The following is a 123,444-nucleotide window of genomic DNA, read 5'->3' as shown; positions in this document are numbered from 1 at the left end:
AAGCCTTGTCTCGTACTCAAGTCATGTAATCCAAGTCTTGTATCTAGCTCTCTTAATAAAGTATTAAGTCTTATAATCAAGATTAAGTTTATCATTAAATCCCAAGTTCTTCTACATTGTGAGCACCTCCTCTTGCTCTCTTCTAGCTCTATTCGCGCTCATAACATGTAGGAGGATGTAAGGCACGTTTCAAACCTTGACTATTGCTCAATTCAAGTAAAAGTCAATGTCTTACGAGATGGTTTGTGTGAGAGTATGTAGGATGATGTAGATAAGGAAAAGGTAGAAAAATGAATGCCTTATGAGATGCACATAGCTATAGGATCTCTCCATCTATAATTGTACAACAATATCCTCTCTTTGTCTCGAACTGTGTGAGCTCATATACTTAGCTTTATCTTCGAAGAAAAAGAACTATACGAAATTAGAGAATTTGATTATGATCAAAACATCAAAGTTCAATACAACTCGATGTTTTAAGAGATGGTTCACTATGATGATTTTTGAAAAAAGGAAAAGAGATAAAATAAACACTAGGTATGTATGGCATATTAGGCATATACATAAATCAAATTGACTCATCAACAAACTTTAAAATGCTCTTCTTAGATGCACCTAAGTAGTTCTTTTATATAAATTGCATACTCCGAGGTTCCATAAAGATTTAGCTAGTAGATAAATGATAAGAAAACCATATGATTTGAATCCATGTTGATCTGTACAAGTAGTCGACATGGAAGTAATGATTAAATCTACTCTATAAAATAGCAAGGTAAATCTTTTAACCATCTACTTGAAACACAGAACCACACCCCAAAAACTATAAATTGATCTCCATTTAGATGTTCAATAATAAAATTTTGACAATTAAAATCATCTGTAAAATCTACTACATCTCAAAGGTTTACCAAAATGCCATAGTAATAAACAAAGCAGCGAATAAGTAACTAATAGCAAACATTCACAAAAGGGGTGTTAAATTTAAGAGTTCCACAAGCCTAAATTAATAATATTATTACAAAATTTCTATAGAGATTTTTTGTGAGGTCGCTCTTAAGGTAATATAATATATAGACACACAACAAGAAATCAACATGATGTATAAAATTCTAAATGCAATTAACACATGCACATGTACTCAAAGCCACCATATAAAGAACATACATGAGCCCCAAATTATCCTATGTTGATTAGTTCCACTATATCGTGTGTGTAGGAGCCAAAAACTATTCAAAAGAGAAAAGGCACTATTCTTACAAAGTGGGGTTTGGTGCATTTTTTTAATTAGCCAAAGTTGCAGAATCTCGACTAGATTTCGAGCTTGCCCTAGGCAAAACTAGAGAAAATTTACAAGTTTTGCTATAAGTATCGGTAGATGCATAGAGAAAGGGACACTGAGTACAATCTTCTCCCACATAAGAGTGACCATTTCCCTCTTATATGTATTTATTTGTAGATATCAATCAATGCTCAAAATGATTACAACCGTCCACTTGAACATAAAAATGGCCATTGTTCATAAAGAGAATAAAATGTCCATAAAACTATCTATCAAATAATCCGTCAACAATTTATCCGTGTCAATCTAATATCCATCGTTAAATAATCCATTGGTTTGGACTGCTTTACACTTGTCAACCATACAACAATTATGTGTTAATGCATCATAATTAAATACCATTACAGAAGCCAAGGCGTTCGATTGTGATGTCTCTATCATCGTAGCTATTGTGTCAATTTTTTCCATGGAAATTTTTTTGTGCTCTTTGTCTGTTCTTTCGCTTTTCCTCTTCTCTTGTTTCTCCTTTGTTTTTCTTTGTGCTTGATTGTTATGTAACTTGGCTTGTATTTTTGTCTTTTTGTGTACACAATCAAACTTGCTCTCAAGTGTGCGTGTTGTGAGGTGGGTGTGTGAGTTGTGGGGGTTTGCATGGAACTTGTTCATATGTGTTTGTTGTTTTCGTTTTTTGGCTTGGTTTTCTTACTGCAATTCATGCTTGTGTGTCTATGTGTGGATGGGCCAGTGTGTGGGTGAGTGAGGGAAGCTTGTTTTGGACTTTCTTTTTTTTGGTTTTTTGTTTTGCGATTTTCTTGCTTTTGTTTTGGTTTTTGGTTTTTGGTTTTTGGTTTTTCGTGTTGTATTGATTGAGTTTTGGTGGGGCCTGGTCGTCACTCTCTACTCTCTACTAGGTCTTTTACTGATGGAGATCCTTTGGTTGGCTTAGGAGTTCCTTAGTGCCTCCATAAAGCTAGACTTTGCAACCTTGGACTATAGGAAGTCTAAGCCTTGGATTATAGGATCCACATTCAATAAGTGGACTATCTTTTATGGTGCCATAAACCTCCTTGGAAGCTCTAGGTTAGCGTTCCTCATGGCTCTTCCTCTTGATTTCCCTCATTGGATTTCCTAGCGATGCATATTGCCATTTCTTTATCATGTTGATCATCGATTGGTTACATCTTTTTTTGTGTGTCCTTAGCTATTTGGTTGCAAGTGGTACTAGTTGGGGTCTTTGTTGCCTGGCCTTTAGCAACTGTCGTAGCAACAAATTCCTTCCTCATTGGTACTGTTGGTGGCCTTCTATTTATCTTTCGGACTTGGAGTATAGCTACAAAGAGTACCTTTATTGGGAAGTGCCTATCTTTTAGAGGCAATTGTCATCCTCTCTCTATCGTAGGTTTTTAGGGCACTTTTTACTTTCGTAAGGAGAGCCTTTTTCCCTTGGTATTTTTCATTTCATATAAATTTTTTAGTTTATGCCCTAGTGGCTACTTGTATATGGGTTTTTAATGTTTGCCTTTGGGCTTGCTATGTATTTCACTCATGTAATTGCTTTTAGATTAGACACCATTTGGGCGTTCTAAGGGATTTTTGTTGTTGTTGTGTGTGTGTGTGTGTGTGTGTGTGAGAGAGAGAGAGAGAGAGAGAGAGAGAGAGAGAGAGAGAGAGAGAGAGAGAGAGAGAGAGAGAGAGATTAACTTGGCATGAACATGTCGAGCTCTTGGACGAGTCTCCAATCCCAACAAGCAAAATGATGGCACCTCTCCACATTGAAGACGTGAACATCTTTGGCCCTCCTGGAACTCTCCACGCCGGCAATCCCAACGTACATTTTGTTTAGCAAGCCAAACAAGTTGCTGCACTTCTCTCTTTCATGTAGGATCCAATTTCAATACCTCCATCCTCAACAATAGAGAAATGAAAGTGCCACGTGGCAATATGTGACTCCTTAATATTAGCTAGGCCTAAGTCATTCTCGACACGATGTCGACGGGCAGGGGCACGAGTTTTTCTGTGCAAAGTCGAAAATCGATAAATCGATTGTCTTCTACACTCTATTGATCTCATCCATTCACGCAGGAGGTTTCCCTGCAGGCTTTCACGCCTGTGTGTAGAGTCTATCTTTCCAGCTTCTATAGGCTACAGCTCGCTAGCCTCGGAGATCCTTTACACCTGTGCAGATCATTCGGTTATGGTTTAAAGGGAAAGGCATTTGCAGTGTTCACATAGCAACCATGGATCTCTTTCGATCAGAGGACATGAACCTGGCGCAGCTCATCATTCCGGTCGAGTCTGCTCATCATGCAATGACTTATCTTGGAGAATTGGGGCTCTTCCAGTTTAAAGATGTAAGCGAGCTTCCTTAATTTTTCTTTTTGAGCAACTCTCTTCATGAGTCATCCATCAGTTGAATGGGTTGTTCGACCGCTTGATCACAATATGCGCATAAGCCTTTTCGGAACCGTGTATAATGTTCACTTTGTGCATCATCAATGTGACAAGGCTTTTGCATACCTGTCCTACCACTGAATGAACTTGTAATGCTACAAGCTAAGAAAAAGAGAAAAAACTATGGATGAAGGAATCGAAGAGAAGGTTGTAGCTGTTTTTTCTTTTACATGTATGTCTTTCAACTTGTCCTCCTCTATGGTATGGTGGAGTCAAAAAGTACCTATCTGTGTCTTTAAATCAAGTAAGGGAAGAGAAGGTTGTAGCTGTTTGTTCTTTATGTGTACGTCTTTCAATCCATCATTTCCTATGGTACGATGGATTCAAACCATACCTGCCTGTCTCTCTGTTAACTTGTCCTCTTGTGGTGTTTATGCAGCTAAACAGCGATAAGAGTCCTTTTCAGCGAGCGTATGCCAAGCAGGTACTTTTTATTTACTTTTTGTCAATGCACTTCCCCCAGTCTGTTTGTTTGAATGATTTATATTAGCTCAACACTTAGGAAAAGCCAAATGACCAAAAGAGTAACTGATAGGAGGAGTAGAGCCACTTAGGAAATGAAAGTCCCATAATTTTACATTAATATAACCATCCCTAGAGAAGTTGACATATCTCAGGAAACATGCAAGCTATAGACTTGCGGTAGTCACCCACAAGACACTCTGATTGAATCGGTGATGTCTACATATCTGTAGGCAATGTGGAATGATCTTCTCCTGTTACCTGGGCTATTCTTTGTAGATTCTTCAAACCAATTTAATAGAAAATATTCTCTTTCTCATATCACTAGAGGGTTGGGTCCATGCAAGTGCTTGACATAAGAACGTTGTTAGTTGGAATGATCTTTTACGTTCTCTGGGTATGAGGGATTTCTTGAGAAATTGCGCAAAGCATGAGATGGATTTATACATCAAGGGCAAGGTACAACTTTGCTCAGCAATACTTCACTTGGGGATATCTGAAATCTTCAATCGTCTAGATGAGCCCCTATACCTTAGACTACAGATTCACGACAAACTGCACCCCAATTCTTTACAAATGGCATGGAACACAATGGCTGATACATAGATCACAACATGGGAAAGCCTCTGGCCTTCATTTATGCAGCCATGACGCTATCCTTAGTTGCTCACATCTTCAACAGGGCTTTAATGGAAGGGCACCACTCGTGTGTCAATTGGAAAGAACAGATTGGAACAGACTTTTTAGCACTTTAAAACAAGTGAACTGGAAGAGAGAGAGAGAGAGAGAGAGAGAGAGAGAGAGAGAGAGAGAGGTTACCTCCTGCCTGCCGCCTGCCGCGAACCCTCCTGCCTGCAGCTTGCCGTCGCGCGACCTCCTGCCTGCAGTCTGCCGCCACGCGCTCTGACTTCAGCCTGTTGTTGCGCACGCTCTGCCTGCCCTGCGCGTCACAGCCTGCGATTATCTGCAGCCCGCCTCTTCAACCCCTAATTTCGTGAAACCCTAACCCTAACAGCCCCCATCTGCCAACCCTAATTCCGTGAAACCCTAATCCCCTGAAACCCTAATTCCCCGAAACCCTAACAGCCCGCAAACCCTACCCGTTTCAAACCTCCACTGCGTGCATCTCTCTACTGCCTGCAAGGGAAGGAGAGAAAGAGAGAGAGAGAGAGAGAGAGAAAGAGTCCAAGCTTCACTTCGGGTCTTGCTTTTCCCGTTTGCCAGTCTCGCCCATTCTTCATGGCGGCTTTGCCGGTCTTGAGTGCTACACATGGCGCTCCATCACCACTTGCCTGTCGCGTGGATTGTATTGGTGACCTGTTACACGCATTGACTCCAAAATTCAACACTTGGCACAGCATGCCTTGGTTGGTCGGATGATTGGACAGTCTCCACCTCGCTCTTCTATACATGATTGGTGTCAGACTGCATTGGGCACTACTCAGGGACGGGTCTCGGAGCTTACATTCCTTGGCAGAGGCATATTCATGGTACGTCTTTCAGATCCCGCCACTGCCTCAGCTCTCCTGGCTCGCTCTCCGATACTCTCTGATCGCAGAATGATATACTTGACGAGGTGGTATCCCGAGTTTACTACTGAGGAGTTTGACAGTCGACATCTTATTCTCAGATTCCCTCTGACGCTCTCCTTCCCGGATATGCCTCTCCATTTTATTGATGAGCACCTCCTTCAGATGATTGCTGCTCATTTTGGCACAGTAGTTCCAGGATCCTGCATCTTCTCATCTGGTCCACCTCGCATTCAGGTCCTGGTGTTTGGGGATACTTTATTACCAGATACAGTTACTGTGGCTGTGCGTGATCGAGACTACTCTTGTTGAATGGTAGTCACTAGCCGCCCAGGACAGTGCTTACGTTGTCACGAGATGGGACACTTGGCTCGCGATTGCCCCACTCAGCCACAACATCGGCGACAACAACAGCCGGCTCGTGGCACCCATGCTCAGCCACATGGTTAGCTTCCACAGCCGGTTCCTACTACTACTACTAGAGCACCTCAGCAGCCTACGGGTGCTCCTAGAGCTTCAACCCTCCATGTTCCCCCCTCTGCTTCAGTTCCTACTGAGACTGCATGGCAGACAGTGGGTCGTAACCATTCCTTTCGTCCTAGTCAGCAACACACACTAAGTGTTAACTCTTGTGCTCCCTCTCAAGTTTCCGCCACTCCCTTACCCCCTGCTTCTCCTCGCCATTCTTCTTCTTCAGCCCAGGATCACTTACCTCTGCTACCAGCTCCTCCTTCACTTGCCATTCCCCTGCCCGTTCCTTCCCCTCTTCCCGAGGTTCCTATTCCCATGCAGATGGATCATTCACCGCTACTACCTCTCCCTTTTCCTCCTCTCCCTCTCGCCCTTACTCCCACCCCTCCACCTTTTGGTCCACCCCCTCCCTCAGCCGCTCATACTTACGTCCCACGCAGTTTTCTCAGCTCTTGCCCTCTTTCCTGGGGCACTCATCGGGCTGAAATGTGCGGTGACTCAGAAGGACCATTGCGGGTGCAGCTCTACCTTATGCATCACAAGCCAGGTTGTGTTCCCTCTTTAATAGGCAGTCGCTCTCAGCCTACCCATTCCTTTTTTCTTCCATTCCATGCAGCTCAGGAATGGTCCGAGGATCAGGTTTTGCATTTTGTGCATGCACAAACTATGGCTCAGCTTCATTTATGGTTGTCTACTTCCGCTCCGGATGTATTGTCTCCACACTTCCCTTCATGTATTGGTGCTATGGAATGGAGTGATGTTTATGCTTGCTATTCATTGCCTATGATCATTCATGTATCCTCAGATGTGGTGCTTCCTATGTCTATGCGCATTTGGGGTGTCAAAGCTGTAGCATCAGTAATGCAATGTAAACAAGCTGAGGTCCGCAGTTGGTGCAATGAGACACCATATTTTAGAGAGGGCTTGCGGGTTGCTTTCCTCCGCCCAAAGCTCACCCCTTGGATGGCCCAGCTACCTCCAAGAAGATGCGCAATTAGTCAGATGCTTTACCAATTCTTTCATGCAGACTATGGATTTACATGTAGTTTCTTGGAATGCTAATGGTTTATAGACTTCTCGGGTAAGAGGTTCACGTAAGCTTTTACTTCGCAGAGATTTACACGCTCATGTAGTAGGCACTGTGGATGTATTACTAGTACAGGAGCATAAGATTGCTACTCCCTTTGGTAATCTCATGCCCTTGGGCGCTCACACTTTTTGGGAGCCTGCTCTGGGCATTCATGGACAGAGTTGCGGTGTATGCATTTCAGTGGGGCCACGTTACTTGGCATCAGTTCAGCAGCATGGCACCCTTGTCGCTGGCAGAGCAGTCTATGTTTCTATCCGGATTCGGGACTCTATCATTGGTTTTATGTCAGTCTATGCACCCACTACTCCTCGGGAGAGAGCTACTTTTTGGTCCTCCTTGGTTGCTGCTCTACCTGCTGTAGACTCTTGGGTTGTTGGAGGCGACTTCAACAATGTCGAGAGCGACTCTGACTGGCGATCGATCACTCCTCCAGTTCTATCATCCATTTCTCATGATGAGCAGCCAGCTTGGGATCGATGTCTTCTAGCTATTCAAGGTGTTGACGCCTGGCACATACCTTCTTTTGGTCACCACCCTGCTACACTTCATTACTCGTGGGGGTTTCAGAGACAGCAGGGAAGATTATTAGAGCGACTTGATCGTTTTTACATTGGCCCTTGGGCAACAGCTTTAGGTGGATTTACTACTATTTGGCGAGGGACCAGCCTCTCAGATCATTTACCCATCTCATTGTTTACCTCTTTCACTAGATCCTTTGCACAGAGACGAGGATGCTGCATCCCTGACAGTGTTCTCACCACTAAAGTTTTGCAGCAGCAGATTCGTGACTTGTGGTCCACGAGTGCTTCTTATTGTGGTCCCCCTGGAGAGTTCCTTGCCCATTACATTACTCAGTCTAGTATTTACTGCCGTGATCAAACTGCTACTATTCATCGTCAGTTGAGAGTACGCGAGTCTGACCTCCACATTCCTCTTGGTTCCACACAGCGCTTGCTTGAGGAGTGGCCTCAGGATGCTTATCTCGCTGCTAGACAGACAGAGCTCACGGAGGAAATTCGTCGCGTACAGGAGGCTAGGTCTGAGTTCACTCATCATGCTTCAGTATCTCATTGGATAGCTAAAGTTGATCGAATGAATAAGGACTTCTTCGCTGCGTATAAAGAGCGCCCTCCTGGCACTGTAATAAACTGCTGACGTGTCAAAGCCTAAAGAATGGAGCCAACTTACAGATGATGTGGCTGCCCGAGAGCAAAAACCCTAACCATAATTTCTGCCAGACCCTAACTGTTGAAACCCTAATTCTGGAAACCCTAACCCTAAAACTTGCAAACCCTAACCTTAAAACCTGCAAACCCTAATTCTAGAAACCCTAAGAAGAACAAGCAACAGCAGAAGAAGTCCTGCCAACTTATTTGGACCCCGTCTCATGGGTCTGGTTTGATACTGGTGTCAATTATTGGTGATTTTATTCCCGGGTGGAGAAGTGAGAAATGATGTTTGAGAATGCTTGTTCATACTCATGGCCCGGACCCTTGTGGTTATTTGCGGGGGGAGTATTGAATGATTGAAAAGTGTTGTTTTTTTTTTACTCATGGCCCGGACCCTTGTGGTTATTTACAGGGGGAGTACTGTTGTTACTCATGGCCCGGACCTGGATGGTTATGCGGGAGGAGTATTAAGAAGTTTGAGTAGTGGTTACTCTCAGCACCTCCAAAAGACGCAGGCTGCGGTCTGGGGGGCGTTTGGTTGTAAAAGGCCTCTATATCTCATGGCCCGGACCTTTTTAGGTTATTTGCGGGAGGAGTGATGAGGGAGTCGTTGAACAGCTCATGGCCTGAACCTGGATGGTTATTTGCGGGGGGAGTGTTCATCGGCGGCTTTGTGTTTCTATGTCTTGTAACATGCATATGTGAGCATTTGTGTTGCATTGTGATGTGCCAACCACTGAATACTCCTAATTGGATGAGATTGCCTGGGTATGTAATTTTAGTGCATCAAGACACCCGTGGAAGATCAGTACGGTCTGGGTGTGATGGCTAATTTTACTACGCCGGAATATCAAGAGTTCCAATCTGGACGAAAGGAGAAGCTAACTCCTTGATCAAAACAGCCGATAGGAGCAGCTAACTCCTTGATCAAAAGAGCAGAAAGGAGAAGCTAACTCCTTAATAAAAAGAGCAAACTGATTGTCCCTCGGAAATTTTTGAGCTAACTTGAGTTGTTTTGCAGATATGCTGTAATCGCGGACGATTACTCTCTTTCAAGAAGGGGAGATGTAATAAACTGTTGACGTGTCAGAGCCTAAAGAATGGAGCAAACTTACAGATGATGTGGTTGCCCGAGAGCAGAAACCCTAACCATAATTTCTGCCAGACCCTAACTGTTGAAACCCTAATTTTGGAAACCCTAACCCTAAAACTTGCAAACCCTAACCTTAAAATCTGCAAACCCTAATTCTAGAAACCCTAAGAAGAACAAGCAACAGAAGAAGAAGTCCTGCCAACTTATTTGGACCTCGTCCGATGGGGCCCCAAGTGACATAAAGGCATTAAAAATAAAGCAGAATACACTCAAAAGACTTTGCACATCAAAATATGATGATGTGGCACCTGTACGGATGTCCCGGAATTCGCGGCGGATTTTTAGGGAAATCCCGAAATTTTAGGGAAGTGATTTTTTGGGGTCAGCTTTTCATATTTGATGCTTTTAGGCTTTGGGCCTTTAAATATGAGCCTTGGGGGCCCTCACTGGCACTCTTCAGCGCGCAGATTGCAGAGGAGGTGCTCCTTGGCTGTTGTACTTTGCGAATCAGCAGTAATATAAAGAAATACCGAAAGGGGCGCCAAGGTTTGGGGCCAATACTCTCTGGGGTGGAATTCCGCCACTCCGTGTCGCGTGTCGTCTCTCTCTCTCTCTCTCTCTCTCAGTTCAGTTGTTATTGAAGTGCAAGTCTGTTCAGTGTGTTCTTTTCTATTGGCACGTGGTGCCCGCCTTGTGACAGGCACCACCCTTCGGACTTTGTGCGATGCTCAGGGAACACTTCATATGCATCCTGATGTTATTCTTGATATGTCTGCAGATTATTTTGAGGCATTGTTCATTGCTGATGTATGCACTACTGAGGTTTTACTTGCCCGTGAGCAGATCTGGCATCACACCCGACGTCGTTGTACAGACACTATGGCAGTGATCTTGTTGGCTCCATTCACACTTGCAGAGCTTTATGCTGCTATCGAGAGTCTAGATCCATCTTCCTGTCCAGGCGAGGATGGCCTCACTAGAGCTTTCTTTTTGACCTATTGGGATGTATTGCATATACCACTGCTTCGTGGTTGTCAGGATATCTTTGCATCAGGATATATGCATCCGGATCTTTGTTCAAGTCTCATATCTCTTATTCCGAAAGGGGGTGACACCACTTAGCTCTGCTAGTGGAGACCTATTACCCTACTCCCTTCTGTCTATAAGATATTAGCGTTACTGATCAGCCATCGCTTGCGACTGTTCTTACCATATATTATTCATACTTCTCAGACAGGCTTTGTCATGGATCGATGCATACTCGATAATATCTTCACTTTTTATGAGGCAGTAGAGTGGGCCAGATCATCTTCTGAACCTCTCGCTTTTTTCATCCTTGACTTCGAGAAAGCATACGATCGTGTTGAGTGGGAGTTTCTCGAAGGATCATAGCCAGGATGGGTTTCCCTTCGAGATGGATCTCAGGCATTTCCGCCCTCTTCAGGACTGCCAGCAGTGCTATTACTATTGGTTGTCGTGTCAGTCGTAGTTTTGAGCTCTCTCGATCTGTCTGTCAGGGATGTCCTTTAGCAGCATATCTGTATCTGTTTGTAGGAGAGCCTATGTCCGACTTACTTCGTGCTCAGAGTCATGCATTTCGTGGCTTGACAATGCTAGTACCTTCAGCTCCGGACCTTATTGATCAGGAGTTTGCTGATGACACTATGCTGATGTTGCGCTATTTGCTAGAAGCTCTTGATGCCATGCGGGAGGCCCTGGAGGTTTTTTGCATTGCCAGTGGTGCACGCATTAACTGGCATAAATCCTATGGGTTACTGGTTGGCAGTGATGACATACCTACTTGGGGGGTAACTGATGGTTTCACATGGCTGTAGCCGGGTCAGACATGCAGATATCTGGGCTTTCAGGTTGGATTTGACGTTTCCTCACAGCAGCAATTTGCACCTGTACTACAGTCTATTCGCAGGAAGCTATGTCATTGGTCTTCACGTCATCTGTCGTTGGCTGGCCGTGCATTGGTCGCCAACTAGGTCATTCTGGCTACAGTATGGTATACAGCCCCCTGTTGGATGCTACATTCTGGTGTGATAGCTCAGCTCCGCAGACTCGTGCGGAACTTTTTATGGAATGGCACAGATGGGACTACTGATACTCGTGCTCGAGTTCGCTGGTCCACGATTATTCGTCCTAGGTCAGCGGGCGGCCTTGGCATTATTGATCCAGAATTACAGAGCCGCGCCCTTCTTACCAAGCTTATTGTTCGGGGTCTTTTTCCCGGCCAAGAACCTTGGAAGATGCTTCTTCAGGCCGCTCTTTCCACAACGACTCCACGCCTCGGCACTAGAGATGACCATACTTGGCAAACAGGATATCGTTCTCTCTTTACGGATGCCCCCTTGTGCCCCAGCACTCTCTCACCCTTCATCCGATCGCTCCTTCAGATTTGGGTATCCATGCGACGAGCTATCATACGCTCACCTCCCTCATGCCGTGAAGAGATTGAGCGCCAGCCTCTCATTTGGAATGATGCAGTTCTTGATTCTTCGGTTAATCCACCCCGTCAGCTTGGAGAGAGGACTCACATTGATTGGGCTGCTTGGGACACTGGCCCTGCTGCCTCTATGCGGTTGTTTCATGAGACACGTATGCTGGATGCAGATTTTGTGGCAGAACATTATGACATTGGTCGCGGGGTAACAGACAGACTGCTTGAGATTGACTCTGCCATTCCTTCACACTGGGACGCAGTCATGCGAGGCACGGTTCAAATGCCTCCACATTGTGGCTGGGAAGGCCTCTTTGCTCAGAGCACTCTCTTATTAGTTCGTTTTGACACCATGCTGTTCACAGTTGAGACTGACTACTCTCCGGGGATGCATGCTAGATTGACATATGCTATCACCTCTCCGCACCTTGTCTACCGCGGCGCTCGATGGGAGGCCATACGAGTAGTTGGCTCCCGTGGGAAGCGTCGTTGTGTTGACCCCCGTTTCGCTTACGCTGATGCTGTACTTTGGAGGCTTTGGGTGTGGGAGGGTCGTGCCCTATCTCAGCTTTATTTGGACCCAGGAGAGTGGCTTTGGCCTCACTCTAACCCCACCGGTGCACATGTATCATAATTCATTCTTTGAGTACACTGTCAGAATTGGAAGATTCGCATTGATGAGACAGCACCCAGCGCAGCCCACTCGTATGCGTTTCTGGTTACATTTAGGTCTCTCCCATGCCTATCTACAGCAGTTTTGGTCAGCCATCTGGGATTTACATGTGGCTCGTCGTATTTCTTTTTTCATGTGGATGATTGCACATGCAGGACTTCCAGTTGGGACTTGGCTAGCTTCTATGGGTCATGATCCGTTATGTACTCGCTGTCCTTTGCGACTACCTGAGTCACCTGCACACTGTCTTTGGTCATGCTCGTCTTCTCATGTAGTGTGGCTAGCAGTTTGCTCTTTACTTAGCAGAGCTGGTGTTCAGCATTGATTTCTCACTTGGGGATCTGTCTCCTGGTTGATGCCGATGCCCGGACCGCATCTTTTCTACGAGGGCTCAGACACAGATCTAGCTCTTATGCTTACCTCGACTGGTTATCGGCGAGGGACTTTGGCTATGTTACCACAGATTGCTTGGCAAGGGGATCCTCAGAAACGTGATGAAATCTTCTCAATCATCATTAGCATTGCACTATGGAATGTTTGGAGAGCTCGTTGTCTTCACATTCTCAGTGCGGCTCCACAGCACCTTACGGATACCCTCACTGCCATTTGGCTGGACATCATTCACACCCTCATTTGGCAGTGGGATTCTTCCTCAGGTACATCTAGAGTAGCCGAGGCTCGTCGATTTGACTTCCTTCGGCGTTGGGCTCGATCTCCACTCTTCTTCACACTTACAGGTGGACAGATTACATGGCATTATGCACCTCCTCAGTGGTTTCTCCTCCACTCATCATACAGACCACCATGAGATTGTTCTATTCGAGTTGTCACTATAGTGGCTCTCACCCTTACATTCAGCTTGTACACCCCACGAGATAGGCTATTTTGGCATCCGCTGGGGATTATATTGTACTCAGTAATGTACAGCCCTGATTTTTCCAAAAAAAAAAAGAGAGAGAGAAATGAAATGAAATGATATATTAACGTCTACAAGAGGCCAAAATGACCTATGAGACCAACTGATTACAATGATGAGTCTAGTACCAAGTCTGGGTACAAACAAGAAAACTACAAACAAAGAACTGATAGGAGTGCTACCGACTCCTATGGGTGGCTGGTAGGCTGAGCAATGGTATCACCATAAAGGTACAAAGTGGGGATAAGTGTCACCATGATACAATATAACAGTAGCATGAAGCCTATCCCGATCGACATTCTGGGTGTCGTGCTAGAATCCTGTGGATCCTCTGCCGCAATCTCCGCCGGTGCTGCGTGGCTCCCCTCCTCAGTCGCGGTCGTCTCGATCTCCCTAACTCTGTAGCTCGATCAATGAGAGTACCGCTGATGTGTGTATGGGTGGGAACCGAGCTCTCTGGTGGTGGTGTCCCCTCTGACTCTGTGGTACTCAGACTGAAGAAATCTGAGATGCGTCTCTGGGACTGTCTCTGTCTTTGCCCATTCAGTAGAGCGTCTCTATGTCTCTGAATCTCAAGTAGGAATAATCCGAGACATCTTTGATCCTGATATCTCATGACTCTGTCTAACGAGTCAAAACCATCTCTGAATAGACAATGAAAGCGTCCCCGTATCTCATAGTAGACTGTGCAGCGACATATGTAGTGAAACTCTGTCTCTGGCTCTGCATGGCATAACTGACATATCCTACTGTCTGCTGGTATGCCTCTGAATCTACCTGTCTCAATCCCAAGCTGGTGTGAAGATGTGCGAATCTGGCCAATAGCACATCGTAACCTATGAGATAGATGTGTGTCCATGTAACTGGGCCGTGTGACAAATCCGTCTGTCGTGAGTTGAAGAAGATGTTCTCTATAGAAAACCCTCTTCGTACCCAACTCCCGTGATGGTTCTATCCATGTCCTCTTGCTATCAAGCTGGATAAGATCCTGCCGAATGAGTCTAGTAGTCTCCATCCGTGTAAGAGCCAAGGATGGTGCATCAAGAGAATACTGGAAAGGGGGCAGCCTGTCCATGCTGAAACCATGCCTCTGAAACCATGAGCTCATCTGTGCATACCAACATGATGTATCTCCCTGTAATGCCAGCTGTCTGGATGACTCGAGAGCAAGCCTGGCATACCTGTCCCTGGTGGTGTCCCATAAGCTGTGTACAAATGATACTGATCTGGTGAGTGCCTCAACCTCCATAGGTGGGGCAGCCAGCTCCGCTCGTATGATGTCATGTGGGACTGAGGCCTTGGCTCTAATCAGCCTAGAAATCATAGATATCAGGGGTCTCTCCATATTAGTCCATCCAGCACTGTCAATAGACGGTCCCCAAACCTGAACCGCGTAGAGCATAACTGAAGCGACCAAAGTATCGAAAAGCCAGAGCTTTGTTCGAGGTTCCTGGAACTGAACTTGCGAACAAATCCTCTCTAAACCACCTAGGGCTGCATAGGCACGAGTCAATCTAGTGTCTGCTGCCATTTTCAGTGTGAACCTCGGTCCACTAAAGACCACCCCAAGATATGTGTATGCATCAGTGTACTCCATACTGTCCTGCCCATATGTGAAAGTAGGTGCTGATCTCCTAACCCACTGTGGCGTGGTATTAAATACCATGACCTTGGTCTTACCAAGGTTGACAGACAATCCACTATCCTCTGCAAAACTATGCAATGCGTCCAAATGTCTCTGCATACCCTCTGGCGATTCTGATATCAACACGATATCGTCAGCATACAATAAAAGAGGGATCCATGTCCCTGCAAGCTGAGCACCTCTATCTCCTCCTCTGTCAATATAATCAGAGACCCCATCAACATACATGCAAAATAAAGTAGAGGACAGTGGGCATCCCTGTTTCACTCCGATGGTGGAGTGAACTATGTCGGATATCCCCTCTGATGTGCGTACATGACCCATCACTGAACTGTACAATGCCATGATCCCCCACATCAGCTCTGTGGGTACCCCCAATTCCATAAGCCGGTGCATCAATCTGGCCCTCGGCACTGTGTCAAACGCTTTGCGAAAATCCACAAAGCTGCAGTATATCCGTCTACCATGTGCTCGACCCTCCTCAATGATAGCTCTGAGTGTAAAGACATGATCTAGTGTGGAGAAACCCCTTCTGAAACCAGCCTGCCCAGGTGCTCGTATGCCCATAATCTCTGCCCAACTGCTCAGCCTATGCTCGAGGATGGATGCATATAACCGTGCCAATGTGTGTCCTACCATGATAGTACGGTAATTCCCCGGCACTGTGGGGTCACCTGTCTTGAAGATAGGTACAATAGTAGATAATCTCCAAGACTCAGGGAGACCCTCACACATGACACGGTTGAATAGCCGTGCAAGCATCTCTGCCAACAAATCCCCAGTATGTATAATGTGCTCTGCTACCAAACCCTCATGATCCTGTGCCCGTCTGGTCTTCATCCTGTCAATGGCCTCCTTTACCATCTCAGTGGTAAAGAAGGTGCTCGTAGCCGGACATGGCTGTGGTGGGTCTGGTAATGGTGGTTGTCCAGGTACAGTGTATAAAGATGTTGCATACTGCCCCCATATCTCTGTAGAAGTAATCACTGGTGGGGGAGACTTCTCATGGAATAGACGCCAAGCCTCTCCTGAATCTCTACTAAGGAAGAGCTGATATAAATCTTGCTCCATCTGGACCAAGAAAGCTCGCTTCTTCCGCCGCACAAGTCGTCGTGTAGCAATGCGAGACTGTCTATAGGTGATCACTCCCAATGTAAGGTCCCGTTGTATCTGAGCTCTCCTCTGTCTACACTCCTCATCATACCAGTTGTTCTGAGGCATGTGTCCAGAAAGACGTCTCTGCCCCGGCTGAGTGTGTGGATATGCCTCTGTCGCTGCCCCATGTAATGTCACTGTCAGCATAGATGTGATCTCCTCCACTGTGTATACTGGCTCTGATGTGCATAAAAGCCTACGTATCTCCTCTACATAGACTGAGTCAGTCTCTGGTGTAAAAGTATAGCGTGTATGTCCACCACCCCGTGAGGCCTGAGATGTATTGTACTCAAAGGAGACTGATAATGTTAAAAGTGCATGATCTACTGCTATCCCAACTGGCCTGGGCCCCACTGTGAAATCCTGAATGTGAGAGATAAAGCTCGGATGTGTCAGAACATAGTCTACAGTGCTGGACCCATGTCTATGTGGAAAACAAGTAAAACCTGTAGACAATGGGAAAGTCGTTAAGCCATTCAGTATGGCTAAACTGTGAGTAGTCGTCATCTCTCTCAGGTATCTCCCATACTCTGTATGTTCTCTGTCGTGTGAGCATCTCTCAAGTCCCAACTCCTCTGGCTCTAGCTCTCTAAGCATCTCCTCTGATGTGTCATAGAAGACTGTCTGTGAGCTGCCTGTACGGGCATTGAAATCCCCCAGGAGTATGATGTCTCCATCTCTGGAGAACTCCCAGATATCATCATCAAGTGCAGAGTAAGGAGACTGTCCTCTGGGTGAAGCATATACTGAAGTGCTGGGAGGAAAATAGCATATGGCGATGTACAAGAAACGTCCAGTCTCTGCCCTCAGCCTCACCCACAAGTATCTGGCCTGATCATCTCTCCGAACTATGCGCAATAGTGGTTGGAGCTCCTCTCTGAAAAGAACTGCTACACCTCCTGATCCTCTAGTCCCATGTGCAGTTCTGGTGCATGTCCTACAAGCTGTCTCCCATCTGTATCCTGATATGTGCGGCATCAACTGTCCTGGAGCCTGATGAGTCTCTGAGTAGAAAACAATGTCTCTGTCTCTGAAGCTATCCTCAAAGCCCCACACATCAAGTCTATATGAACCATTACAGTTCCAAACTGCCATCTTGAGAGTGGTCCCATAGGTCTCGCACCGTCATGTAGAGCGGTGCTCTGTAATCACTACTCGTCCATTTCTGTAGAAAGCTAACTTCCCCTTCTCCCTTGCTGCTATAATCTCTGGCATGACCTCTCTCATATGTGCAAGCTGTGAGAGCGTAAGATCATCTCCTAAAAAGATACCTGTTTTCTTGAGGGTTGGCCTCTTCTTTAAAAAGTCTTTCTTTTCTTCCATGGAGGGAAAGCGCAAAATGAGAGCCCGTCCTTTTGAACTCTCCCCATTACCTTCACTCTTCTTGCCCACTCTCCAAGCTTGTGTGTGCGAGGGCTTCTCCACTCCCATCATGGACATGAGGTTCTTCACCTCTTGGTCCACTTTATCTGAATCTTTTAGGCCGGTCACTCTCACGTGTAGAGCGCGTACCCTTCTTCGTTGTTCCTCTTCTAGTGTTTTGTTGATGATGTCGGGTGCAGTCGGAATTTCCTTGCCCTTTCCCTTCTTGACAACTTCAATCCATTTTTCAGCCTCGTCCATTTTCTTTTGCGTTTTGGAGAGAACCTCCACCCATGAGGTCTTCATTTCTCTTTCCTCCTTTATTTCTTTGACTTGTGCTCGTATACTATTCAGCTCGTCAATCATTGATGGCTGAATTTCCCCATCTTCGAGGCGTCTTCCCTCTTTGGTTTCGTCGAGTTCCTCCCGAAGGGCTGCGATGCTACTTTTTAAAGCTTGAATTTCGTCCCGGAACTCCTTGCGTTCTAGTTCCCTCGCCTGTTCCTCCCTCTTTTTCCATTCGAGAATTAAATTCTTCTCTTTCTTCCACTCATCCATGTGAGCTTTGCATTCTTTCAACTCCTTTTCAATGGCTGTCATCCTCTTGCTTGTGACCATGTAGTGCGCCGCCATTTGTCTTGCCTTATTTGTTTCACTTTCTGAGAGAGAGGAGAGAGCACCGCATTATGCATACATATGTTTCCCCATTCAGCCTACATGGCATATGTTTGCTTTCTGTATGTGTCAATTTGCAATTTCTGTGAGCTTTGCAGTTTTCAAATTCCTTGCAAATAAATCCCTGCAGGTTTGATGAACGTTGCAAGCCGGTAAAGCTGGTGGGCACTGCAGAGGGTGATGGCGATGGGAAGTCTAGTACTGAGTTGATAAAGAGAGAGAGAGAGAGAGGGTGCGCCAGCGACCTGCACCCTTTTCGTTTCTGCAGCCCTGTACTTTCAACAACCCCAGCCTGCCTTAAAACCTGTGCGCTGTGGTACTGAGGCTGAAAACTTGCGCACTGTGTTGCTGAGGCCGAAATTTGCGCGCTGTGGTGCTGAGGCTGAAACCTGCGCGCTGTGGAGCTGACTGAAACCTGCGCGCTGAGGTGCTGAGGCTGGAGAGAGAGAGAGAGAGAGAGAGAGAGAGAGAGAGAGAGAGAGAGAGAGAGAGAGAGAGAGAGAGAGAGATGATGAAATGAAATGTTATATTAACGTCTTCAAAAGGCCAAAATAACCTATGAGACCAATCTGTTACAAAGTGGTGAATCTAAAACCATGTCTGGGTACAAAAGAACTAGATACTACTAGAATCCATCCTCATGTGCACTGTCACGTGCACTTCTAACCCTATGTGTACGTGGACAAGCTACTTCATGACATGGGTTCAGGTCAGCCAGATTAGGAAGTGTTCAGGCGCTTTTGTGAGTGTTCGTAGACTGTGCATGTCCAGGCACTTAGAGTAGATACGTATCCTCTGGTTGCACACAGCATGATCATCAAATTTCCATCAGAATCCATCGGGGGAATTTTCCAGTGCATTAAACCTATTTTTCTTATTTTTGACATTTTTCACTTATTTATTAAGTGACTTTTGTTGAGAACTAGGTAGGGCAATTTTGCTAAGATAATATATAAGCAAACTAGAGTTAGCACTCTCTGGCAAAAGAGGCATCAGGAGCATTGCTCAATAGGTCAATTCTCAGCAAGAACAAGAACCCTATTAGCCCAGCTTGGCGTTTTTCCAAGTCAACTTCAGCGATTTCAGCCTTGATCCTTGGCGTTTTCAGCAGGGGTTGCAACATCAATTCAGCCTGGCGTTTTTCAGCCATAGCAGGGTTTTTGCATCAGCAAATTCAGCCTGCCCTAGGCGCTTCCAGGAGCAGTCCTGCTAGCGTTTTTGAACCAGCAAATTTAGCGATCTTAGCCAGCTGCTCACAGCGTTTTCAACCAACTGCATACAGCCATTGCAGGCCTTGGACAGCGTTTCGGCACACATCAGTACCAACGTTTTTCAATGCCAGCAAGCTAGCGTTTTTAGGGACAGAACCAGCATTTTTCAAGGGTTGCGAGGGCGGTGCTTTACAGTCAGCCAAACCAGCACTTGAAGACAACAAGATTAGCGATTCCAGCCATAGTCTCGTCCTCGTCGTCCACACCGTCGACCTTGACATAGCCCATTAGATTGCATCAGCATCTTGTACCAGATTGTGCAATCAATAGCATAGACCACTCTCGCCATCGAGAGTGGGGCTCTTGGAGGAGGGTTTGACAACATCTTTGGTGTCGTGTTCTCTTCTCTCTCTATCTCTCAGTCTCAGCACCTTCATGCACAGTGTCCATTCACTTTGTTTGTGTCCATTGCACTCTCTCATTAAAGAACGGAAGGCTCTCCCTTCCCTAAGTAAAAGGAACCTTGAGCACAGTTCGGATGTCACGTGACACATCCAACCCTATGTGTCCGTGGACAAGCTACAGCACGACAAGGGTTTAGTCAGTCCAGTCAGTCTAGATTAGAAGTGAACTGGTACTTTTGTGAGTCTATTCGTAGACCGTGCATGCCCAGTCACTTAGTGTAGATGCATATCCTCTAGTTGCACACAGCATGATCATAAGCATTCCCATCAGAATCCATCAGAATCCTTCAGGGGAATTTTCCAGTGCATTTAGCCTATTTTACCTATTTTTGACATTTTTCACTTATTATTTTTAAGTGACTTTTGTTGGAAAGTAGGTAGGGCAAATTGAGTAAGTTTGTATATAAGCAAACCTAGACTAGCACTAATTGCCAGAAGAGGCAACAGGAGCCAAGCTCAGCAGGCAACTTCTCAAGCAAGAACTTGGTGGTCTTCCCTCCAAGCAAGAAGGAACATTAGCATTTTCCATTTGCATCATCGCCAAGCAAGTCCCAGCCCTGGCGTTTTTGCAACATGTAGTCACCGCAAGCAGATCTTCACCGCAACAGCCCCATGCCTAGCGTTTTGATCCCAGCATACCTAGCGTTTTTGGAAATCCCTGACCTAGCGTTTTCAGCAGTAGAAACCTCAGCATGCAGCGTTTTTCAGCCATGAAGTACCTGCAGTTTCAGCCCTAAAAGAGTAGCAGAATCAGCCCCAAAGAACATCAGTTTCAGCCTTCAGTAGATGCAGATTTTCAGCCCTAAAGACCAGCAAAAACAGCGTTTTCCTTGGCGTTTTCGGCAACAACAGATTTCAGCCCATAGCGTTTTTGGACAGCAGATATTCACTTGCAGATTTCAGCCCTTAGATCGGTGTCGCCATCTCCGTCGTCGACATCGACATAGCCTAGAATTGCATCAGTCATATGCATCCCCATTGTACCAAGTTGTGCAATCATAAGTAGACCACTCTCGCCGACGAGAGTGGGGCCTTCGGAGGAGGGTTTTACAACATCTCTAGTGTCGTATCTCTCTTCTCTCTCTATCTCTCAGTCTCATACACTTGCACGCACAATGTCCACTCACTTTGTTTGTGATCATAGCATTCTCTCATTAAGAACGGAAGGCTCTCCCTTCCATAAGAACAAAAGGAACCTTGAGCACAGTTCGGAGCACTCATCTTGAGCAAAGTGCAAATATTCATTCCGCTGCACCTAACGTCGGAGCACTCATCTTGAGCAAAGTTCAACATTCACTTCCGCTGCACCTTACATTGGTATCAGAGCTTTGACAGTGTTCTGTATCACTCAAGGAAAGAACCACATAATTTTTTTTTGCTTGTTGCGGTCGCACGTAACCCAAGTCCTCTTGGGCGTGTCGATTCCTAATCGTGTTTTTGAAGAGTGACAGGAAACACAGGAAAGAAGGGCTTGTCCAGCCTCCCCTTGTTTCTCTTTTCATTCATTGAGAGCGGACCGTGCACTTAGCGGCCGGCCAATCGACGTGAGGTGGGAAAAAGCAACCTTGGTGTGAGCGCAAGGCCGCCAAGGGGTGCGCCCGCGGGAAAGAGAAGAGCTCGGGTGAAGAGAGGATCCTTCTCTAACACAGATTGCAAGCTGAAGACGACCTTGAAGAACCTCAAGAACCTCAAGGACTCAAGACCCTTAAGAACTCAAGACCCACAAGAACCCAAGTTCCTCGTGAACTTAAGAACCCACGACTTCAGTGTATGGTCATTACCCGAAGCGGATTGGATACTTCGCATGGAGGTGATGAGCATGGCAGTGGCGAAGAAGAATTTTCCCCACCAGGACGTTCTTCTGACCCTTCCCCTTCCCCATCTACGCCAAGGATTGCACCAACTCGTGTGGAGGCTTTGGTCAAGTCGATGATGGACATGATGGTACGACAAGGTAGACATTGAGAAGTGGCACGAAGAAAGAATGGCAGCCATAGAGCGTGAGTGCGAGCAAGCACGCTGGGCGGCCACAAAGATAAACGCAAAATTGGATTGCGAGCCCACAGAAAGACTAGCCGAATTGGCTCGCGAGCGCAAAGAAAGACGGTTAGAGCGTGAAGCGTAGATAGATCAACGCATGCAAGAGTTTCTCCTACTATTCTCTAATGTGCAGGCACAAATTGAACAGAATCAAGAGAAGGAGACTCTCTCAGTCTCTTCTTTTCCAAAGCACGACACACAGGAATTGCATGATAACGATAAGCATGATGAACTGCATGATAATTTGCACGATCAAGATGTGATTATTCACGAGCATGATGATTTGCAGGATAAAGATGTGATTGTTCACACGGATGATCGTTTAGTTGATGCTTTTTCTAGTGAAACTAACCTCATTGCAGATTCGATCGATCACAAAGAACCGATCTTGGCTCTCGAGTCGAGGTCCAAAGAACCCCCATAGAAAGTATTATGTGTTCAAATGATAAGTCAGCACGCATTGTTCGAGTGTTTCGTTCATAATGCTTTCATGTATTTTAGTCACCGTCCTTATGTGATCCCTTTTCATAGGCATGACATATTGTACGTTGAACACAATTCACTCATGAATTAGTACGGATGTATGCGGATTACACATGAAAAGATGAAATGTTTGCACCCAAGGAATTCTCATTTCATGTCTCTTCCTTGGCATGACACAGTATCGGAAAGAGTACAAGAAGGATTGAGCATCAAGTATCGGCATTTCCATTGTGATTTGCCACAATTGATTGATTTAGATCAGAAAGTCAAGATTCGACCCCATTGTTTGCGTGTGTTGGATGAACGGTTTGACACTCGGTCTATATGTTCATCTACATTGCATGCACAGTCTTTAAAGAAGACTATAATTTTTGCAGTCACTTTACTTGGAATGGGTTTGTTCATGTTTTTGTGTTGGAAGTGGTAATTTTCATCCTCGTAGATTCTTGAAGAAGGCAGACTCATGACTATCGACGAAGTTGAAGCATTGAAGGAGCCACAAATGACTTTGTGTCTGTCACGTGACACATCCCAACCCTATGTGTCCGTGGACAAGCTACACCATAGCAGGGTTCCCGTCAGTCAAGTCAGTTTAGATTAGCAGTGATCTGGCACTTTTGTGAGTCTATTCGTAGACCGTGCATGCCCAGTCACTTAGCATAGATGCATATCCTCCGGTTGCACATAGCGTGATCATCGGAATTCCCATCAGAATCCATTAGCATCAGTTAGGGGAATTTTCCAGTGCATTTAACCTATTTTCCTATTTATTGGTATTTTCACTTATTATTTTTAAGTGACTTCAACAAAAGTAGGTAGGGCAATTTTGCTAAGTTAATATATAAGCAAACCCAAGTTAGCACTTTCTGGCAGAAGAGGAAGCAGGAGCTTCCCGCTCAACAAGCTATTGAAACGTTGCAAAACCTTGTCAATATACTCTGTTTGAGATAACCAAATCAACTTCTTTGATCTGTCTCTCTCAATGCGCATACCAAGTATATGACTTGCCTCACCCATGTCTTTCATGTCAAACGATTTTGCCATCTTTGACTTCAAAGCTGAAATTTCTTCCAAGTGCTTGCCAGCAATCAACATGTCATCCACATACAAAATAAGGATCAACCAACTACCATCCTTAGCCTTCTTTGTATATAGACAGTGATCGAACTCACTACGTTTGTAGCCTTGAGAAAGCATAAACTTGTGGAATTTATGGTACCATGCCCTTGGTGATTGTTTTAAGCCATAAAGACTCTTTAACAACTGGCATACCCAATCTTCCTTGCCTTTCTCAACAAACCCTTCTGGCTGCTGCATGTAAATTTCCACATCTAAATCACCATGCAAGAACGCTGTCTTGACATCCATTTGGTGCAACACCAAATCTAATATGGCAACCAATGCAAGAAAGCATCTCAATGTAGTCATTTTGACCACCGGAGAGAAGACTTCATCAAAGTCAATGCCTTGTTCTTGCTTAAAGCCCTTGGCAACAAGCCTTGCTTTGTACTTTGGCTGACTATCATGAGCGGTGATCTTATACCTGTAAACCCATTTACAGGGTAGAGCCTTTTTGCCCCGTGGTAATTTAACTAGCTTCCATGTCTGGTTTTTATGCAGAGCTGTCATCTCTGACTGCATGGCCAATTGCCAATTCCCGGAGTCCTTCATTTGCACAGCTTCCTTGTAACATGAAGGCTCATTGCAATCAGTCAACATGACATAGTTCATAGATGGAACAAACCTATCAAGAGGTCGCGTGACACGTCCAGATCTACGCACAATAGGTGGCTCAGGCTCAGCCACAACCTGTGGTTCCAATCTATCCTGTCCTTGCTCCTCTTGGGCCCTGACATTTTGTCTTGCACGTGCAGGTCCTTCTTCTTGGAAGACAACTCTTCTAATCTCCTCAACTTTCTCTGGTTTAGAATGATATTTGGCTTCATTAAAGTGAACATCATTGCTGCGGATAACCTTTCTGGATTCGGGATCCCAAAGTCTGTACCCCATCTCACCAGAATTACCATAGCCTAGAAAGATGCACTTTCTACTCTTTGGCTCAAGTTTGTTCCTAAATTCCTTTGCAACGTGAGTATATGCCTCACAGCCAAAGACTCTGAGATGCTTGTATGAGGGCACCTTGCCTGACCATACCATCTCTGGCACTGAATCCTTCTGCAAAACCTTGCTAGGAGATCTATTTACAAGATGAACAGCTGTTGATACAGCTTCAGCCCAAAACCCATTTGGCAGCTGTGCATTAGACAACATACTTCTGACCTTCTCTTGTATGGTCCTATTCATCCTCTCAGCAACACCATTTTGAGGAGGATTGTAAGAAGCAGTAAGTTCACGTTTTATACCTTTTGACTCACAAAAGTCTTGAAAGGCCTTTGAAACATACTCTCCACCATTGTCAGTGCGTAAGCATTTAAGCTTCTTGCCACTCTGATTCTCCACAAGTGTCACAAACGTTTTGAAAACACTAAACGCTTCATCCTTGTGCTTGAGAAAGTAAACCCATACTTTCCTCGAGTAATCATCTATAAATGTCATAAAGTAAGAAGCTCCCCCTAGAGATAGGTTAGGCATAGGTCCACACAAATCACTATGAACAAGTGCCAACTGTGTATCTCTTCTACTGCTTCTATGCTTATGTGGTTGCTGTGTTTGCTTACCATACAGACAATGTTCACAGAATTCAAAATCATTAAATGAAAAGCCAGGCAAATAACCAGAACGAGACAAGATTTCCATTCCCTTCTTGGACATATGTCCTAACCGGCTATGCCACAAAGAAACGTTCGGCTGCTCGGTTACATTGATTACATTTTTAGAGACATTTGATACATAAATCATGTAAAGTCCTCCAGACTTTACTCCATGTGCTACTGTCATAGAACCCTTGGATATCTTTCACATGTTCTGTCCAAAAGTGGTGACGTAGCCAGCATCATCAAGTAAACCTGTGCTGATCAAGCTCTTTGTAATTGCGGGAACATGTCTCACATTCTTCAGCGTGAAAGAAGAGCCATTCTGAAACTTCAATTGAACATCTCAAACACCTAAGATCTCACATGTCTGCCCATTGCCTAGCCGAACATGATCTTTAGTGGTCACATAAGAGGTAAACCACTCCTTGTTTGGAGACACATGAAGTGATGCCCCTGAGTCTATAATCCAGTCACTCAGTGCATTTCCATCAGATGCTGTAAGAAGAGCTGAGTCCATTGTATTCTTCAAGAAGTAGATGTCTCTTGACACTAGACTGTCATCCTCTGCAACAGTGTTTGTCACATTTATTTCTTGAATCTTCATTGAGGACTTGTTCTTCTCACCATGGTCTTCAGCTTTCTCTTTGCCTTTTGCTGCTTTCCATTCTCTGCAGTCTCTTTTCATGTGACCCTTCTTGCCACAATGGTAGCATTCTATGTCACTCTTGCCTTTAGCACTGCGGGACTTGCTACGAGACTGATTCCTCTTTCCACCTTTGTACTTTTCTTTGGTCCTTCCCCTGACAACTGAGGCTGTTCCTTTGCCTTTGTCCATTGTCTTTCTATTGGTTTCTTCAGTAAGCAGACTTCCTTCTACACTGCTATGTTCAAACCATCTGGAGGTGCAGAATTACTCAAAGCTGTGCGAAAAGTGTCCCAACTTTCCGGCAATGTGATCAACAGGAACATAGCTCTTACAGGTTCATCAAACTTGACACCTTGAGCTGACAACTGATTATAGATTGTGTTGAATTCATTCAGATGATTGGACATAGGTGTCCCTTCTTTCATCTTCAAGTCAACAAGCTTCTTAAGCCAGTATACCTGTGAAGCTGCACTCTGCTTCTCATAAAGATCACTCAGCTTTAACCATGCTCGATAAGCCGACATCTCGTCTGCTACATTGAAGTAAACGCTTTCTGCCAAAGTCAGCATAATGGTAGAAAGTGCCAATTCATCCATTTCGCTCCATTCATCTTCGTCCATATCTTCTGGTTTTATCCCCTTGAGCTTTATAGGTTTTATCTGCTTCTTTTGTACCAACACGTACCAAATCTGCTTCTTCCACAATGGGAAATTGGTTCCATCTAGCTTCTTGATATTGTAAAGAGCAGTGTCCTGTGATCCAGCCATAGCTACGCTTCACAGTAGTTTACTTTCCTGGGAAAAATTCGGCAGAGTTTCCCCTGTAAACTGACCTCTGAACCAATATCAACCTGTCAAATGAACCAAGAAAGCTTCAGATTCTGCAGAAATTTTGGCAGAGTCTCCTTTGTAAAATGGCTCTGGTGTACTAAAAACAGACCAAAAAACAGCTCAAAAAACCACTGTCTCTCTAACACTGTAAGCTGTGGGTAAACCTGTCCTGCACCTGTACTGTCTCTCACTGTCCTATAACCATAGACTGCGACAATGGCTCCAACGGCAGTAAAGCAAAGATGCAATCCGAACTGTCTAACTCACAGTTAATACATCCTAGCTGCCTATCTAAGGGTGCTCGAGGGATCGCTCCAAGACCTGTATCACCGAAAGGATCTCAACATTCGAGAATCCCACAGCTCAATAAAACCTCACTCGACCCTCAACAAAGGTTGCAGTAAATCTGACAGTACATAGACTTCCCACAAAGTCATACATCCACAAATTTCCCACTGTATGCTGTAACCGCTGCAGCGGTTGTTTGCTGCGTGACTCACAGCCAGCAAACCCTCAACAGACATATATCATCTCTGACAATACATCCCATGTGGAAGTACCTGCAATGTCAGGATGAAATCTGGAATATCAAGCAGCAAACACAAGCTACCTGATGAACTAGTGGATGTCGCCTAGAGTGTGTGTGTAGATGCGTCCGGGTTGTATGTGACACGCCTCCAAGAACTGTGAGCTGTCCTTCGATGTGTAGACAGCCACAAATCAAGACTCTGGGAGTGTCAATATCCTCAGCACCTGCAGTCGTAGGCCGAAAAACCCCAAATTTGCAGAGTCGGATTTGCACCCGCCGAGACTACGTAGTCGAAAATGGCCTGCGCAGACCTTTGTCGAAGCCGAACGGTGGCCGAGATGACCTCAGAATGAAATTCTGAGAACACCGAGTCCTTCGAGCTCGCCCACAAGATTTGGGGCCGTGTCTTTGCCTATCGAATTTCACTCCAATCTGAGCTGGTGACTATAGCCTCCTGTAGTGCTGCCCCGAGCCTCGATCTGAGCTCTGATACCAGTTGAAGGAGTACGAGCGGAAGTGCGACGCGAGAGAGAGTGCGAGAAGAAGAGCACGACGATATGGTGAACTCGTTCTACTGGAATGTGTAGAGCATAGTGAGTTCTTATTAGGTTTTTACAAAAGAATATGTGTACATACCTGGCGGCCCGCCCACTTACCTGGGCGACCACATTGGGCTTTATACCCCAACAGACTGGACTTGACTGAACCCTGGTCATGCTGTAGCTTGTCCAGGGACACATAGGGTTGGATGTGTCACGTGACATCCCCTCCTTTTCAAAGTGAGGTACTGGTACCGAACTGCATGGTGTCGAGGGAGATCGCCAATAGCATCCGGAATCTTGGAAGGGACTCTTCGCCAGCCCACTTTGATGAGTGGGTCGTGCGGTACTTGAACTTCATAAAGGTCTGCAACGCTTGCTTCTTTGGGCCGCGCCAAAAGCGATACAAAGTCTTGTGTGGCTCCTTCAATGCTTCAACTTCGTCTAGAGTCACGCTTCGTTCTTCTTCAAGAATCTCCATGGCTGAAAATTCGTGAAACCACTTCCAACACAAAACCATGAACATACCTATTCCATGTAAAGTGACTGGAAAAAATCTTGTCTTCCTCAAAGACTGTGCATGCAATGTAGATGAACAAAGAGACGGACTTTCAAACCGTTCACCACACACACGCAAACAAGGAGATCGAATCTTGTCATTCTGATCCAAATCAATCAACTGTGGCAGTTCACAATGGAAATGCCCATGCTTGGTGCTCATACTTTCATGTGCTCTTTCTACGACTGTGTCATGCCAAGGAAGAGACATGGAATGTGACTTCCTTGAATGCATACTTTCAGCTTTTCATGAACAATCCGCATACATCCGTGCTCATTCACGAGTGAATCGTGCTCATCGTACAATATGTCATGCTTGTGAAAAGAGATCACCTAAGGACGGTGACTAAAATACAGGAAAGCATCACGAATGAAACACTCGAACAATGCGTGCTGACTAATCATTCGAACACGTAATACTTCCTGTGAGGGTTCTTTGGACCTCGACTCGAGAGCCAAGATCGGTTCTTCGTGTTTGATCAAATCTTCTTGTAGGGGTTCTTCTTGTGGGGGTTCTGGGGACCTCGGCTCAAAAGCCAAGATCGATTCTTCGTGATTGATCGAATCTGTAACGAGGTTAGCTTCGCTAAAAAAAGCATCAACTAAACCATCATCCTTGTGAACAATCACGTTATCTTTATGCAACTCATCATGCTTGTGAGAAATCACATCTTGATCATCATGCTCATCATTAACATCCAAATCATCATGCTTAACATTGTCAATCAAATCATCATCATGCAAATCATTGGCATTCAAATCATCATGCAAATCCTGTGTGTCTTGCTTTGGAGAAGAAGAGACTAAGAGAGCCTCCTTTTCCCGAATCTCTTCAATCTTCACCTGCACATTAGAAATGAGAGAGGAAGAATGAACAACGTTCTTGCGATCCAATTTTGTTTTTCTTTCTGCGTACTTGCGATCAAATTCTTTGGCCTCCAAGCGTAATTGCTCGCGCTCACGCTCCATGGCTGCCATTCTTGCTTCGTGCCACGTTGTCATCATGTCCATCATCGTCTTGCACAAAGCCTCCATATGATCTGGTGCAATCCTTGACGTAGATGGGGAAGGGGGAGGGTCGGAAAAACCTCCTGGTGGGGAAAATTCTTTTTCCCCTCTCTCATGCGCATCACCTCCAAGCGAAGTATTTATTCCGCTTCGAGTGATGACCATTCTGAAGTTGTGGGTTCTTGTGTGTTCTTGTGGTCTTGGGTTCTTAAGTTCACGAGGAACTTGGGTTCTTGGGGGTCTTGAGTTCTTCAGGTTCTTGAGGGTCTTCTTTCGCTTGCAATCTGTGTTAGAGAAGGATCTTCTCTTAACCCGAGTTCTGCTCTTTTCCGCAGACGCACCCCTTGGCGGCCTTGCGCTCACACCAAGGTTGCTTTTTCCCACCTCACGTCGATTGGCCGGCCGCCAAGTGCACGGTCTGCTCTCAATGAGTGAAAAGAGGCACAAGGGGAGGCTGGACAAGCCCTTCTTTCCTGGGATTCCTGTCACTCTTCAAAAACACGATTAGGAATCGACACGCCCAAGCGAACTTTGGTTCGTGCCACCTCAACAAGCAAATTTTTTTTTTCTGTGGTTCTTGTGGTTCTTTCCTTGAGTGATACAAAACACTGCCAAAGCTCTGATACCAATGTTAGGTGCAGCGGAATGAATGTTTGAACTTTGCTCAAGATGAGTGCTCCGAACTGTGCTCAAGGTTCCTTTTGTTCTTATGGAAGGTAGAGCCTTCCGTTCTTAATGAGAGAATGCAATGATCACAAACAAAGTGAATGGACACTGTGCGTGCAAGTGTATGAGGCTGAGAGATATAGAGAGAAGAGAGATACGACACCAGAGACGTAAAACCCTCCTCCGAAGGCCCCACTCTCGTCGGCGAGAGTGGTCTACTATTGATTGCACAATCTGGTACAAACTGAATGCATGGGACTGATGCAAGTCTAGGCTATGTCGGCGATGACGATGGGGATGACGACACTGACGTAAGGGCTGAAATCTGCAATCTTTTATCTGCTGTCCAAAAACGCTATGGGCTGAAATTTGCAAATCTTGTATCTGCTGAATTTTGACTCTATGTCGACGACGACGAAGAGACGACGAAGCGCTGAAAATGCAGATGCTGAAATCTGCGTTTTCCGGGCTGAAACTGTAAACCTTGCGGAAACTGACCGTGCGGTGAGGAACTGCTGCGGGAAGGTGAGATCTGCGAGGTTCGGAACTTGATGTGCGGGTGCTAACGGCTGAATACTGAAAACGCTGATGATTCTTGATGTTCTGTCGCGGTAAATCTGCAAAACGTCAGGGCTGATCTTCAAACCAAAAACGCTAGGGCTGAAATTCTGCTGTTGTCGTCGGTTGCTCTGCAAAATGCAACATGCTAGGCTGATCTGCTGTTCTATTGCAAAAACGCTGAGGCTCTTGTTGTCTTGCGGTAGCCGAGGCTGATCTGCTGAGCAAAACGCCAGGCTAGTCTTGATGGGGAAAACGCTAGGTCCTGTGAGAAGTTGCCTGTTGAGCAAGGTGCTCCTGCTGCCTCTTCTGCCAGAAAGTGCTAACACTGGTTTGCTATATATTAACTTAGCAAAATTGCCCTACCTACTTTCCAACAAAAGTCACTTAAAAATAATAAGTGAAAAATGTCAAAAATAGGGAAAATAGGCTAAATGCACTGGAAAATGCCCCTGAAGGATTCTGATGGGAATGCTTATGATCATGCTGTGTGCAACCGGAGGATATGCATCTACACTAAGTGACTGGGCATGCACGGTCTACGAATAGACTCACAAAAGTGCCAGATCACTGCTAATCTAGACTGACTGGACTTGACTTAACCCTGATCATGCTGTAGCTTGTCCACGGACACATAGGGTTGGATGTGTCACGTGACAGTCGGTGAGAGTGGTCTACTTATGATTGCACAAAGTGGTACAATGCGGATGCAATGGACTAATGCAACCTAGGACTATGCCGATGACGACGACGACTTTAGGGCTGAAATCTGTGGTCTACTAACTACTGAATCTGCAAATCTTGGGGCTGTTTTGGGTTGCTGAAAATGACTGTTTTGGCTGCGTTTTTGGAGGTCTGAAAATGGAGATCTTTTGCAACCAACTAGGGCTGAATCTGCTGCCGTCCGATAGGGCTGAAAACGTTGACCATATGATGCGGTAAGGGCTGAAAACCAAAAACGCTGGGCTGCCTCTATCGCTAGCAAAAACGCTAGGCTGTTCTGGATCTGTTGCTGGCGATCATGGCTGAAAACGCTAGGGGATCTGGTACTGCTGATGGTATGCAAAAATGCTATGCAATTTGGTGATGATGACGATGATGCAAACTGAAAAATGTTGGGGCTGATGTGTGGCGAGGATGGGGGAACCAAAAACGCCAAGGGGTTGTTGAGGTGCTGAGGGTACTGCGGGTTCTGCTGAGAAGTTGCCTGTTGAGCGGGGAGACTGCCCTGCTGCCTCTTCTGCCAGAAAGTGCTAACTTGGGTTTGCTTATATATTTTCTTATCAAAATTGCCCTACCTACTTTTGTTGGAAAGTCACTTAAAAATAATAAGCGAAAATACCAAAAATAGGGAAAATAGGCTAAATGCACTAGAAAATTCCCCTGACTGAATCTGATGGATTCTGAAGGGAATACTGATGATCATGCTGTGTGCAACCGGAGGATATGCATCTACACTAAGTGATTGGGCATGCACGGTCTATGAATAGACCCACAAAAGTGCCATATCACTTCTAATCTAGACTGACTGGACTGACTGAACCCTAATCATGCTGTAGCTTGTCCACGGACACATAGGGTTGGATGTGTCACGTGACACTTGGAGATTTTGACATATGGTTGTAATGGCACGCTAAGAGGCTTTGCTTCGGCCATGTCAAATCTGTCCAGCACCTTTTCAATGTACTTTTCTTGCGACAAATACAATATGCGCTGGTCCCTTTGCCTTCTAACTCGCACTCCAAGTATATGTTCAGCTGCCCCAAGGTCTTTCATTGAAAATGCAGATTTCAGCTCTCCTTTAAGAGCATCAACAGTGCTTCTTTTCTTTGCAGCTATCAACATATCATCCACATAGAGCGCAAGAATGATAAGGCTGCCATCCTCATCACGTTTGGTATACAAACAATGGTCTGCATAGCTTCTTTTGTAACCATGTTTGAGCATGAAGCGGTCAAACTTCTTGTACCATTGTCTACATGATTGTTTCAGCTCATACAGGCTTCTATTGAGCATACATACCAAATGTTCCTTGCCAAGAATAACAAAACCCTCGGGTTGCTTCATGTAAAGCTCTTCCTCCACATCACCATGTAAGAAAGCGGTATGTATATCCATTTGGTCCATTTCCAAATCAAGGGCAGCCACTATGGCAAACAATACACGCAAAGTGGTCATCTTCACAACGGGAGAGAACACTTCTTGAAAGTCTATGCCCTTGGTTTGAACATACCCTTTTGGAACTAGCCTTGCCTTATACTTGGGTTTTGCATCAACTGTTTTGATTTTATACACCCATTTGTTAGGAATAGCCTTCCTTCCTTTGGGCAATTCCACCAAATTCCAAGTATGATTAGCATGCAAAGCTTTAATCTCTTCCTGCATAGCAAGCTCCCACTTGTCGCTATGCTCACATGTCTTTGCCTCTTTATACGTAAGAGGCTCTCCCTCATCTGTCAACATAGTGTAATGCAAAGAGGGATCATATCTGCTCACAGGCCGTCTTGGACGAGTAGACCGCCTCACCCAATGATCCACATTATCCGGTAATGGGTCTGCATCAAGTGGCATGATAAAATCATCAACAATGGGCCACTGAGTATCATTTTCAGCATTGTTTCGTGGCTGCAAATGCCCTTCAAGAGCCTCAATTTGCTGCCCAACATCTTTTGGCTCAAACACCACTGGATTATCTACATTTTTAGCCATATGTGGTGCATCCTGAGTGTCAAGAATAGGTCTAACAGGTGGTTGGTCATGCTGAAATTTGACCCTTTTATGGTCATGCTTTGAGACACAATTGTTTTGAAGCAGCCTTGCCTCATTAAAAACAACATCCCGGCTGCGTACAACCCTTTTGAGCTGAGGTAACCAAATCCTGTAACCCAGTTCGCCTTCTTCACTATATCCCATGAAGAGGCCTTTAATGGACTTGGCATTTAGTTTGTTCCTCAACTCAAGTCTAACATGCACAAAAGCTTCGCAACCAAAAATGCGTAAGTGATCATATGAAGCAGGCTTGCCAGACCAAACCTCTTCAGGGATGTCATCTTTCAAAGACATGTGAGGGGATCGATTGCATATATGCACTGCATTTTTCAAAGCTTCTCCCCAAAATCCATGAGAGAGATTAGCTGTGGACAACATGCATCTCACCCTCGCACAAAGTGTCCTATTGAATCTTTCAGCCACACCATTAGAAGAGGGGCTGTATGGCACAATAAGCTCCCTCTTAATGCCCAAATTTTCACAAAATTTGTTAAATTCAGCACTTCTGAACTCCTCCCCATTGTCCGTATGCAAGCATTTCAGCTTTCTACCTGTTTGGGTGGTCACAAATGCATGAAATTTCTTAAATGCATGAAATTTTAAGCAAATAAACCCAATTTTTCCTAGAACGATCGTCAACAAAGGAGACAAAATAGCATGCACCTCCCATAGACTTAGTAGACATGCTACATACATCAAAATGTACAAGATCAAGCACACAAGGTTTACGAGAGACACCAGAGTAATAAGAACGCTTTACTTGCTTGCCATATTGACATTCATTACAAAAGTAAAGCTTTGTGCCTTTAGCATCAAGCTTGTTCAAAGTACAAAGCTTAGAAAGGCCCTTTTGGCTCATATGGCCAAGCCTCTTGTGCCATAACTCCATGTGAGAGTTAATTTTAGCCAATGCAATAAACTTGCCCCCTTTCTTTGTGCTCTTTACAATCAGCCTTGAGCCTTTAGTCATTTTCCATGATCCTCTCTCAAACAAGATGCTGTAACCATGCATATCCATATGACCAATAGAAAGTAGACTCTTCTTGATTCCTGGCACATATCTAACATCATGCAAGACAAGCTCATTTGTGCCATCTATGGATAGATGCACAGTGCCAATACCCTCAATGGAACATGCATGGTTGTTTCCAAGGTATACATGGCCATGCTTGCCTGCATCAAACACTCCTTGATAGGAGTCACATGAAATGAAGCACCGGAATCAACTATCCCAGTCTGGGATAATGCATCATTGACAGTCAACAAAGCATCAATAAGATCACTCTTGGTGATCTGCATGTCCTGTGAATGAACATTAAGAGAGGCATCAAGGTCATAAGCATCATCATCTGACAAAGTGGCACACAAGATGTCCTCTACATCTGACAGCTCCTCAATCACAACACTAGAAGCCACAGTGGCCTTCTCTTTGTCCTTTGAGCTGTCCTGTGTATCTGTCTTGACTTCCTTCTTCTCTTTCTTTTTGTCTCCGCCATTCTTTTTCCGTTCTAACTCGGCTTTGTAGTACCTGCAATCGGGTTTCTTGTGACCTTTCCTGCCACATTGATAGCAAGTCACATCACCCTTGCCTTTGCTGACATTTCCCCTTTCCTTACTCTTACTCTTACTCCTTTGTGCATAGATATTCTTCTTCTCTGTCCTGCCTCTAACCATGTTGGCAGAGCTGCCTCCCTCTCCACCTGCTTTCCTCCTGATTTTCTCATTCAAGATAGAACCCTAACACCATCAAAGGTCAAATTGGGGTTATTCGACAATGAAACCACCAATGTTTCCCATGAATCAGGTAAGGTCATAAGCAGGAAGATGGCTTTTAGCTTATCATCAAAAGGAGGCAAACCTGAATCCTGTAAACTGCGACAAAGTACGTGTAAACAACGACAAGTGCTCTGCAGCGCTCTTGGACTCATCTAGCTGCATGCCAACAAGTTTTCGCATCAAATGCACTTGGTTGATGGGCGTTGTATTCTCATACATCGCCTTTAACTTCTCCCACACATCAAAAGCATTTGTGAGACCTTTCAAATCAATGACTGTCTCATCGGTCATGGCCATTTTAATGTATGTAGCTGCCCTCCTGTTCAGGCTAACCCATGCTTCATCCGACATATTCTGTGGCTTTACCTGTTCAAGTGCCCCTTCACAATCCTTAAGAAATAGGATTCCTGGATCCTGTCTTTCCAAAGGTCGAAACCGGTTCCATCGAACGTCCTAATCTCGAAGAGATTCTTCACATCCGAAGAAGATGAGGCCATAGTTGCACGAATAAGAGGGCTAATACGCTGAATTTTTGGGCAAAATGCACCAAAACCGGAGTATAGCCTCACAGAAGTGTGCACTACAGCTTCAAATGGTCACATGAGCAATTTGGGGCAAAATGGGTCGATTTAGGCACAAAAAACAATTTCTGAAATTTATGCGTAGGAAATTTCAGCGAGTGAATTTGTGCTCAAAAACAACAATTTTAGTTGTTTTTAGCCTCACAGAACATACATAAGGCTAATGCACAGCCTTTAGAAGCATGTATGAGCAAAAGCCCCAATTTGTAGCATCAAATTGCACAAAATTGAGCCACAAATGGTCATACATAGCCAAAACTTGTCAAATGTGTGTAGATTGCATCAATTTGCACTTTCCTCAATGTAGATGCATCAAAAATACACTTGCAAAAACCTGTGTAAATCTGAAATTTGCTGAAAACACCTGTTTTGGGACCTGTTTTTCGGCAATTTCTTTGTTTTCGAGTAGCGGGGACCTAGTAAAGATGTTCCCACACCTTAATACATGATTTGCAAAACCTGTATTTTGCTGTCATAACCTGTAATTTGCTGATTTTGACCTAATTTCAGCCTGTTTTATGTCAATTTGACTTGCCGGGAGCCCTCTAGTGTCCGGGGACGAGTCCTTTGGCGATAAAATCGCAAAATCTCGCGTGAAAGTTGACCTCCTTGGCTGAAAATCAGCGTTTGCAGGTTTGGGAGCAAACCCTAATTTGGCTCTGATACCAATTGATGAGCGCACAGCAGTGTGTGCAAGTGATAGAGCGCAAGGAGATGTGCATGAGCTGTGCTTGGAGAGGTGGCTATGGCCTGCAGAGAAGGGGGCGCTAGGGAACGAAGTTGCAGAGAGAGAGAGCGCTACTTGATTTGTAGAGGGGATTAAGTGAGTGAGCAAATGGTCTCACATTCCCTTTATTAGAAGTATAGGACCATTTTTAAGTTAGTGGCCAAGTTCAATGTGAACTTGGCCAAAGGTTAGTAACCTTTAAAATGTACATAAAAGGGGTCATTTGGGCCTTTAACCCAACACTTCTCTGTCAACAGAGGACAACCTTGCAGATCTTTTCACAAAGGCATTGTCTCGTGAGAAGTTCGAAGCTTTCCGCAAAGCTTTGGGCTTACTCCCCTTTGTGGACTGATCATGTCCTCAAGGCATGGCACCTCCCTTTACTCTATGAGCCAGCTCTCGTTCACCGCATCACTCCGAGGGGGGATTTGTTACCATATACATGTGGTAGTGATGTGTGTGAACACACTTAGGATTGCCGGGGCATTTTTTCCCTCACTAGGAGGTTTTTCCCCCCGTGCATTGTATATACGCCTATCATTCTAGGGCTATCTATCTTTCCATTGCACACTAAGTAAAACACTCTCTATTGTGTGGCTTGAGCTTCCTGTTTTCTTGCAGCCCTAATTCCAACAATCCATACCCCCTAAAAATAGCCCCCCCCCCCCCCCCCCCCCCCCCCTCGGCCCAGGCCCATATACCATGTATCTTGTATCCTAGCCGCTTGTCGATGATCCCCTCCCCCCTTACCCTAGGACCATATTTTGTTACTTTATACTTTTGTCCTTTCCGATAGATGGATGACACACACATGCATATTTTATTTATCTCATAGGCCGACTTCGGCCTCTAATAGATGTAAAAAGGTCTCTCTCTCTCTCTCTCTCTCTCTCTCTCTCTCTCTCTCTCTCTCTCTCATTTGCTTGCGTGCACTGTTGCGGAAGGCTTATGTAGGATCGAAACTGTTGACTGGCCCCGCGTTTGGTGTGATTTTGCTATCACATGGAAATGCTGGTGTGAACCGAAGTTTGGGTGGTTTTAAATTGGTTTCTTGGTTTTCCGCCCTGCCCCAGGCTTGTGGGGGGGGGGGGGGTTTCAACCATGGGATCTTCTCCTGAAAGAGTTTCTTTTGGAGGGATACCAACGTTGTGGAATTAGAAAATTAATTATTTGAAGTGCACTTCATTAGTACAGATACTAGAGGATAAAGGTGACGGGCTAAGGGTTCGATGGGGGAGGGCTTAGGGGACTGGGGCAGGCTGAGGCAGTCCTGAGGGTGCCCAGCTGAGGCTGTGGGGGGATGGTGTGAGCCTACGAGACTCAGGAGGGTGAGCTGTAGCCTGTAGCGGCGTTGTGAGCAGGCGATCCTGAGGCTGGGATGGAGGGCCATGGGCGAAAGAAGCTCATCTGAAGAGTTTCGTGCATTTGTAGGTCACAATGCACACATTTTCATGGTCTTGTTATGTCAAAAGAGCTGCCATTATGTACCATATTTCTGAAATAAATGTATCTTGTTAGTCTTTTCAGAATCATAATTGCTCTGGAACTATCTGATCCATAACAGAGAAACTATTGTTCGTGAACTGCAGGTCAAACGTTGTGGAGAAATGCTCCGAAAAGTGCGCTTTCTCAAAGATCAGTTGGCAAAGGCTGGTATTCCTGTCTCGAAAGGGACACTAACAAGCAAGGAAATTGATATAGACGAGCTTGAGGTACACAGTTTCGTGGGTGCTTTAACCTGTTCACTCAAGATGTGATACATTGTTTGAAAATTGAATGCCATTTTAAAAGCTCTTGTTACAGTCACCACTATTATGGGTTTTGTTATGTTTCTGGCTTTCTGCGTGGCTCGAACGCAAAGTCTCACGTGGATGAATGGTTAACACTTGCGTGAATCTTCTGCTTGTGCTTCCAGGTGAAGCTGACTGAGTTGGAGATAGAGCTAACAAGTATAAACTCCAGCAGTGATATACTTATGCGCAGCTATAGTGAGCTTTTAGAATTTCAGCTTGTGCTGCAGAAGGTCACTCTTTCTTTCATATTATGACATGGCTGTACATGCAGTCTTCCATGTTCACATTTACCTGATCATGCTTGTGTGTGCTATTGATGTAGCTTGCATATTTTATTTGGTATATAGCATGCAGGTTCTACTTGTTCTTAGTTTTGTGGATTCAACTGTACAGGCTGGTATGTTCTTTTATTCTGTGCAAAGCAATGCTCGTGCCCAACAAAGGGAGTTAGAAGAGTCTTCATCATTTCGAGTCGAGGAATCCATAGAAAGTCCACTACTGTTGGAACAGGTTGTGAACTTTTCTTGATTATTGTAATCTAATGTAATGTCATCTAGTTCTTTCAACTGAGGTCTGTCTTACTGGCCAGGAAATGTTGAAAGAGCCTTCAAAGCAGGCAAGGTTAGGTTTCATCGCTGGCCTTGTTGCTAAGTCCAAGGCTCCAGCTTTTGAAAGAATTCTCTTTCGCGCTACGCGTGGTAACGTGCTGCTTGAACAGGTTCCGGTTGAGGAACCGGTTTTGGACCCTGCTACAGGCGAAAAGGTTTGGAATCCTCTTCTATGCCAAGACTTGTGCGTTCTTATCATTGCATTTCTGCGTTTTGTTTCGCAAAAAACAAATATTTAACACTATTGATAAAATGTAGATCAGTGTTGCAGACGCTAAACCGTGATAAGACTCAATGGTCGTGGCTTTTAAGTTAATGGTTTCTTAGATATCCTCACAATGCTCTTCGTGCATCAGAAGTATTTCAATGATCAGTAACTTTATGAGTCAAAGAATGATACTAAGCAAATGGAAATTCTTTATATGACTTAGTTTCGGTTGTGATTTTCTAAATTGGGTCTATTTGGATGTTTTGCAGATGGAAAAGATCGTGTTCCTGGTCTTCTTTTCTGGTGAGCGTGCAAAGCTGAAGATAATGAAGATATGTGAAGCATTTGGTGCAAATAAATATCCCTTTCCTGAGGATGCAGGGAAACAAGCACAAATGTTAGATGAGGTATGAAGTGTCCATAACAGATGAAGCTTTGTGATGTGTCAGTAAACAATATCTCATGCAGATATATTTATTGATATGCTTCTCTCTCTCTCTCTCTCTCTCTCTCTCTCTCTCTCTCTCTCTCTCTCTCTCGCGCCATTTCCCTCTTGAATAACAGGTCTCGAGTTCAACTCCTCGTCGGCTAGATCTCTAAGGCCTCTTGGGATAGTTTCCTACGATGTTAAAACTCTCTTCTTCTTCTTCTCTCTCTCTCTCTCTCTCTCTCTCTCTCTCTCTCTCTCTCTCTCGCCACTGCTTGTTCAGAGAGGGCTTTGGACCACTCTCCAGAGTCATGGGATACGAGGACCAGATATGTCTGGGTTTTTTTTTGCTCGAGCTGTGAAGACAGAGAGAGAGCCTGATGAGAGGAGAGGCTAGTCTCAGAGACAAATCACAGATTTCTTTAGAGCAGACACTGGACAACCGGAGGAGCTACTACCACAGCAGAGCCCACATTCTCCTCGCACCAGAGGCACACTGATTGACTGAGCGACGGATCTGGGGAGATCCAGACGCTTACGACTGCGGAGGACTACAGAGCATCGACGGAGGCTGCATCAGAGGATTCGGATCACTTTGGCCCGTCATGCACGACGCCCGATCATTGACCATGGAGGAGATTGATGAGATCCGCAAGCGACTGATGCCGGATCTTCTGTGATTTAGCTCTTTCCAAGGATACACCCACATTGTTCTTCCCCCCCCCCCAAAAAAATAAAATAAAATAAAAATATATATATATATATAAATCCCAGCTGGCTGCTTAGTTCACATCTAGCAGCTTAGGATTTCATAGTATTTTTATTTTGTTACTCAGACTTTGTATCAGATCCACCACATTGTAACTTTTGGTGTCATAGGTCACTTTGGCCTTTTGAAGACGTTAATATAACATATCATTTCATTTCATATCTCTCTCTCTCTCTCTCTCTCTCTCTCTCTCTCTCTCTCTCTCTCTCTCTCCATGTATGCGCTATGACGAGGAGCACTATGTATGCAGATGTCCAACATATGAGAGCTGCGAGCATATGGGGCTGATATACAGTCCTTTTTGTATGACAGCCCACACTTGCAGTGCTACTGGAGTTGAGAGACCAGAGACAGCTGGGCGGCTTCTTACTAGAGATTTAGAGACAGACTTTCCTTTAGGCACGCTTTTTCATGAGCATCATTGAAGAGGCTGTGTGCACATTTATAGTTCCATGAACACGACGAGGTAGAGAGGGAGTACTGTGATGGATGGCAGCGATGTATGGTAAGGCGAAGCCTTGATTCGGCACAGGATTATTAGAGCAGAGATGGGGATATGCCTTCAGTGGTTGAGGCGCTTGTTTGAGGCAGAAACTGTAATAGACTTGGACACTCCAAGTCAAGAATCAATCACGACAGCACCAAATAACCACTTGAAAACAGTTCACAGTTCACAATAGATTTGCACTGGCCCGGCGGAGTTCCGTGCCTAGAGATATTGGCCCCAAAGACTGGTGCCCCTTTTGGTATTTCTTTATGTATTAATCAGTGTTCAAAGTACAAGAGTGGGTCGGGTTCTCACTCTCAGACTCTGCATCTAGATGCTCTGCAGATGGGAGCCCAAACCACTTATTTAATGATTACAAGGGATGCCAAAAGCAGAGCCTTGAAAAGCTTCAAATCAAAAGCCTAAATAAAAGCAAAGGCTCTTTCCTCTCTCAAACTCTCTTGAGTTTTACAATAAAGCAAAGTCTCTCTCTCTCTCTCTCTCTCTCTCCTCAAATTGTGTAGCAAAAAGCTTGATCTCTGGCTGTCGTAAAATGCGCCGCAAAAAGCGGGCTCAGCTGTATGGTGCCACGTCATCATGTTCCCCACAATTTTCGGGATTCAGCCTGCTGCCCTCTTAGGGTTAGGGTTAGGGTTAGGGTTTCTGCTGTTTTTAAGGTTTTTGGCAGATTTTAGGGTTTGCAGGTTTTAGGGTTAGGGTTTCCAGAATTAGGGTTTTCAGCAGCAGTCAGGGTTAGGGTTTCCCGCATGCTCTCGGCAGACACGTCATCACTTTGTGGCATACCCCTCTCGTGAAAGCACTGTAATTGCCCTCGATTACGCTTGCAAAACAGACAGAGGCCATAAACCGTCTTAGTAGACACTGACTGTTAGTACCTACGCACTAGGAACACACATCTAGCACATGTACCAATCGACAGTCACATCACACGACATCACAGGACATCACTAGACATCACAGTACATCACATGACATTCAACATTCATTCGGATCTTAGACCATGATTTATCGGCAATGTAGCTAGCAATTGCATCTAGATCCAATTGGGACCTCATCGACGTCCGATTGACTAACCCCTATTGCAACCATGTCTATTCGAGATCAATTAGACCAAAATGCTGCAGTCATTTCGTCTATCAGTTCCTGCACTTAAAAGAAGTCAAGAACAAATCAGTATCATAATCAAGAATTCCATTTCATAAAGTCATCCAGCAGAATACTGTCAGCTGTCAGTATCCCTGAAGCTCAAAGAGACATCAGTGACTTTAGTATCAAAATCAAGGCATCTGTTGACAAAGGAGCGGAGTGACTCCCCTCTTGTGCATCCCACTGCACCAGATCTCCAACCAAGCTGAATTCTGGGTTCCATTTGGAGTAGACTATGCTAAACCAAAAGCATCGAGGTAAAGTTTCACAATCCGGGGAGTACCTAGCAACTTCGCATCAAATGTAGGGTTGTTCTTGAACTTAACCAAGAACCGCCTTCGGACTTTACCGTTCTTCGTATTCTTATGTGCCAAAATTTGTTCAGGAACATGGATCTCCTCATTTCTTCCACTTCGGGTTGCTCATCGGGCTCCCCATCATCAGGCACATCACCTTTAAAAGGTTTCAAGAGACTCACATGAAATGCATTGTGAATCCTCCAAGTATCAGGTAGTTTCAGTCGGAAGGAGATATCATTTATCTTTTTAGTGATGTGGAAAGGTCCATAATATCGCATACTAAGCTTTGGAAAAGGCCTCTCCTTTCCCTTTTTCATTCTCAGGCGTGCCTTCTCAAATGTAAGAGCACCCAATCATCCTCCTTCAATTTCAAGTTGCGACGATGGCGATCCGTTGCCTTTTTCTGTCGCTCTTGAGATTTCTGCTGTCGTTCTTGAGATTTCTGCAAAGTCTCGCGAACTTTGGCAAAAGCCGTATCTAAGTCTCGCGTATATTCATCCGCTTCAAAAATCTTATCTTTCGTGCTTAGGAAGGGTGGAACCTTTGCAGCATCTTCAACAATCTCAAATGGCGCCTTTCCCGTCGAAGAGTGTATCGTGTTATTGTAGGCAAATTCCACCAAAGGTAGGTACTTTTCCCATTGAATCTTCTGATCCGAGATATAAGACTTCAATAAATCTAGAATCACTGAATTGGCAATCTCAGATTGCGCGTGAGTGTTCTCCCAAATTGCCTTCCAAAACAAAGTCGTAATCTGGGGTGCCTGTCGGAGACAATCGTCTTAGGCATGCCATGTAATCTGAAGATCTGGGAACAGTCTCGCTAAGTGATCTGGCTTGACTGTTTTCTTCACTGGAATGAAATGAGCCTGTTTGCTAAATCTGTCAATAACAGTCCAGATAACATTGTGACCACTCTGTGTTCTCGGGAGATAAAAAATGAAATCCATTGCAATACTTTCCGAGGGGCGGGTGGGTATGGTGAAAGGCTGTAACAATCCCTGTGCTTTATGCCTGTCAAACTTGACCTTCTGGCATACTAAGCAACTGTGCACAAAACCTTCCACATCCTTCTTGAGTCTCGGCCAAAAGAAGTATCTCTCTACCCCTTTCATGGTGGTAGCAATGCTGCGGTGACCCGTAAAAGGTGGACAGTGGTATTCAGTCATAACCTTTTTCCTCAAAGGCTGTGTAACGCACACAACATGGTTTTTCTCATCAAGTAGCCATCCCGAATGGAGTATCCCGCTACTGTCTCCCCATCCCGTATCCGTCTGAAACGTCTGCAAAATGTGTATCTGTGGCATACTGGTCGACGATATCCTCGAAGCTCCTATGATGTATCGCGGAAATAGCCAGAATCAATGGCTTTCGAGACAAAGCATCTGCCACCACATTCTTCTGTCCGTGCAAATGGACAATCTGGAAATGAAATTGTGACAAGATGTTCGCTCACCGCATCTGCTTTTCGGAAAGCTGCTTCTGTGACAAGAAGTAGGGCAAACTCTGATGGTCTGTAAAGACAGTAAAATTCGCTCCGAGTAGGTATTGCCGCCACTAAGTAAGAGCATGGATAACCGCCAAAAGCTCTTTCTCATAAATCTGTGCTACCATTTCCGGCCTTGAGAACAATCGGCTCTCGTAAGCAATGACATGGGCTTCTTGCATTAAGACCGCACCCAGACTACGACCACAAGCATCACAATATACTTCAAATGACTTCTGCAAGTCCGGCAAAGTCAAAATGTGTCCCGTAGTGAATTTCTCTTTCAATGTCTGAAAGACAGTCACCTCTGTGGGTCCCTACGACTCCTTTCTGTGTCAAGATATGCAAAGGGGAAGCAACCTTTGCAAACTTTCGAATAAACCGCCTGTAGTACGAACACAGTCCTAAGAAGCTTCTAACTTCATGGACATTCTTCAAATTGGGCCAATCACGTATAGTCTCTATCTTGGCCAAGTTGGCCGGATCCATTTGCTGTCCCAGGAGCATTCGTTAAGCCAAAAGGCGTCACCAAAAACTCAAATAATCCAAAAGTCGTTCGAAAAGCTCTCTTGTAGACGTCTACTAGCGCGATTCTGATATGATGATATCCACTCTTCAAATCAATCTTGCTAAAGCACGAGGATCCCTGTAATCTGTCGAGTATATCATCGATCCTAAGAATCGAAAATCTGTTCTTGATGGTGATTTTGTTGAGAGCTCTATAATCGATGCACATTCTCCAAGATCAGTCTTTCTTCGAAACCAACAACACTTGAGAGCAATACGGTGAAGTACTAGGCTGGACAAGACCCTTTTCCAAGAGGTCTTTCACTTGGTTCATAATCTCTTCATTCTGTTCTCATCTCACACGGTAAGGTGGCCAGTTTGGTTGTGTGCTTCCAGGTATCATATCAATGGTATGATCTTCAGGCCCTCTAAAAAGAAATCAGCATGAGTGTGGAGAAAAATCTTGGCGTTCTTTTGTTCAGGTCAAAACATATTCGACCTTTATCCATCGTTCAGTTCTCTACCAAAAGAATGAGTAAAGAAACGGAAGTTCATTAAGTACAATCTCTGAGTCCTTCATTTGTCCAAGTCGCTTTCTCGGCCCAGCAGTCAACCACGGCGTAGTTCTTGAGGAACCAAGGGATTTCGAGTAGAACGTCACTCGCGCGCCCTGAACACCCCTGTCATTGCAAACAAAGTTTGCCAATGCTCGGTGTAATGGCAACATCCCGTTTGGGTGCCACTCGAACTACCTCCGCCTGTGGCCTCAGCCTGTCGGGCGTAGTTCCAAATCGAGCCGCCAATTCCAAGTGAAAAGAGGTTGGCCTTGGCTCCTTCAAAAGAGCTTCCTGATCCTTCACTTTGCCCCAAAAACGGCAAAGTTTGTACTTTCATTCATTTGATTCGGTTCAGGTCCCACGCCATGTGGTACCAGTTCTGATTTTTATCTGCCTTTTCTGCCACGTCTCTCAGTTGCTTTAGAACTTTCTGGCCTTTCTTCATCTTGTTCAATCGGTGCCTTGTTAGGGCACTTTGTGGAGATATGTCCATGTTCCCCGCATCCAAAGCACTTCCCCTCCCTGATGAAGCGAGCTCTTTCCTTAGGAGTAAGCTTGGGTCGTACATCCTTCTTTTTTGGGTTGCTCTTTCTCTTTCTACTTTCGTTCGCTGAAGCCTGTTCGGCTCGTTGTGTCATGACCTCATCGGTGGGGTGGGTCAGACTGCCATAGTGAATGGCAAAGCCCCGTTTCGCACGACTCATCAATTCCTGAATAGAAGCTGACTTCTGTTCCAAGCAGTGATCTCGGATCTCTGTAGGTAAACCCAAGGTAAACCGCTCAATCTCTTCTCTGAACGAGATCTTCTTGAATAAAGAGGCGGGTAGAAAAGATCTCCAGAATCTCTCGCAATAAGCATCCATTGTATCTCTCTTGGTCATCCGAAGATGGTTCCAAGCAGCTCGTATATCGCGTTCATACTCTTGCGTTAGCCAAGAAGAAACAAAAAGCTTCTTAAATTTCAGCCATTTAACTGGCGCAGTCTTGTTTAAAAGAAGCGTGGACCACCAAGTTCGAGCATTCCCCTCAAAATAAGTAAGAGGCAGCTCTCCGAATCTTGAAGTGCTCTGAGTAGCGTCCTCCCGCGAAAGCGATGTCAAACTGCTGTATAAAAGACAAAGCCTTCGAAGCATCTTTGTATCCTGAAAAAGTGTCAAATTTGATCGACTGTCCACCTTTCTTAAACTCTCGGACTTTCTTGCTTTTATCTTCCAAAAAGTCATACTGGTTGGCTTTATAAAAATTCTTCTTGTTCGCATAAAAGTTGCCGTCATCAGAGTCTGAACTATCTGTAGACGAGTCCTCTGTAGAACTGTCACTCATTGGGCGAGATTTAGACTTCCTTGCCTTTTTCTTACCCTTTTCGAAGCGTTGTTTCTTGCTTCGCTTTTTGCCTTTTTTGTCTTCTTCGCTCGATTCTGAAGAGCTAGAAGAACTGTCAGAAGAAGAAGAAGAAGAATTGGATACTCCTTCAAATCGAACACGCTTCTTTGTCAAATGTCACATGACGACCCAAATAACCCGGGAAGTCAGTGACTTTCTTCTGCTTTTTGGCTTTGTTCTGCGTGTCAAAAAGCTGAGCAATCAAGTGATGTCAAAATGCTGCATAAAAGACAAAGCCTTCGAAGCATCTTTGTATCCTGAAAAAGTGTCAAATTTGATCGACTGTCCACCTTCCTTAAACCCTCGGACTTTCTTGCTTTTATCTTCCAAAAAGTCATACTGGTTGGCTTTATAAAAATTCTTCTTGTTCGCATAAAAGTTGCCATCATCAGAGTCTGAATTGTTTGTAGACGAGTCCTCTGTAGAACTGTCACTCATTGGGCGAGATTTAGACTTCCTTGTCTTTTTCTTGCCCTTTCCGAAGCGTTGTTTCTTGCTTTGCTTTTTTCCTTTTTAGTCTTCTTCGCTCAAATTTGAAGAGCTAGAAGAACTGTCAGAAGAAGAAGAAGAAGAACTGGGTACTCCTTCAAATCGAACACGCTTCTTCGGTTTCTTTGCTTTGTCAAATGTCGACTGACGACCCAAATAACCCGGGAAGTCGGTGCCTTTCTTTTGCTTTTTGCCGTGCTTTTTGGCTTTGTTCTGCGCGTCAAAAAGCTGAGCAATCCGTGCATCAACCACCTCTTCTAATTCCTTCTTTGAATATTGCTTTTGAGCAGAAGGTTTCTTGAGAGCGGGTTTCAGGGGTGGTGTTGTGGTTTTCTGCCATTGCTCGTGCAAAGAAGTCTCGCTCATATATTTTGCCAATTTTGGGTCCTTTGCAAAACTGAGCATCATCTTTGTTGCATCGCCGATCAATTGACGACGCTTCATCTCTCGTTGCTCCGCGTGAATAGGCGGAGACGGGCCATACTGTCTGCCGGAATCTTCGTTGTGATCCCTGCCCGCATCTACGGATGTAGAGGGAGTCGACTGATCCTTGCGTGAAGCCATAGGTGCCGCGGAAAAAAAATTTGGGATCGGATTTCCCGTAGAAGAGAAATTGGCCGTGCTGTGATATCGCTGTAACAGACTTGGACACTCCAAGTCAAGAATCAATCACGACAGCACCAAATAACCACTTCAAAACAATTCATAGTTCACAATAGATTTGCATTGGCCCGGCGGAGTTCCGTGCCTAGAGATATTGGCCCCAAAGATTGGCGCCCCTTTCGGTATTTTTTTATGTATTAATCAGTGTTCAAAGTACAAGAGTGGGTCGGGTTTTCACTCTCAGACTCTGTGTCCAGATGCTCTGCAGAGTGGGAGCCCAAACCACTTATTTAATGATTACAAGGGATGCCAAAAGCAGAGCCCCGAAAAGCTTCAAATCAAAAGCCTGAATAAAAGCAAAGGCTCTTTCCTCTCTCAAACTCTCTTAAGTTTTACAATAAAGCAAAGTCTCTCTCTCTCTCCTCAAATTGCGCAGCAAAAAGCTTGATCTCTGGCTGCCGTAAAATACGCCGCAAAAAGCGGGCTCAGCTGTACGGTGCCACGTCATCATGTTCCCCGCAATTTCCGGGATTCAGCCTGCTGCCCTTTTAGGGTTAGGGTTTCTGCTGTTTTAGGGTTTCTGGCAGACTTTAGGGTTTGCAGGTTTTAGGGTTAGGGTTTCCAGAATTAGGCTTTTCAGCAGCAGTCAGGGTTAGGGTTTCCCGTATGCTTTGGGGCAGACACGTCATCACTTTGTGACAGAAACTTTTCTATTAATTATGAGATCTCCCTCGAGATATATCTGCACGACTAGCACTGGCCTCCATCCAGTTAGCAGCAATGGGTGACAGAAATTGCTGGTATACCCAGATGAGAGTAACCATCATATGAAAATTGAGAGACAAACCTCTGAGTACAATGGGTTGCCATACACTAAGGCTCGAACCGAGTGATGAGAGTAGCATACTGAGAGGGGATACACAGAGTAATTGGATTTGATACCCTTTTGCACACTACACGATATGGCATATTACCGGAGTTGTTTTCTTTAGCTCTCCACAGATATGCGTGATTATCCGGCCAATTTAATATGGATGCCAGCTATAAGATAGATGCTGGAAATTCATCTTTCTTTAATCAGTCAAAGATAGAGGCAAATAGATAGGATAGTGTAGAGGCAGAGGATCAGATCTACAAGTTGTATGAGTGGGAGCTGGAGATAGAGGTCCATTACATTTGCAGATGTATGGGAGCCACTGAGTGGGAGATCAGCCTGGCCCATTAAGGCATAGAATGGTACCGATTTCATCGTGGTATGAATACTGTTGCTGACACCACGCAAGCTTTACCAACATTAGTAGGAATACAGCATCAAGGGGGGTTTGGGGGGGGGGTTTCATCTTTGAGAGGTATAGAGTAGTGCTCAGTGATCCCCACGCCCAACCAGGAGGAGACCTAGAGACCCATGAGACCCATGGGAGTCCACACAAAGAGAGACACCAATGAGAGTAGGAGTATCTCAATCGTATTTTGTATCTTGACTATGGATGTACTTTCGGTACGTTCTCTCTTTCGTAGATAGGGGATCCATTTCAGTGGATATGCTCTTTTTAATCTGCTATGCTATGCTTTTGGAAAGGTCAGTGTATTCTCTCTCTCTCTCTCTCTCTCTCTCTCTCTCTCTCTCTCTCTCTCTCTCTCTTTTGGAAAGGTCAATGGGGGCCTTCGGAGGAGGGTTTTACAACGTCTCTAGTGAGCAGGAATCTGAGGCGAGGACGAGCAGGTTGGCGAGGACGAGCTGAGGCAAGGGCGAGTTGTCGCGTTGCAAACCTGTTGGACGAGGGACGAGAGGCGAGCTCTCTCTCTGCTGGACGAGAGTCTTGGGCGAGGGCGAATTGCTGATCTTGGACGAGAGACGAGCTCGACTGGGCGAGGGGCGAGCTGCTGGTCGAAAGACGAAGGGCGAGCTGCTAGACCTGGTCAAGGGTGAGCTGCTAAGCCTGGGCAAGCTGCTGGTCCTGTGTCAAGAGGTCGAGCTCCTGGGTCGAGGACGAGGAGCCTACCAAAGGGCGAGGACGAGTTGCCTGCCAAGGGCGAGGGCGAGGGTCTTGACCTCTAAAGGACGAGGGCGAGCTGCCTGCCAAGGGCGAGAGCGAGCTTCCTACCAAGGGCGAGGGCGAGAAGAGCCAAGGGCGACGAGACGAGACCAGCCTGCCAGGGCTAGGGCGAGGACTTGGTGACGAAGGCGAGGCCAACCATGGCGGAGGCGAGACCTCTGTTGGTGAGTCTTTGTTCTTCTCTCTCAGATGGACCAACCAACCGAGGATGGTGATGCAAGTGGCTTCACCACAAAATGAAAGCGACTTTCAAGCGGAGGAGCAGAGATGGTATACTCTCGCCAAGCTCACTGAGGGTAGGGAAAACCGTCAAAGTCCAAGATGATTTAATGATGGAGAGGGTTCAAGTAATGATTAAATCTGAGCTCAGCTTTATGAGATGACATCAGGAAAGAGATGTACGCAAATGCAGATAGTTATAAGAATTCTATGTATGCAGATATGAGGAAAGAATTAGATAAAGCGATGCTTGATAGGAATGATGAGATGTATCTATCTGTGAAAGGGGAGATGCAGGCTCTAATGCGGGCAGAAGTGAATGTAATGGAATGTATTATGCAGAAAAAGTTGGATGAGGCAATTGCAAGCTTTGAATCTTGGAAAATCAATGTGGAAAAGTGCATGAAGGAAAAAGATGCAGTGATTGAAGAGCTTAAAGGGGAACTTGCAGCTTGCAAAATTATGCCCAAAACGGAAGGGGGAAATCAGCCCTCGATGTTAAAGGAGCTCGAAGATATTAACGAGCAGGTGAAAACTCTGCACGAAGGGGAAGAACAAAACTCGAAAGAGGCTTCCTCATGGGCGGAGCGCCTTTTTAGAACACAGGAGAAAGTTGAGGAAGCAGAAAAATGGATTGGAGGTGCAAAGAAAGGGAAGGCCCGGATGCCAGAAGCCGCACAGACCTCTACCATCATCAATATGACCATTGAGGAGGAACAAAAGAGGAGGACTAGAGCCCTCCATGTGCGTATTACTGGTATCAAAATGTAGAAGACAAAGTGAAGGAACGCTTGCAGCGCATGGGCATCCCGGAACCTATGCACATAGGTGCTTGGAGAGTAGGAAAGAAAGGAGTGGATGAGAGGGGAAACGTCAAAGAGAAAGCACTTATTTTGCGTTTCCCGACTTTGGAAACAAGGAAGGAATTCCTGAAGAAGAGACCGGCACTTAAGAAAACTGGAGTATTTATGGGGGATGACCTTACTTTAGCACAAATAGCACCTATGCAAGAGTTGATGCCAGAGATCAAGGCAGCAAGGGAGAAGGGAAAAATTGCCTTTTATAGAGGAGGGAAAGTAGTGGTTTTGGAAAAACGCACAGCATGACGGTGCGAGACATATGGGACCACACTCCGGATGGCGGCATGGAATTGTAATGGATCATATAGGCTGGATGTGGGTGCCTTTGAGGATAGCTTCAGAGAAAGAGACATTGTCTTTTACTCAGAGACACATCAAAAATCTGGACAATTGATGCCAAGTGTGACTGGTTATTTATGGGAGACAGCTTGTCGGCCAGACGCTAGATCCCAGCATGGGAGTTGAGGTTCAGGAGGGGTAGCAGTCTTATTCAAGGAGGAGTTGCAGCCGCTATTATAGATTGTCCGGAGAGATGACCAGGCAAGATACATGTGGATGAGACTGAGAGCTGAGACAGGCAGATTCTTATACATTGCTATATGTTACTTTCCCCCTAGCACATCAGTCTATACCTCACCTAGAGGGCAATCCGCTTTCTCTATACTTGATGATGACATATGGGAGTTCTCTAGAGATGGAGATATCATTCTCTTGGGAGACTTTAATGCCAGGACGGCCAACTCCCAAACGGTATTTTATGATACCTCGGAGGAGATGCTTTTAGAGATGGATATATCGGAGATGGGGCTTGACAGACACTCACAGGATAGAGAGCACACAGAGTATGGGAGATATCTCATAGAGATGGCGACTACGCATGGTCTGGCCATACTTAATGGTCTAGAGATTTTTCCTTCGTCTGGGGGATTCACATGCTTTCCACACAGACATGGGGCTAGTACAGTAGACTATGTCATGACTTCATCGAGCTTCATCTCTAATATTCAGGATTTCAGTGCGGGCCCTAAGCCTGTTGGAGTAGCAGTGGACCATGCTCTCCTGACTTTTTTAGTCTCTTTCCAGTATAGTGTCTCTCAGACACCACGAAGGATTGCACACACACGGTATACTTTTACACCAGAGACGGATTCAGTTTATGTGGAAGAGATTTACAGACGGATGTGGGCAGCCGAGCCTGTATATACAGTGGAGGAGATCACCACTTTATTGACGGAGATCTTGCATGGGGCAGCAGCAGAGGCATACCCACACACTCAACCAGATCAGAAAAGACGTTCTGGGAACATGCCTCAGAATAGTTGGTATGATGAGGAATGCAGAGAGATGAGAGTTCAGATTCAGAGCGAGCTTGTACTTGGAGTCATTACATATCGACAGTCTCGGATTGCTCTTCGCGTTTAGTGCGACGGAAGAAGCGGGCCTTTTTAGCCCAGATGGAACGTGATTTGTATCAGCTCTTTTTGAGTCGAGATTCAGGTGAGGCTTGGCGTCTCTTCCGTGAGCACTCACCTCCTCCAGTGATTACCTCTCCCGAGACTTGGGGTCAGTATGCAGCATCATTATATACAGTACCCGGGCAACCACCATTACCAGACCCTCTAGAGCCATGTCCAGCCACTAGTACCTTCTTTACCACTGAGATGGTGAAAAACGCCATTGACAGGATGAGGACTAGGAGAGCATATGATCATGATGGTTTGGTGGCATAGCACTTGATACATGCTAGAGATTTATTGTCAGAAGTTCTTGCACGGTTGTTTAATCGTGTCATGTGTGAGGGACTACCGGAGTCCTGGAGATTATCTACTATTGTATCTCTCTTCAAGGCAGGGGACCCCACAGTGCCAGGGAACTACATTACTATTATGATAGGGCACACATTGACACGGTTGTATGCATCCATTCTTGAACAGCAACTGAGTAAATGGGCAGAAAATGAGGGCATACGAGCAGCAGGACAGGCTGGATTCAGGAGGGGTTTCTCCACTTTGGACCATATTCTTACACTCAGAGCCAATATTGAGGAGGGTCGGGCTCATGGGAGACGGATGTATTGCTGCTTTGTGGACTTCCGCAAAGCATTTGACACAGTGCCGAGGGCCAGATTAATGCACAGGCTACTGAAGTTGGGAGTACCCACAGAGATCATATGGGGGATCATGGCTTTATACGGCTCAGTGACTGGCCAGGTACGCACTCCTGAGGGGATTTCTGACATTGTTCATTCCACTATTGGAGTGAAACAGGGGTGTCCTTTGTCCCCTACACTTTTTGGTATGTATGTAGATGAGGTCTCTGACTACATTGGCAGAGAGGGTGACAGAGGCGCTCAGCTAGCAGGGACATGGATCCCTTTATTATTATATCCTGATGATATTGTGTTGATATCAGAGTCGCCAGAGGGCATGCAGAGACATTTGGATGCATTGCACAACTTTGCAAAGGATAGTGGACTGTTTGTGAACCTTGGTAAAACCAAGGTTATGGTGTTTAACACCACACCACAGTGGGTCAAGAGATCGGCACCTGCATTCGTATATGGTCAAGACACTGTGGAGTACACAAATGAATATACATATCTGGGGGTGGTATTCACGGGACCGAGGTTTACTCTGAGGAGAGCAGCAGAGACTAGACTGTCCATAGCCTATGCGGCATTGGGAGGGCTAGAGAGGATGTGTTCGCAGGTTCAGTTTCAAGAACCACGAACAAAGTTAGATACTTTGGTTGCTTCAGCTATGCTTTATGGGGTCCAAGTGTGGGGACCATCTGTGAATCATGACGGTTGGAGGAACATGGAGATACCCTTGGTATTTATGATATCCCGGATGATTAGAGCCAAGGCCTCCGTACCACATGCGATTATTCGAGCGGAGGTAGCCGCCCCTCCTATAGAGATTGAGGCTCTTACCAGATCAGTGTCCTTTATGCACAGTCTATGGGATACACATAGAGGCAGATATACCAGATTGGCTCTTGAGTCCTCTAGACAGTTAGCGATGCAGGGAGATGCATCATGTTGGTATGCGTAGATGACCTCATGGTTTCAAAGGCATGGTCTCAGCATGGATAGATTGCCTCCCTTTCAGTATTCCCTGGATGCACCCTCCCTACCAGTCACACGGATGGAGATCACTAGACTCATTCGGCAGGATCTTATACAATTGGACACCAGAAGGACATGGGTAGAGCCGATGCACGAGTTGGGCACCAAGATGGCTTTCTACAAAGAGCACCTTCTCCAACTTTCGGGAGATGGGTTTGTGACTCGTTCAAGCTACATGGACACTCATTTGTCTCATGGTCTGCGATGTGCTATTGGTCAGATTCGCACATCCTCACACCAGCTGGAGACTGAGACGGGTAGATTCAGAGGGATACCGCCGGAGTCTAGGATATGTCAACTATGCGGTAGAGAGCCAGAGACAGAGCTACACTACATATGCCACTGCACTGTGTATTATGAGATACGAGGGCTCTTCCATTGCTTATTCAGAGAGGGTTTTGGACCCCTAGATAGAGTCATGAGGTATCATGATCAGAGATGCCTTGGCCTATATCTACTTGAGCTAAACCGACCTAGAGATAGTCTGTTGAGGAGACATGGAGTACGACAGTCGCAGAGACAGATCACAGACTTCTTTGGATCGAGGGAGCCGAGAGACTAACCACCAGCACAGGGTTGTACCCGCATTCATACGAGAGGCACCCTCATTGACAGGGCGATTGAGCTCGGGAGATGGAGACGGCCACGACCGAGACACAAGAGCACACTACATCGACGGAGACTCCAGCAGAGGATCAGAGGCATTCTAGCACGACACCCAGATTGTCATTGAGGGCCTATTCTACATTTTCAGATTTCACATTTCACACTTCATTTCAGTTTTCATTTTTACTTTCAGTACTTTTTGTACTTGTACTTCAGACATTGTATTAGATTCACCACTTTGTATCTGATGGTCTCATAGGTCATTTTGGCCTTTTGAAGACGTTAATATATCATTTCATTTCATTTCTCTCCATCATGAAGTGTGGAGGACATCTTGCAGGTGTCAGCAAGGTTGTTGGAGCTGAAAGCCACAATTGATGCTGGAAATCGACACAGAGACAACGTTCTTTCTTCTATTGCCAGTGATATTGAGTTGTGGGATTCAACGGTGAGCTTTTTGATGCATCATGTCATCATTAAAACGTTGCTGAACTGAAAACTGAAAATTGCTCTTTCTGTTTCTTTCTGAACCTGTTTGAGCAGGTGAAAAGAGAAAAGGCGGTTAATCATACACTGAATATGTTGAGTGTTGATGTTACGAGAAAGTGTTTAGTAGGTGAAGGCTGGTGTCCAGTATCTGCTGAGCCTCAGGTAACAATTCAAGAGTACATCTGGGAGCCAACAGCTAGTGAATTGTCCTGTTTAACAGCATGCATTTGTTGTAGATTCAAGATGCTCTGCAGCGTGCAGCTTATGAAAGCAATTCTCAAGTGGTCACTATATTTCAAGTTATCAAAACCAAGGAAATGCCTCCCACATATTTTAAGACGAATAAGTTTAATGGGGCTTTTCAAGATATTGTTGATGCTTATGGGTAGGCATTTTGATTAGCTAGCTGTTCTGTTGTTGCTTGCTGAGTGTAGTACTGTTGGATTTTAACTTTCCTGGCTCTGTTTTGGGCAGAATTGCCAGATATAAAGAGGTCAATCCAGCAGTATTTACAATTGTGACATTTCCTTTTCTTTTTGCCGTTATGTTTGGGGATTGGGGGCATGGAATTTGCCTTTTGCTCGCAGTTCTGTGGCTTCTTTTTAATGAGAAAAAGTACAGCAGTCAGGTAATGTTCACTCTACATGAGGTCTACTTGCATTGGTGATTTGTGTCCTGCATATGTTTTGGTGAATATGCTTTGCTGATCGATGAGTTTATTTTGTCTGATGGTTCTTTATATCTGATGGATGAGTTTTGTTCTGTGGCAGAAACTAGGAGACATAATGAGCATGGCATTTTCTGGCCGTTATGTTATTTTGCTCATGTCCATATTCTCAATATATACTGGACTGATCTACAATGAATTCTTCTCTGTCCCCTTTCCAATTTTTGGGTCTTCAGCATACTATTGCAGTGATTCTACCTGCAGGTCTTTCTCTTTCCTTTGCTATCCATTGTTATGAATTCTGTGCTTAGATTCACCAAGGAAAACATTCTTGCAAACTAACCCATATGAGGGAAATTTTGGCAGTACTGCATATACAACAGGACTTGTAAAGACGCAGTCAGCACCTTACGTATTTGGCGTAGACCCTGTTTGGCATGGCTCTTCAACGGAGCTTACGTTTCTGAACTCCTTAAAAATGAAGATGTCGATCCTGATTGGTGTAGCGCAGATGAATTTAGGAATTTTTCTTAGCCTTTGCAATGGCCTATATTTCAAGAATGATCTAAATATCTGGTAAGCAAGGGGTTTTCTTCTTTAATTATGTTTTTCTGAAGAAAGAAGCATTGCTTGCTCTGGGCTGATAACGCGTTTTCTCATGGTGACCCAAATCATCACTGGTGCCTAAGAAAAGAACAAGCAAACCCCTAAACCCAATTTCTGGTATATGTAGAAGATTAGTGAAAGCCTTTTGAACCAACTTGCTGCTATCCATATGGCATCTCATTGTTCCTTGATATCCACTACAACTGAGCCGATCACAAGATTTGAACAGTTCCAAACTTTATAACAAAGCCTGTGACATTTGTGCAATAGGTACCTTGGTGGTGGTGGTATGACTTGTTGTGGTTGAAAGTTGCAATATTGAACCTTATTATCCAGGTGTATCGACAGTTTCAAGAAGAGTCAGGTCTAGGACAGTCAATTCCACCTTTGCAATGCATAATTAGGCCATTCAGTAAGTTAAGTTCATAGTATAGGGGTTGACTTTTTGGCCTTTCATGTGCTCTTTGTCATGGCTACAGTTATGTTAACGTTTTGTTTGCGAATAATTAGATTAATGATTATATTTTTGAAACGATGAGACCTGTGGTTCCACGTATCTGCTGTCAGCTTTTTGGTTTTATTGTCAATTGATGCGTGGTGACAATTTTTCTGCAGGTACCAATTTGTACCTCAAATTATTTTTCTGAACGCTCTTTTTGGATACCTTTCCATCCTGATCATTGTCAAGTGGTGCACGGGGGCCACTGCTGATTTGTATCATGTGATGATATACATGTTTTTAAGTCCAACCGCTGATCTTGATGCTAACCAGTTGTTTCCAGGACAAAAATATCTACAGGTAGTACAAACACATTAAGTTTTTCACTGCACATCTGCAATACTGGCTGGCTAATTTTTTTTTAATCTTTGTAGATTACACTTCTGCTCTTAGCTCTCGTGGCAATTCCTTGGATGCTTTTCCCAAAGCCATTGATCTTAAGATCCCGACACATCAAGGTAATTTTTTTGATCAGGTTTAGGTGTTAATATGGCTAAAATTATGGTTGTTACCCATAAACAAGTCAGGCATGTATCTGGATGCTGCGTACACTGCGCACGCGCACACATGTATATTTGTGCTGGTGGTAAGGGTAGCCCTCTAACTTACTAGTGGGCTATTTGTATTATTACAGGAATCTCAAGGACATACCTATAACATGCTTCGGGACTCTGAGCATGATATTGTAGATCTTGACCATGAAAATGATGAGACAGATCAGGAAGAATTCGAATTCAGTGAAGTATTTGTGCATCAAATGATCCATGCAATTGAGTTTGTGTTAGGGGCAGTTTCTAACACTGCATCATACCTTCGTCTCTGGGCACTGAGGTACATGGAGTTCATTCGTCAACCTTGTCAAGAAGATTTCCTTTTAATCATTCTGAACTTTTTCACACATTTTTTGTACAGTCTGGCGCACTCAGAACTATCGTCTGTTTTTTATGACAAAGTCCTAGTTCTGACTTGGGGGTAAGTTTTCTCCTGCTCTAACTAGAGGATGTTAGAGAAAGTTTTGTATTTGATGAGGAGAGGGAAGCACGTTTTCTTCAAGCATTCTTATTCCTGTGATGGAAAGTATTTTATTGGCCTCTTGGAACTTTTTCCGCAATGAACTTTATAAGTCTGGTAATGATTATACTTAAGTTAGAGACTATTTGAATTACTGTTTTTCATCTGTGCTTACTGGGCATGCCTATGTCAAGCCACTCTCTCAAGAAACAATAATAATCACATGATACAACAAGAGATGGGAAAAGCCACTCTGATGGTCTGTACTGTTGACCTACTTGCTAAGGCTGTAACTGTCAAAGCGTGCTGTCTGAATTACCTTGTAGGTGATTTTATGCCTTGTAAAGTGCGGGCCAGTCAAAGGTGGCGGCGGGAGCAGATGCCCTCGTAACAGCACAATCCACGGAGCCCTCTATATAACCTGCTAATATTCTCCCAATGCATCTACTTCCTGATTTGGAGCTGCACTCATCTCTCTAAACATGTCTTTGTCTTTATCGTAGTTTCTGCTCTTGGTAGATTCTCTCCTAGGCCGACTTTGGCCTCACATAGACGTTACATAGAACTTTTGGCAGAGTTTGTTCCTCTCAAACATAGATTGTCTATCTCTGTCTCTAGAACTTTTGGCAGAGTCTGTTCCTCTAGAACATGCACATAGGGTTAGATGTGCACGTGACACTTGAAGACTGTGCATTGATTACAGAGCTCTCAATAAAATCACCATCAAGAACAGTTTCCAATACCCAGGATGGATGATATACTTGCAGGGTTCTTCGTGTTTCAGCAGAATCAATTTGAAAAGTGGCTATCATCAGATCAGACTCGTTCTTGGAGATGTATATAAGACTGCGTCCAGGACATCCTTTGGATTGCACAAGTCCCTGGGGATGCCTTTTGGTCTCACAAATGCTCCTGCAACATTCAATAGGATGATGAATTGGATTTTTAGAGAGTATAGATAGTTTGTGGGCACCTTCTTTGACGACATCATCGTATTCTTCAAGAATGAATCAAAACATAGAAAACATCTCTTACAGGTTTTTGAGGCACTACGGAAACAAAAATTCAGAGATACACTTTTTGGGACACATTGTCTCAGCAAAGGGTGTACAGATGGACTCGGCGAAGATAAAGACCATTGAGATTTCGAAGCTTTTGGGTTTGTGATCGGTTCATAGAAAATTTGCAGAGATTACTTCCCCTTTGCGTACCGTGGCTTAGAAAGGTGTTTTGTTTGCTTTGGGATCCTCAGAAATTGCAACATACAATATTCTCAAAGAGAAGGTCCGCGAACCCAGGTTGGGTGAGATTGGGTAGCAGTGTGTGTGCATGGAGGTCGAGTGCAGAGAGAGAGAGAGGCAGTGTGGGTTTCAACGTAGGTTGCAGAGAAGAGCTACGATTTTTTTAAGTTCAAAAAGACCTCAATGTGATTAGGTTTTGGGACCTTTTATTAAGATGGTCCATTTGGCCACTTGGACGATTTGAACACTTTAAAAATAGTCCAAGTGGCCCAAAGGCCAATAATGAAGTATAATGCTAATACAGTCCCAAAATAGTGGGCCAAAAATATACCGAAAATATGTTTGTGAAGCTCTTGATCAGAGCTACACGGTGGAAACAGTCCGGAGGTGACGCCTGGGCATTTACCCCCAACAACCTCTCACTTAAAGGCCCAAAGAGTCGCCTTTAAGCTATGTAACCCCCACCATTTATAGGCAATGCTCATGTTGTGCCTTAGACAGACCTTTGGTAAGAGCATTTGCAGGTTTTAATGTGTACTGATTTTGATCAATAAGACCAAACCATCATCGTATTTGTTTAAAATGGTACCTAGAGAATGCAACAAAAAGCATTGTGTGACTAGCAAAAGGGCTCACGTGTGTGTGACCACCAATTCTTTTGATTAGTTCTCTCTTCTTCCTATTCTAGATGACCTAGTGATTTTCCCACTCTTTCCCAACTCATTTCTTTCACACACTTATCCATGTGTGATGCTTCCATGCTTTAGCCGGGTTGCTACCATTTCTGGATTGACAATTTTGTTGATTCATTGGAGCTATGGTACAAGCGAGCCAACATTTGGCGTCGTTACCGGTAGCCTAAGCTAGAGGAGATTTTTTGAGTAAGAATGAGTGTTTTGGAATAGATTGTTTATGTGTAGAAACCTCCTATTTTACCCTAATTTGTAACTAATTGACTAGCAATTTGAGTGCTATACATGTGTGCACTGTGTATGCCTAATTAGTCACTCCTTTTGAAAGAAAATTGCAAAAATATCATGTAGATCTGAGTGATTTTGAGTGTGTAATTAAGAGATTTTTACTAATTACATGGGTTTTTGTGCTACGCATAGATAAATCAAGCATTGGTTGTGTGCACATCAACCATATGTGTTGAATTTCCATGGATGTGATGCTACACATAAATCTTTGGTTGTTGGTTGCTTGTAGGTAATTTGCAGTGAAGCAGCTTCTGTCCTGTGAAGAGGAACCCTTTTCCCGGGTGGTGTCATTCACTCTGTCAGCCATAGTGTAATTCAAGTTCCTATGCTTTGTATCCTCCCCAAAAACCAACCAAGGCTCACTCTCTAAGGAAAAAGTGATTCTGTTCTGGCGACGGAACCATGAAACCAGCCCGTAAACTCGCCAGAGGGCGGTAGACTTTAGCTTTCACCCGATTCTTGCACTTGAACTTCACCACATAGAGAAAATTCACGAATTAACTTGTGATTGGAAATTACACTTAAAACAAAACACGGCCTGAGAGGCCCCAAAGACTGGCGCCTCTCTCGGTATTTCTTTATTCTTATTAAACTTGTGAGAAAATCTGCAAATTCCTACGAGCTCTCGCTTTTACCAGGCTGAAAATGGCCTACTCTAGCCTGATTTTGACAGCATAACCGGAGTAAGAGGCTTCATAAACAAAATTCCCGTGCAAAAGGTGATTTTCTAGGCGCCTTTTAGCAATTTCTGTAACCTGGCGAGAATCTGCAGCACGCTGAATTCTCTATTTTTTACCCCGGAAATGCACCAAAACACCTATAGAGTGATCCCCTAGCTTCTTGAAGCTCCTGGGGGTATTAGGGATCAATTAGGGTCAAAACCCTAAACCTGCAAAAATACACAGCAGGCTGTAATTTACTGTTTCGGGCTCCATTTCGCGTGCCAATCGCATCCGTAGCTAGCAATTGTTAATCCCCGCAGGTACGGGTGAACTCGGAGAAATTTCACGCGAGAAATCTTGTTCGATTTAAAGGGCAAGTAGCCTTACAGGTGCGGGAGCTAGCTAATCCACTACCTGTGCAAGAGGCTCTGGCCTCGGCAATCGCGGCATGAACCCACACAATTGTACATACAAATGAAAAGCCCTTGACCTGGGCATTACGTTTCTGTATTCAAAGGGGGGGAGAGGTGCCCGAGAGCAAAGTCATTGTGCTACATAGAACAGAGGAGAAGGCAAGCTTTCCATTAAAGCTGTGATCACTTGCATCCACTACTCACACATTGTAGTTCACAATGAGGTCAAATCAGCCTCCTCTCTTCCTACTGTGGTGTACTTGCAGATTATTCAAGGGTCACCAAGTGTCCACTTTGCCTCTTTTGAGTTAAATTTCTAGTACATATCAGCTTATAAAGTGTATCGAGGGGCCTAAATGACTTTGAATTGAGCCGAGAGATACTTTTATAGCTCGGATTTTAGTGCCAATTGGCCCGACCAACTCGTGGCGACCTGGCCTTACTGATGCGGGTGAAACTTACGATCGTCGACGGTTTCACACTGGCCATACAATGTCCGGTCATTTGTGACTTCAAAAAGAGGGTTCGAAAAATTAAATAAAAATCAAGGGTTGTCACAGCCTCGTGACACCCTTCGCATACTAAGCTTTGGGAAAAGTCTCTCCGTACCCTTCCTCTTCGGTAGGCGTGCTTACTCAAACCAAAGAAGCACCCAATCATTCTCCTTCAACTGCAAGTCGTGTCGATGCTTGTCTGTTGCCGTCTTATGTTGTGCTTGAGACTTTTTACCTTGGCAAAAGCAATATCTAGATCATGTGTGTGGCATTGATTTGCTTCAAAAATTTGGTCGTTAGAATTCAAAGTCGGTGGAACCTTTCACCCTCAACAATCTCAAATGACGTCTTCCCCTTAGACATGTGAATAGTATTGTTGTAAACAAATTCCACCAGCGGCAAATGCTTCTCCCACTAAGTCTTGTGATGAAAGATACACGACTTCAACAAGTCCTAAACTACTGATTGGCTATCTCCGATTGCCCATTTGTCTATGGATGAAACCACAATGAGAATGTAAGTTGAGTGCCTATATTCTCCCACATTGCTCTCAAAACAAACTTGTGAATCTAGGGTCTCTATGTGTCTCTATAGATGTAGGCATGCCATGTAGTTTGGAAATCTGTGAGGCAAACAGTTTGGCCAAATGGTCGGCTTTAACTGTCTTCTTTACCGGTATGAAGTGAGCATGCTTGCTGAATCTGTCAATGACTATCCAAATGCCCACTCCGAGTCTTTGGAAGATGAAATCCATTGCTATACTCTCCCAAGGTTGGTTAGGAATAAGTAAAGGTTGTAGGAGCCCTGTCGATTTGTGCCTCTCAAATTTTATCTTTTGAGACACCAACCAAGTGCGCACAAACTCATCCACATCCTTCTTGAGCTAGGGCCATTAAAAATACTTTTCTACCCCTTTCAAGGTACTCTTGACGCCTCTGTGCCCAACAAAAGGAGGATTACGGCACTCCGTCAACACCTTTTTCCTTAAATCACATGACCACGGTTTTCCACATCAAATAACCATCCTTGATAGTATAACTTGTAGTTGTCTCCCCACTCTGAAAAATCGACGCATATCGACCAAGCACATCTCAAAGTTCTGGAGATGGCCGATATCTGTGGCTTTAGAGACAAGGCGTCTGCCCCCGATTTCTCCTTTCCCGTAACATGAACAATGTGAAAATGGAACTGTGACAAGATGTTCGCCCATCTCATTTGCTTATCTGAAAGCTACTCCTAGGACAAGAAGTATCTAAAACTCTGATGATCTGTAAATACTATTAAATCTGTTCTAATGTCTCCTTGTAAAATCTTATCCAAAAGCTGCTCCTCTCTCCTCAGATAAGAAATACCTCAAACTCTGGTAATATGTAATCACCTTAAGATATGCTCTAATGTCTCCACTAAGTTAGAGCATATATCACCGCTAACAACCTTCTTGTAGATTTGTGCAAATCTCTGAGGTCTAGAGAACATTCTACTCTCATAAGCTATGACATGGCCCTCTTGCATTACGATTGCTCCCAGACTGCAACCACAAGCATCATAGTAAACCTCAAAAGGCTTTTGCAAATTTGGTATTATCAAAACAAGACCAGATGTTGGGGCTAAATGCCCAACGTCACCTCCAGATCGTTTCCACCATGTAGCTCTGATCGAGAGCTTCATAGACATATTTTTTTGTATATTTTTGGCCTAGTATTCTGGGCCTGTACGTTTTGGGCCTGTACGGACATTATACTTCATTTATTGGCCTTTGGGCCACTTAGACTAATTTTAAAGTGTTCACATTGTCCAAGTGGCCAAATGGCCCATTTTAAAAGAAGGTCCCAAAATCTCATCACTTTGAGGTCTTTTTGGACTAAAAAAATCATGGCTCTTCTCTGCAGTCTGCGTTGAAAACCCACGCTGCCTCTCTCTGTCTCTTTGCAGTCGACCTGCATGCACACACACCGCTGACCAATCTCACCCAACCTGGGTTTGTGAACCTCCTCTCTCAACCGATATCAAAGCCTCATGCAAATTCTTCGCGAGGAGTTCGTGGTGAACAATTGAGTATTTCAGCCCTACACCCTCGAGAAGCCTTCTCTCTCGTTTTAGGAAGTTTTCATCGTAGGAAGCCTCTCCGGCAAGCAAGTTTCCTCTCCAAATTGCCTTTGGCTTTTCCAGTGCTCCCAAATTATCATAGGGAATTGTCTGCAACATGGACATTGTAATAGGGATCATTGGCGCCCCTTGGCCATTGACATTCTGAGTCATTGGTGCCATATGTGCCTGTTGGTTGGAAAAACCAGCCATGCCAAAATTGCCCTGTGGCACCCCAAACTGTGCCACAAACTGGCCTTGCTTGCACTGAAACCCTTGCCGCATGCCAATATGAACATACATGGGGTTGGGCATCATGCCTTGCATACCCCCAAAGACCGTTCCTGGCATATATTGCTGGTTTCCAGGCGCATAAGCAGTCATGCTTTGAAACACTGATCCACCCCCGAAATACCCAAGATGTACCGTGGGTGGTGGAAGAACCCATTGCATAGCCTAGAAACTAGTCCCCTATCCATTTAATGCAACATTTGGAAAGGTGGTTGGGTGAACTGGTAAAGCCTGTGGAATAGGCGTCCCAACCACCTGTTCGTGGATAGAAGGAATTTGTTTGGGAGCTCCAACCGACTCCGCAACATGCGAGTGCTCCCTGCCGTGTTGAGACGCACAAGGGACTTGGGCTTGAGCCTCAACGGGCTCTTCTGCATGAGAAAGTTGCCTTGTGTGCTGTGACACTGGTGGCACTTGCAGAAACTCCATAAACCTAGGATTCCGCACCAACCGAGAAAACACATTTGCAGCAGCAACCAACGGTGTCCTAAATGCATCCTCTTCTAGCTGCCTAGTCATAAACCCTTGACCTTGTGGAGCATTCAAATCAACAAAGGTACAGATAGGGGTGGCCATGAACTTTCGCCACGCTCAAACACTGGAGGAGGAACATTCCGTTTGTCCTGTGAAGAGGAACCCTCTTCCTTGGCGTCATTTGTCCTATCAGCCATAGTGTAATTCCAAGTTTCCGTGCTCTCTGTCTTCGCCGCAAAGCAACCAAGGCTCACTCTTTAAGGAAAAAGTGATTCTGTCTCGGTGATGGAACCATGAAAACCGGCCTGTAGGGCGGTAGACTTTAGCTTTCACCCGATTCTTTACTTGAACTTTACAACACAGAGAAACTTCACGAATAAACTTGTGATTGGGAATAACACTTCAAACAAAGCACGGCTTGGCAGCTAGACTCCGGTAGAGTGCTTTCAAGCAGACAGTGACACCTTGTAGGCCTCAAAGAGTGGTGCCCTTGTCGGTTTTTCTTTATTCTTATTAAACTTGGGAGAAAACTCCTACCAGTTGTCCCGCTTACCGGGCTGAACATGGCCTACTGTAGCCCGATATCGGCAGCATAACCGGAGTAGGAGGCTTCACATACAAAATCCTCGTGCAAAAGTTGACTTTCCCGGCGAGCACTTTTCCAAACCTGGCAAGAATCTACAGCACGCTGAATTCTCTGTTTTCTGCCCTGAAAATGCACCAGAACTCTTGTATAGTGTTCCCCTCGCTTCCCTGAAGCTTTTGGGGATATTAGGGATCAATTAGGGCAAAAAATCTAAACCTGCAAAAACACACAGCAGGCTGTAATCTACTGTTTCGGGCTCCGTTTCGTGTGCCGGTCGCATCCGTAGCAAGCCCTCGAGCTCCCGCACCTGATGGCTACTCGCCCTTTGAATTGGACGAGATTTCTCACGAGAAATCTCTCCCAATTCACGTGTACCTGAGAAGGATTAGGAATTTATCTAATCTAGTACCTGTGCAAGAGGCCCTTGCCTCGGCAAGCGCGCATGCATCCACACAACTGAACATCTAGATGAAAAGCCCTCGAGCGGGGCATGACATTTCTATATTCAAAGGGGGGAGAGATGCATGATAGCGGAATCATCGTGCTACATAAGACAAGGGAGAAGGCAAGCTTTCCATCGAAGTTGTGATCACTGCACACCACTACTCACATACACTGCAGTTCACTTAATGAGCAAGAAGGTAGAAAAATCAGCCTCTTCTCTCGAATTTGGGTGCCCCCAGCTGATGTGGCTTGTAAAATGGCTCACAGGCCGCCAAGTGTCCAGTTTGCCTCTTATAAGTTGAATGACTTTGAACTGAGCCTGGACACCCTTTTATTGCTTGGATTTCAGTGTCGACTGGCCCAACCATCTCGTGGCGACCTGGCCTTCACTGCTGCTGGTGAAACTCTTAGCCATCGGGTGTTTCATAATGGCCATACAATGTCCGGCCATTTGTGACTTCAAAAAGAGGGTCCCAAAAATTAAATGAATATCAAGGGAAAGAAACCAACAACTAAGGTTAGTGGTTGCCACAACCGCGTGACAGAAATACCGAAAGGGGCGCCAATCTTTGGGGCCAATGCTTCTTGGCGCAGAACTCCACTGTGCCGTGTCCACTCTCTCTCTCTCTCTCTCTCTCTCTCTCTCTCTCTCTAGTGAAGTTCAGTGATTTTGAAATTTTTGTTTGTGTGTTCCTATTGATTTCTCGCTTGAAGTGTCCAAGTCTGTAACAATGGTATTAGAGCTTAGAAAGGGTCTTCTTCTATGGAGGATCCAATCCGTTCTGCATCACACACGGGTTCCAAAGGAGAATCTGACAAAGTTGTCACGAGGACGTGGCAACTGCTAACCTTAGTTGTTGGTTTCTTTCCGATGATTTTTATTTAATTTTTGGGACCCTCTTTTTGAAGTCACAAATGACCGGACATTGTATGGCCAGTGTGAAACGACCGACGGCCAAGAGTTTCACCTGCAGGCGGGAAGGCCTAGTTGCCATGAGTTGGTCGGGCCGATTGGCACTGGAATCCGAGTTGTAAAAGGGGGTCTAGGCTCAGTTCAAAGTATTTTAGGCTCCCTCGCTACACTTATAAGTTGGTGGGTACTAGGAAATTAACTCAAAAGAGGCAAACTGAACACACTAGAGCAAAAATGCCAAGCTAGCATGAAGAGGGGGCACCCAAATTGAGAGAGGAGGCTGATTTCTTCCTCATCGTGGCTTACAGTGAGTGTGTGCGTAGTTGGTGCAGGTGTTGAAGCTTTAATGGAAAGCTTGCCTTATCTATGTAGCGCGATGATTCCGCTCTCGCTACCTCTCTCTCCTTTTGAATACAGAATCGTGACGTACAGTTATGTGGGTTAATGCGCGTATGCCGAGGCAAGAACCTCTTGTCCAGGTATTGGATTAGCTAATTGCTAATCCCCCATAGATACATGCTAATTCGGAGAGATTTCTTGCGAGAAATCTGAGAGGGTAAGTGGCCCAACAGGTGCGAGAGTATGATGGCTCGCTACGGATGTGTTCGGCTCGTGAAATAGAGCCCAAAACAGGAAATTATAGCTTGCTGTGTAAATTTGTAGGTTTAGGGTTTTGACCCTAACGGATCCCTAATACCCCCTGGACGTCCGGGGAAGCAAGGGGATCGTTAAACAGGTCATCTTGCGCATTTTTGGGACAGAAAACAGAGAATTCAGTGTGCAGCAGATTCTCGCCAGGTTTTGTAACGTGTCCGTATGCACCGGGGAATCACTCAGTGTGTGGGGATTTAATCTGTGAAGCTTCCTAGTACAGTTATGTTACCGAAATCAGGCCAAAACAGGTCATTTTCAGCCCGGATTATGCGGGACAGCTCGGAGGAAATCGCAGTTTTATTCCCTCTTTGAATACAATAAAGAAATACCGAAAGAGGCGCCAGTCTTGGGCCAACAGGTTGTTGGCGTATGCTTGGAGCGCTCTAGCTTCTAAGCTGTGTGTGTTCGAAGTGTTAATTTTGGTTAGAGGTTTTATTTGGAAAGTTTCTCTGTGTCTTAAAGTCTAAAGTAAAGTTTCGGGAGAAAGCCAAAGTCTACCGCCCCACGGGCCGGTTTCACAGAGCAATCAATATTTTATTTATAAAAGAATCTGTGTCCGTGCTTCGGACTTAGCCACCTCCACCCTTAGTCCATCGCGCATCGGGCGCACTCCCGTCTTCATCGCTTTGTCTTAAGGGGCATAAGCCTTAAAGAACCCAAGATCACACATGGGTTCTCGTGGAGAATCTGACAAAGATAACACCTCTCAGGGGGGAGGCGAAGAAAAGTTGAAATCTGGCGCGGGAATTGAAGAAAAGAATGAAGAATTGGGCAAATTTTGGGTGGGGGGGGGAAGTTTACGAGAGTGGAGTACAAACGTCAATTGCAGGTTGACACGTGTGTGAAAAGATAATGAAGTACTCCCTGAACCCGAAACATGTAAAGTATTTGAAGACTTACCCAATGGATGAGATGCACGTGAGACGGCGAGAGGCCATTGATTCTTCTCTCATGTCAGAAAGAAAGCTGAAAGGATAGACAAGTGCAGAAAAATGGAAACTACACTCGCAAAAAGAGGTGGGTAGAGCTCTTGAGAAGAAGATGAACCAGATAATAAAAGGTTGAAGTACTCTCGGAAGAAGAGGAAATCGACGGATTTCCCCGGTTATTTGGGTCAGAAGTCGAGTTTCAAGGTGGCAAGCAGATCCAAGTAGCGTGCTCGTTTCGAGGATGACTCATATATTTTTTTTCATTTTCAAAGAGTTCTGACATTTCGTCGTCCTCTAGTTCTAGTGAGGATGAGAAAATATGGAAGAAGCGGAGAAAAGGCAAGAAAAGCAAGGAAAGCAGATCTTTGAAAAAGTCTAGAAGATATGGGAGGCCATCTAGCAGTTCAGAGGAGGAGAGCTCGTCCTTTTCTGACAGTGAAGATATGAGCAAGAAGACCAAGGAGTTGAAGGAAGACACCATCGACACCATTGATTGGATCATTTCGACTACAAGTTCAAACATTTACAAATCAAGTTGATTTCTACATTGTGGACCTGATGAAGCATAAAAACAAAGAATTGGTGTTGATCTGCGGTAATCAAGTTACTCAAGGAGCGACTACAGACTAAGAATCATGAATTGAAGAAAAGACACTATGAATCAAGGTTGATGATGAACTGAGAGTCCTTTTGTACAAATTTATGATTGTTAAGATTATGATTATGATTATGATCTTGGGTGTGTGCACACACCACAAGCAGGATCCAATGACCTTTTATAGGCATTGGCTAAAATCTTGGGTGAGTGATCAACATCCAAGCAAGATCCAATGACCTTTTACAGGCATTGGCTAAGATACTGGCCATAAAATAGATTTTCAGACGCACCCGAGGTGTATGCAACTAGCTTTTATGTGTGCACGGCATGGTTGAATGATTATTTGTGAGATTTTAAGGTGCATGAATGTTAGGAATGTGAACATAGACGATTGCTTTGATTTTAGAAGGCGGTATGTGACGGGTTGTAGGGTTAGGGTTTTTGCGTCGAGGTCATAGACGCATCATTGCAATGCGTTTGTTTGGCTTGCCTTAGACTCACTATCCCTAGGAAGGTGGTCCATGCCAATCTCTATGTCAAAGACGGAATCCACTGTGTTCTGACGAGTTTTCTCTATGTGGTATTTGCATATGAAAGTCATCTGTGTGATGAGGGGCCTTCGGGTCTTCGACTAACTTGATTGAGTTTTGCAGGAATTGACGGAGAGGCCTAAAACCTAGAAGAAGGAGCAACTAAGAAACCCAACTGAAAAAGATCTGTCGAGCGGCCCAAGTGACTAGGGGGGTTAGGGATTAATAAGCCGATTCCCTACCAACTTATGGAGCACTGGCCGAGGGGCCTAAAACCCAATTAACAAAAGCTTGAACTCTTGAGTAGGTTTCCGTATATCGTGCTGACCTGCCACATGGCACTGCAATATGGACTCCCGCGTTTGGCGTTGCTGATGTTGACGTGGCACAGCAATACAGATTCTTGCTTTTTCCGCCGGTTGATTATATCAGTCTTGAGTGCTAACTTTTTGGAGCAGTTACTTTTAGGATCAAGTTTTTTTAGGCCTGATGCTTCTGGGGCTCTGCTTATAGCCAGTGTTACTTGGGAACGCCCATGGGGGAGGGGGGGGTGGGACACCGGAAGGGCCTTCCAGGCCTTTGGCAATCGTTTTGGAACAGCCAGCCGTTCCGGACAAGCATTGATACCGGAACGGATGGCTCGGAACGACCAAATTTTCATTTTGGTTTTTAATCTTGTGTTTTAGATTTTTAGATTTTGGTTTTCTATATTTGTGAGTATTAGAGTCAACGGAGACTAATACTACTTTTTTTCAATCACACAAAGCTAAAAATTACATTATTTGGGTGTTTTAAATGCATCCCGTTCCGCGCCGTTCTCGTTCCGGGGACCCTTGCCTTTACCTCCGTTCCGCATGATCTCGTCATTGTTCTTGTTCCGCGTTCCGAGCAACTCTTCTTTTAGCATCCCATGTACTCTTTTTAAGTGTTCCGGGCCATTCTTTCAGGCATATGGACATAGAGTTGGAAGATCTGGATCCAACGGGAGTTGTACTCTTACAGATCAATAATAAAGAAATACCAAAAGGGGCACCAATCTTTGGGGCCAACGTGTCTTGGGTTGGAACTCAGTCGTGCCGTGTCGTCTTCTCTCTCTTTTATTAAATTGTTTTGAAGTGCTAAAGTGTTGCCAAGTGTGTAGTTTGTAATTATCTCTATGTTTCCATCCGTCCCTCTCTAGAAGTGATTACAGTGGTATTAGAGCAAATCAGTCCTACATGAACCTACAGATGGAAACTATGGAGTGGCATGAAGAAGAAACGAAAAGAGCAGTAGGAGAAGAAACAAGAGTTCGTTTTTGCCTTAAAAAGCTCTAGAAACATGCTTTTTGATGTTTTTCTTTGTTACATTCAACCGTTGAGAATTTGGATATGTAACAGACGTCAAAGTTGATCCTCTCGATCCGTTGTACGCATTGACACAAACGGATTTTGATTCTGACAGCTTTGGAAATTAGGATTTTTAGCAGCAAATTAAGGTTACTGTAGAAAATTTTTGCGTGTGTACATCTAATGTTTTCAGAAGCTCTTGCTATTTGTGTACGGATAACAGGTAATAGGAGCGAGGAACATGCATCTGAAAGCATTTCGGAGCGACAACGACCTAGGAACGAATTCAATAATTTCTCGATTTAATGATAAGAACCATGAATTTTGTTTTGTTTTATGAAATTTAAATAAATGATGAGGAATGATGAACGATGGAATGAGATTCTAGTGCATCAAGATTCCTATTTGGATGAGATGACTGGATAATGTTGTGTGCGCATCAAGAAGGATGAGATGGCTACATAGGGATCTAGGTGCATCAAGACTTCTGGAAGGATGAGATGGCTAGATTGAATGATTGAAACACAATGTTTTTTAGTGTGAACCAAGTGTGTCACTTGTGAACTGCATGTTTTGTGAATGGGTTCATAGAGTCGGTGTCTACTAAAGATTTTTTTTGATCTTCAGTTGTTTTGCTAGTGTGGTCGAGGACAATTACTTTTAAACAAGAGAGGGGTACGTGTCAAGTTAGTGATGAAGTCCTACCGAGTGGCCCAAAATTAATTATTGATTAGGGTTAATAGTCCTAACCCCCAACCAACTTACAAAAGTTAGAACCTTGGCTGAGGGTCCTAAACCATAAATAAAGCAGAGGCTTTAAGACTTGCTGCTTTTCATGTATTGCTTTTGGTTTTGGCCAAGGGTCTATAAATATGTAAGTAGGGGTCTCTATCTGGCATTCTACCGTGTGGAGAAGCAGAGGAGAGTCCCTCGAGTTGTACCTTGTGGAATTAATAATAAAGAATTACATAAATACGCACACCCTCGAGTCATCTCCATAGCTAGCTGAGAGAGGAGATACATTTGTGCTGGTATTCACGGATGTCAGCATCTTTTGATCTTTAGGACTTCACCATGGACATTTTACATACATCGCAGTACTCTTTAGATGCACCGTCCTTACTTTGATCAGATCTCAGATCATTCACCTTATTAGACAGAATATCATACAGCTTGATACTAGCAAAATATGGCTTGTACCTCTATAGGATCTAGATACCAAGATGTCTTTCTATAAAAAGCATCTGCTCCACACTAATGAGGATGGATTTATCATTTGCATGAAATATATGGGCCTCTCATGTAGGTTGAGTGTGCCCTTGGTCAGATACACACCTGCTCACAGGAGTTGTAAGATACACACTTCCTCACGGCTGTTACAGATAGAGGTTGGAAGATACAGGGAGTGCCTCCAGAGCAACAGACGTACCGGATATGTAGACGGGTCAGCACCAGTGAGTGAGGAGCATTTAATTTGCCACTGCCTGGCTTACCGTGAGCTTAAAGAACGTGTCCACTCTCTCGCTAGGGAGGGTTTTTGACCGCTCTCTAGAGTCATGGACTATCCAGGGTCCAGATCATAGATGCCATAGCTTGTACTTTCTTTAGATTGTTGACTCAGAGCAGTAATTTTGAGCAGTAGGCTAGTGCATAATGTCCTAGAAGAGTGGTAGATGGCAGAGAAGATAAGCGGACTAACAGGCATGGCTACTACACATTACATTCTCGCAGACATGGCTACACAGCTACATTGCTCCAGAGGCCTGAAGGCTGAGGTTTTGAGGGAAATATCAGAGGATCCAGGATATTGTTGCCAGAGAACAGGCTGGCCCCCTGCTTCTTTAAGCACCAACCAGTTTTGCCAATAACTTTTGGAACCCTTGGAAACCTGATGGTGAGTAATAGATATGTCATATACGCAGCAAAAAAGTGGAGTGATGGCAGAGAAGAGTGAGGATTAGGTGCAGAGGCTAAACAGGAAAAGAAGGAACGTAAGAGGGGGGCGCAAGGAGCGGACCAGGCATTGAAGGAAAAAGAGGGAAAGAGAGAGGAGGGTCAGGGCCCGGGGGGGGGGGGATGGATGGCGATGCAACGTGGTTTTATATAGTTTATTGAAGTGGACGAATACTTTTGCATATGGCCATATTCATGCACCATCCAAAATCAATGTGACCAATTCAAAGCCTCTCTGTTTGCATGGCTGTGTGTTTTTATTGTTTGTTGAAGGGAAAGTTGTGGCATAAGCCTATGGAATCATCCATCTTGCACTTGTTCAAGTCCTTTGTACGATCTAACTTGTTTGTGATCAGGTACCAAAATGTCATCATCATCATTATTGGATTTATAATCTTTGCGTTTGCCACAATTGGTGTTCTCCTCTGTATGGAAACACTTAGCGCTTTTCTGCATGCTTTACGTCTCCACTGGGTGGAGTTTCAGAACAAATTTTATGAAGGGGTTGGCTACAAGTTTAGTCCGTATTCATTTGCAACCATGGACGAGGAGGAATGATTGATACAGAGATCTGAGGAGGGGCCAGTTTATCGATGAGGGAGTGTACACAGCTTTTTATGTGTTGGCATTTCGCCAATTTTTGAAATAACTGCCCAGCATTGTAGAGGGCATCCGCCATAGTTCCAGCCCGGCCTCGTCGGGGAGATTTTTTTGCGATTAGCGTGGAGGACATGCCTGCTTCTTACAGAGTTGTATGATTGGCTGTGAAAATATGTGACAAAAGCATCTATTCTCCATTTCGTTGGGGTGCCAGTGCCCTAATGCATTGAATAAATGAAGTGCCACGATTTAGGGCTCCGCTGATGTATCTCTCATACACAAAAATCTTGTGCCACCTAATGCAGATGCATGCTTACATAAGATGTGTTGTTGAAGTATGAAGGTGGTGTCACAAAAAAAAGGGATTGTTTGTGGAGGGGTCTTTTGTCAGTGTGAACGAATAACAAAAGGAAAAAAAGGACGACCTACTGGTTAATGATGCATCAAATTTTTTAGCTAAGAACTTTTTTGATCTTGCTTCTAGCAAGAGATGCTGCAGCGAGCTTAAAACCAATGGAATTTTCTTCAGATGTAGTTGTGCTGATCGACAAATGGATTGAAAATTCTTGCAGAATGTAGTCAACATGGCTTGAGGTTGTTGCGGTGCAAACTGTAGTGGAGCATGAATGTCTGAAATGTATGTCCTTTTGTTTTCATTCTGTGATTTAGAGCAAGGCTCTCCAAGCATTGGCAAATCAACAACTTGTTTATATATATAATCTTAAAAGCTGGATATGGCGGAAATCTACTCAAATGTTGCAATGGACGTACACGGGGCTTAAAATGTTAGTATGTGGGAAATTTCTTACAAAAATAACATAATGGCTAGAAGGCCCGAAGGGTGAAGATATAGGGATTATCACAATAATTCTGTTCCTTTAGAGGATATTTGAAAACTTACTCTCTATCAAATTATATATCAATGATAGGATCTCGAGGTTCGCTCCAAAACAATGAAATATGTTCTTCATAGAAGCCTCTTCTTCTTCTATGTTTCAGTGATTGTCGTCTCTGCCATCCTCTTTCCTGCATGTACATATATAGTTTATTTTTATGCAATTTCCAGATGAGATGATCATTTTTGTTACAATAATGAAATTTCATCTTCTTTTTTCCCTCATCTCTAGATTTCTCAGGCCTATATTGATTGAAAAACAAACATCTCTGGGGCATGCCTATTACTTGCAAAGGCATTTGAGTAGCAACAATAATATTCTTTTTTCGTTACATAGTTGCAAACGTGTGTTCAATAGCACACTATTTATCCTTACTTTTTCATAATTTAGGCCACTTTGAAGAATACATAGAGAAAACATCAAACTTCACATCATCTGGTTTATGAGGAAAAAGTCAGCTAAGAATTTGACAAGGCATCAAGATGTGTCTCTAGAAGAAAACTATTAGGATTGACCTCACGAATGACAGCTAGCTACTCATTGAGGTCTTTAATCTTCACAAGGAGTATCTCCATATCACCCTCATTATGCATAACCTTTGACTCTAGCTCCTTACATGTGTAAGAAACTTTTGCTAAATTAGATCCTTCATATCCCATGCATGTTTTGCTTTCGTGATAGGCAAATGTGTGGAGTAATAGAATTCTTAATAGAAAACACAATGGAATTGCATGAAGAAGTGTATCTCTAGTGTCCTATTGTTCTTTCTTAGTAGTAGGGAAAAGAACTGTAACATTGAAACTGTTAGAACCTACATCATCATCCACAAAACTTGTATCCATTACCCGTTATTACATTATAACTGTTCAAAATGTTTCAAATTTTCCTAGCAAGGAGGAGATGTATCATGTATAGTCTCGCATAGAGTTAAAAAGGTTTTAAGTAGGACATTGATAACAACTGATAGGTTGCTTGACACCTATAATACACATTCAATGTTAATAAATCTGTTGTCTTGTTTATATAGATGCAAGTGAAGACTCTATCTTTACTTAGGATCTTTTGGGCTAAGCTGCTGTCCATCATTGTCAAACATGGCCTCTTTCACTTCAGAATAAATTGTTTTTGACTATCTTATGCATAAAACACTAAAATGATACCTCATTCTCACTATGATGTGTTGGAATTAGGGCTGCAGGAAAACACACATCGCTTGGAGAAGACGAAGGAAGCTCAAGGCACACAACAAAGATGTATTACTTAGTGTGCAGTGAAAAGATAGATAGCCCTAGAGTGACGGACGTATATACAATGCACGGGGGAAAAAACCTCCTAAAGAGGGAAAAAATGCCCCGACGGTCCTAAGTGTGTTCACACACATCACTACCACATGTATATGGGAAGAAATCCTCCCTGGAGTGATGCGGTGAATGAGAGCTGGCACATGAGTAAAGGGAAGTGCCATGCTCTGAGGACATGATGAGTCCACAAAGGGGAGTAAGCCCATAGCTTTGCAGAAAGCTTCAAACTTCTAACGAGACAATGCCTTTGTGAAAAGGTCTGCAAGGTTTTCCTGTCTTGGCACATAAGCCAAGTTGATCTCTCCTGCTGAGAGCCTCTTCTTGACGTAGTGGTAATGCAGCTCAATGTGCTTTGTGCGAGCATGAAAAAGTGGGTTCCTCGCAATTGCCAATGGGCTCTGATTGTCAATGTAGATAGTGTTGGCAGTGTCCTGTCCAACACCCAAATCAACCATAAGGCGTCTGAGCCATACACACTCAATCGTAGCTGTGAAGACTGCCCTCGACTCAGCCTCACAACTCAAAGTGGCCACCATAGGTTTCTTCTTGCTCAACCATGATATACATGAACTTCCAAGCATGAAACAAAAACGAGCCCAATCTGAGTCTGAAAAGCATGTAAGTTTGGCGGCAATGATTCCCCCTTGGGATAAAACAAGCCAAAGATGTAAAGTGCCACTCAAATAGCAGAAAACCTCCTGACAGCCTGCCAATGCTTAGACCTTGGGCTATGCATAAATCTACTGACCTTTTGAAGATTGCAAACTGAATATCCGGCCTCGTGTTGCATACATAAATGAGGCAGCCAACAACAGTTTGGTAAAGAGTGCAATCCTTAAGTCTAAACTTATATAGCAATTTCTCGATGTAACTTTTCTGACACAAGGCAATACCATCACACTGCTTAAACTGTATGCCCAAGCAATGATGCAACAGTCCCAAATCTTTCATCTTGAAAGTAGCATTCAAATCAGCCTTAAATTCAGCAATATGTGCCTCATTGGGACCAATGATCAACAAATCATTCACATAAAGAACAACAATGAGAAGTACATCGCGCTCACGCTTGACATACAATGTGCTTTCTGTTGGACTGTTACAAAAGCCCCGTTGGACCAAATGAGTGTCATCTTTCTCATACCAAGCCTGAGGAGATTGCTTCCCTTCTTACATCTGCACACTTTGTCCTCTTGTCCTTTCTTGACCAAACCGCGAGGTTGCATTACATAAACTTCCTCAAATATGTCAGCATTCAAGAAAGCAGTAAAAATGTTTGATGTACGTCCAAACCAAAATGAGCTGCCAATGAATATAGTAAACGAACAGTAGTCATACGACAAGTGGGAGATTTTTTTTTTCATAATCTATGCCTTTTTGTTGTGCATAGCCTTTTGCAACAAGTCCAGCCTTATGGCGATCAACCTCACCATCCGGCTTGCGTTTCAACTTATAAACCCACTTTGTACCAATGGCCTTTTTGCCAGGAGGCAAATAAAAAAAAGTCCATGTGTCATTTTCTATAAGTGCATCATATTTTGATTGCATGGTAGCCATCAAATTTTTTGAATTCTATGCTTCATCAAAAGACGAAGGTTCCTCAACATCATGTAAGCTAGACACAGCCAAAGCATAACAATCTGATGCATAAGAGGCATGGCAATAACCTGAACGAGTATGACTAGACAAAGTTGCATCCAATTTACTGTCACACAAAGTGTGCACCAGCCATTTTGGCATACCTCTAGCTTGCTCATTCTCAGTCCTTTCCTCATCAAGTACATCATGTATATCTGCATCAGTAAAATAAGCTGACCTGTAACATTTTCAGAACCCCCATAGGCTGTACATTTCCCTCATTGGAATTTACATTTGTACTTCCACCATTGAAAAGAGGCAACAAAGTGTCATAAATGTCATGTTAGCTTACATTACCATCTCTAGTACATGACAGCAAAGATCGAACAAAATCTTCCAAAAACACATCACGTGAGACCAAATTATGCTTTGTTTGCGGATGGTACAACCTGTAACCTTTTCTTTCAGCACTATAACTAGCAAAAATACATTTGACAGCCTTATCATCCAATTTTCTGCGCTGCGCTTGTGGCACTAAACCATAAGCCAAACAACCAAAAAGACGCATGTGCTCAATAGATGGCTTTCTATCATGCCATGCTTCATATGGAGTCATAAACTAAAATGCTTTCGTAGGACACCTGTTGAGTACATAAGTGGCATACATGAAAACCTCGAGCCAAAATGAATGTGGTAAAGCTTGACTTTTGACCATACATCTTTCCATTTCTGTAAGAGACCTGTTTTTCCTCTCAGCAACACCATTTTGCTGAGGCATATACGAAACTGTACATTGGTATTTTATCCCACGACTAGTCAGAAATGGATTAAATTCATGAGCCATATACTCCCCCCCCGATCGGAACAGAGGGTGTCCATAGTACATTTTGAGACATTTTCAGCCATAGCAATAAATTGATTGAAGCACATGAACACTTTGGACTTAGATTTCAAAAACAGATATACCCATGCATGCCTGGAGTAGTTATCAATAAAGTTACGAAGTACAAGTAATTTTTCAAGGACGGCGTTTGCATAGGTCCACAAACATCACTATGCACAAGTTGCAATCAGCATGTAGCACGATTTGACCCATCCTTTGAAAACTTAGCATGCTGCATTTTATCCAAAATACAGCCTTCAAAAACATGTTAGACAGATGCTTCAAGAGGCGGCAAAGAAGCAACCATACCTGATTTCTACAAACACAGCAAACTAGCGAAATTTAGATGCCCAAAACGTGCATGCCACAGTTTTGCATCTAAAACAGCCCTTGAATCTACAACTGCATTTGCAAAATTCTGCCCACACTTGTCATACAAAGTGAGCTTATACAATCCACGACACAAAAGGCCAGACGCAACAATTTCATCAAGAAAACTGAGATCATGAAAATTTGACTAAAAGTCCAAGTCTAGCAAGCGCAGATACAAACAAAAGATTCTTCTTGATCCCGGGTACATAAAGTGCATCAACAAGTGTGAAAGAACTACCATTTGCAGCAGTAAGCACAATCTTTCTAACTCCCTGAACCGGATAAGAGGCATTGTTGGCACAAGTGACTGAATTCCCATGAGGGACAAACTCGAGAGAGGTGAACAAATCACTATGTGAGGTAATGTGCTTTGTAGCACCACTCTCAAAATACCACACATGTGAATCTGCATCAATTGACATGTATGCATCATGGATAACAGGATTATAGGTACACTCAACACTAAAAGCCCATTCTGCAGCATCAACATCAACATCACAGTATCCTTTCACAGAAGACTCAACAATAGTTGCATTTGTAGTGGAACCACCCTCTTTCTTCTTTGCCTTTTTGGCCTTCAACTTAGGACAATGCTTGATCAAGTGATCATTAGCTTTACAATAATGGCAACACATCTTCTTTTTTCCCTTATCACCAAAATTTCCAGCCGAATTGCTACCAGCAGAAGCATTAGGAACATGTGATTTTCCACTCGCAGAAGAACCATAAAACCGCCATAAGGTTTGTACACAAGTGCAATCGCTTTCACACATATTAAACCATGCACATTGTAGCATTTGCTCCCACAAATCAAAAGGCATAAAAAGTGAGATGAAATTTTAAATTTCACATTGTAAATGTGCCATGGCATGACATCCACCCCCTCTAAACCTGCACATCCTCCAACATGTGCCACAATAGTCTTTGGTAAGCATCAAAACTCATTATTAGACAACATATCTTCACTTTGTACACAGACCCGCCATCTTCATGACTTGCTTGTGCATCTAGCGGATCAACATCCCCTCTTTCTTTGAACAATTTAATCCTTTTTTCCGCAATGGGATTTTTTTTTCTGTCCCATCTAACTCACACAAGGTATAAGTTGCATTCCCATACACATGCTTAACAACATGAGGACCAAGCCATCTCTTTGCAAGCTTCCTTATTGTAGAGTGTTGGTTATCAAGACTACTATCATACACCCAAATCACCTTTCTCTATATCTTTTGGTCTGAGCCTATGCCTCTTATCAAACCTGTCTTTATTTTTCAACCTTCCATCTTTCAATTGTGATACAACAAGCTCAACATCTTCACACCTTCTTTATAATTGTTGTATTTCCAAAGCAAGAAGGACTTCCCAACTCATTCCATCCTCCCAAGGTAGTACATTCCGTGTAGAAATCACATCCTCAATTGGCATTAGAGGTTATTGACCTTACATCAACTCAAAAGGTATATAATGAGCTTGAAGATATGAAGAGAAGTGAACGTCAACATGTATATGATGTACACAATGAGATGAGGAAAATGGGTTTTCTAGAGGATAGTGAATGTATTTTAGGTTATTTTGGGTAGCTTTCTTATTTTGAAACTATGCATAAGCTCGAGGCTATAATGGATTCTATGATGCAATATGGAAGGCAAGTTGTGAAAGTGTGCACTATGGAAATGTATGAAGTGATTGAGGCTTTTGAAAATGAGCAAGGATTCAATGTCAATGAAGCAACAAAAGTGTGGGTAGAGACCAAGTACAAACAGTGGAAAAGAAAGTAAGACCGTTGGCTTACCATCATATTCTAGGGAGAAACTAGAAGAAGCTTCTTTGCAATCAAATCTCAAAGATCCAAAATGAATGGGACACAAGTTCACAATCATATAAATGCTTTCAAGCCATGGTAAGGCTTTTGCTTTTTGGGTGCACTAGGATGTGTTGATCCTAGTGTCGTTGCACCTAGTGATCTTCACTGTCCCTCATGTACCTTGGAATTTATATCCAATTTTGATTCAAAAAGCACATTTTTCAAAGCTAATAGAGTTACTCAATGAGAAGATTAACATGGGTATTTTGGAGCTTTCTTGCACAACATATTCGCATAGGTGGTTCACTGTGCCTAAGAAGAATGGAGCCAAGGTTACTATCAGGAATGTGGATATAGGATCAATTGTGAAAGAATTTATGGAGGCATTTGCAAAAAGAACAATTTACTCAATCGGAAATCTCTATTCAGTGTATGATCAATTTTAGCTAGCTATTGAAAGCAAAGATTTTACAACAATAAAAACACCTTTGGGATTGGCAAGGATGTGTACCTTACCTCAAAGAATTCAACTGCACATATGATGAACGAGATTGCATGTATGATGAATGGGATGAATAAGGTTCTACATGACTTTATACCTCAAATCAAAATGCCATTTCTTGATGATGTGCCTATCAAAGGATGTGAAGAAAAAGACATTTTGAAGCTATGGATTTGAGGGGGTGCCTAAATTTTTTGCAAACCATATTGAAGATTGTGAGAAGATTTTGTCATGTTTGGAAGAAGTCAATCTTACCTTGTCTGGGCAAAAAAGTTTGGGAGTCAATGAAGTGCTGATTGTGGGGCATATGTGTGGTCCTTATGGTAGAAGGCGTTTGTCTAACAAAGGTGGATGAAATAAAAAACATAAAAGAAACATGTACAACAATAACTAAGCGCATTTTTTTTAGGGTGCATGCGTCCTCTATATTATTTGGATACACATTATGCACATATGTAGTAGATCCTCTCTATTAGTTGTAGAGAAATAATCAAAGGTCTCAATGGAAAGAAGAGTATACGAAATCCATGAGAAAGTTAAAGATGTTACTTCTTTCATCATCGACCTTGAGGAAGGTAGACTATGCATGTGGAAGACCTTTGGTTGTGATAGTAGATACAAGTTCTGTAGGGATTGGATGGGAAATAGGACAAGATGATGAAGAAGGAAACCAATCTGTGGTGAGATTTGGGGCTAAGGTTCTAAGTTCTCACCAACGAAATTATGCACATGTGAAGAGGGAATTGTGGGAAGTAGTTACAACATTGAGGTGTAACGAAGAGTACTTTATAGGGACATCAGTGATTGTGGAAACTGATTGTTTACATGTCCTTGGCATGATCACAATTTGTTCAACTCCTAACATTGCTATGTTGTTACGATGGATTGCCTAGTCATTAAATCCAGAGTTTAGGCATATTGCAAGGAAGGATAACTCAATGGTAGATATTCTTTCTAGAGCAAGACATGACAATGAAGAGAACATTGTTGTTGATGAGGATGATGTAGGGACACAGATTGCTCATGCTAAGGGTGATCAAATGTAATGGAATATGGCTAATAACATGGATTGTAATGGAATTAAAGTAACAATAGTGAGCATTTCCTTAAGAGGACTCTTAATGCACATAAGGAGAGTACTTGATTGAAGGTAGAAAAATAAACATTATACCTAGTTAGCTTGGCATGAACAATACTTGCAAAAGAAAGAGACAATCAGAGAAATTGACAACAATTGAGGATCGGATTTACTTGGAGCGGGTCCCACCTCCAAAAGGCTTTTTGTATTATAGATTCTCCCTTGAAGAGAGGCTTGGTATAATACATGCTTTGTGTTCCTTGAGACCTTGTTGATGCCATGAAGATGGTAAGCTTCATGCACCAATATTATGCCCGTAACTAACTTGCAAAAACATTAACTTGTCCCCGGCCTCAATCCCAAGACCTCAAACACCTTCAAAGGTGGAGAGAGCTAGCAGGGAGTGAGGAAGATGAAGAGAAGAAGATGTATCTCGATGAGAAAGAAGTAGTCTCCTCACATATAATCACTCTTAGGGCATAGCTTCACATAGTGATAATGAAGATGGAGAGATTGATAAGCATTGCTTTGAGCATAACTCTTGGTTGGATTTGCATTTCATAGCGAAGGGGTGTTGGTGTAGGCTCTCCATTCTCAAGCTTGGAGAAGGAGATGACTTGTGTGCACAACACACACTAGGGGAGTGTATTTGTGTGTGGCTTGTGGAGTATATGAGAGAGAGAGAGAGAGAGAGAGAGAGAGAGAGAGAGAGAGAGAGGATTTGATTTTGCTACTTTACTCTTGCTACAAGCCTTGGGCTATCCCCCACTAAATGGCCCTAGTCATAACAAGCAAGGGGTGTAGCATTTGGACAAGTGTCCTCTTTTCCCCCTTTGAGAGAAAGATCTTAATTATTTGATTGTAAAATTTGGACAAGTGTCCTCCTTTCCCCCTTTGAGAGAAAGATCTTAATTATCTAATTGAATCTAAATTCTCATTGGACCTTCCTATAGGTCATCCAATAGGATTCAAGCACATTATGAGGGCAATATTGCTAGGGGCTTGGCATGTGGCCTTAATGCCTCTTGAGTCTTGGGCTTGCCTTGAGTGTGTGGGTGAGTGTTCTCTCTCATGCCCCTACCTTTAGGGATCATCTTGACTTGAACACCTCAAGCACCTTAGTCATCAAGCACGAAAAGCACCTCAAGCACCTTAGTCATTAAGCATGACAAGCACCTCAAGCACCTTAGTCATTAAGCACGACAAGCACCTTAGTAATTAAGCACGACCTCAAGCACCTCAGTCAAAAAGCACAAAAAGAACCTCAAGCACCTTAAAATATTAAGCACGGCACACACCTCAAGCATCTTAGTCATTAAGCGCGACAAGCACCTCAAGCTAAGCCCTAGCTTGCCTAGGTCTAAAGTACCTAATGGTCCTAGGTCTAAGGACTTTTAACACTAACCTTTGGAGGCTTTAATGAAGCTGACCCTAAGGTCTTTTAAGCTCCATTAGATGCACCTTGCTCTTTGATAGACTATCTCCTTTTGGACCTCTATTGAGATGTAGCCATCTCTCCTCTTGGTCCCCTAATGAGATAAGTCTAGAAGGACTTATTGCACATTGCTCTTTGGTAGACTATCTCCTTTTGGAACCCTATTAAGATGCAACCATCTCTCCTTTTGGTCCCCTATTGAGATAGGTCTAGAAGCACATATCTATAACCTAACTCTTGTTCCCCTTTTATCTTCCCATACTAAATGATCAATTTAATATGAGAAAATCATTTGGTGAATGTAGATATAAGATTTTATGAAGTTGAATGTGTTTTGTAGTGTCACTTGAGCCATTTCAAGAGGAGATATATGAGCGTGAGTGGTGGCTACTTAAGTACTTTGCAAAAGCAAGGAGATTGGTCTGAGGTTGATTGTACAACTCATAGCTTAGGGTTTTTCCCTTTTGTACCATTGCAATCCTACTTCTCAATGGTATGGCCAAAACCCCTCATCTCTCTGTTAGCATATATATGTGGTAGTGATGTGTGTGAACACAATTAGAACCGCGGGGCATTTTTTCCCTCACTAGTAAGCACATTACCTCTCATCGTGACTCGTTTACCTCTCTTGAGGATGTCCCAAAAGGGAATTCCGTCACTTGTGTCAACAATGCCTCTTATCCGGTCAAGGGAGTTGGAAAGATTGTGCTTACTACTACAAATGGTATTTCTTTCACACTTGTTGATGCATTGTATGTACCTGGGATCAAGAAGAATCTTTTGTTTGTATCTACACTTGCTAGACTCGATCTTGTAGTCAAATTTTAGATTCTTGCTTTCCACGCTTTTTCCAGCATCGACCAAACATATAGGTTCAAAGTCGAAGTGTTTTGCCATAATATAATGTTGTAGAGTGGAAAGAAACTTTGAATGCTTCACCATCACTCTCCAAGCAAGTACATTAAGTTTTGCCTATTGCACAAGAAACTAATATTTATAGCTTTAAACTTCTAATGTCCCCTTCTTGGAACTATAACTATAGTTAAATAAGGCATATTGTGCTCATGTGCATAGATTCATTGAAATAATGGATGAGATAATGATGTTGCACTTACATTGTATGCATGCACGTTGTGTTGCAACCCCTCCAATTGCTTAGCGAGATGTACCTGAAAAATCATAATGCACTAACAAAGCATTGCAAACCATGAATCACAACACACAAGCAGAGCAAGGTGCTAGTATGAGTATAAACAATGGATCCTACGCATATTCATTGAAAGCTACACAATGTATGCCTTGAAGAAGATGTGTAAAATAGCTATCTTGCAAAGGGTATGCAAAGGCTGACCGCTTTGAATATGGTAAAGATGTGACTTGCTTCCCTTGCAATATGGACATGCAAGAGTACAACCACCCCACATCGACTTAATTTTCTCAAGAGTTACGGGATTTAACTGCTCTCTTTGGGATTGAGTTCACAACATGGTGTGGCTAGCAAAACAAGTTGCAAACCAGTAACTTGCCTTGTGAAGTGAGTTTTACCAAACCTTGAGCAAACTATTCTGAGTAAAAAAAATACTGAGCTTAAGCCATGCATCTAATGAAGGAAAAGATTAAGTAAAAAACATTACTTGTCCACATGTTTACAAAAGGAACATGGTGTATAGAAATCAATTTAAATTATGCTCATATTGCCATTGAAGAGATGTTGCAAGTTCATGACATGAACCCCAATCATTCAGCTTGCTTTGTGGGAAGAGTAAAGGCTACTCATATGAACTAACATGCATGGTGTCATTGAAGAGATTCCTTGCATAATGACTTGGAAGCCATTTTTTTAGAGACAATAAAGACTGCAATAAATACATTTGATACATAACCCAATTTGCAATAAAGATGTTTTAAAAATGTCATACTTCATTTTTGAGCAAAATATGGAGTTGCTTGAAATTAATTTTGCTTACAAAGAAAGATTGACTTAAAAACCCCTTGTTTTCAAGGTTCATACATCTTCTCTCTTCGTTAACTTGTTATTAATTTTTATTACAACAACACGGTCTTTCATCTCTCTTGGTGTTGCAACCATGCTTTGTGATTGTCTTTATCTCTTTTATGATGGTGCAATATCAAAGTTTTTGTCATCTTTGTTTGGAATTCTACTTTGCTCAATTTTATCGCTCATGTAATGGAAATTCTCTATGAAGTTCCCATGTCAGAAATCTAAAACCATAAGAGAGAGGGAGAGATTTTCTTTCTAAGAAATTTATATGGAAAAATTAGGTGAGAGAGAAGAAAGAGAACACAAAAAAAGGCTTGTCTTTTCCCACATTCAATGAGGAACACTTTTTCTTCTTTGTCTTTACTTGTGAATTCCATCTTGCTCCACCCCTTTGGCATGGATTCGTTTAGACACTTGTTGGGAACATGTCACCAATTGTTGAAAGAAAACAATCCATGTGAACCAAAAAAATTGGCAACATGTTGCCAATATTTTGAAAACTAAGGACTCATGTGAACTACACCTTGGCCATGCCTTGCTACAACAACAAAAGGGCTCCACATGAGGCCAAGCCACATAGCAAAATATGGAGAACCATAAGCATAATTGAGAGAGAGAGAGAGAGAGAGAGAGAGAGAGAGAGAGAGAGAGAGAGAGAGAGAGAGAGAGAGAGATGAGCGTCCACACCGTGTTGTTAATAACCACACCTTGATTCACTTTCTATATGCTACATGCCTCCATGCCATCTTGCATCTCCTTCTTCTTCTTTAGAATTTGTGTCAGCTTAGTACTTTACTTTTTCAATTGTAGGCTTCATGTGTCACATGAATCCATTGTGGATTAGAGCTTTATGACATCTTGCATCTCCTTCTTCTTCTTTAGAATTAGTGTAGCTTAATAGTTTACTTTTTCAATTGTAGCCTTCATGTGTCACATGAATCCATTGTGGATTAGATCTTTATAGATAATTTGTGGTGCTCTTCACGCTAATTTGGTGGTAATTTTGGTGTCCATAAACTCATAGATGGTAGATTACAAAGCCTTCATAAATTTTAACTCAAGAAGACCTTACTATCTCTACAACATGGAGAGGGAGCTACATCAAGACAACACATTTGTTTCATGCCCATTACATCCCTCCCTACTCCTATAACACATGCCACATTCACCTTGATAGACACCATGATCACAACACAATAACTTGCAAACCAAGAGAGACTTGTTTGGCTGATATAGCTTATGGGAACCCTTCTAGTCAGACACACTATCAAGAGCCAAATTTTTGATATATGGTATCATATTTTCCTTGTAAATGAGCCCATGTATTTTGATCTGAAAGCCGTAAACCTTTGAGATGTAATATTTGATTATGTAGTCAAAGCCCAAAGTAGTCGGCCGTTGGCTATTTTGAAAGCCCTAGTATGAAGGTCAAAATCCTTAGTTTGAACATAGACATTACTTTGGAAAAAGAAGAGCTTTTGTTGTACGTACTGTCAAGCAGCTACTCTGCTCAGAATTGTAATCAACTTTTCTCATGATTGGGTAATCCAAATTTGATTATGAAAATTGCATTCTGTTCCTTATCTCTTGCTCTTTCATTTAAGTGTAAGCATTTCAATTTCTCTTGTGGTTTTTGACTACATGTTTGCGAGCCTTATCTTAAGTTTTGAGTGCTTAAATCATTTTTTTGACTTTTCGACCATAGGAGAGTGTTATTAGACCCTAGGGAGACTTGTTTATGTGGTTTTGTTGCACTTTTTATGACCTAGTAAATGATGGATCAAAATTTTGGTACCTTGTAAGATTGTTGCCAGACTTTGCAGACTTGTCCTAGTAGACCTAATATAGATTCCCACCCATTAAGTTTTGTGGCTATCCAAGTCTGTTTAGCCATTGAAATGATGTGATGACTTAGAGCGATGAGATAGGGTATAGGTAAATTTTTCGATATGGGAGTAGTAATTTACTTGTTGAGTTGATGTGTTTGTTTGTTAGGTTCACTTTTTGAGGATTGATGCACTCAAAGAGTCTCTATGCCCCATTCAAGTCACTTCCCTGAGTATTGACATTAGTATGTCAGTGCCAGATAGCTATGCTATAGCCGTCGTCACGATGATCCGCTTACGTTGACACTATTTTCGAGGAATGATCCTTAGGTAGGAGTGACCTAGTATGTATTCGCAGCTTTCTTTATCCAAATAATTATCATCCACTCCATACACATTAGCTAGACGTCGGTTTAGTGCTTGATAGAGTTTAGAGTCGAGGGACCAACTAGATCTAACCTTGAGGGGCAAAGAGAGTTGTGAGTGAGATACCAAAAGTATTACATTCTTCAAATTGTCTCTATGCTTTGAGAGTGATATTTTATTTTTTATTACAACTTTAATTTGCATTATTTTGTTCCTTTTTGTTTGAAGTTTCTTTCCAGCACATAGGAGTAGGGTATGAAGAACCATCACCATTAAATTGTACTAAAAAGATTAAGGTAAAAAGGGCTAAAAACCATATCTGGACAAAAAAGACCTAACTCTAAAATTTTGAGAATTTGATGGTGGAGACCTAAAAGTTGATCTAAAATCGAAAAGTTGGTGCTCAAGGTCCTCTTAATACTCAACAGAAGCAAACTAAGAAGTTTGAATTTTTTTTGTGGTGGAATATGGATCGTGATCCATGTAACCCTAAGACCAATTGATAGATACTGACTTCAATAATTTGAAACCCAATTTTGGGGTCAAATTGAGCTAAAAAACACAGTCAAATCAAGGATATTGTGAAAAATCACTTATAGTTTGGGGACAAAACTAAGACCAACTGACTTCAATAATTTGAAACCCAAGTTTGGGGTCAAATTGAGCTAAAAAACACAGTCAAATCAAGGATATTGTGAAAAATCACTTGCAATTGGCCTAGATATGAACCAAAATTTGGGGGTTTTTAACTTTTTGTGATCCAAATCCAAAAAGACCTTGGGAATAGCTTTCAGATAGCAGAGATTACAATGTGACAAAGTTTCATGTCAAAAGAAGGTGGAACATGGATTGCAATCCATGTACCTCATCTGAAATATGAATATTGAATAGTGAGTAGCACAGACACATAGAAACATATTCCCAAAGTCAATTTGCAAAAGGAGTTGAAAAAAGTGACCAAAAGGGCCTAAATCAAAAGATAGCCAAAAAATGCTAAAACAGAATTGGGATTTCAATTTTTGTTTATAAAAACTGATTCAAATCCAAAAAGATTTTGAGTATAGGCTCCACACATTATAATCTACCAGGTAGCCAAATTTCAAACCTTCTATAGGAGACCAAGTGAGCAATATTTCCACTAAGGAGAGACTGAATCAGCGACCATTGTCTCCCTTAGAGTTTATCATAGAGAAAATTCTGTTTGACACGTCATAAAGAAAGATCTTATACCTATATGGCTGAGGGATTCAATAGAGCGATTTTTAAGAAAGGACCTGACATGGGAGTGGGACCATCCCAACTAGCACCCACAATAAAACTATTGCACTTAAGGTATCAATTTGAAAATGAACAAAGTGCAAAGATTTACAAAGGTGGTATGGATCGCTACCATGTAAAATTAGAGGAGAGACCTAGTGAATTCAAGGACCTAGTCCATGTGGACTATAGTTATGATCGATACTTTGATGCTGAGGGAATAATGTATCTAGTTGTGCAAAATTCCTATATTGTGGCAAATGGGGAATGACGTGCACGAAAATGAAGTTGACATAGAGCCAAAAGATAAGCTGCTTAAGTTGGACATTCCAAATGCAAAAATAAGGCCTGTAAACAAAGTGACACGAGTCAACATAGACACTTGGGGGGTTCACTATGTATATATGTGTATATCTTGTGCATTCAAGGACTATTTTTAAACTCCTTATTTGTGAGTTTTTGATAAATAAAATATACCCTTTTCTATTCAATTTGTAAATTTTCTTCCCGATTCCATTTTACGGTACCCTTATGCACGTGAAAATGTAAGAAAAGATGAACTTTAATAACCCCTTCTACTGCAATCACGTGATAGTCACATAATTATTAAGTAATTACCCCGAGCATAGACAACACTTCATGTGGGGATGTACAAGTACGATAATGGTGAGTAAATACACTATTACAAGTGCGACGAGCCCTACCGAGGAGAGTTGTCAAAGCAAAAACAATTGTATGATTTTACTTACACTAAGGGGAGAGATACCCATTGTTAGGGTTTAAACCTACTTCCATTCTAAGCCTATGTGAACTACCCCTAATAGGTGCTACTCTCACACATTGTTGTGGGAAGCAACCCTATACTTTGCATGATCACCTATGTGCCACCTACATCACACTACCTCTTACCTAAGAGTGCCACCTCTTGTGCCATGTACTAGGACATGTGGCTCAACATGTGGATTGAGGCTACACTCTCATAAGTGCTATATAAGCACACATCTCATTGTACAAAGACACATCTTATCAATCTACCTACTTTGTGTTATATTGTACTTTTCTTGCTTACATCATTTTTAATCTACCTTAACTGAGCCTTACACCCACAAAGTCATGCTTGATAAGTATGGACAGAGGTATTCAATAGTAGATTGGAGAGAACATGAGAGGTATACATAATTTGGAGGCTCACTCCATTAGTATTCTGTGACTCCTAGTACCATTAGACCTATTGTATCAATTGCCAGACCAGAGGTAGAAAGACGGAGTCCATAAAGATTGAGGGTTGTTGAGTCAATGAGTCAACCTTAATTTTTTGTGCTTAGACCGATGGGATCCTTGGGTTCAAGGGTTACAATGACTACACATAGGGTTAATGAGGCTCCTGACACAATATATACAACAAAAGTTCTAGATACCTTGACAAAAGCAAGAGTATTTGTCCTGAGGAGAGAGCCACATAACAAACTCCAACTAGAGTTTCTAGTGGGGGTTATGAGGCTAGATATTTCCTAGCAAGAGAGCCAGGATTTGTAAGACTGGTTGCAAAAACACATGTATGCAACCATCTCAGGTAGCTAAGTGTGTTTCCAAGAAGTACAATGGGTCGAGAGATCCGTATGCTCGTGTCTCACTCTTCAAACAAGTTTGGCGGATTTCCACACACAATATAAAGGATTTGGAATCATTGGAAGGAACAACCTTGACACGGTTCCAACTTTTAAACCGTGGAGATTTTACAAATATAAAATAACTATAGTGTGAATTCATAGAGGAATTGTCTAAAAGGGGGATCAAGAACAATACGGTGTCCCAAATCTATGCTTTCAAGAAAATAGAGAACGAGAAAGTGAAGAAAGCTTTGCTTTGCTTCAAACAATACATAGAGATGTGTCATGTTAAATCTTTGCCACAAGATGAGAGGCTGTCAGTTCTCTTTATAGAGGGCTTGAGGAATGAGACTCTCAAGAAGGACTTTCACTTGAAAGCATGCACAAAATTTGAGCAAGTTCCTAGAGAATCTGTGTACCTAGTTGACAATTGTAAGGCCTATGGAGAGGTGACAGAGAATGCAGACAACACAACTAGTAGTGCCTCTTCAACTACAAGTGAATCCACAATGAAGTGGAATGTCCAAACTCCAAACATGCCGTGCATTGATTGATTGGTCAAAAAAGTGACCAAGAGGATGAACCAAGGCAATAGGTAGAACGACAACAACCCACAAGGAGATGATACTTGTGGAGGAGATCATCCCACCCCATGGTGTAACACTTAGTCAAGATCGATAGCAATAAATGCACCTCAAATCTTGAAGTGGTGTGTAATTGAGCAAAAACGGACCAACCATGAAACTATTGAGTGTTTTTACAACAGGAACTACGTAAGGGAAAGGCCATATGGACCTTCAAAGGTGTAATTATTTCCACCACCACCGAGATACACAACTGAAGTAAAAGACAAGGCTCAACCAGTATTGGGCGAGTATTGGGCTAGCAACTTCCTTTACCCCAAGAGAATCGAGTACACACAGCCTTTAGAAACACTTGCTAATTTGTAAATTTTACCAACAACTTCATATGAAAAAGATCCAGTTGAGTCTTATGAGAGAGAACTCGAGAGTATTGCATATGCTGTGACGAAGTTCATCTTTCTTGGGTAAGTACAAATGATGTTGTAGAGCCATCAAATGTTGCACAACCAACAAAAAATACTATACGATGGACAAAAACATGCTCATACTCATAACAAACTAGAATTATAAACATAGAGGCTATCCTCCTAAGTCACAATAGCCAATAAGGGCTCCACAAGCATCCCAACCAACAAGTCAATGCTAAGAATGTGGAGGTGATCATTGGGCAAGAGTTTGTTGTCCACACAAGGGAAAACGTAAAAAGATTTTTGGATTTTTGATAGATATGCAATTGATCATGGTCTTCCAAACTATCCCAAAAATATTGACAACAAAGGGAAAGCAACGATGAATATCATTGGGATTGTGCCATGCTTGAGTGGATAAAAAACAGAGCCTACAATTCTAATAAATGTGTTGACTAGAGCTCAAGATCAAGAAGCTGCCCAAAACACACCAAGGACAAACAAAAATTGTTTGTTGAAATAGAATTTGAGAGCTAATCAGTAAGACTCAAAGAAAGTCATGGAAGGAAAAACAAGAAAAGATGAAAGCAAAGAGAGAGAGAAATCTGTTCGGTGTCATCCAAAATATCATCAAGAGGTTCACTCCTAGTGGATAAGGTTATAGAACCTTTAGACGTCTATTGCAAGTGTATGATGCTAGACTAAAAACCAATTAGACATTGGAATAGAGATGGCTGATATATCCACATCTTGAGGTTGAAAAACAAAAACTTGAAATGTGCGAATGGCTCATAGAGACTGCTCAAACTCTAATGGAGCCAAAAAAAGAAAACATCCCTAGACAGGAAGTTTTAATCCGCGAAAGGGATGAAAATTTTGAGAAAAAAGAAAACAAAATGAATGATCAAATGAGCATGAGACAAAAACACAATTGGATAATAGAGTAGTGGCTAATACAACAGATAACTCAAAGTCACAAGTGATGATGCCAATTTCAGAAGTGGAAGAGCCATGGCCAGAAGCCGTATGGAAAATGATATGGAATAGGAAGGATGGTAGTGCAGCCTTTAAGTCTGCACCTACCATTGAAATCAATGTTCACGAGTTTTACCTTGGAGATATAAAATCTCTATACGGTGATGCAGGAATAGAAGCATTTTCCGAGAGTAAGCCTAGACATTGAAGACTTTGTCGTCTTTTGTATGAGAGCACAAAACTAAATTGGAGGTCAAGGGAGTGCCTTCTCAATGGAAGCCAATTCGAATGATGATGGACACCAAAAGCCTTCTTGAACTAATGGCAAATCCTAAACAATGCACGATAACTCTCTGAGAGCTATTATAGACTAGAGCACATCTATGGGATGAAATATGGCAAAAACTTAGAGAAGATAAATTGAAAATTCCTCTTCTAGACATTCCCTTAGACAAAAAAATGAGTAAAATGACACAAGATAAACCCAAGGCAAAATGTAAACAAGGTGGGTGAACACTGTGAAGGGGAAGAAGGAAATACCCCCTTGCCAATGGAACACAAAGGGGTAAAAATGATTGCTATATTGATAGCAGTGCTAGAGTGGCCATTGCCACTAAAGAGATATAAAAGAAATGGAGAAGACCAACTTTCAAAAAAACAAGAATGAAACTACAACTTGCAAACAAATATGTTGAGAGATTGGTAGGTATGTTGGAACAGATTATAGTAACCTCTTGTGGGATAGATTATGAACATATGTACCTTCTCAATAGTGGATTTTGGCAAGAGCAACAACTTTGATGTCCTCTTAGGGAGACCATTCATGTGTCAACTTAAAATGGTATAAGATTGGGGCTACAACCACATCTACTTGCTGGTACAAAGAAATTACAACTAGAATCAACATTAAGGATCATAGCTATAGAGATGTTAGTCAAACTCGAATTGAGGAATTTTGACTCAACAATGATCAATGGGAAAGAGATACCTACATGGTTATAAACCAAATCACATTTTTGGATTTGTAGAGCTTCAAGTATGAGAGCCTGGAAAGAGAAGATTGCATATTAGAGAGACCAGTAGAAGACAAAGATTATATCCCAGAGCCATTTTTAGAAAAACTATTTGGATTTTGGTTGGAATCAGATATTGGATACTCTAAGCATATGTGTACCTGAAGTAACCCCAACAAGATTTTGTGACAAAGATGGCTATGACATAGTACCCTTTCAAATGCTGAGTGTTATCTTCGAATCATGGCAAAGGACCGAGGACCTAGGAACAAAAGAAATGTTGAGAGAGCGGTGGAAGTTACTAAAATAGTCTCTTCTTCTCAAGGGAAAAAGTTTCTGGATTGTCGAAGAATTGACTCCGAATCAACTCAAGGCCAAATACAATGAGCTCAAGAAAATGCACGAAGCCTGCAAGCAAGGTAAATGGGCAGTCTACCGAGGTGGTAAAGCCGTCATCCAAGAGTTTCAAACTCTCAAACCAGCTTCCCCCTCACCCAACCCCCATTAGTTTTTATCCCTTTTCCCTTTTTCTCTCTCGATGGACCCTCAGTCCTTAACTGATATGTACTTACACTTCATTTAAAGTGATCCCTGTAATGATTTTTGTCTTCGGTCTGATGGGTCATATCTGACCTCCGTGGATGATAACCCAATCTCTCTCTCTCTCTCTCTCTCTCTCTCTCTCTCTCTCTCTCTCTCTCTCATGATCAACTTGAGGAAACACGAAAGGAGAAGAGGTGGGCTTCAATCTAGGCTATTCTCTCTCTCTTGATTTGGGGGATATAAATGGGAAAGAAAGCTAAGGAGAAGGGCACGGAGAGCTTCAAGCTCGATCTCTCTCTCTCTCTCTCTCTCTCTCTCTCTCTCTCTCTCTCTCTCTCTCTCTCTCTCTCTCTCTCTCTCTCTCTCTCTCTCTCTCTCTCTCTTTGACTTAAGGAAGCAAGAAGCGGATTAGAGCACGGAGGGCTTCAAGGTCAATCTCTCTCTCTCTCTCTCTCTCTCTCTCTCTCTCTCTCTCTCTCTCTCTCTCTCTCTCTCTCTCTCTCTCTCTCTCTCTCTCTCTCTCTCTCTCTCTCTCTCTCTCTCTCTCTCTCTCTCTCTCTCTCTCTCTCTAACCCTAGCACAGAGCGAAACCTTTCAACGTACTCCTTAGCCCCCCCGGGCGAAAGGGCTACCCTGGGGGAGACGTTAAGCCTCAGCTTAGCCCCCCCCCTTCAACATCGAGATCTGTTCGGCACTGAAAAGTTTTTCCAGGCGAAGTCCCATAAGACCTTTTAAGTTCTGCCCTGCGTGGTCCTATGTGACCTTGCAAAGTTTTGTCCTGCGCAGTCCTGTACGACCTTGCGAAGCCCTGCAGAGTACGGCCCTGCGAAGTTTGCCCTACGAAGCCTAGCGACGTACGGCCCTGACTTCTGCTGTACGGCCTTGGCCCAACTCTGTCATACTCGGCCTTGCAAAGTTCTCTTGTATGAGCCTGGCTCACATTTTTGTACATGCTACCAGCAATATACTCGCATACCCACCCAACCCAAGCCCAAGCCAACCCACCCAACCCATACCTGCTCTGTTCAGCCTGCCGACCTGAGCTATGACCTCAAGAAGTTAGCATTTGATTTTGGGCTTTGAACAGTATGTTCTCATCAAAGCCTCCAGCGAGGGAGAAGATGGCAACCAACATCCCCAAAACATCAGGGAGAGTACCAGCTAGTTTTTCTGCTAGCCTTGCAGCTTTGAGCAAGACAGATCGCATCGGACAATTGCAAGCTGCCCTCGACATGGTCATGGATGAAAAACGCAATCTCAAAGCATGCCTTAGCACGCTCGAGGCACGATTTGACTCCATGATCGGCCTCACAACAGACAAGGTGAAGGAAGCCGAAGAAAAGGTCACTCAAGTTCACACGATCGCATTTGCCAAAGTGGAAATTTGTGTGAAAACAAAAAAGCGAGAACATCAGCTTCAAGAAGAGAATGCCCTCAAGCTTCACATCGGAGGGCTGCCCCAAGCATGGGATGAGTGCCAACAAGATTTCTGCAAGTTAATCAATCTCCTCAATGAGACTCTTAAATCGGCCCATGTCGACTACGATGCGGTAGAATGTATCGTCAACAAGTTCAACACCAAGCGCACACCTAGTGGACATGCTATTCCTGAGTTCAAAGACAAAGAGGAGCGGCTCCGATTACTCCAACAATCACGTCTCCTTCGAGACACCGGGTTTTGGATCGCCAAAGAACTCACCCCGACACAAGTCAAGCACAAAAGTCAAGAGTTGAAAAAAGTGTGTGAAGCACGAGCCAAAGGCAAGTGGGCAGTATACCGCAAAGGTAAGGCCATCACCAGGAGTTTCAAACTCCTAAATTGGCCCCTGCCCCATAGGACCCCCCTTAGGCTTTTGTTTTTCTTTTGATGGACCCTCAGTCCCTAACTGATATGAATCGATTGCCCTCACTTAGAAGAAGCGTTTGTAATTTTTTGATTTTGGTCCCATGGGTCATATCTGACCTCCAAGGATGATAATTCAATCTCTCTCTCTCTCTCTCTCTCTCTCTCTCTCTCTCTCTCTCTCTCTCTCTCTCTCTCTCTCTCTCTACCTCGGTGGCTATTTCTCTGTCTACTCGGAGGAGGAAGTATTCTAAGCTCGCTGTCTCTTGGCATTAATGAGAGCATCAAGGATTGCATGAAGCAAGGGAGGATGGTGCCTACCCATGCTACCATATATACATTATTGCAAGGGAGGAGGAGCTTTTGATGACATGAGGAGTAGTAGGGCAAGGAGGGAAGAGGATAATCTCTCTCTAGCATACTTGGGAGATACAAGGAATCATAGTGCTTAAGGTTTAAGCTAGGTTTGCATGTTCAAAGAAGCAAAAAATATTGAAGGGCAGTTTTATGTTCAAGGGTGCAAGAGTGCTAAAGACAGAGAAGAAATAGAGGCCTTGGGAAAGTAAGGGTGATCTCGGTAGTAGATGGGCAATTATCAAGGTTTGTAGCAGTGGCTAGTCTATGCTCATTGAGAGGCTTGAGTGCATGAACCTATGAGGGCTTAGACATGAATCAAGATGGCTCCGATATCATGATTGATGGGGATCCAAATGGAGGTTTTGATTGAATGTCAATGCTAGAGCTACTAGTTAAATTTTACTCAGAGTTTTTAATACCACCGTGCTAATAATTAGACCTTGATTAGACACCATCTTTTACAATTTATTCTAGTTTTAATGAAACAATTCTCATGTTGGGTTCCTATTGGCATTCATCTATCTATGTCTATTGTTTTCTCTCTCTTCCCTCTTTCACAACCAGAGGCCCTGTGTCGTGCCTTCCCAATTCACCTCTCAAATACATATCCCTCGACAACAAGGGTAGGGCAATGATGAAAACATTTGTAATGGAGTTTCATATGGTCATTGGTATGGGAATAAACATGCAAAAAGGAAGGGGGGAGCACCCATGTTGGAGGAAAGAAGGGACGTCCAACCAAGTAGTGTTGAGATGCGAGTGTAGGATTCAATGGAACACCGAGTGGCATGGTGGATGTGGAGTGTGCAAGACTCATGGCAGGACTTCTAGTAGGAAATACATGTGGTGGATGGGTGGATGAACAAATAATTGTAGATCCCAATGGTGGGTGCATTGTTTCAAAGCAGGAAACCTTGCCAATATGAGATTGCAGCCCCAAAGTAGGGTACTGCATGATGGGAGAAATGATTTCTAGAAGCACCTCTCTTCCATCTCTATGCTAATGCAATGCTGGTTGAGAGTTTTATTGCTCAAGACTCTAGCAATACACGTGCCACCGTGTCAATGACACATGGCATCACCACGAGAGAGAGAGAGAGAGAGAGAGAGAGAGAGAGAGAGAGAGAGAGAGAGAGAGAGAGAGAGAGAGAGAGAGAGAGAGAGAGAGAGAGAGAGAGAGAGAGAGGGACAGAGTGGGTGCATGTAGAGAGAGGGGTAGCAAGAGTGAGGTAGGGTGCATGTGTGTGTAGAGAGGAAAAGGGGGTGCATGTGTGTAGAAACGAGGGGGGTAGAGTGTGTGCACATAGAGAGAGGGGTAGAGAGAGAGAGAGAGTGAGGGAGGGTTTGTGTGTGTAGAGAGCGGGTGAGAGAGTGTGTGTGCATGTGTAGAGAGAGAGGATGCGAGTGCATGGGGGAGAGAGAGAGAGAGAGAGAGAGAGAGAGAGAGAGAGAGAGAGAGAGAGAGAGAGAGAGAGAGAGAGAGAGAGAGAGAGAGAGAGAGAGAGAGATTTTATAATCATCCTCGAAGGTCAAATATGACCTATGGGGCCAAAGCTACATGTGATGTAGTATGCGTATGGCTGATGAGTGACTCTTGATGCTCCAAAATTGTGGTGATGAGAGTCGCAATGGAGAGCCCACATTGTGCCTGGGAGAGGAAAGTGTGTAGGTCTAAGTCATGGTTGAAAATGTGAGAGAAGCAAGTTCAGATGTGACCAAAAGCTGCGCACTCTAGTAATGTGTGGTACTCAGACTCTTGAACTTTTAGTGAGCAGAATATACACAGTCAATTTGACTCTTCTCCATTTCCCCAACACCCTGTCTCGCATCGAAGGGAATGGGAGCTAAGCCAAATGGCTGTGATAGTGTGTATTGCCAACAAGGGGATAGGCTCAAGCATGTAAGTGTGAGTACGGTTTCCTCTTTCAGCAAAGAACATGGTTTTGTAATTGAGGGCAATATGGTGTAATGTAAGCAGTGTGACCCACCGGATTTCTCCCAAGCTATAATACATTGGCGTTATAGAAAAGCTTCATTCATTTGGGAGTCAATTGAAGCATCATGTAGCAAGTGTAATGCGACCCATCTCCCAAACCACTTCTTTATGTCTTGCATCCATCCTGTGCTCAAGATCTTGCTTTTATGCATCTTTTGAAGTTTTTTGCTTGCTTCCCATGTAATTGTAGGAAGTTCATGTGAGCGGTTTTGACACATCTTTATCATGTACTTCACAACCCTTTCTATGCCCATAACTTAAATTGGAAGAGATCCTGACTCAAGAAGTAGGAGCGTATATGGTGTTTGTGTCTTAACTTGGAGAAATTTTGTAAGAAAACGCTTTTGGACATTCTCAAACTCTTTCCAAGTATACTTTGGGATGCTCCCACCCCACCTTCAACTCCATAAATAAGAATCAGTGTCACCAATACATTAAAAAGGTACTTCTTGAGAACCAAACACTTGATGTTTCCCGTATTACACATGTTCTCAAATGCATTATATGCTCTCTTTCCCGCTTCCAAATGATGCATATATAGCACATTCATGTCACTTGTGATTGGACGGAATCTCAAGGCCGAGGTACTTAAATCTCTCAACAACTTCAAGTGTTTCATTGTTGTACACAATGCATGACTTCTCCGTACGGTTTGTTTTCACAAGCATAACCTTTGTTTTGAATTCATTCACAATCAGCCCACTATGCAAGTAAAAGTTCTCAAGAACAACCATAAGCTTTTGTGCATCTTTTAAGGTGTGTGCTAGAAGCACTACATCATGCGCATACAACAAAAGCATGATTACCGCATTGCAAATAGTGACCTCTTCAATGCTTTCTTCTTGCATAAAGTCAAGTACCATTTGTTCCAATTGATTGATGCATAGACCAAAGAGATTTGGTGACAACGGACATCCTTGATCAACCCCAATAGTCCTTACAAAAATTTCTGAAATTCCTCTTCCCATGCGCAATTGACACATCACCTTCTCATAGATTTGAGAATTCCCAAGCATAAACTCACTGAGCACTTTGAGTTCTTCCAACCTTTGCCACAAATTGTAACATGGACTCATATCAAAGGCTTTCTTAAAGTCCACAAAATTGTTACCATATACATGTGGTAGTGATGTGTGTGAACACACTAGGACCGCTGGGGCATTTTTTCCCTCTTTAGAAGGTTTTTTCCCCAGTGCATTGTATATACGCCCATCACTCTAGGGCTATCTATCTTTCCATTGCACACTAAGTAACACACTCTCCATTGTGTGCCTAGAGCTTCCTTCGTCTTCGCCAAGCTGTGTGTGTTTCTTTGCAACCCTAATTCCAACAATTGGTATCAGAGCAGGTCACGCCCTCCCGGGCTTAGTCGCCAGCTGCTCCAGCACACGCCTGCTCACTTTCTCTGATTTTAGTGAGCTTTGGCAAGCGATCGCAGGTCGACAAAAATTTTGGGATAGCTCGAAGAGCTTTAACTGCTCAGAATTTTGATTTGGGCTCATTTCGGCCTCCGTTTCCACTACAGGCAGTACTACACAGGCTATTTCGTCATTTTGTGCAAAATTTCTGTCAGTGCCGTTTTCTGCATAACAGGTACCTTATAGTCTTCTACGGTTTGTGCTATATAGCACAGGTTGTTCCCGCTCCGTTTCTCCTATTTTCGGGCAGTTTTCACATCAGGTGCAGCATTTACCATGGCTGACAACAACAACACAGATGTGTTCAAGATGTTTGCTGCTGAGGACAGGTTGGATGGGGACAACTACCCTATGTGGGCTTATATGATGCAACATGTTCTTGTGTCAAAGGGTGTCTGGAACATTGTGCAGGGCATTGATGTACATCCTGGTTCTGCGGATGTAGGCAATGTTGAGGATGTTGCAGGTCTTGCTGCAAGAATGCAGCTGTTAGAGTTGTTTTGCCTACGGCAAAACAAGCTCGTTGGGATGTTAAGGATGCGCAGGCTCATGCATTGATTGCGTTGTCTGTGAAGCGCACCATTGTTCCTCACATCCGTTCAGCAAAATCTGCAAAACAGGCTTGGGATATTTTAGCAGGTCTTTATGCAAGCCGCAATGAGGCTAAAATTGCTTTGCTGTGTAAAGAGTTGGAGTCGAAGATTATGCATGAGGAAGATGATATGGACACTTTCCTTGCTAGTGTCAAGGATATCAATGAGCAGCTTATTTCTGCAGGTGAAGTCATTTCAGACAGTTCCCTTGTGCAGACTGTTCTTGATGGCTTACCAGATTCCTACCAGACTTTTGCTAGTACTTGGAGACTGATGACCCAAGGAAATCCTGAAGTTGTCAAGTTTGATGCATTATGCACATTGCTGTTGCAAGAGTCACTTTCTAGAAAAAGCAGGACTAGGCAGCGTGCAGTTGAACAGGCTTTTATTGCTTCTCAAAGAAAGGGTGGTAACAGTAATGCAGCCACTTCTTATGGTTCTGCTGCGAGTGGCAAAAATTCTGTTCCTAATGCTTCTGCTGGCAGCACTTTGTCTGGCAATTCTGGTGATAAGGGCAAAAAGAAGATGCGTTGCCATTATTGTAAAGCTAATGATCACTTGATCAAGTCGTGTCCTAAGTTGAAGGCCAAAGAGGCTAAGAAGAAAGAGGGTGGTTCCACTACAAATGCTGGTTCCACTACAAATGCAGCCATTGTTGAGTCTTCTGTGAAAGGAGATTGTGTTGCTGATGTTGATGCAGAATGGGCTTTTAGCGCAGAGTGCACTTACAATCATGTTGTCCATGATGCATGCTTGTCAGTTGCTGCAGATTCACATGTGTGGTATTTCGACAGTGGTGCTACAAAGCACATTACCTCACATCGTGAATTGTTTACCTCTCTCGAGTCTGTCCCTCATGGGAATTCAGTCACTTGTGCCAACGACGCCTCTTATCCAGTTCAAGGAGTTGGAAAGATTGTGCTCACTACTACTAATGGCAGTTCCTTCACACTTGTTGATGCACTTTATGTACCTGGGATCAAGAAGAATCTCTTGTCTGTATCCGCACTTGCTAGGCTTGGACTTGTAGTCAAATTTGTGGATGCCAGATGTACAGTTCATGATCTCAGTTTTGGTGATGAAATTATTGCATCTAGGCTTTTGTGCCGTGAGCTGTATAAGCTCACTTTGTATGACAAGTGTGGACAAAATTTTGCAAATGCTATTGCAGATTCAAGGGCTATTTTAGATGCAAAACTTTGGCATGCATGTTTTGATCATCTGAATTTTGCCAGTTTGCTGCGTTTGCAGAAATCTGATATGGTTGCTTCTTTGCCACCTCTTGAAGCACCTGTCAAACATGTTTGTGAAGGCTGTATTTTGGGTAAGATGCAGCGTTCTAAGTTTCCAAAGGATGGTTCAATTCGGGCCACATGCAGGTTGCAGCTTGTGCATAGTGATGTTTGTGGGCCCATGCAAAATCCGTCCTTGGGCAATTACCTGTACTTCGTGACTTTCATTGATGATTACTCTAGGCATGCATGGGTATTTCCGCTTAAAGCGAAGTCCGAAGTTTTTATGTGCTTCAAACAATTTCTGGCTATGGCTGAAAATTTCTCGAAATGTACTATGGGCACCCTCCGTTCCGATTGAGGGGGGGAGTATATGTCTCATGAATTTAATGCATTTCTGGCTAGTCGTGGGATAAAACACCAATGTACATTGCCTTATACACCTCAGCAAAATGGTGTTGCTGAGAGGAAAAACAGGTCACTGACGGAAATGGCATGATGTATGGTCAAAAGTCAAGCTTTGCCGCATTCTTTTTGGATTGAGGCCATTATGTGTGCCACTTATGTACTTAATAGGTGTCCTACGAAAGCTTTGCAGTCTATTACTCCATATGAAGCATGGCATGATAGAAAACCTTCTATTGAGCACATGCGTGTTTTTGGCTGTTTGACATATGCTTTGGTGCCACAAGTGCAGCGCAAAAAATTGGATGATAAGGCTGTCAAATGTATTTTTGTTGGTTATAGTGCTGAAAGCAAAGGTTACCGATTGTATCATCCGCAAACAAAACGTATTCTGGTTTCTCGGGATGTAGTGTTTGTGGAAGATTCTGTTCAGCCCTTGCTGTCATGTACTAGAGACAGTAATGTAATCTCACAGGACATTTATGACACTTTGTTGCCTCTTTTCAGTGGTGGAAATACGAATGTAAGTTCCAATGAGGTAAATGTACAGCCTATGGGGGTTTCTGAAAATGTTCTAGATCAGCCTATTACTGATGCACATGTATATGATGTACTTGATGAGGAAAGGGCTGAAAATGAGCAGGCTAGAGGTATGCCAAAATGGCTGGTGCACACTTTGCGTGAGAGTAAATTGGATGCACCTTTGTCTAGTCGTACTCGTTCAGGCTCTCGCCATGCATCTTATGCATCAGATTGTTAAGCTTTGGCTGTGTCTAGCTTACATGATGTTGAGGAGCCTCTGACTTTTGATGAAGCACAAAATTCAGAAAATTGGATGGCTGCCATGCAATCAGAATATGATGCACTTATAGAAAACGACACATGGACTTTATGTGATTTGCCTCCTAGCAAAAAAGGCCATTGGTACGAAGTGGGTTTACAAGTTGAAACGCAAGCCGGATGGCGAGATCGATCGCCATAAGGCTCGACTTGTTGCAAAGGGTTATGCACAGCAAAAAGGCATAGATTATGAAGAGACTTTTGCTCCCACTTGTCGTATGACTACTGTGCGTTTTCTATGTGCATTGGCAGCTCATTTTGGTTGGGATGTACATCAATGAGACATTGTTACTGCTTTCTTGAATGGTGACATATTTGAGGAAGTTAATGTAACGCAGCCTCGCAGTTTTGTCATAAAAGGACAAGAGGACAAAGTGTGAAAATGTAACAAGGCTTTGTATGGGTTGAAGCAATCTCCTCGTGCTTGGTATGAGAAAGCTGACACTCATTTGGTCAAACAAGGCTTTCGTAACAGTCCAACAGAAAGCACATTGTATGTAAAGCATGAGGGTGATGTACTTCTCATTGTGGTTCTTTATGTTGATGATTTGCTGATCACTGGACCAAATGAGAGACATATTGCTGAATTTAAGGATGATTTGAATGCTACTTTCAAGATGAAAGATTTTGGGCTGTTGCATCATTATTTGGGTATACAGTTTAAGCAGTGTGATGGTGGTATTGCCTTGTGTCAGAAAAGTTACATAGAGACATTGCTATGTAAGTTTGGACTTGAGGATTGCAAACCTATTGCCACTCCCATGGAAACAGGTTTGAAGTTGAGTCTACATGATGCTGGCGATCCTGCTGATGTCACTCTTTACCAAACTGCTGTTGGTTGCCTCATTTATGTATGCAACACGAGGCCGCATATTCAATTTGCAGTCTCACAGGTCAGCACATTTATGCATAACCCAGGGTCTAAGCATTGGCAGGCTGTCAAGAGAATTTTCCGCTACCTTAGTGGCACTTTACATCTTGGCTTGTTTTATCCCAAGGGGGGATCATTGCCGCCAGACTTACATGCTTTTTCAGACTCATATTGGGTTGGTTGTTTTGACAAGAGAGTGTCCACAAGTGGTTTTTGTTTCATGCTTGGCAGTTCATGTATATCATGGTTGAGCAAGAAGCAACCTACTGTGGACACTTCGAGTTGTGAGGCTGATTACAGGGCAGTCTTCACAGCTACGGTTGAGTGTGTATGGCTCAGACGCCTTATGGCTGATTTGGGTGTTGGATAGGACACTCCCAACACTATCTACACTGACAGTCAGAGCGCATTGGCAGTTGCGAGGAACCCAGTTTTTCATGCTCGCACAAAGCACATTGAGGTGCATTACCACTATGTCAGGGAGAGGCTCTCAGCAGGAGAGATCAGCTTGGCTTATGTGCCAACACAGGACAACCTTGTAGATCTTTTCACAAAGGCATTGTCTCGTGAGAAGCTTGAAGCTTTCCGCAAAGCTTTGGGCTTACTCCCCTTTGTGGACTGATCCTGTCCTCAGGGCATGGCACTTCCCTTTACTCATGTGCCAGCTCTCGTTCACCGCATCACTCCAGGGGAGATTTGTTACCATATACATGTGGTAGTGATGTGTGTGAACACACTAGGACCGCTGGGGCATTTTTTCCCTCTTTAGGAGGTTTTTTCCCCCGTGCATTGTATATACGCCCATCACTCTAGGGCTATCTATCTTTCCATTGCACACTAAGTAACACACTCTCCATTGTGTGCCTAGAGCTTCCTTCGTCTTCTCCAAGCTGTGTGTGTTTCTCTACAACCCTAATTCCAACAAAAACAACAATACAATTGCTTGCCTTTCAATCGACTTTCCTCCATGAGAACACGTAGATTGACTATTTGTCCTTTTGCACACTTATCATTCTCTTCAACTAAATCACTCAATTTTATCTCCATTATGCACCAAAACAACTTCTCCATAAGAGACCCAATCATTATGGTATGATAGTTGTTTACATTCTTTACATCCCCTCTATGCAAAGGCTTAACCCAATTAGTATTCCAATCATAAAGCATACCATGTTGAAGTGCAAGGTTGAACATATCACACATCCACTCATGGGTAAAATCTCCCGTCCATTTGATCATCTCCGATTTGATACCTTAAAGATCTCCCACTTTGCGAGCGTCCAACTTTTCAAGCCCACCGCATACATCCTCAAAAGTTAAGAAAAAGACGTCATACATGGGAGTGAACCATAAAATGGCATTTTTTCAGTATTTTCTTGCTCATATAATTGCCTACAATGTGTGTACATATCCACTAGACTCAAGTTACCAAAATTCTCAACCCGCTTGCCTCTCAAGTTTCTCCAAAATCTTCCACATGCACGTGCCTTTTCTTGGGCTTGAAAAAGTTATTTTTTTACTTCCTATCTTCTTCTCTTCTTTTGAATCAATGCCTTGTATGTATGCAAATGACTTTGATAGTTGTCTTTATTCATAGCTGCATCAAGCTTTATCAAGGACTTTTGAGCATCTTGACATTCTTTATCAAATAACCTTTTGCGTTATTTATCTTTGTTGATACCACTGAAATTCATTATGGCAAAGAATTCTTCGGCACAAGAATAAATAACTTTCTTGAAAGATTCCCATTTAGTTTCCAATGGTGCGTCATATTAAAGCTTTGTCATCCATAACTTTTGCTCAACCATTTCAATGTACATTGGTGCCCGTTTGAAATCCATACATAGTGATAACTTCTCTTCCATTTGGCTGAGATTATCATGCTTAGTTGCTTCTTCACATGCAAGGTCAATACATAAGGTCTCATGGTCTGATTTCGGAAACTATCGGCCAAACATAAAACTCTTTATGCAATACATAATGGCTTCAAAGAGTAGCATATAGTCAATCACACTATCCCCTTCTCATCCATTGAAGTACGATCATACAAATGAACTTCTTCCAACTCCCTTGAAATGTATGACATATCAAGTTGTTGAGTATCATGTTGTAATGTTTTTGTGCAAGCATTCATATCCCCAAATACAATAACATCACCTTCACCTTTAAAATAAGCAATATCCTCTTCTAAATAAAAAAAATGATTGATCCCTATTTATGCAAGCATAAAAGAGGGAATCATGATAAGGAATGTAGCAACCGGCTACAAAAAAAGGGTGGTCTTTTTGGTGTCATAATTTTCAGCCATATATAACGTTTGTACTTGTCATCTTTCACAATTGATACAGAATCTTCCAATCCTTTCTTAACCATACATGCCGCCTCTCCTTGCCCTCTTCGTTGCTTGAGATTCTTTGACCACATCAATGAATGTACGTTGTAATCCTCCAAGCCATTAATCCTTTGTGCATCATGCTCCCAAGTTTCAACAAGAAGTACAACATTGGCTTTGCTTGTTAGTTCATCAATGCCAACCCCCGCATTCCATGGGTATCCATTGCAATTTCAAAAGCATATTTTCAATTGTAATGCGGCCTCATAGGTCGCGCATCCCTATTTGCTCGAGGGACTTGCCTCCTCCTTGGACATATTTTCTTCGTGAGAGATCTCCTTGTTTTCCTCATATGCCTTGCAATGCATATTTTTCTGCTTAATAGTGCAATCTTCACATACGAAATGTTTTGTATTGCTGAAATAGATCCATATATTGTCAATGATAATCTTTTGTTTAGTCTCATCTGACATGGTGCATACAATTGGCCGTTCTCCCGAGCAAGAAGATCCTTGCTTACCCACTCTATGTGCTCCATAGACCATAACTCCGGACATGCCAAAGTGGGTTTTGAAAAAATATTCGATAACAATGGCAAGAGAAGTAGGCGTCTCTTACTTCTCTTTGAGAATTCTACGAATAACAATGTTCCTGGAACATTGCTTTCGTTCCTTCAACTCCTCCACATCCACATTCTCAACATTCTTTGTTTGAACCATAGCTTGCATGAGTGAGGAATTAGGAACCACATTGTTAGCACGTACATCAGCCTAAGACTTGTTGGTGCATATATTTTTCATGTCTCATACATCCCAGCTCATGGTGTCAAATTTCTCATGTTTTAATACATGGTCAGGCTCTACTTTGCTCATGCGCTCCTTCAGAACATTCAATCCACAAGAGAGTATTTACATTCCTTGAAATCCTCTTCAAGTTCCCTCAAACATGCTGTTTGCATCTCAAGTGTCCTCTTGAGATACTCATTCTCAACCACAAGTACCCTTAGCATGCCATTCTCCATTGCAAGTGCCCGTAAGTCTTTGCCTTGTTTGTTTACGATCTCTTGCAATGATACCAAGTATGCTATGATTATGGTTTTTGATGTCATTGGTTGACTGGTTGTGTTACTATCTCCATACGTAAGAGATTTGGATCATTTTTCACAATGGTTGTGAAACTTGTTGAAGAAGAAGAATCCTTGCGAGTACCGAAAGACATTGCATGTAAAATAAGAGATGAGAGTCACCTTTTTTCAACTTATTTACTTTAAAAATTCCTTCCATAGCTTATGCCTTTACATCAATGCGTAGATGGCATTGTGCTCTTTGATTGAGACATAGATCACCCAAATCGGAGTTTGGATGAAGAAGTTGTGATCAAAAGAGTGAACTGTTCTCTACTAGGTCAAAAAACGGTTGAGAGAGAGAGAGAGAGAGAGAGAGAGAGAGAGAGAGAGAGATTGATTTATCATCCCACTAGGAGGTCAGATATGACCCATGGGACCATAAAAAAAACATAACATCGGCTCATTGCTTCTAAGTGAAGCCATTAGATACATATCAGTTAAGGACTAAGGGTCCAATCATCAAGGTGAAAAGTAAAAGGATAAAGGAAACAAGATCTAAGGAGGGTGGGGTAGAGCCTTTTTAAGGGCTTGAAACTCTTGGATGATGGCTGTACCACCTTGGTAGACTGCCCATTTACCTTGCTTGCGGGCTTTGTGCATCTTCTTGAGTTCGCTCTTTTTTACCTTGAGTTGGTTTGAAGTAAGCTCCTCTGTGATCCAGATCTTTGTTCCCTCGAGAAGATGTGATTGGCATAGCAACTTGATCCGCTCTTCTTTGTCCTTGAAAGTAAGACACAGTGCGCAAGTGGCATGCGTCTATGTGTGTCATTGATACAAGAAACGTTGTCGGGCTTGATGTTGGCTGGTTCAAGGATGTTGTTGAGTTTAGTAAGTGCTTCTTCAAGGGTGTCTTCAGTTTTGAACCATGGTGAGGGGAGCCCACAATGCGAACCTTGAGGGAATTCTCTTCTTGGAGTCATTGTTCGTGGAACTCCGATGTCACATAAGTTTGTACCCTAGCGATGGTTACTGAGTGAACTTGGGTGACCTTTACTTCGACTTCCTTTACCTTGTTGGTGGCTTGAGTAGCCATGGAGTTAAAACGTGCCTCTAGCTTGCTAAGGCGAGTTTTGAGCTTCCAATTTTCTTCCATGACTCAGTCCAAGGTTGCTTGAAGTTGCGTGAGGCAATCAAGCTTGTTGGGAGATGCTAACACAACAACAAAACTTGTCCTTACTCCCATGATGGTTTTTGGGGTCGACATTGTTTGAGTAACTAGAATAAACCTTACTAAACCCTAGCTCCAAAACAAGCGCTCAGCTTGCTAGACTTTTTGGCAAGAGGTTGTCAAACCAAAAATGAGCAGATCTTTGAAACCTATCGAATCGAGCACTGGAGCTGGATCTATCCTCTGGTTGGTGGGAGAGAATCCAGACGAGTTGACACTATTGTTGAGGGCAAGGCCTCTTAGGCAATAACAAAAGTGAAACGAGTTGTTGGCGGAAATGGAGATTTTGGAAGTTGACATAGAGTTGGGCGAGCTGTTGGTGGAGGGGAGCCTGAGCCTAACGCCCCCCACAAGGCTGCCCCTTGCCTTGGGGAGGCTGATTGATGAGAGAAAGATTCAAGCACGATTTGAGAATGTTGAGAATGAGAGAGAGAGAGAGAGAGAGAGAGAGAGAGAGAGAGAGAGAGAGAGAGAGAGAGAGAGAGAGAGAGAGAGAGAGAGAGAGAGAGAGATTTTATTATTGTCCTCGGAGGTCAAATATGACTTATGGGACCAAAGGTACATGTGATATAGTATGTGTATGGGTGATGAGTAAATCTCGATGCTCCAAAATTGTGGTTGAGAGTCGCAATGGAGAGCCCACACAGTGGCTAGGAAAGGAAAGTGTGTAGGTCTAAGTCATGGCTGAAAATGTGAGAGAAGCAAGTTTAGATGGGACCAAAAGCTGAGCACTCTAGTAGTGTATGGTACTCAGACTCTTGAACTTTCAGTGAGCATAATGTACATAGTTAATTTGACTCTTCTCCATTTCCACAACACCCTGTCTCGCATTGAAGGAAATGAGAGCTAAGCCGAATGGCTGTGATAGTGCATATCGCCGACAAGAGGATAGACTCAAGCATGTAAGTGTGAGTATGGTTTCCTCTTTCAGCAAAGAACATGGTTTTGTAGTTGGGGCCTATATGGGTGGTGCAATGTAAGCAGTGTGACCCAACGGATTTCTCCCTAGCCATAATACATTGGCGTTGTAGAAAAGCTTCATTCATTTGGGAGTCAATTGAAGCATTATGTAGAAAGTATAATGAGTCCCATCTCCCAAACCACTTCTTTATGTCTTGCATCCATCCCGTGCTCAAGATCTTTCTTTTATGCATCTTTTGGACTTTTTTGCTTGCTTCCCATGCAATTGTAGAAAGTTGATGTGAGCGGTTTTGACGCATCTTTATCATGTACTTCACAACCCTTTCTATGGCCATAACCTAAATTGGAAGAGATCCCGACTCAAGAAGTAGGAGCATACATGGTGTTTGTGTCTTAACTTGGAGAAAGTTTGTAAGAAAATTCTTTTGGACATTCTCAAACTCTTTCCAAGTAGACTTTGAGATGCTCCCGCCCCACACTCCAACTCCATAAATAAGAACCGGTGTCATCAATGCATCAAAAAGGTACTTCTTGAGAACCCAGCACTTTACACATGTTCTCAAATGCATTACATGCTCTCTTTCCCGCCTCCAATGATGCATATATAGCACATTCATGCCACTTGTGATTGGACGGAACCTCAAGGCCAAGGTACTTAAATCTCTCAACAACTTCAAGTGTCTCATCAGTGTTGTATACAATGCATGGCTTCTCATCATGGTTAGTTTTCACAAGCATAACCTTTGTTTTGGATTCATTCACAATCAGCCTACTATGCAAGTAAAAGTTATCAAGGACAACCATAAGCTTTTGTGCATCTTCTAAAGTGTGTGCTAGAAGCACTACATCATCCGCATACACAAAAGCAGGATTACCGCATTGCAAATAGTGACCTCTTCAATGCTTTCTTCTTGCATAAAGTCAAGTACCATTTGTTCCAATTGATTGATACATAGACCGAAGAGAGTTGCTGACAATGGACATCCTTGTTTAACCCCAATAGTGCTTACAAAAACCTCTAAAATTCCTCTTCCCATGCGCAATTGACACATCACCTTCTCATAGATTCAAGAAACCGCAAGCATAAACTCACTGGGCACTTGGGGTTCTTCCATCCTTTTCCACAAATTGTAACATAGAATCATATCAAAGGCTTTCTTAAAGTCCACAAAACAACAATACAATTGCTTGCCTTTCAATCGACTTTCCTCCATGAGAACACGAAGAGTGGAAAGATGTGCTATGGCATCGACAAAAACCTGCTTGTCCTTTTGCATGCTTGTCAGTCTCTTCAGCTTAATCAATTTCATCTCCATTATGCACCCAAACAACGTTTTCATAAGAGAACCAGTCATTATGGTAAGATAGTTGTTTAAATTCTTTACATCCCTCCTTTATGCAAAGGCTTAACCCAATTAGTGCTCCAATCATAAGGCTGAGAGATGCCGCTCCCCAGGGGTCTGTGCACAAAATATACAATTCACACTTTTATACAATTTTTCATATACATCAGAGTTGCAGAAGAATTTGCATAGGGGAGGAGTTCTCAACGCCTTCCAAGCATGGAGTTTAGGCCATGAGCCAGATTGCATCTAGAGGTACCTAGTGACTAGTGCTACCCCTCAATGGGTGTTAAGAATGAAAGTCTACTCAAGAAAAATATATCATTGTGGAGGGTGAATATATGTGTACACCGCGTTGCGGGGGGGGGGGGGGGGGGGGGGGAGAGAGAGAGAGAGAGAGAGAGAGAGAGAGAGAGAGAGAGAGAGAGAGAGAGAGAGAATATAGTGGAGCGTGAAATAGATTACACAAAGACATGAGAAGATGACAATAGAGAATCCATCTAAATGAAACCGGCAACCATGTATTAATGCAATGACAAAATTTGGGTATACCATAACATCAAAAAGTTTATGAAAAAATAACTAGCAGAGCACCGGAACCTGTGGAGGGATTGACCGGTCCACCCATCCACTTCCACTCTACTATGGATAGAGAGTTTTACTTTGCTAGGAGTGAGCCAGAACACCTCCAACCTACTTGAGCGAGATATAGGCTGAGGCCGCTTCACCTCCCTCCATGAACCCGAGCTCTGAAACGATCCCAAGTACCAGTAGGTGGTAGGGTATCAACACCAACCATACCAGTATAGGTTCCACGCCTCTTCAATGCCCAACACCAGGTGTTTAGGTAAAGCCAAGGTAGAATCCCCGACGCGTTAGCCGTGTATGTCATTCAACCCCTGACGCACTAATCGTGTAGATGAGCCTAACAAAAAGAAGAAGACCTGGGCAACACCCTTGATCCAACAAAAGTCCCAGGTCAACGACCCTTTAGTCTAAGTCTAAGAAATGTAGGTGATCCTAGTCTTGTAGCGACGCTGCAATGAGCACTTCCCATATGCACAAACAATCTTTTCCAAACAGCTAGACTGTACAGGGTCTCTACCCTTACACGTCTTCCATAAACCATCCAAATCACTTCATGATCCAATCCCAGAATCATAAACCATAAACCAATCACTTCACATGGGTGAGCACTCCACCCAACTCGGGTGAGGCATGACAAGTCCTGCATAACCACTTTAGAACATAACATGGCTGCAAAAATTTCAGCAGCATAACCATATCCAGAAAAAATAACCATGAGCCACACCGGCTTACACCATAGAACATCAACCATAATCCATAAGGAAATCTCAGCCCTTAACCATGAATCATAAACACACTGAACCAACTCCAACACTTGGAGTTGATATATCCCCTGTAATCAATCGGAGTCCACACATATGTGACTCTTAAGATGTGATTCTTTCATGCATAAAAAGAGTCCAACCATCAACTAATCATGATATAAAAATCCAATTTTGACAACATCCAACCATGCAAACTTGATGCATCACATCTGCACTTCATCTCCCTAGCACATAGAGCTAGTTTCTACTTAGGAAGGTGGAAAACAATCATAACCATGCATATGAGGCATACACATCATCCATGTGTTCCCATACATCATATGATAACATTCCATCACCATAAACATGATGCAAAACAGCTCTGACCTTTAGGTCAACCATAAACCATAACTTCTTCACACATATGCAAAAAACAAATTTTTGCCATTTTCGGGAGTATGCAAAACATGCAAATGCAAGTATTTGACCTCAAAACAATGCATCAATCTCAGCTTCATAATATAGACTATCACTGTATCACATCACTTCACCCATATGGTACTCACACAACAAATGGTAATCCCAAAACAAAGCCACTTTAATCATATCTGCCTATGCGGTTCGGGATGTTTAACCATACACTCTCACATAAGTTTATGGCCATCTAATAGTTGAAATCAACTCACCAAAACAAACCATAAAACATATACAAACAGCTCGGTTAACTCACGACGTCATATGGTACCCACCCTTGGTAGCACCCCTACACGTGTAGGGGTGCTACCAAGGGTACCCACCCTTGGTAGCACCCCTACATGTGTAGGTAAAACCGGTTATAGAACGATTAATAACTCGCATTTCCGAGGTGATAACGGAGACCTAAATATATTTATCATCAAGTTTCATCAATCTTTTCATTTGGCTAAGTGGATATGCCCATCTGGTGAATCTATATAGTGGTTCTCCAAGGAGCTTGGAGAGAAAATGTATTAAATGATGTGTTTTATCTCTGGTATAAAGGGTTCGGGCTGATTCATAGCGGTTTGTGATTTATGAAAAAAATAGTGTTCCTACCGTCTCTATGACGTGAAACGAAAAGCGCTTTTTATGCACGCACATGACCATAAACGCATGATGTGCATAAATCAGCGTGTTAAAGATGAAATAATCATGGAGAAACTTTGTACGTACTCGGTTAATCCATACATGCACTCGTATGCGAAAAACAATCACCGAGAGGGTGACTACTCAGAAAAATGAGAGAGAGAGAGAGAGAGAGAGAGAGAGAGAGAGAGAGGAGAGAGAGAGAGAGAGAGAGAGAGAGAGAGAGAGAGAGAGAGAGAGAGAGAGAGAGAGATGGCTATGGAGTTTAGAACCTCTCACCGAGTATTCACCACGAAAACTTTCGGAGAGTGCGTACACCGTGAAACGCGAGAGAAGAATTAAGCAAGTAGAGAGAGAGTGTCCTCCTCCTCCTCCTTCTTCTTCTTCTTCTCGAGAGAAGAGCTTATGGATATGGTGATGAAGAGCTTGCACCACTTTGTATAATAGATATGTATAGCCTTGTGGTAGTAGACACAACAGACGGCACTGAAAATTGAGCACTCTATGCCAACTTATAGGTTCTGCAGCTGGTCAGAGTGATGCCCAAGCTACAGGTAGCACTAGTTTTTAGTTTGGAATACCCTCCTGTTTTTTCTAAAAATGTGCGCTCCTTGCCGCACAGTCGAAGCAAGGGACTTGCTGATACACCGTGTGCGAGCCACAAATGGCTCCAAGCACACAACAAGACTAATCTAGCAAGCTCAAAAGAGGGCAATGGTGTGTCACTCACCGCTCTATGCTCCTGCCGTGGAGGATTCCTCGCCGCGATGAAGAAGAAGCTGCAGTCGTGTCGCGCTCAACCGCTTCGCCGCCGTCGTGCCTTCGTAACGCTCGATCGCACACACACTCTCCCTCTCTCTCTCTCTCTCTCACATGCACACACACACGAGGAGGTGAAGAAGAAGAAGATGGAGATGGAGATGGAGCAAGAGCACTCTTCTATTGCACAAATGAGAGAATAAATGAATTTTAGGTTTAGTTGGCTTTTATATGAGCTCACCCCATTCACACTTGGGCGCCCAGGCTTAGCCAACTAATCCCTTGAATGTCCCAGTTAGAGTGCGCCTCTCATCGGCGATCACTCTTACCCTTTTCCTATTGGTCCGACAAGCCCGGTACCTGACTCTACCAAATACATAATACACGTCCGTCGTAGGTGATGGGGTGTCCGTGAGCCGTGAGGGTTAACATGCCCCCCTTCCTGATGTAGATTCCGTCCTCGGAAGCTATTTGAGTTGAAGCTCGTTCGTCGAGGTGGAAGAGCATTTGAGATGAATGTCCTTAGCCTTCTTCAGTCACTGCAAAATCAAACAACATTGGCAGAGTAATTGCATTCTCATAAGTGAGTAAAAAGCATATGCAGTTTTAGGTAGATAAATTGATTGGTAAAAGAATTTCAAACAATTTGTCAGCAATGAACATTAAATTGTAATGTAATCAAATGCATAAACATATGTAAAGGTAAAAAATTAAACAAGTCTGGGGTCGCTAATTTGACGGTCGAAAGGCACTAGAGATCGAATATTAATACCATGGGTAAGCTTCTTAATTTTCTGTGGTCAATTAAGTTGTTTAATCGCGAGAGCCAAGTATTCATGTTCGAGGGCTGACTAGAGGCTATATCTAGAAGACCTTATAGTTAAGCTACCATAAAAGGAATTTCTCATGAAATCATCGCCTGACTGATTACTTTTTCTTTGACCCCCCAAAGTCTTTTCACAGTGATTCAATTTGATGTGTGTGCTTATTTTGTATGCCTTGGGTTTTTTGCTTTTCAAAGAAAAGCGCCCACACTGGGAACCTCTAGGGCTCTAGTACCATAGGCAATACATGTGAGTGAAGTACCCAATCAAGCTGAGATTTCTCTTCCAGCTTAAGATTTTACAGTGTGGCACTTTGATTTTTTGTTTGTTCATTTTCAGCATTTTAATTTTGTAACTTTGGGGGGTCATATAACACTGATACACCTCCCCAGGCTCATCACACTAGTAAACTCCCTTTATAATACTTAAGCTAAAGGTCAATAGGGTCAAGCCCACTAGAAAGCCCTAGTACATTTCATACAATGCTGCCTAAATTGGATTAAGAACCTAGGTAACCATTGATTATTAGGAAGGCATTCCCCATGGTATTAAGAGAAGATCTCTAACACCTAACTTGGTCAAACTAGCTTAGTTGGACTGCTTGATTTTTAAACCTAGACAAGTGATTATGACAAAAAATTACATTGAATTAAATGTTTGTTACTAAGCAAATGTGTTGGATATTATCCTACCAATCACAATTAAAGCAGACAATCATAGATGCAAAAAAATAAGGGGCAATGCTAATGGACAAGAAACACCTGTTTGTGTCGATGGTCGCGCTTGATTTGAAGAGTGAGTCGAGGTAAAGATTCCATGAAGGTCCAAATCCTACCAATAGCAACACGCTCCTGTACACACTAGGAAACAAAAGGAATACCTCCAGGAGGCACATTAGTGGAAAAAGGTACCAACACTTATTGAACACAACAAAAAACATAAGGAACCCTAACCTAATTATTTGCACTCCCCCTAGAGAGTTAAGGGAATAGGATATTGTAGAGGTTGGGGGGAAACCCTAAGGCTAAACCCCTATCCTCGTCGTCGAGATAAACAAAGTCATCATCCATGAGACCATATGTGCCATCCGTGTAGTCGTGTAAATTTTCTTCTTCATCATAGGTGCCCATGTTTACTAAGAAGGTCACTAGACGCCTATAGTCATCTTGGTCAAAAGGGTAGGCTTGTGCAATGGGAGAAACGCTCTCTACTAAGTATGGATCAGACGTGGTCAAGAGACGTATCAGCCATTCTAACTCCTCAAAATTCCTCTCACATGCTAGCGTACCTATCAAATCCCATTCACATGCAAGCACTGGAAAGACCATGTGAAATATTTGTGAAAAGTAACGAGGGTACTTCTCACCCAAGGCAGGAGTGGATAACTCTAGCGTACTAGCCATATCTGTACACGCAAATAGATGATGGTTAGAATGCAAATATTACAAGGGTCGTGTTCTTGTGCATAATTTGTTTTTATGATTTGTGTTATGGCTCTTGCTCTTTTACTTTTTTATCTTGTTTTTGTGAGTATAAGGCTTTATATATACATTCCCTAAGATTGGAGATTAAGAGGTCAGGGAGAAAGGTTGAGAGGGAAGCAAGTGAATGATGGATGTCCACAAACACTCCCCCCTTCCTTGGGTAGATCATACCGTTTGAAATGAGCTTGTCACCCTTTGAAACCAATTGTTCCAGTTGGTAATAGGTGAGGATTTTTGCCAGTAGTTTTCTATTACCCTAGGTGCCTCGTCAAGTTGCAAGGGTGGTAAGGTACTCTCCCAGGATCGAACTTGAAGTGGTTCATCAAGTGATTCTTGAACACTGGGAGGTGTGGATTCTTTTGTAGCTTCATGGAGGTCCACTACTATAGATGGAGGATGTGTAGAAGCTTTTACCTCTATGGATGTATTACATGAGGAGCTAGAAGCTTCATGGAACTCCCCCCTTCCTGAGCTAGGTGGAATAAATTGGTTCTGCCTTGGAGCCCAAACTAGCTATGGACTCGGTGTGTAGCATTCTGTGATCTTTCCCTTCCCACGGTCTGCCATTGGCTTTAGCGTTACACTGTTTAAGTCATATGGGTTTGTTGTCGATAGGGAAGGACACATTTTACGTTTAGGTACCCAAATTTTCTCATTTCCATCATAGTAGCCTTGGGCTTCTAATAGTTGTTTTGGAATCCGTCGTGATTTGGTCTTGACTCTCCTAGGGCGCGCTCTTGGTTTTCCGGGGAAATTTTTTCTTGGAATGGATGGGAGGGTTGAGGTAGTTGGAAGTAAGGCCTTGGGGACCCATTGATATGTACTCTTACGTCGTGCAGGTTGAGTACTTGCAATATTACTGCTTGCTGCAACTACAAGTGTTGAAGTGCTAGATTCATGGGTAGCCGGCAAAGACGAGTTAACCACCTTGGCTTGTGAATGTTGGCTATCCTTCAACTTTGCTAGAGTTTGCAACGTAGGTGACTTTGCTTGAATGATAGGGGTAAGAGTGGGTGGTCGCGTCGTGACACTAACAGTATCCCAATCAATAGTGCATTTGGTTGCCAACATCCACGTGCGTCCCAGGTTTACGTTGCCTTCCATAGCTCCCGGGCATGACTAGAAACCTCTGCACTATGCTTCCATTGTCATAGACAACAGGGGTCTGAAGGACTCCAAGAATAGCAGTTTTCTTTTTATTAATGCCCTTGACTTGCATCGTACTCGGGGATAGGGTCGGTTTCCCTAATTGACACCAAACTCCATAGGATAACAAATTGTGTTTAGCTCCCGTATCTAATAAGGCATTGTATAGTACTTTCCCATAGGGGCTATTTAGCTCAATTGGGTATCGTAGGGGTGGCTCAGATTCTAATGAGTCGTCATCTGTGTCCTCGAAAAATGCTTGCGTGATTCCCAGATTAGCCTCTCGTTGGCGTCTAAGACGTTGTTGTCGTTCTCGAGCCTCAACTCTTGCTTGGATTTTTTTAAGCTCTGCTTTTCCTTGGCAGCCTTCTTTTGATGGATGGCTTGCAACTCTTCCTGGCTTAGAGGATCATAATATCTTTTGAATTTACTCCCATTAAGGAATCCAATGGTTTCAACTCCATCTAGAGTCTCCACACGAATGGTACCTTGCGGGGTAATTTCACACACTCGATATGGTCCCTTACCAGCGTATTTCAATTTCTTCTTTTCATTACGTACCCCGTACATAAGAACTTTATCACCAACCTTGATGTCTTTATCCTTTAAATGGCTATCAAACCACTTCTTTCTCCTATCCTTCTCCACTAGAGCATTTCGCACAGCTAATTGCCTTTCTTCATCTAGCCTTTCCAGGATATATAATCGCTCCACTAAGGGGTTACCATCCCAACCTTCTTGAGAAGCTACTCGAAGACTAGGAATGACAAACTCCCATGGCATAACTGCTTCTTGGCCATACACCATCTTAAACGGTGTGCAATTAATAGCAACTTTATACGCAGTACGATAAGCCCATAAAGCTGATGTAAGCTTTAGGTCCCAATCAGTGCGATGAGCCTCGACTGTCTTTGTCAAAATGGAGATGAGAGTTTTGTTGGTACTCTCAGCTTGGCCATTTGCTTGGGGATAATAGGGTGTAGACTTGTGGTGAGATATCATGAAGTTTGATGTGAGTTCTTTTATTACTTCATTTATAAAATGAGTTCCATTGTCACTCACAAGTTCAAAGGGGCATCCAAAACGTGTGATAATGTTCTCAAAGAGGAACTTAGCTGTTGTTTTTGCATCCGCCTTTCGTGTTGCTTTTGCTTCAGCCCATTTGGTTACATAGTCGGTAGCCACAATGATATATCGTGATTGCGTGTTACGTGCAGCCGGACTAATCGGTCCTACAAAGTCTAAGCCCCACTTTTCAAATGGTTGGGTTACCTTGATGGGATGTAGAGGCATCCTATCCCTTCTTTGTGGCTTGTTGAAGCGTTGGCATTCATCACATCCCTTTGCAAAAAGTGATGCATCCTTAAACAGAGTGGGCCACCAATAGCCTGACTGTAAGATCTTTCGGGCAGTCAACTTTCCTGAAAAGTGACCACCAGCTACGCCCATGTGTGCCTCTTGTAGAATATATAAATACTCATCCTCGCGGGCACAGCGTCTAAGAACATCATCTTTTCCTCTCTTATAGAGAGTTCCAGCCAGTAAGCAATAGGGTTCGCATTCCTTGATTAATTTTCGAGCTATATCTTTTCGCAGTTCTTTGGGTGGAAAACCATTAACTAAGAAGTTAACAATCTTTTCACTCCATTCAGGCATTGTCTCAACAATGAACAAAGGAGTATCAGGCAATTCATCATCAACCCCCGTAGGAGCTTCGCCATTAGGGATACGAGATAAATGATCCGCCATGACATGTTTCCTCCCAGGCCTCACAACAACGGTGAAGTCAAACTCAAGAAGAATTAACAACCATCGTGTAATTCGACCTGTGGAACACGGCTTGTTTACCAAATATAGCAATGCTTGATGATCAACATAAAACACAAACTTGGTAGCAAGAAGGTAATAGCGAAATTTCTTTACTGCGTAAATCATAGCTAGACCTTCGCGCTCTGTAGTAGTGTAGTTCATCTCGGCATCATTTAATTGGCGACTTGCAAAGCTAATAGGGTAGTCCAATTTATGTTCTCCTGGTTGAGTTAGAACACACCCAATAGCAAAATTTGATGCATCAATATGCACATGAAAAGGTACATTCCAATCAGGTGTTCGCAGGATTGGAGCACTTGTTAGGGCCTTCTTTAATAACTCATAAGATTGATGACATTCTTCCGTCCAGTGAAACTCGATAAGAAGCTTGTACAATGGACGCGCTATCTCGGCAAAGTTTAAAATAAACCTTCGATAATAACCAACATGGCCCATAAATCTTTGAACTCCTTTATAGTTCGTAGGTGGTGGCAAATCGGCAATGGCTTTAATCTTACTCTCATCTGTGGATATCCCATTCTTGGACACTATATCCTTGAATGACTCCATGCTTAACCCAAAATTGGCATTTGAAAGGGTTCAATGAGATGCGATAAAATCTGCACCTTTCAAATATTTTTCGTTGATATAACAAATGCTTCTCCCAAGAAGAATAAACACAAAGGTCGTCTAGGAAAGCTTCACAAAACTCCCTTAGAAATTCTTTAAACGCAGTGTTTATTAATCGTTGGAATGTAACAGGGGAATTTGTTAAGCCAAAAGCCATAACACGAAATGCAAACACTCCAAACTCTGTGATAAAAGCAGTTTTAGCTTGGTCCTCTAATGCAATTGTGATTTGATTGTAACCAGAGTACCCATCTAAAAAGCTATAAGCTTCCTTGCCCGCAACTCTTTCAAGCACCTGTTCTGAATATGGTAAGGGATAATGATCTCTCCTAGTGGTTGCATTAACTTTCTTGAGGTCCACGCACACTCTTAGTTTCCCATTCTTTTTTGGCACAATGACTATTGGAGAAACCCATTCTGAGTGCTCAATAGGGTATATGAATCCACATTGGATAAGTTTTTCAATCTCCTCTTGTACAATTTTGGCGTACTTAGGATTCATTGGATAGGGTCGTTGCTGGACGGGTTTAGCAGTGTTGATCATGGGAATTGTATGTTGCACCACAGAAGGTGGAACGCCCTTCATGTCATGATATGTCCAAGCAAAGATATCCTTGTATTCCTTGAGGAGCTCCTTAAGTACAACCTCTTCAGTTTCGGTAAGGTCTTGAGCAATAAAGACTGGTTTAGACTCCTCACCTGGTTCTGCTAATTCTATCTCTTTAACTACTGCTGGACCATCATAGACTCCACTACTTCCATTGGTAGGTATTTGTTGGGCTTTGGCATACACAACCTTTCGCTCCCCCGTGGTATAAGATTTAAAATGTTCAGGAGCCGTATGTAAGTCAGCAGGCTCTTGTCTTGACGGAGACCTTTCTTTTAGTTCTGCCTCCTTTTGTTGTTGTGCTAACTCTCGGTTTTGACGTCTTCTTATAGTTCAACTCAATTTCGGCTTTGTAACCTCCAATTGAGCGAGGTCAATGGGTCGCGGGCTGCACCACATGACACTCTGGAGATGTTCACCCCAATTGTCTACTAGCTTTCGATGAGCATCACATGCCCCTAGATAGCTAATCCATTCTGCAGTAGATCTTTCCTTGTTTATCCTAGCTCTCACATTTGCTCGATATCGCCGTCTCTTATATGACTTTTGTTTCTTGTTAAGGTTTTGATTTTGGTAAATGTTTGAACTCAACTCACTTGATAGGTCTTCGCTTGTATCTTCTTCACTCTCATATAAATTACCATAGATGGTCATACTAGACCTTGAGTGTTTAGTTTCTATACTTGGCTCACTCGATGTTTCCTCAGGTTCTGAATCCATTTCTCCCTGAGATTCCGTTTCTAATGTGTATTGGCCTGAAGCCTTTGAGGAGTCATCGGTTTCACTCTCAGGTAGGTGTGCCTCTTTCTTATCATCGGATGTTACATGCGCTACACCTAACATGTTTACTGGTGCAATTGTGGTATCTCTTCCCCATCTGGTGTTACCCAGGTTGTTCCTCTAGCTCCCCATGTATCTATAGTTGCCGCTAGGTGTACCCAATCGACATTGTCTGACTCAGCCATTCCGGGTAGGATATCCATATAAGGAGAGTTCTCCCCAATATCTGTGTCTTCATTACACGTGTAACAATACTGTAATGGAGCTGAGTGAATTGTTGTGTCTGATCGATTATCAATGATGAATTTATTTCCTAGAGGATGCGTTTGACCACTTAAAAGATCAACTCGAATGACAGAGTCTTGGAACTGTAAGTAGACGTGGTTTTTGGACTAGTCATGCACCATTTTTGCTTCCCTCATGAATGGACGCCCTAAGATCATCTCAAATGACATAGGATGCTTGGAAAAATCCATGACAATGAAAGTTTGCCTTACCTTGTGTCCCAAGACCTTGATTCTGAGATCCTTTAGCATTCCAATAGGCGTAACAATAGATCCATTAGCCATTCTTACCACTACGCTTGTGGCTTCAAGGTGAGGTCGCCCCATAGACTCCCAAAAACTCTTTGTCACCATGCTGACTCCCGCACCACCGTCAAGCACTCCCTTTACAATTAATCCTTTAGTAGTGATTGGCAGAGTAGCATTAGATTCATCACCTTCAAAGTATTGCCCCAACTTGTTAACGGCTACTTCAATTACAGATTCATGTCCCGCTAGGTCAGATGGTGGTGCTAAATGTTCCTCATCATTCATTACCAAGTCAGGTTTGTTCATATGTGCAAACTGTGGCAATCCGGCCTGTAATTCTCCATTGAGGAAGGCTCGAAGAGCTGAGACTAGCTCGGGGTCTTTATATAGTTTGGACATGATGGTGGTTCTAACTTTTGAAGACATGAAATCCATCAATTTGGCAACATTTAATGGCATCTTGTGGGACGTAGGACCCTGACAAGAGAATGGTGAAGATGGAATCTCCACTTCCTCAAGGGGGTCGGGCATTCCCTCACCAAACATTCTGTCTAGTAGGAAAGGTGTGTGTCCACTTTCAGATGTCCTACCCTCACTCTCTTCCCGAATGATACTGGGTATAGCTAACGGCCTGTAGTTCTTGTGAGGTTGAACTTGTGTGGGAAACACTGTGTCTGACATCTGGATATGTTTGGGTTCGGGTTCTAATGTTCGTTGAGTTTCTTCCACCAAACCCCTCAGTTGTTGGACTCGTTCAATTTCCACTGTTGGGTTTGGATAGGTTCCAATCTTTCTCTTGCAATCCTCATTTTTTGTCTCTCGTGGCTTATCTTGGGGGTTCACAACTGGGTAGTTTAACTTTGAATACTCTTTTGGTGTTCGTCGTAATTCCCTCTCGTGATCCTCCTCACTGGCTTTTTCCTTTGTAGTAACAGTTTTGGTCTCCGTGGTCTCTATCGAATCTGAGTCATCCTCAGGGTCATTCATATACACGGGATCCTCTCCCGTCCCTATGTTAGTCTTTGAACTAGGTTTTGAGCTAGAAGCATTAAGGGATTCCTTTCTTCATGTTTTCTTCTTTCTCGCTCGGCCAATGGATGCAGCATCTCTCTCTTCAAGGATGTAATTTTGCTTTTGGAGCATCGACCGTGTGAGTGCATTCACTGGTGCTATGTTTATAGTTGGTGGTGTCCCATCAACAATCTCTATTATGTTCAATGGTGTGATTTTCGGTGCATTTGGATCAACACTGTGCGATCAAATGATCTATGCCACAACGATTACAAGTGAGTATTGGCATTTCCAATGCATTCCCTTGACTTGTTTGCATTAGTGCGGCATTCTTTTGCATTCTAATGGGGCACTCAGCTACTCGATGTGGTCCACCACATTCGTAGCACTGAAGAGGTGGTCTCTTGGTAAAACTATTAATGTTTTGGCCTCTTGCTGCTAGCGCAGTAGCTTGATATACCGGTTTGATTTGTCCCCAATGGTCTTCCATATAGTACATGGGACACTCCTCAAGCATGTCGACTCCATAGGTGATACTAGAGTCTATGTCTTCTTCGCAATCTACATAAGTACTAGATGACTCGCAACCTATTTGGTTCATAGGTGTAACTCTTGGATGAGGGGGTTGCGGTCCTAGCACTGGAGGTGGCAACGGTGTGGTTTGGACCACATTTTGGGTTCTAGGGACCATGTGCTGTAATGGCAACTGTTGCTCCATGGGTGGGGTAGGCATCAATGCAGGAACTCGAGGTGAGTCTGCCCAAGCTATAGGCGGTCTATTTTCCATGATGCGTTTAAGCATTAGGCAATCCTTCGCTTGATGGCCATACCTACCACACGCGTTACAAGTCCCGTTAAACTTTACTCTGAAAGTAGGGCATTCACTCGTAGTAAGTGGGCCCAAGCAAATTGAGCACCATTGTTGCTCCCTTCTTGGATACATATGAGTGTTTTGTGGAGCACGATTACCCCTAAGGCTTTCTTGGATGGCCTGTGTGAGATCTACCAAGGTCATCTCAGATATCGTTTTCTCTTTCACGATTGTCTTTATCTTCATTGGCTCATGCCCTGATGCTTGCGAGCTACTAGACTTCGGCTCGGCAGACACTCTTTCTCCTGCAATCATTAAATTATCCTCCAATTGGATTGCATTCATGGTGACTGATTCCCAAGTAGTGATACCTCTAATGACTAGGCCATTATAGATACTTTCATGTCGTAGTCCCCTAATGAATCTATCGAGCAATTGGTTGTTGTTGAATCGCTCGTTTGGATTGCATCGAGAGTTTAAATTCTGTAGGCGACTAATGAAGTCTCTCACGGATTCACCTTCTTCTCGTTGGGCTTTCTGGAGATGAGAGGCTACACCCCAAAGTACTCCCTCTCGTATGTATTCTTTTAAGAACAGTCTCCTAAGAGTAGAGTAGATCGTTTTTTCTTCTACTCTTAAGGTTCTATACCAATCTCCAGCCTTTCCGCTTAGGGTCAAACTCAAAGCCTTACACTTATGTAGCTCATTGTGCTCTTCCAAGGAATCGCACACATGTTCAAAGACTTCCATATGCTTTCTAGCATCTCCGTCTCCATTGAATTTTTGTGTGAGCTTAGCTACTTGAACTGCCTTGCTCCTAGGCTCTCTATCAGGTGCACTACGCATGTTTTCCGCAATAGAGCGACCGATAGTTTGAGCAAATGCTGCCAAATCTCCTATTTGAGCAGGTATAATGGGTGTATGTGCTCCTGGAACCACATGTGAGATGGGAGTTGGCCTTGGCCTTGGCATACGCGCGGCTCTTGGGTCCCAAATTTCGTATGGTGGTGTACCAGACGGTGGTCCAAAGTTTACAGGCGTGGCCCTAGGCATAGGGGGTGCCTGATATGGCATGTTATTATTAAATGGCATGGCTCCACTTGTATAAGAGCTTGGATAATTCCATTG

The 123,444-nt window shown here is 43.3% G+C and overlaps 1 protein-coding gene across 1 annotated transcript; it reads left to right on the top strand.

The window, feature by feature from the left end:
• Positions 1–3,265: 3,265 nt before the first annotated feature.
• LOC147448505 (V-type proton ATPase subunit a3-like) lies at positions 3,266–72,934 on the top strand. Its single transcript, XM_086521087.1, has 18 exons — positions 3,266–3,630; positions 4,110–4,154; positions 38,105–38,227; positions 38,431–38,538; positions 38,702–38,818; positions 38,898–39,071; positions 39,394–39,531; positions 54,507–54,614; positions 54,710–54,817; positions 54,892–55,040; positions 55,130–55,283; positions 55,426–55,586; positions 55,689–55,898; positions 56,544–56,727; positions 56,802–56,885; positions 57,062–57,258; positions 57,340–57,399; positions 72,370–72,934. Exons 1-18 carry the CDS (start codon positions 3,517–3,519, stop codon positions 72,569–72,571), a joined length of 2,436 nt encoding a protein of 811 aa, XP_086377213.1. The 5' UTR covers positions 3,266–3,516; the 3' UTR covers positions 72,572–72,934.
• Positions 72,935–123,444: the final 50,510 nt, after the last annotated feature.

Source organism: Adiantum capillus-veneris, chromosome 10 (assembly GCF_014529385.1).
Source record: "Adiantum capillus-veneris isolate H3 chromosome 10, ASM1452938v2, whole genome shotgun sequence".
Classification (NCBI taxonomy): domain Eukaryota; kingdom Viridiplantae; phylum Streptophyta; class Polypodiopsida; order Polypodiales; family Pteridaceae; genus Adiantum; species Adiantum capillus-veneris.
This window is presented reverse-complemented; position numbering and strand designations above follow the sequence as displayed.

Coding starts and splice junctions, on each gene's coding strand:
- LOC147448505 (XM_086521087.1), top strand. CDS start 3,517: ATGGATCTCTTTCGATCAGAGGACATGAACCTGGCGCAGCTCATCATT. Junction 38,819..38,897: donor GTCCACTACTGTTGGAACAG/GTTGTGAACTTT, acceptor CTTACTGGCCAG/GAAATGTTGAAAGAGCCTTC. Junction 55,899..56,543: donor AAGAATGATCTAAATATCTG/GTAAGCAAGGGG, acceptor ATTTTTCTGCAG/GTACCAATTTGTACCTCAAA.